The sequence below is a fragment of the Sus scrofa genome, chromosome 14 (genome assembly GCF_000003025.6).
Source record: "Sus scrofa isolate TJ Tabasco breed Duroc chromosome 14, Sscrofa11.1, whole genome shotgun sequence".
Taxonomy (NCBI): Eukaryota; Metazoa; Chordata; class Mammalia; order Artiodactyla; family Suidae; genus Sus; species Sus scrofa.
The window spans coordinates 73,000,730-73,130,027 of record NC_010456.5 but is presented as its reverse complement, the minus strand read 5'-3'; the positions used below and the strand labels follow the sequence as shown (position 1 = coordinate 73,130,027).

Sequence of the window (129,298 nt, the reverse complement as noted above, 5' to 3'; positions counted from 1 at the left end):
ACAATAAACAAACAAACAAATAAATAAATGTATGTTACCTATATACTAAAGCCAAAAAGAAATCCTAACCCCTGGGTTATTCAACATAAAATATTTAGGTGGAAGTTATCAATTATGGAATTCAGTTTCTCTTAATTTTTGTGCATTATTTGGTCATTGATTTAAGTACGATAAAATGAATTTTCCTTTTTTTTTTTTTTTTTTTTTTGTCTTTACCTTTTGAGGGCCACTTCCGAGGCATATGGAGATTCCCAGGCTAGCGGTCCCATCGGAGCCATAGCCACCGGCCTACGCCAGAGCCACAGCAATGCAGGATCCAAGCTGTGTCTGTGACCTACACCACAGCTCATGGCAACGCCAGATCGTTAACCCACTGAGCAAGGCCAGGGATGGAACCCGCAACCTCATGGTTCCTAGTAGGATTCGTTAACCACTGCGCCATGACGGGAACTCCAGAATTTTCCTATTCCTGTTTTATGTTTGTAAATATTTTCTTGTATTTCCTGTTTTTTTTTTTTTGAAAAATATATCATAATGCATGATGATCATGCTTAAATGTTTAATTCATTATTGGGTGTTTTGCTCTGTTTTTACTATAAAGTGTTCTCTGTCTTAAATACTTTTTGAACCAAATTTATTGTAGTTGAAAATATGATCCTTGTATTACTTGGGTTTGCCTTATGTGTACGTGTCAATTATTGTACCTACTTCATATCTAGATATATAATTTTTGCACAAATTGTACTTGAAATTTTCATTTTGGAGAAGAAAGTGATTTTTTTTAACTGAGTCATAACTGAAACATGATGTAACATGCTGCTGTTAAGTGTAAACATTGATGAGTCAGTGTGTAACGAAAACTTGCGTAACCAAAACCTACCTGAAAATATAAATTTCCATCACCCCCCCCCCGCAAAAAAAAAAAAAAGAAAAAGAAATCCTAACCTCTGGGACAATAGTCATTTTACAATCATTTCTTGAGAGCTGATTTTTGTGCCAGGCACTGTTTTAGGTCCTGCTTATGTGTTAAGCAGACAAGGTTACTCTCATAGTCTGGATAGGCCCATTGTGTTCTGCAATCCTCAAAGCTCAAGCGGCTCAAGGAAACAAGTTCATTCCTCACTCAGGCCAACTCTGAGTGGGGACTGCTCAGGACATTGGTGCCCCTAACACGCCCCCCTTCCATGTTGTTCAAGGGTCGGCTGTGTATAGATGGTATTATTGAATTACTGTTACTTTTTTCAGGTTTGCATAAGGTATTATGCTTATGTAGAAAAATGTCCTTGATCTTAGGAGAGAATGCTGAAGAATTTTGAGGTAAAGGGCCATGATGTCTGCAACTTACTCTTATGGGATCCCGCAAGAAAAGCTAGGTGTGTAGACCTAAATGTACTGACTACAGGGATGTATGCACATGTGTTGATACATGTCTGTGCGTAGATACAGACATAGTTAAACAGATAAAAACTAACACTTCAAAGTTAATTGATGAACCTACGCAAAAAATCATTTACTGTACTGTCCTTTAAAAAAAAAGTTTATTCCTCACGCCAAAGTTGGCTCTGTCTCTAGATAGCTGCCCTCCACATGACAGCTCGATATTAGCTCCCCCGCCCCTGTTAACATTTGTTTTCTCTTGATCACCGTCTCATGGGGAGAAAGGGCTGGAGCCTTGCACTACTAATTCATGCCCAGAACGGACACACATCATAGATGTTCCTATTTCTTGGTGAATGCAGGCCTCCCGGCCATGCCTAACCATGGAATGAAGTGTTACTATTTATATACAGTGGGAATGACACATACTTTGAAAGATTATCTTATTTATGCACAAAAGAGTAATATTATTATTATCAATGAGAAAAAAGAGACACAGAGCACCTAACTTGCCCAGGGTCACTCAGATGGTATGTGAAGACCTACCCCATCCTTGGACTTTGAGACCAGGGAGTTTCCCACTATTTCACACTGTTTCTTACATTTCACTGTTATAATGGGTACTAAATAATCCATCAGATTATTTATTTAGTCATTTCTCTTTTGTTAAACTTTGTTGTTTAGCTCTTGTTATCTTTGGGCATGACTTTTTTCCTTTTGGATTATTTTCTAAGGATAAATTTCCAGGGGTAGATGGTAGGACCATGGAATACAGGTATTTTTGTTCCTCTTATTTTGTTTCCTGCAAGGCTTTTGTCAGTTTTATTATTTTCTGTTTTTTGTCTTTTTAGGGCTGCACCTACACCATAGCTATGGCAACGTTGGATCTTTAACCCACTGAGCGAGGCCAGGGATTGAACCTACGTCCTCATCAATGCTAGTCAGACTCATTTCCACTGAGCCGCAGTGGGAACTCCTGCTTTTGTCAGTTTTCAATGCAGCATGTAGTTTTCAATGCAGCATGTACTTTTTTCCATGGGCTTGGAAGTCAAACAGAGCGGACTATTGCTGTGGCTAAATGACTTAACCCCATTTGCCCATTAGCTTTCCCACCTGCTAAATGGTGATACCATCATCACCCAAGGTGGAGGGACTGCAAAGGACTTAGCTCAGTGCCAGGGTCATAGCAGGTGTTCAGTGAAGGCTGGTTGTTCATAATTATAATCTCAGCAACACTGTGTGATTGATTTTTTCAGATCAGGGAAGCTGAAGCCTTGGCCCAGTTGTATAAAGGGTCCAAGTGAAAACTCTGATGGGAAATTCAAAATTCATTTTCACATCACTGAACCCAGGCCTGCATCTGCTGCAGCTGTAATGGTAATTATGTCCTATCTAAGCAGCATACTTGCTCCACAAGGGCTTACATTGTGATTTTGCACAGAATGTTCTTTACATTTAGAATAGCTGCCCTTACTGCTTTCTGGGAGTTTGGGCTGAAAGGAATTTGCTTTCATAGTGACAAGAATGCTATGCAAATTGCTTCACGAGGGTAGGTATTTACTGAAGAGTTACTAACTTGAGTCAATTGCTATGTTTATTGTTCCTTGTCTCTCTTTGGGATCTTTCCCCTAGTTATTACAAAACCTTTAAATTAACTGAAAATATTCACCAAGAATAAGATTAAGCAATGAAAATCACAAGGGTATGTAGCAATCTGAATTTTTTTTTTTCCTTTTTAGGGCCACACCCACAGCATATGGAGGTTCCCAAGTTGGGGGTCTAATCAAAGCTATACCACAGCCACAGCAATGCCAGATCTGAGCTGTATCTTCAACCTACACCACAGCTCATGGCAACGCCAGATCCTCAACACACTGATCCAGGCCAGGGACGAAACCCGAAACCTCATGGTTCCTAGTCAGATTCATTTCCGCTGTGCCACAGCGGGGAACTCAATTTAAAAAAAAAAAAAAAAAAAAAAAAGCCTGAGAGCAATCTGGCAGTCTCTACCAAAATTTTAAACTTGTCTTTACCCTTTGAGTCAGTAATTCTGCTCTAAGAATTCATTCTAGTTAACTAAAATTGACACCCAGGCACACAGTCTATGGCAGCTTTGTTTAGTATAGCAAAACCCAGAAAAACATCTGATGGTCCGGTTGAGAAATGGCTAAATATCTACAGCAGTTAATGAAGTCACTGCATGGGCTGATGTGGAAATGATGTTCAAAATATCTGTTGTGGTCTGTGCATGGGTTGGAAAAGAATTTCCAGACTTACAGTGGGGTGAAGGGAAAGACAAATTTTTTGAGGCAAGAAATGCTGCTAGCACAGTGGGCTGACTTCCTGATGATCAGGGAGAGCCAAGGACGATGAGCCTGTGTTCGTGTTTTTATAGCCCAGGAACAAAGGAGAGAAACAGTCTTTTTTTTTTTTTTTTTTTTTTTTGGTCTTTTTGCCTTTTCTAGGGCTGCACCTGAGGCATATCCCAGGCTAGGGGTTGAATTGGAGCTACAGCTGCCAGCCTACACCACAGCCACAGCAACATCAGATCCGAGCCGCATTTGCGACATACACCACAAGTCACAGCAATGCCGGATCCTTAACCCACTGAGCGAGGCCAGGGATCAAACCTGCAACCTCGTGGTTATTAGTCGGGTTTGTTAACCCCTGAGCCACAACGGGAACTCCAGACAGAAGGTCTTAACCTATTTGCTGATAGGTTGGTAATATATAATTTCCTTATGGGGAGAGAAGAGGAAGAGGTTAAATAACTTGCCTTATATGGGGTAGGAGTGGAGTAGGTCAGGTTGATCAGGAGAGACTCAAGAATTTTGTAACAGTTGCAATGGGATGGAAGGGGTGATAAGGGTCTGGTAATTTTTATCCTGACTACAGAGACATCTTGAGACTCTATGAGTTCATCTCGTTGGAGAGGCCTTGGAGTCCCACACTGCCCCCTCTTTTTCTTTAAGGCCAAGTCTTTGGCCCCTTTGAATACTTGCTGTGTCTGTCTACCTGCCTATCTTCCTCTTTGGTGTTTTGGAACCTAGATTATAAGGGAAAAGGGCGATGACCACTCTGGCCGTTTCCACTGAACAGGGGCGTTGAAGGTCCCTGTGTTCCTTCCCCTTCTTCTCTGCCAGGTCATTCCTGAAGAGGAAGATGTGGCTCCATGGAACAATATGGCAGCTTGTGCCAATGTTGTCCGGGTGTTAACTGGTTGATTTTCTTGTCGCACTACCATCTGGAGAATTATTTGCTGTACTCTCTAAGACAAACTGTATAAGGATGTTAAAGATACATAGCCTGAAGTTTAACAGAAGTAGAAAGGCCACCATGATGCCTGAAAGAGGGGTTAACCAAGAGAACCAGGACCAGATGCTGGTTTCAAATCCTACCAGTTAAATCCTCCTGAAACTCTGTTCTTTTTTTTTTTGCTTTTCCAGGGCCAAACCTGCGGCACATGGAGGTACCCGGGCTAGGGGTCCAATCAGAGCTGTAGCTGCCAGCCTACACCACAGCCACAGTAACACGGGATCTGAGCTGCATCTGTGACCTACACCACAGCTCATGGCAACACCAGATCCTTAACCCACTGAGCAAGGCCAGGGATTGAACCCGCAACCTCATGGTTCCTTGTCAGATTTGTTAACCACTGTGCCACGATGGGAACTCCTGAAGCTCCTTTCTTATAAAACCTATTTGCTCTATGGAATTCCCGTTGTGGCTCAGTGGTGAGCGAATCCGACTAGGAACCATGAGGTTGCGGGTCCAATCCCCGGCCTTGCTCAGTGGGTTGGGGATCCAGCATTGCCGTGAGCTGTGGTGTAGGTTGCATGCGTGGCTCATATCCTGTGTTGCTGTGGCTCTGAACAGGCTGGCGGCTACAGCTCTGATTCAACCCCTAGCCTGGGAACCTCCATATGCCACGGGAGTGGCCCTAGAAAAGACAAAAAGACAAAAAAAAAAAAAAAAAAAAACCTATTTGCTCTATAGATGATATCTCGAAGGTTAGCCTGGGCTTAGCTTGATTACCAAGAAACAGCACTCTTCCGTTAACATGGCGCAGGTTCTTCCTTGTTAGTAAATCCAAAGCTCTTCTATTCCGAGAATTTATTTGTTCTTGTAAAGTGTTAAGTTGGGCTGCTAGGTTAGTAATCTGCTGGGTGAGTTCTGGGGAAAGCTGTCAAGCAGTGATCATAGAATTTAGGAGCCCTGCTGAGCCTGTTCTTACCCAAGGATAATCCCTAGATCTGATATTATGGTGAGGGCTGCTCGCTTCTGCCTCAGGGGTTGAGAGTATAGCAAAGTGGTATACGGCCATTTATGAGAGTAAGGTTGGGAATTATGTATACGAGGGTGCAGGTTCCCATCTAATTGGCTAGAAGACATAAATAGGCACTGGAGCCACAGAGAAAACAGGTGCAGTTTGTAGAGTCTAGACAAACCTCTAGAGTGATGTTACAATAGGGTTTCCCTGAATGGGCAGAGGAATGTTCTGTGCCCTCATAGGTGGAAGCCAGGGTCATTCTGACTGGGGGTTTGGGGTTGGGGGGAGACAAGCAACCTGTGAAGGGTAGGAAGAGGAATTGTTAGCCCAGTTAAAAGAAGGAATAGCGGGGTTCCACCCTATGTCATGATTTTTCGGTGTCTTAAGTTTCTTGCAGTCTTCTGGTTTAAGATTGGAAGGTTGGAACCAACCAAAAAGTATGGTTTCAAGAGGGGCAGCTGGTGGGGGGAGTGGGACAGATGGAAGTCCCAAAATAGCTGATTTGTGTCCAGTTGGTGGTAACATTAGGAGGTTTTAGTAAGTAAATGAACCTAGGTATGATATGTTCCACAAAGGCAGTGGTGACCTCAGATGCCCTCTTTTAGTGGGGTAGGCATCTATCCACCCTGGGGAAGGTGTCTGCCATAACCAGGAGGTATCCGTAGCCTTTACGAGGGGGCATGTGGGTGAATTCTATCTGCCAGTCTTCTTCAGGTTGGTTTCCCTGCCTTAGGATTGGGTGGAACAGCAGTGGGGGAAGCAGTTATAACACCCTCTGGATTAGTTTGGTGACAGATAGAACAAGCCTGGGCTATGGCGAGGAGGCTGGTGAGATCAGGCACAGGAAAGGGCACCTAGAATACCTGGCAGGGAGGCAGAAGGAGGGGACGAGGTGATAGAGCAGCGACAGAGAGACACATGCAGCAGGAGTCCCTTAGGTCCAGATTTTGGCTGAAGGCCTGGACATAAGGTCCCTGAGAGTTCTCTCCTTGTCTTCAACAAAAGAGATCAAGTTGGAGAATTGTAATCTAGTTTAGTGTTCTGTTAAGGGGCCATTGTTCTTGGTCCCCCAGTTTATATTGGGGCCAGGCTGTGTTACAAAAGAAAATGAGCCTTTTTGAGATTGTCTGGATTAAAGTCCTTCCAATTCCTGAGGATAGAGCTGAGAGCTAAGTCTGAGGGAGGCTCCTGAGATGTACCAGAACCCATTCCTAGCCTAAACATCATAAAATGGGCATACCGAGAGTCACTGACTAGTAAAAAGGTGTTCCTTTTTGCCTCAGTGACATCTCTGTGTGCCCGAGGCACAAAACACCAACCATATGACGGTTGCCAGGGTAGGTAGCCAGAGAAACAGGGAACCGAGGAACTAGGTACCCTTGGACAGGGAGGAGACATCCCGGGAGCCAGCCAGAAATGACTCACTGTTAGGTGATCCTCTGGGACGTGGAAGGAGTTCTTAGGATGACTCAGGAGCTGCGGGGTCCTTCAAAACCGATCCAGGCCGAGGAGAACAAAGCAAACAGGAGAAGACTGAGGATTCCACCCTCCCTCCTATGGGTGAGGGGTGGCCAGGGGATGGTGGGCTCTGTGTTCTGCTTTAACCATTTCATGCCTCATGTTGCATGGAAGTTGTCCTGATGGGGCAGACACTCTAATAGCTTGGTCCGTTCCATGACTCCCTTATCCTCTCACGGGAGTCTTCAAGCGGCAGGCGCCCTAATGGCTTTTAGATGCTTGACATGTGCCCATATGATATCAGCTGGCCTACTCCCCAGTTGGGAGGAAAAGGAAAAGAGGAATCTTCACCCATTCAGGTGGCAGTTCCTTAGGCGCAGTGAGCAGTGGGGCCTTTGGAACACACCAGACTGTAATCAGACTTCCACATATACTCATCTGTTCGCAGAGGGTCCCAGAAAGAGAAAAGGGAGAGGTAGGGGAGAGACCCCCCCCACCAGTAGGTTCTCCATATGGGCCACCAAAATGCTGTGATCCATGTGTAAGCTGGAAAAGAATTCCCAGACTCAGAGGGGGAAGAGAAAGATGAGTTTATTGAGGCAAGAAATACTGCTAGCACACTCAGCCGACTTCCTGATGATCAGGGAGAGCCGAGGACAATGAGCCTGTGTTCTTTCTCTTTTTTTATAGCCCAGGAACAAAGGAGAGACTAGAGGTCTGATGATACATTTGCTGATTGGCTGGGGACCTATAATTTCCTTATAGGGGAGGAGAGAGGAGCACTGCCAAATACCTTTCCCTCTGTGGAGCAGGAGCAGAGGAGGCCAGGTTGCTCAGGAGGGACTCAAGAACTTTGTAACAGTTGCAATGGGACAGAAGGGCCCATAAGGGTCTGGTCATTTTTATCCTAGCCACATTGACATCCTGAGACTCTTTGAGTTCATCTTGTTGGAGAGGCCTTGGAGTCCCACAGTATCTACATGAAAAGAGAAATTTGTAGGGAGTTCTCATTGTGGCTCAGTGGTAATGAATCCGACTAGTATCAATGAGGATGCAGGTTTGATCCCTGGCCCCGCTCAGTGGGTTAAGGATTTGATATCACCATGAGCAGCAGTGTAGGTCTCAGACATGGCTCAGATACATAGCTCTGATTCAACCCCTAGCCTGGGAATTTCCATATGCCACGGGTGTGGCCCTAAAAAGCCAAAAAAAAAAAAAAAAAAGAGAGAGAGAGAGAACTTGGCAGGACTCTATAGCAGCCAGCTATGACCTATGGGCCAAATCTGGCCTGCTGGCAGTTTGGTAAAAACACTTTACTGGAACACGGTCATTCATATGAATTGCTGTGACTGCCTTCTAGCTACAATGGAAAATTCAGTAGTTGGAATAGAGACCATATGACCCACAAAGTCAAAAACTGTTTAACCCTTTACTGAAAACATCTGCCGATGTCTGCTCTATCCTATGAAACTATTTGTGTTTTTCACAAAGAGGGAAAGAGATTCATTAACAGATATGCTTGTATGGGTATGGACAATTTCTGGCAACAAACAAAAACAAACCACAGCTAGCAATGATTATCTCAGGGGACTGGGGATATAGAGTGTGGAAGAAGTCCCATCTGGGGGGGTTTCCTTACACTTTATAAGTATCTATGCTCTTTGAATTGTTTTTCTAAAAGCATGGACAACTTATTTTAAATGTTCTCTTAAGAAAATCACATGAAGGATGGGAAGAACACCAGTGGACAATGCTCAGCGAAAACAGGGGCAGAGGGCTCCTGGATGTACACACACACATGCCCTTATCTATATATACGACCTATTGAGTTAGAACTGGGAGGGACTAGGCCCTAACATCTAATTTTTAGCTAGCTCCCCTGGTGATTCTAACCTACCCCTATGTTTGAAACCACTGCTCTAGTCATAAATCCGAGCAATAAGGGAAGATTTCTCAGCCAGTTGTAGTAGAATGAGCATGAGATAATGCAGCAAACAGCCACCACGGCAACAGCAGCCACAATAACAGCACTTTCTAAGTGTCAGGCCCTGTGCTATAAGTTCTGGGTATTTTATCTTGTTTAACTCACTTGCCAGGGAGGCTGAGGGACCTGCCTGAGGCCTGTGAGCACTGCTGGGGCCAGTGCTGTGCAAGGGGCGGGGAATGAAGGTGAAAAGACAGTATCCCAGCTCCATGGCCCTCCCTGCAGTGACAAGTTAGGTGAAAGAGGTGCTTTCACCTGGCAAATCACATACGTGATACTGGTTGCACTTTGTGGGGTGGTCACTTTTAGCACACAAATTCCACACGTGCAAACTCGGGGGCTTGGCCTGGATCCCCTAGAAGGCCTCTTCCAGTGCATTCCTCAGGCTGAGAGCTGGCACCTGGTGGTTGCCTCTGTCCACAGAGGAGGTTCTGCACGGGCATCACCATGGAGTGACACGTAGCCTTCCACAGCCTGGGCCAAAGGGTGCTAAAGCCACAGGGTAGACGGCGTGCAAAGACCTGGGGCTTCAATTTCACTGACGAGTGAAGCATCACAAGGGCATCCTAGATAATGTGTTAACACAGATGTGTTAATGGTCTTAAAGGCTAGTTTTCTGTGAATTTGGAAGAGACGCATGCAACTGAAGGGCAGTACGCTATTTGACACTTCTGTCTTAGGACTATGCCACCAGATCCCCATGATCAAAGTAATGATCTTGGAGTAGAAAGTCAACGGCAAAATCTGCAGAGCACCTTTTGAAAGAGCTCCGAGCTGGGAGTCAAGAGATCCAAGTTTTGGCTCTGGCTCTGACATTAGGCAGATCTCTTTACCCCTCTGGGCCTCACTTTCCTCATTTTGTGTAATAAGGTAGTGGGCTCCTTCCTTGAGCATATATTCTAACATGGGAGATGTCTCTGCGATTCTGATTCAGTCCGGTGGAGCAGGGACAGGTGGGAAAAACCTCCTTTCTGTGACTGAATGGGACAAGGTGGGTGCTTGGGAGACTGACATTAAGCTTCAATCCCCATGTGCCTGATTCTGAACTTGAATTTGCAGGCCACAAAGAAGGTCATGACCCTTTGCGTCAGGTATGTTCACAGCTTCTCTTGGAGGACTCAGTGTGAAAAGCTGGGACCTAATGCAGTGTCATCAGGTGGCATGCTGTGGTCGGCTTTGGTTCTCCCTCCCCGCCTCCTGCCATGGGCATTGTGTGCAGTAACAGGAGGTTAACGGATGTGGCTGGAAGTCCAAGGAAGTAGAACGAGCCCCTGGGTTGAGGAGGGCACCTTTGGGGGTAAAGTACTCGGGCTTTGTCCTCACTTCCAAGCTGTGCAGTCTCTTGGGAACCAAAGAGAAATCTACTGGAAGGATCTGAGTAGGTTAGAGTAACCAGGGAATTGAGCTCCCTTCTCTCTGATCAAATTCCTAAAGAACAGAGGGAACCAGAAGCCAGAAGGATCACTCAAAGGGAGACGGATGTGTTTCCCTTCTACTTCAAACCTTGACAGGAGTGCCTTGTGCCAAACACTGAAGTCCTAGGGATCCAGCCAGGAAGAAGATGGCGAACTTTTTTTCTTACACGTGATGTTACACATTTGTGTGCAAACCATACTCAAACCATAGATTTTAAAGAATAACAGATATGCTCTTTTTCTCTTCTGTTGGGAAATGGGGTAATGATGGCTGCAGTACTTAGGGAAAGAGGAGTCTCTAAATATTACCTATTATTTATTTATTTATTTTGATTTTTAGGGCCACACCTGTGGCATATGGAGGTTCCCAGGCTAGGGGTCTAATCAGAGCTACAGCTGCCGGCCTACACACAGCCACAGCAACGCCAGATCCAAGATGCGTCCGCAATCTACACCACAGTGGACAGCAACGCTGGATCCTTAACCCACTGAGCAAGGCCAGGGATCGAACCTTCAACCTCATGATTCCTAGTCGGATTCGTTTCCACTGTGCCATGACAGGAACTCCCAAATTACCTGTTTATTTTAGAAAATTCTGAAAACACAGAAAAAAATAGAGTAATGGTTTAATGTACGTCTCACAGTGGAACAAAAGACATCTGTGTATTATATACATGCATACCTATATACATACACACATGTATGTACATATTTACATATGCATACACATATGCATAAGTATGTGACAGCTGATCCTAATTATTTCTTTTTATATGCAGATTCTGTATTTACAAATTGGCCCACTCTATTATTTATTTGAAGCCACCAAATCAATACTTGGAGTACTTTTGTGATCATTTACAGCCCCCAGAGATTCTGATTTTCTAGATCTGGAGTGGAACCTGAGATTAGATGTTTCCAACAAGCTTGCAGGTGGCAGTGCTCTGGGGACCACACTTGGAGAGGACTGCAACAGGGACAGACTTTCTACATTTGTGGGGATGACTAAATGTTTCCTATGGAACCTGCTTTATCCTGTGCTAAGTGACATGTCGTGCTCTGCGCTCTGCATGTTGCTTCCTACTCGCAGAATGTGGACTTTACAGGCTTTCTAATAGCTAATAAGCATGTGTTTCTAGTTGACCCCAAGTTGGCACTGGGCTGAGAGCTGGGGTGGCAGGATACCAGAATCATACTCTTTGCCTTCAAGAAATTCACTAGTAAGGAGATACATTTAAAAATTATTGCAGGTGGTGAAGTTCCCACCATGGCGCAGCGTAAACAAATCCGACTAGGAACCATGAGGTTGCGGGTTTGATCTGTGGCCTTGCTCAGTGGGTTGAGGATCCGGCATTGCCGTGAGCTGTGGTGTAGGTTGCAGACGTGGCTTGGATCTGGTGTTGCTGTGGCTCTGGCATAGGCCAGCAGCTACAGCTCTGATTAGGCCCCTAGCCTGGGAACCTCTATATGCCATGTGTTCGGCCCTAAAAGGACAGAAAGACAAAAAAAAAAAAAAAAAAAAAAAAAAAAAAAAGAAGAAAGAAAATTACTGTAGGTGGAAAAAGGGAACCCTATTATACTGTTGGTGGGAATATAAATTGGTGCAACCACTGTGGAAAACAGTATGGAGATTCCTCAGAAAACTAAAAATAGAACTACCATTTGATCCAGCAATCCCACTCCTGGGCATCTATCCAGAGAAAACCATGACTTGAAAAGATATATGCACTCCAATGTTCACTGCAGTACTATATGCAATAGCCAAGACATGGAAACAACCTAAATTTCCATTGACAGAGGAGTGGATAAAGAAGATGTGGTACATATACGCAATGGAATATTACTCAGCCATTAAAAAAGAAAGAATGGCATTTGCAGCAACATGGATGGACCTAGAAGTTAGCATGCTAAGTGAAGTTAGTCAGACAGTGAGACATCAACATCATATCCTAGCCCCTAACATGTGGAATCTGAAAAAAGGACAAAATGAACTTCTTTGCAAAACAGATACTGACTCACAGACTGAAAAACTTATGGTTTCCAAAGGAGACAGATGGGGGTGAGGTGGGGGATGCACTGGGGTTTGGGATGGAAATGCTATAAAATCAGGTTGTGATGATTGTTGTACAACTATAAACATAAAATTCATTGAATAATAAAAAAATTCAAAAAAAATTATTGTGGTGGAGAAACTAGATCCCTCCATACACAGCTGGTAGGAATGTAAAATGGTGCAGCTACCTTAGAAAATGGCAGTTCCTCAAAAAGTTTATAGTGTTACCATATCACCTAGAAATTTTATTCCCATGTATATACCAAAATAGTGTGTCCACACAAAAATGTGTACATTCTATTATTTATAATAGACAAATGTAAATACCCCAACGGTCCATCAACTAATGAATGGATAAACAAAATGTGGTTTAACCATAAAGAAGGTCTGTTTTTTTTTTTTTTTGTCTGTCTTTTTGCCATTTCTAGGGCCGCTCCCACAGCATATGGAGGTTCCTAGGCTAGGGGTCGAATGGGACCTGTAGCCACTGGCCTACACCAGAGCCACAGCAACGTGGGATCTGAGCCGTGTCTGCAACCTACACCACAGCTCATGGCAACGCTGGGTCCTTAACCCACTGAGCAAGGCCAGGGATGGAACCCACAACCTCATGGTTCCTAGTCAGATTCATTAACCACTGAGCCGCGATGGGAACTCCAAGAAGATCTTAATAGTCATGAAAAGGAATGAAATCTTGATATATGCTACAACATTATGCTAAGTGAGAAAAGCCAAACACGAAAGACTACATATTGTATGATCCATCTACATGAATGCTACATCTACATGAATCCATTGAGACAGAAAGTAGCTCAGTGGTGTCAGAAGCGAGAGTGAGGTAGGAAGGATGGGGAGTGATGCTAAAGGGTATGAGGTTTCTTTTGGGACAGTGAAAATTTTCTAAAATTGGGGTGATGATTGCCCAATTCTGTGAACATACTAAAAACCACTGAATCGTACACTTTAAGTGGGTGAATTGCAGTTGTGAATTATATCTCAGTAACACTATTACCAAAAAAAAACCCCCAAATCACTGCAAACCAATATCAGAGGTGTAATAATGTTAGAAAAAACAGAGGGGCAATATGGGGAGGAACCACTCAGCAAGGTATATAATACAGTATATTAACTATAATCATTATGCTGTCTATTAGATCCCCAGAACGTATTTATCTTATAACTAAAAGCTTGTACCCTTTGACCAACATCTATTTTCACCACCTCTCACCCTCTGGTAAGCACCATTCTCTGTTTCTATGAGTTTGGCCTTTTCAGATTCCAGATATTACACAGTATTTGTCTTTCTCTGACTTATTTCACATAGCATAATGTCCTCCAGTGTCATCCATGTTACTGCAAACAGCAGGATTTCCTTCTTTCTCATGCTGAATAATATTCCATTGTAGGAGTTCTTGTGTGGCTCAGCGGGTTAAGCACCTGGCATTGTCACTGTAGTGGCTCAGGCCACTGTTGTGGTGTGGATTCAATCCCTAACCCAGGGATTGAATGCCATGGGTGCAGTTAAAAACAAAGAAACAAACAAATATTCCATTATATACATACCACATTGTCTTTATCCACTCAGCCATTGATAGGCACTTTTGTTTTCATATCTTGGCTATTGTGAATAATGCTGCAGTGAACACAGAAGCACAGATATCTCTTTGATATCCTGTTTTCATTTCCTTTAGATATATAAACCCAGAAGTGGAACTGCTGGATTATACAGTGGTTCTATTTTAGATTTTTGGGGGAATCGCCACACTGTTTTCCATAGTGGCTACACCAATTCACATTCCTACAAGCGCATAAGGGTTCAGTTTTCTCCACATCCTCAACAACACTTGTTTGTTTTCACCTTTTTGATAACACATTCTGACAGGTGTGAGGTGATATTTCATTGTGGTTTGGATTTACATTTCCTTGATGATTAGTGATGCTGAGCATCTTTTCATGTATCTGTTAGCCATCTGCATGTCTCCTTTGAAAAACGTCTGCTCAGATCCTCTGCTCATTTTTCAATCAGGTTATTTTTGAAGTTGAATTGTATGAGTTCTTTATATATTTTGGATATTAACTCCTTATCAGATATATCATTTGCAAATATTTGCTGTAGATTAATTGACCATATAAGCATAGATTCATTTCTGGACTCTAAATTTTGTTCCATTGATGTGTATGTCTATTTTTGTGCCAGTATCATACCGTTTTGATTCCTGTAGCTTTGTAGTATAATTTGAAATCAGGACATGTGATACTTCCAGCTTTGTTCTTTTTCTCAAGATTGTTTCCACTATTTCAGGTCTTTTGTGTTGCCATGCAAATTTTAGAATTATTTGTTCTAGTTTTATGAAAAATGCCTCTGGTATTTTGATACAAATTGCACTGTATCTGTACATTGCCTTGAGGGATATGTCATTTTAAAAATATTAATTCTTCAATCCATGAACATGGTATAGCTTTCCATTTGTTTGTGTTCTTCATCAGTGTCTTATGTTTCTTTCATCAGTGTCTTATGGTTTTCCAAGTACAGGTCTTTTACCCTCTTACATTTATCTCTAGGTATTTTATTTTTTTGTTTATTTTATTTTATTTTATTTTTTGTCTTTTTAGGGCCACACCCACAGCATATGGAGGTTCCTAGGCTAGGGGCTGAATCACAGCTGCAACTGCCAGCCTACATCACAGCCACATCAATGCCAGATCTGAGCGGCGTCTGCAACCTACACCACAGCTCACGGCAATGCCAGATCCTAACCCATTGAGCGAGGTCAGGGATTGAACCTTCATCTTCATGGATACTAGTCAGAGTCGTTTCCACTGAGCCACTATGGGAACTCCTGGTGTTTTATTTTTTTGATGCACTTGTAAATGAGATTGTTTCTTTTTGATAGTTCATTGTTAGCATACAGAAACACAACAGATTTCTATAAATTAACTTTGTATCCTGCAATCTTACTGAATTCATTTATTCTAATGGTTTTTTGTGTCACCTTTAGAATCTTCTGTACATAAGTATCATGTCATCTGCAAATAGTGAGTTTTACTTCTTTCCAATTTGGATTTATTTCATTTCATTTGCTTTTTAGGGCCACACCTGCAGCATATGGAGGTTCCCAGGCTAGGGATCCAATCAGAGCTGCAGCTGCCGGCCTACACCACAGCCACAGCAACACCAGATCTGAGTGGCGTCTGCGACCTACACCACAGCTCATGGCAACAATGGATCCTTAACTCACTGAGTGAGGTCAGGGACCAAACCCACATCCTCACAGTTACTAGTTGGGTTCGTTACCACTGAGCCACAACAGAAATTATTTTTTTTATTTTTCTTGTCTGATTGCTGTGGCTAAGACTTCCACTACTACACTGAATAAAAGTGGAGAGAGTGGACATTCTTGTCCTGTTCCTACTCTTAGAGGAAATGCTTTCAGCTCTTCACAACTGAGTTTTAGGTTGGCTGTAGATTTATCATATATGGCCTTTATTATGTTCAAGTATGTTCACTCTACACCCATTCAGTTGAGAGTTTTTCTCATAAATGGATGTTAAATTTTGTCAAAGCAGAGTTCCCCTTGTGGCTCAGTGAAAACGAATCTGACTAGTCTCCACAAGGATGCAGGTTCGATCCCTGGCCTTGCTCAGTGGGTTAAGAATCTGGTGATGCTGTGAGCTGTGGCGTAGGTCACAGATGCAGCTTGGATCTGGTATTGCTATGAATGTGCCATAGGTTGGCAGCTATAGCTCTGATTTGACCCCTAGCCTAGGAACCTCCATATGCTGTGGGTGTGGTCCTAAAAAGACAAAAAAAAGAAAAAATTGTCAGAAGCTTTTTCTGCATCTATTAAGATGACCATATGATTTTTATTCTGCAATTTGTTAATGTGGAGTTTCACACTGACTGATTTGTGGATTCTGAACCATCCTTGCATCCCTGGGATAAATCCCATTTGATCATAGCATATGGTCCTTTTAATTTATTGTTTATTTTTTTAATTACACAAATTTCAATACCTTAAAAATTTTTTAAATACAATTAAAGTCCTATGTGCTTGCTGTCAATCCCACTCCCTTCTTAGAGATTAAACACAATTATGAGTTTGATATAAATCTTTCTTGATTTTTCTTTATGATTTTACATACATATATTTGAATATAAATATATAATTTAGTATTCTTTAAATATCCATAGGATCACAGTTAAATACATTTTTAGATTTCATGTTATTATTGATAGATACTACCTAATTCTTTTAAACTGGTATAAAGATAATACAGATATATTGTTGAACATACACTATTAATCCACGCCATGAGACATGTTCCCTAAACCTAATGTGTTGTAGGTAGCTAGGATACTTGGAGAATAGGAGGGCAGGCAGAGGTAGGCAAGGATGAGATAATGAGGCCCTGGAAAGGCACCAGCGGTTTTTAAAGCTAGAAAGAACTATTATCTTATTTCTGTAACGGGTACAGAAGCATTCAAGAAATCTAGTGATTTGAAATGCTGTTTGACAATACATCTTCCTCCCTCCTTCATACCCTCCTCATTAGAAAATGTCCAAGTATATTTGTTGAGTGCCTGACTCCTCTATAAATACTGGAGTGGCCATGGTGTGATATGCCATTTGAACATGTTTTCCATAAGCATTTGCTGGGTGATCCTATGTGAGGCAGCGGAGGGCTATACAAAGTGGTATAGTGGTGTCCAAAGCAGGGTCCAAGGCCCTCTGGAGGTGCTAGAGGGTCCTCCTGTTGGGCCACTACCAATCTAGATGATGTTCAAGTGCCACTAGACTGTAAACCTCATGGGGGTAGGGACCTCATCTCTTTTGTTTCCCCCTGTATTCCCAGCACCTAACATATGTCCTCACATATAGTATGTACTTCAGAAATACTGAATGAGTTAACCAATCCCAACATACAAATTCTTTCATTGCCTCCTAAAGGGAAATAATTATGTATCAAAATATGACCATAATTGAGTATTCACAAGCAAATGTGTATTTCCGGGTTTTATTGAAAACTCTAATATAATATTCTACTAAATCAAACCAGATGTCATCTAATAGTTAGAAATTCTGTAAAGCTTCCACATTCAGGCTTTTTACTTTCTTTTCTTTTACCGCATGTATGGAAGTAGTTGGAATTCTTCACTGTAAGGGAAAAAAGCTTTATTCTGCTGCATCCTTAATGCATCTTGAGTTGACTGGAAATCTCAACTAAGGGCTTTTTAATTAAGAACTGTTGTTCATTCATTCCTGTAATATTAAGGTAGTATGCTGTGGGTGTTGGGTTCACTCTATAATGTGAACAGATGCAAGGTTATCTGCTAAAGCTGTCCCTCCAAAGCCAGAGCCCAAGCCTAAAAAGACCTCTTTTAAAGAAGGGAGAGAGAGGACTCAAGGAGAACAAGGGCAAAGCTGATGTTTGCAAGGATGGGAATAACCTTGCAGATAATGGAAATGCTGAAAACAACCAGGCACAGAAAGTTGAAGGTGCTAGAGTTGCCATGAGAAAAAAATTTTTTTTAATTGTGGTAAAATACTTATAACATAAAATTTATCATCTTAATCATTTTTAAGTGTGTAGTTTAGTAGTGTTAAGTACATTCACAGTGCTTTGCAACAGATCTCCAGAATTTTTTTTTTTTTTTTTTTTGTCTTTGTCTTTTGTTGTTGCATTTATTGGCCTCCCGCATATGGAGTTCCAGGCTAGGTCGAATCGGAGCTGTAGCCACCAGCCTACGCCAGAGCCACAGCAACGCGGATCTGAGCCGCGTCTGCAACCTACACCACAGCTCACGGCACGCCAGATCTAACCACTGAGCAAGGCAGGATCGAACCCGCAACCTCTTGGTTCCTAGTCGGATTCGTTAACCACTGCGCCACGACGGAACTCCTCCAGAATTTTTTTCATCTTGCAAAACGGAAACTTTATTCTCTCTCTCTTCTTTTTTTTTAGGGCCACACCTGCAGCATTTGGAATTTCCCAGGTTAGGGGTCAAACGGAGCTGTAGCTGCTGGCTGATGCCATAGCCACAGCCACAGGGGATCCGAGCCACGACTGCGACCTACACCACAGCTCACGGCAACGCCTGATCCTTAACCCACTGAGGGAGGCCAGAGATCGAACCCACAACCTTATGGTTCTTTCACCACTGAGCCACGACGGGAACTCCTAATTCCTCCAATTTTTGATGGGTTGATATTCAGAATGATTTTTCTCATCAGTATTACATGAAATCCTCTAGCTGATAAAGACTAAATGTTTACATTCTTCTCAAGAGTTGATGAATTTTTATATACTAACACAGAGCAGGAATCATTCATTTGAATCATCCATGCCCTTTCAGCTCCTTGGTCTTTCCTCTCCTTCACAGCCACATATCTAATGGCACTCTCCAGGTTCACTGCCCTCTTTCCTCCCCTCCTGGTCTCTCCAGTCCAGCATCCATCCCCATTACGCCCTTGAAACTGCATTTACCAGGGTCATCCATGGACCCCATGTTGACAATTCCAACAGATGGTTAATTTTTTTTTTTTTGTCTTTTTGTCTTTTTCTAGAGCCACACCCACAGCATATGGAGGTTCCCAAGCTAGGGGTCCAATCAGAGTTACAGCTTCCGGCCTATGCCACAGCAACACAGGATCCAAGCCTCGTCTGTGACCTACACCACAGCTCACAGCAATGCTGGATCCTTAACCCACTGAGCGAGGCCAGGGGTCGAACCTGCAATCATGGTTCCTAGCTGGATTCGTTAACCACTGAGCTACGACAGGAACTCCAACAGATGGTTAGTTTTATGTGTTCACTCACTGGACTAAGAAACTCCCAGATAGCTGATAAAATATTATTTCTGGGTGTGTCTGTGTTTCCAGAAGAGATTGGCATTAACTCAGTACACTAAGTAAAGAGATGTGCCCTCACCAACATGGATGGGCACCATCCAATTGGTTGAGGGCCCAAATGGAACAAAAATGCAATGGAAAGGCAAATTATCTCTTTCTTGAGCTGGGACACCCACTTTCCTGCCTTTGGACATCAGAATTCCTTGTTCTTGGATCTTCAGACTCCAGAACTTACATCAACAGCTCTTTGATTCTCAGGCCTTCAGACTGAATTATTCCACTGACTTTCCTGATTCTCTAACTTGGAGATGGCAAATCATGTAACTTCTTGGCCTCTGTAACTACATGAGTCAATTCCTATAAACTCTCTCTCCATACATACATATACAGATTCCTTTCTCTGGAGAACCCTCACACAAATGCTTTTCAGACTCCATTTCAGTTTCTGAGTGCCTGTCTACCTAATGTTGTGCAGGCACAGGGGAATGAGAATAGACCCTCCATCTCCAGATCACTCAAAACAAAAGCCAAAGTCCTCACAGTGGCCTACAAGGCTCTAAAATCTTGTCCCCGTTGAGAGACAATTCTTCATGAATATCTTATATTTTGGTACTTCTTAGAGCAGAGGTACTGGATGCCTTTATTTCAACTGTTTTCTCAAGGATGTTTCTATAAAGAAACAGGCCTTTCAAAGAGAGTCTCCATCTGGGGCAGGGGACAGGTCTGTCTGCTGTCCCATGTAATACTGTTTCCCTCTTGGTCAAAAGTCAGCCAGGTTTGCTTCAACTGAAGTCCACTGGGTTCCCTGAGCTCTGGGTTATTCAGCTTTGGTGCAAACGCACTATATGAGCAGCATCCACCTTGGCTGCTCTGCATCACCCCCAAAGAACTTGGTGGGGTGGGGGTGGGGAGTGTAAAACACACAAACATGACGCTCATGCTACTTGCTATGCTTGGGTAATAAAATACTTTTCTCTGCCCTAAAACTCTTGTGTCTTCCAATATCCATGAAAGTGTGCCTGGCTAACTCATTTGCTTGCAAACAAGGTAGACTCAGAACTTTCCCGATTCTTTGGGGTTTTTTTTTGCTTTTTAGGGCCACACCCACAGCATACGGAGGTTCCCAGGCTAGGGGTCCAATCAGAGCTCAGCTGCCGGCCTTCACCATAGCCACAGCAATTCGGGATCCAAGCTGTTTCTGCCATCTACACACAGCTCACGGCAACACTGGATCCTTAACCCACTGAGCAAGGCCATAGAACCCACATCCTCACAGATACTAGTTGAGTTCATTACCACTGAGCCACACAGGGAACTCCTGTTTGTCCTTTTGTACATTTGTACCAAACTGTTTTAATCACCTAAAATGTTTTACCATCTGGTAGTGCTAGATCCCTCTCCTTGTTCTTTTTCAGAGCCTCTTTTCTGAATATTCTTGTTTACTTTTCCATTGAATTTTAGGAACAAACAGGATAGTTTAAAAAAAAAAAAAAACACATGGGAGTTTCCTGGTGGCCTAGCTGTTAGGACTTGTCCCTTTCACCACTGCAGGGGTCCAAACCCTTTTGGGAACTGAGAACTCACATTAGGCCGCTGCGCACTGGGGCCAAAAAATTAATTAATTAATAATAGAAATAAGTTCTTTAAAACACACATTAATCCTACTAGTACTTTATAGTAACTATATTAAATTTGTAATTTTACTTAGCGAAAAGTGACATCTTTATGACATTGAGTCTTCCTATCCAAAAACATCATTCATTTTTCCTTTTGACTCAGTTTTCTTATCTGTAAGATGGGAGCAATAATGCTAATCTCATAGGGCTGTCCTCAGAATTAAATGAGAAGATGCATGTACAGGACAGCATAGTGGGAACCAATGTGTTACTTTCCCACTTCCCAGGGTATGAACTAGCACTTGGTTACTAGACTATTCTGAACTTCGGTTCCCCCATTTGTGAACTGGGTATAAGAGTATCTGCTTCACACGGCTGTAACGAGGGTTAAATGAGATGAGGCATGTTCTAGAAAACAGGCAATCTGAGCGAACTGACTTAAAGCAGAAGCTTTCTAGGATTCACTTTAGGTCGAGGGCTCTCAAATCAACTCATCCTTCCGAGAACCTACCTACGCCCGGTAGCCAGCTTTCCCCAGAGTGCCTTGGAATGCGGTCAGATTTGAAACCACCATCCGGAGCGTCTAGGTCCAACCCGGAGACTCCAAGATACTGCCCCACCCTCTGGGCTGAGGCGCTGCCACGTCTCGCGGGTTCAGCTTTCTCTATGGAAGAAGGCGGGGCCAACTCAGGCACGCCCCCAAGCGCAGTCGTCACGCCTGAGGCCCGCCCCTCCGCGGTCTGAGTCGCTGGTAGGGCGGCACCGGATGGCAGAACGCCATGACGCTACGAAGGGGCGGGGCGAGCACGCTCCCGGAAGTCCCGGGGGAGGAGGTGTTACGTATATCCGGCAAGTAGCTGGCGTTCGCGGGTGCTTCTGGGCGCTGTGCGCTGAGGGAGGGTCCAAGCCGCCCGCCACTGCCGGAGGAGTCCCTTGGGCTGTGAGTTAGGGGGGCTTCGGCGACGGAGGGAGTCGGGGTCAGAGGGCCTGCGGTGCCGCAGGGAGGGTTGGGGTGGAGGCCGGCGCAGGCAGGGTTGTGGGGGGGAGGGAAGTGACACGCAGGCGGTTCTGTGGGGCCGCGGGGCTCATTCTGGGCGGGGACAGGCCGGCTTGGCCGGGTCTCCTCGGTCCCCTGCCGACCTCTGGGGTATCGGGTCCATCTGCATTTCGCTCGGGGGTTTTTACAAACTGCTGAGCGGGATAACAGTTTTCCGTTAGTAGATGCGTTCGGGTTTACTAGTTGACTTCACATCCTCTGTCTCAGATGAGCCTCACTGCTCTCGGTGGGGTGGGTTGAAGTCCTTGATGAGTATCCTTTTACAGATAACGGGCACTAAGGCTCCCAGGAACAGTGAAATGCCCAAGGTCCCGCAGATAGCATGAGCGTTCGAACACGATCGCCTTGGCTCTTAGACCAGGGCTCTACCACCCCCATTTCAGCTGTGTGTTAATAATCTACTGTCCTGGGCCTAAGCCTGTATTTTCTCCTTCCACCTCCTCCTCTTTTCCTCCTCTTCCGTGCATGTAAGAATTCTGTTAGTATTCTCTTGCTCTTGTCTTTTCTTCTTTACCTCAATACATCAGCTTAGTTTGTGACAGGAGGCTTTACAGAGTTTTCCAGTGGGCCTGACCTTTGACATTTACCCTGCAGCTAAGCAGAGTTTCTTTGTTAAAAACCTTGCTACCCCAGATCTGTCAGGAATGGTGTCCCAGAGTTGCTCTGAGCATGTATAAGAAGTAATGAATATGTATAAGATGTAATACATATGTATATATTTTTTTATTGGCTAATCGTCAGCCTAGTGCTCCACCTTTTTATTTATTTGAATCAGTCAGTCCTGAAATGTGAAAATGTTAGTTTTAGGTACATTGGCAGTGCTTTTTTTTGGTAGTTAAAGCCCTTAAATATTGGGGGTAGTCTAATTTGCTGGAAGATACCATAAGGTAGGAAAGCGTATCAAGGATAGAAAAGAAATACAATGCTAGTTGTTAACATATAATTCAAGAGTTGTGGTGAGTTGTAAGGAAGAAAACTTTAAATTATCATCCGAAGCTTTATTTCTTTTTTAAAGCAGTTCTGTGATTTGCATTGGAATTTTATGTGATATCAACAGGGAGAGCTTTGGCTTTGGCATTAAGAGGGGAAAGTTTAAGTCCTAGCATTGTTACTTTTTAAGCTGAGCAGTGTTGGTTAAGCTATCTAGGAGTGTTAGCATCCTCATCTTCTTAAGTGAGGCCACGATTCCTACCTGGTAAGGTTGCTGTGAGGTTGAAATGAAATGTATGTGCAGGCACTGTATAAACTGAAAAACTTTTCACAAGGAGGTACAGAGCCTAAGATCGCAAGGATAGAGGAGCCATCAGAGCTGTCTCCGTAACTTTGGGTAGCAATACAGTGCAACTTTTGGGTCCAGTAAGAGTTTTTATTATTTATTTATTTATTGCTTTTTAGGGCCACACCCATGACATATGGAGGTTCCCAGGCTAGGGTTCTAATCGGAGCTGTAGCCACGGGCCTGCACCAGAGCCACAGCAGCTCGGGATCCGAGCTGCATCTGAGACGTGTCTGTGATCTACACCACAGCTCATGGCAACACAGTGTCCTTAACCCACTGAGCAAGGCCAGGGATCGAACCTGCGACCTCATGGTTCCTAGTCGGATTCGTTGCCAGTGTGCCACGACAGGAACTCCAGTTTTTATTATTTTTTAACATCATCCAAGAGTTTCTTTAAGCACTGTTCCATAGTTTTGGAAGGAGGAATTATAAGACTTTTAAAGCAGGGATGTCAAGGCAAAATAAATTAGTAAATCAAAGTAGTTCAGTTAACTATGAAAATTTCCTTAGAATGGGGTTTCCCCCTTGTCACCTAAGGTGACTTTATCTAATTGGGAATACTTTTAAAATGATGTGGCGGGAGTTCCTGTCGTGGTGCAGTGGTTAACGAATCCGACTAGGAACCGTGAGGTTGAGGGTTCAATCCCTGCCCTTGCTCAGTGGGTTAACGATCTGGCGTTGCCATTAGCTGTGGTGTAGGTTGCACACGCGGCCCGGATTCCCCGTTGCTGTGGCTCTGGTGTAGGCTGGCAGCTACAGCTCTGATTCGACCCCTAGCCTGGGAACCTCCATATGCCGCAGGAGCGGCCCAAGAAATGGCAAAGAGACCAAAAAAAAAAAAAAAAAAAAAAAAAATGATGTGGCAAAACTTTACAAAGAGTCTGTAAAACACTGACTAGAAACCAGTGTGGTACAGATGAATATATAAGCGTTTGGTTTTAAAGGCATGGTAAGTGGGAGTGACCTTAATGAAAGGTGCTCTCTAAAAGTGAGCTGTGCTTCTCCAAGTCGCAGAAAACAGGGAAGGATGACTAGTTTGGTGGGATTGCAGTGGAAAGGCACGTTGTTTTACTTACCTACAGTGGAAACTTAAGCATAGGAACTTTGTGTGTTTAAGTCATTGGACTTCTTAAAGTGGAGATTGTTTCTGGATAAAACTACTATTTACCATACTAATATGGTCTCTTTGTATATTTTGATGTTACTGAAGAAGGTCAAAAACCTTTAGTATCTTTATAAAAAAGTCCTCAGTCTCCACCCCTACCCAAACTCCCAGGCTTCATTTGGCCCTCCATGGTAAGAGCCATAGAAGATAAGCACAAAGCTATCAGGGCACAAGCCTGATAAACAATCCAGTTATTTGATGAAAAAGACAATTAACGTACACTCTCTCCATATTTCAGTTTCTTCTTCGTCTAACATTCCTTGAGTGAAGAATGTAGATGGATTTTTGTAGCTAACCTTTTTACAGTTAACTCTTGTTGACTTTTAAAATAAAATTCATGAAATTTATTTGATAGCAGTTGGTCATATCTAGTATAAGGCCTTGTGTTCAGATGTTCGTGCTGATGGGTGGAGAGGAGTGAAAATGGGGGAATCATTCTTTTTACTGCACCGAGTTATTGAGGCAAAACTTCAAGGTAATTAGGAAATGCTGACTCTGAGAAACACCCACAGTTGGCTCTTACATTCAGAAGTCCTTTTGCTTATTACCAGTGGATGTCAGTAACTTTGGGTCATCTTTTGTTTTGTCTAGGCTTATGGGAAACAGTAGGAAGGTGGTGTTAGGATCAGTATTAATTAAGGTATGTACTTAGCTAAGAACCCACCTTTATGTTCTAAATGAGTGTTCTTATTTTAAGAAAGTCCTTATTTGTAAAATGGGTTAGGTCTTGATTTTTCAGATGATAGGATTCTCTTATCTCTTCATGGCTCTCCAGATATTTTTCTCTTATCTCTTGTGGCTCTCCAGTATAGAGATATCATCTTTTTCTAAATTGAGATGCATGTCTGTAAGAGGGTTTAAACAAATATTGTTTCAGAAGAGATAGCATTGCTAAGTGGAGGAGTGCAAATTGTGTCAGCCAGTAAGATCTTGGTGACCTTGTTTTTTTAGAGTTGTTTACAAGGATGGGTTAATATGCTTTTCATTCAGTTTAATATACCTTTTATTCTTATTTCCTGCTTAGTGCATCAGTGTGACATTTTGGTCCAGATTACTGATGGGGCTGATTTCCTAGAAGTTTTGCTAACTGGTAGACAGCAGTGGTGTATCTAGGGAATGTGAATGAGCAGCTGCCTGGAGGAGTGAGTCACAGTAAAAAAGAGGAAAGTATATCTTTAACTCCTAATCCTCCGAGTATCATAGATTGAAATCTATTAGAAAACCAGAAGTTTGTGCAGATCTGAGGACCCTAGAGACTTCCCTCCAGGGTGCACAATCCTTTGGGTGCCCCAAAACATGGGGCTGTAAACATGTATCAGGGCCAGTGAATGAGAGTTAACTTCTCCAGAACTGTACGAGCATTGAGAAAGCTTACCTTTGCTGCTTTCTTATTTTATGCAGGTAGTGAGCATTAATAATGTCTTTCATCTTTGAGTGGATCTACAATGGCTTCAGCAGTGTGCTCCAGTTCCTAGGTAAAGCCATATCCTTGAAATATATCATAGGTTTCAAAGTTTGTGCAATTTCTCTAAGTTTAAACATGAGCAGGCTTTGGTGTGTAGAGAGCAAATTATGTTAACATCTTCTTTTTCCCTTTTAGGACTCTACAAGAAATCCGGAAAACTTGTATTCTTGGGACTGGACAATGCAGGCAAAACCACTCTTTTACACATGCTCAAGGATGACAGATTGGGCCAACATGTTCCAACATTACATCCCAGTAGGTTTGAAAATAGCAGGTGACCATTTGATATTTGAGGGTCATTGTCAGGGTAAGAGGATGAATCCTCATTTGATGCAGTTGTTTTATTAACTGAAGCCCCAAAAGGCAGCTCACTTGAAAAAAAATTCCATATAAGACACACTCAGGTCAAATACCCATGAATCTAAACCTCTGCAACTTTGTCACTGTTTTCACTAGTCCTGCAGTGGGACACATCTCATATCTACTTATAAGGAGCAGCAGACACTTTAGAGAAAAAGAGATTTAGATTAAGAATGTTTTCACCCTTGTATCCTCTTCTTACCAAATGAAACCTTCATTAGGTTTTGCTTTTGTATTGGATTACAATACTGGTAACTGGGCCTTGTTGGATGGAGAAGTTTATTACTTTTCTTTATTTTTTAGCATCAGAAGAGCTGACAATTGCTGGAATGACTTTTACAACTTTTGATCTCGGTGGGCATGAGCAAGGTAAGAGAAAAAGCTCAATGGAAGCATGCTATTGACTTCTGGTTCGTTTTGTTCCCCCTCTTTTTTAAAGCAGCGTGTCATATTTACTTCTTAAGTTGCTTGCTTTTAGTTATTTTATTTATTTTATTTTATTTTATTTTGTCTTTTTAGGACTGCATTCACAGATATGGAGGTTCCCAGGCTAGGGGTTGAGTAAGAGCTGTACCCGCTGGCCTACGCCACAGCCACAGCAATGCCAGATCCAAGCCACATCTGCAACCTACACCACAGCTTATGGCAACACCAGATCCTTAACCCATTGAGAGAGGCTAGGAATCAAACCTATGTCCTCATGGATACTAGTCAGATTTGTTTCTGCTGAGCCATGACGGGAACTCCTTAAATTGCTTGCTTTTAGGATTGAAATCTTGATTAGTAAAGTTGTTTTATTCATTTGTTATTTTTAAGTAATTTCAAACTTGTCAAAAGTTGTGTAAATAATATGGAGCACTCCCCTCTTTATAACTTTTGTCCAAATTTATTAGTCTCCCTTTCTGTATAAGACACGTAAATATTTATTTTTCTTGAACCATTTGTGAGTTCATTGTGCTCTTTTAGTCTTTAATATTTTAATGCATATTTTCTAATAGTAAGAATATTCCCTTACATAATCATAGTAACTATCAAACCCAGGAAGTTTTATTTACTGTTCTATACTGTATCCCCCCTTTTTTGCTATTTGTTCTAATAATCTCCTTTATAGCTTTTTTTTTTTTTTTTTTTTTTTTTTGTCTTTTTGCCTTTTTCTAGGGCCACTCCCGCGGCATATGGAGGTTCCCATGCTAGGGGATCAAATCGGAGCCGTAGCCCCCGGCCTACGCCAGAGCCACAGCAACTCGGGATTGGAGCCGCAACTTCGACCTACACCACAGCTCACAGCAAGGCCGGATCGTTAACCCACTGAGCAAGGGCAGGGATCGAACCCGCAACCTCACGGTTCCTAGTCAGATTCGTTAACCACTGCGCCACAACAGGAACTCCTATAGCATTTTTTTAAAAATAAGATCCAGTATGATATCACATAAAAAAATTTAATCATATCTCTTCTGTATCCTTTATTAAGTGGAATGTAAGTATGTAGGAAATTAAGTTATTTGTAAGTAATTTAAAATTTTTCAAAAGTTGCAGAAATAATACAGTGACTATTTGTGACCACTCCAATCTGAATTGCTATTTTTTAAATATTCTCCCCATTTGGGGCAGTTGGTGGAACATTTTCTTCTGCCTTCTTGTTCTCCTCAAATGCTTTTTGCCTTACTCAGGCTGTGTTCATTTGGTTCCCAGATTCCCATCAGGTGTTTTAGAGATATGCAGAATGGGACATCTTCATCTGATGGACACTTTACATTTGGCAAGACTCTAGGCTTAGGAGTAAAACATTTAAGATGCGAGAATAAATATTCTGGGAAGGCAGGAAAAAGAAACTGTTGAGTTTCTATCAGGTTTACTTATTTGTTATTAAACTGAGTTGAGAAGTCTTCTTTTGGAGCATTATGTTATTAGGTAGAATTTAATATAGTTTTTCAAGTACAGTTTAAAAAAATAGAATATTGGTAATTATAATAGTAAAGTCAAGCAATTTTAGCCAAAAGGAGAGATCCAAATAATTTTGTAGTCAGTGATTTTGTTAATATATAATTATATATTTATTTTATTCAGTTAATATTCATGTTCTACAAAATTATTTAGTATGATCACTACATAAAATATTTGTATAGAAAAAAGATTGAAAGAAAATGTGGAAACAGTAGCAGTGACTGTGTATTGATGGAGGATTATAGATTATCTTCTTTCCTTTTTTCCATAATGAGCTTGTATTATTTCCATTTGGGTAGGAGGGGTGTAATGGTATCTTTTATGCTTCTTTCTTTCTTTTTTTTTTTTAGGGCCGCACCTGCGGCATATGGAGGTTCCCAGGCTGTGGGGCGAATCAGAGCTGTAGCTGCCGGCCTACGCCACAACCACAGCAACGCAGGATCTGAACTGCATCTGCAACCTACAACACAGCTCACGGCAATGCCAGATCCTTAACCCACCAAGCAAGGCCAGGGATTGAACCTGCATCCTCATGGATGCTAGTCAGATTCGTTAACCACTGAGCCACTACGGTAACTCCTTATGCTTCTTTCAAAAGTATTTATAATGCTTACAAATTTAAATTCAGAGATAATGCAGTTATAAGCTGAACAGAGGCCATCTGGAGAATACAGAAGGAGTAGGTGTTTTTTGACACCTGAACTAGAAATTGTATGTTATTTTGAGTGATAATTTTAGCTTTTAGTTTTTGATAGAGAAGGGACATGCGTTTAGGTACAGATGGTCCCCAACTTAACAATGGTTCAGCTTAAGATTTTTTGACTTTACAGTGTTGTAGAAGTGATATGCGTTCAGTAGAAACTTTATTTCATATTTCGAATTTTGAACTGTTCCTGGGCTAGTGACCTATGGTACCATAGTCTTTCTTCAGGCTGGGCAGTCGCAGCTCCCAGTCAGCCAGGTGATTGTGAGGGTAAACGACTGATAAACTTACAATCATTCTGTTCCTATATAACCATTCTGTTTTTCACTTTCAGTACAGTATTAAGTAAATTACAGGAGGGAATCAAGACATTTTAAAATAGACTTTGTAGGGACTTCCCTAGTGGCCTAGCGGTTAAAGATTCAGTGTTGTTACTGCTGTGGCTCAGGTTCGAACTCTGGCCCCAGAACTTCCCTGTGCCCCAGGTATGGCCAGTAAATAATGTTTAATTAGGCTTTGTGTTAGGTGATTGAGCCCAATTGTAAGCTGATGTAAGTGTTCTGAGCACGTTTAAGGTCAGCTAGGCTAAACTATGGTTGGTAGGTTAAGTGTATTAAATGTATTTTTTTTTTTTTTTTTTTTTTTTTTTTTGTCTTTTTGCCTTTTCTAGGGCCGCTCCCACGGCATAGGGAGGTTCCCAGGCTAGGGGTCCAGTCGGAGCTGTAGCCACCGGCCTTCGCCACAGCCACAGCAACGAGGGATCCGAGCCACGTCTGAGACCTACACACCACAGCCCACGGAAACACCAGATCCTTAACCCACTGAGCAAGGCCAGGGATCAAACCTGAAACCTCATGGTTCCTAGTCGATAAATTTACCACTGCGCCATGATGGGAACTCCAAATGTATTTTTGACTTATGGTACTTTCAACTTACAGTGGATTTATCTATACATAGCCGTATTGTTAGTTGGTAAAGGTCTGTACATAGTTTTGTTTTATTGGACCGAGGAAAATTTACTTCAGAAACACTTTTTCATAATAACTTAGCCACCATTTTTCAGAAGTTACTAAAATGTTGTACATTTGGAGTTTTCCTTTATTATTTTTTTTTTTTGGTATAACTTTAAAATTTTTTTTTTAAGATTTTTTTTTTTTTGTCTTTTTTTTTTTCTTTTGCTATTTCTTGGGCCGCTCCGGCGGCATATGGAGATTCCCAGGCTAGGGGTCCAATCGGAGCCGTAGCCACCGGCCTATGCCAGAGCCACAGCAACTCGGGATCTGAGCCGCGTCTGTGACCTACACCACAGCTTACGGCAACGCCGGATCGTTAACCCACTGAGCAAGGGCAGGGACCGAACCCGCAACCTCATGGTTCCTAGTCGGATTCGTTAACCACTGCGCCACGACGGGAACTCCAATATAAATTTTGACTTATAAAAGTAGCTCAGGCTCAGTGTAACAAATTCAGTATACAGTCAGTATACAAAAATGGAAGGTAAAAGTGAAAGTTCCTATAGCCTCTCCTTCCCAGTCCTGCTCTTCAGAGGTAACCATTGTTAAATGTTTGATGTAGAGATGTTTCTTTTCTTTTTTTGTGTGTGTCTTTTTGTCTTTTTAGGGCCCCACCCACAGCCTTTGGAGGTTCCCAGGCTAGGGGTCAGATCAAAGCTGTAGCTGTCGGCCTATACCACAGCCATAACAACGTGGGATCCAAGCCGCCTCTGCAGCCTACACCACAGCTCACGGCAACGCCAGATCCTTAACCCACTGAGCAAAGCCAGGGATCAAACCCACAACCTCCTGGTTCCTAGTGGGGTTCGTTAACCACTGAACCATGATGGGAACTCCGAGATGTTACTTTCCTTAATCATCCCATTGAAAGGACCAAAATGAATGGCTTAGAAGTTATAATACAATTAAAACATTACTACCCAAACCATTATCACTTCATGTTACAAACAACAAAAATAAAATAAAATTTATCAGGCACACTGGGCTAAATAAGGAGACTGAGGTAATTGGCCTGGGACTGCAACCACCTGTAAAAGCCCAGTCTTCCTACAGAGTGAGTGGATGAAGGTGTCAGTACACTTATATACTGGTTAGTTAGAAACTAACTTGGGGAATTCCCATCGTGGCGCAGCAGAAACGAATCCAACTAGGAACCATGAGGTTGCAGGTTCATCCCTATCCTCGCTCAGTGGGTTAAGGATCCGGCCTTGCTGTGAGCTGTGGTGTAGGTCACAAACGTGACTCAGACCTGGCATTGCTGTGGCTGTGGTGTAGGCTGGCAGCTACAGCTCCGATTAGACCCCTAGCCTGGGAACCTCCACGTGCCACAGGTGTGGCCCTAAAAAGGACAAAAGACAAAAAAAAGAAAAAAGAAAAACTAACTTGGGACTAAAGTTATATGGACAAGTTACTTGCATTCTGTTATTTAACTCAGGGTTGCAAATTAAAATGGCTCCAGGAGGTAGGTCATTTGAGTGAGTGAAATTGGGTGTAAGACAGTAGGGAGTGGTGGAAACTTTGGCAAACTGAGGAACTGAGGCCTCACCTAAAGGGCAGCCCCACTCAGTTCCAACAGATTATTATCTGTCCAGCATGGAGCTAGGTAGGCATAGGATTGCCAGATGTTGCAGCTTTTCACAAAATCAGGCAGAAAGCTCTGATTTTCAAATTTTTAAAAATCAGATTCAATTCATGGACCAGCAGTTTATACCCTTCGTTCTGACTTAATACTGGCTGGGACTTGGAGACTCCATACAGAGTCTAATGCTATTGAAACCTGACCAGGATTTGCCTACTTTCTAGACCATTAAGCTATTCATTTTGAGAATTTTTTTTTTTTAATTGATGCAACTGCATACTTTGTCTTTTAGCACGTCGGGTTTGGAAAAATTATCTCCCAGCAATTAATGGGATTGTCTTTCTGGTGGACTGTGCAGATCATCCTCGACTCATGGAATCCAAAGTCGAGCTTAATGTATGTTTATGTTTTTTTCCTTTCCTGGCCTGTTTCTTTTAAGAATACAGCTCAGTAGTACCAGTACTTAATCATTCCAGTTAACATTTGGTAAAAGTTCTAATTAGAGGAAGAAAATGTTTTAAAATCTAAGACACTGCTTTTCAATGTCCTGAGAAAGCTCAGCTCAGACACCAGTAAATTGCTTTTGTTTTGTATGTGCACTTTGCTCAGGACACTCCTCAGCTAATGCCTGCTTTCCCAAAATAACTAATGTCTTTTCCTTTTACATAGCGGGTACAGTCACTCTTTATGAAGTGTTGGCGCAGTGAAACCTTAAAGGAGATACTAGGGATCTCTACATTTTTTTTGAATCTGTGTTCTCAGGTTGTGCCTGCCCACCCTTGGGCTGAGGGTAACTTACCAGACCTTAACAGTCTGTCCTCAGTCTGCAGTTTCAGTCACCTGCCATGTTTAATACTAACTAGGATTTACTTCAAGTTTTCTCCTTTCTCAACATTGTATTTTCTTGGCTTGATAATCTCTGTCATATTGCCTTTGTTTTCCCTACTATGTCTCCCTGTGCCTCTTCTTTCTCTTTGAGGACTGCCTCTCTGCATTCTTGTTCCTAGCAATTTGAACCTCTCTTAGGTTTGTTTGTACGTATGTTTGTTGAATCTAAAGTGCTAATCTCTTGTAGAATCGCCTAAGGGCAGTCCTTCCCTTACTTGACCTCTTGGCACTGGTCATTCTCTCTCTCCTTAAAGTCCCCTTTATATTCTTGACTTTGGTGCTCTCTCTCTCTCTGGCCAGTACTTCTCAGACTCTTTCAAGAGCACCTGTTCTCCTGCTTAGCCCTTAAATTCTGGTGTTCCCCAGGGTCTGTAATTTTTATCCAGGCTGGTCTAGGCTTCTCCCATTTCTTCATATGCAGCCTACATGGCAGTGACCCCCAAATGGATTTCTCTTTAACCTCTCTTCAGCTCCAGCCTTATACATAATGCTACTTATTAGACAACTCTGCCTTCCAATTCTGTTCTCCCAGAATGGAACTATTCCTCTTCCCTCTCATGGATCTGGACATGCGGTGAATTACAGTAGATTTCACCACCCCCCTGCCACTTACTATAATGCTAGAAGGAACTTTCTCTGACTTGCCTTTGTCCTACTGAATGTCCTTTACTACTTTGGGGATAAAATCTGCAAATCTTTTTTTCATAGCACATAAGATCCTTCATGATCTTTCCTATTTATTTCTCTAGCTTTTCTCTCTGTTGTCTGACCTTGAACAACTTGTACTCCTCTGAGTATGCACAAGTGACTGACTGTTTCTGCCTTTTTTTTCTCACCTGACCCTTACCCCCTTTTGCTGGTAAATTTCAAAATGTCCTTTAAGAGAGCTCAGAGTTCAGGTATGTGACTGCTTCTGTGAAACCTTCCCCAGCCTCTCAGACTGTTAGACCTTATCACTGTCTGTTTTCTTTCTTTTTTTTTCTTGTCAGGGCCGCAGGTGCGGCATATGGAAGTTCCCCAGGCTAGGGGTTGGATCCAGAGCTGCAGCTGCCATCCTACACCACAGCAGCAGCAACATCTGTGAGCTGCATTCGATATCCGAGCTTCGTCTTCAGCCTACACCACAGCTCATGGCACCACCGGATCCTTAACCACTGAGCGAGGCCAGGGATCAAACCTGCATCCTCATGGATACTAGTTGGGTTCTTAACCCGCTAAGCCACAGTAGGAACTCCCAGTGTCTCTTGTCTTTACTGATTTTCTTATAGGTCTCTCCCACTGAAAGGTGAACCTAGGTGGTAGGAACCTTGTCTTATTTCTTTGTGAAACCCCTGTACCTAGCAAAGCATCAGGCACGTAGTAGGCACTGTGTTAGTATTTAATGAATGAATGACATCCTCACTCTGAGTCTGACATTTCCTCAAACTTGAGATGTTTGAAGTAGATTCCCCTTTATCCTTACAAATCCACTCTCCTTTCTAGTTTGTCCCCTCAGTGAGAACAAGATTCCCAGGCTTGAAATCTCTGCCCACTTTGACTCCTGTCTTATCTGTCTTATTGTTTAGACATCAGTCGTTTGCTTCTTTCTCCAGAATGCCTGTTGGGCTCTTCAGTACGTACTGCTGTCTTAGGCTAGATCATCGTCCCTTACCTGAGCACCACAGATAGATAACTATTTGTGAATTCATTGTACTGAAAGTGTAGATTCCAATAATTTCTGGATTTGGGGTCTTTAGGACATGTTGCAGCTAATAACTTCTCAGACTGGCACCATCATGGTTGTCATCCTTTCTCAATGCATTTACTCTGTCACCACATGCCAACATAATGCTTTAATCCAGCCACATGGTACTCCATGTAGCCTATGAATTCTTTTCTTTCCGTAAGCTTCTTTGGAGTCTACCTATCCAAACCCTGCGCCTCCTTCAGAGTCCAATTTAGTTTTCCTTTGCTAAGACTTCCTTGAGCCTTTGTCACCATTTGATTTTCCTGAATGTCTGTTAGTATTTATATTTTCTTCCTATTCATTGTGACACTTAATCATCCACTTGCCTTCCCTTGTTGACAGAGGAACATAGAGTGAGGATTCCTTGAGCCAGGGATGTGTCTGATCCTTCCTTTTCTCTTCCTCTCAGAGTCTGATATGGAGCTTTGCACACATGGGGCATCTAGTGAATAGCTGGGGTCTAATGTCACCTTTGAGGCGTTATAGCCAGAGCTTTGTTCTAGGACACTGCTCAGTGGATGGAAGAGGATGACTCTGGCTGAATGATTTTGCCCAAAGTTAAGGTTGGGCAGTTCTACTGCTTCGAAAATAGACATAATTTTATATTATAATTGTTTTGAAGATAATGGGGGATTTTTACTAATATCAAGGTAATTTTTAAGGGGTTTTTGCCTAATGTTAAGGGTGTTATATAATGTCAAGATTAACGTTTAGTTAATCACTCAAGTATAAATATGATCAGATTTTCACTTTACTTTTGATACCTTCCAGACAAGTGAAAATTAAAGTTGTTTTCATTACCTGGTGGGCTTTTATAGATTGCTCACTTAACTCTTTTTTTTTTTTTTTTTTTTTTTTGACTTGTCTTTAGGCTTTAATGACTGATGAAACAATATCCAATGTGCCAATCCTTATCTTGGGTAACAAAATTGACAGAACAGATGCAATCAGTGAAGAAAAACTCCGTGAGATATTTGGGCTTTATGGACAGACCACAGGAAAGGTAGGTGAAGACTCTTCAGGGGATGTGTTATAAAGGAAATACGCAGCTTTTGAAACCTTCATGTTCTGCTGCCTAGATTTTAACTTGTCTTACAAACGTTTAACTGGGCTTTGGATGTGTTCTACTAGAGGTGATTTGTAGACGTCGGAAGCAGGAGCGTATTCTTTCTTTAACTTTTCTAATGAGCGTTTCCTTGGGTGAATGAGGATGAAGAGAATGGTAGAAAAAACAAACTTGTCATTTTAAGAATTTTCTGTCTTTCAAAACCAGTTCTGAGAAATTGCTTTTGAAAGGGTCCTTAGCCAGAATTTTTGTTTGTTTGTTTTTTGACTGGAAATTTCAGGTTATGAAGAGTGATCATTTCTGTCACTTTCTAAGCATTGAAGTCAGAGCACTGGGTCAGCCTCAGTGCTCCTTGCTGAGAGAGGTGGGACTAGTTCCCCTATTTTGAAGATAAGGGAACTCTGAGAGTGACTGGTTCAGGTCTACACAGCAGGTCAGTGACAAAACCAGAAATAGATCCCAGATCAGTAGGTTATGGTGTCTCCAGTAGGAAGGAGAATGCTGTTGCAGAAAAGTATGCTTGTGAAAGAAAAATCTAGATCAGCTGTAATTTACAGGAATCCTGGTCTTTTCAGCTTGGGGTTTTGGCATATTCAATTTAATTACCTTTTCTGGGATCTGTAACTTCCTAATTTTTTTGCATGGTCCTTAGTCTTTTTTTTTTTTTTTTTTTTCCTTTTAAGGGCCGCACCCACGGCATATGAGGTTCCCAGGCTAGGGGTTGAATTGGAGCTGCAGCTGCTGGCCTACGCCACAGCTGGATTCGAGCTATGTCTGTAAACTACGCCACGGCTCCTGGCAACGCCAGATCCTTAACCCACTGAGCAAGGTCAGGGATCGAACCCTCAACCTCATGGTTCCTAGTCGGACTCATTTCTCCTGCATCACGATGGGTACTCCACATGATCCTTAGTCTTGCCTCTTGGTTATCTAGTTCTTTTCTAGAAATGCTTCCTTTAAGTAATTTAGTTTTCCCTCTTACACTCAAGTGAATTTTTAATTTTCTTAATATAACCTGTTATTAGTGTATGTATCTAAATGCTTATGTTAATGAGAATGTCCTTATTTCTAAGAGGTCCCAGACTTCTGTTGTCTGCTAGAGAGCATGCTGGTTCTGTGGGTCCCGGTGGCCTTTTTCTTGGTTTGCTGCCATAGCTTTCCAGATGAATGTTGGTGTGTCCAAAGCAGAGGCTCAGGGAGTAGGACTGTGCTGCTTATCTGTCCTCAAAGCACGAACCCCTAAGGAAGCCATCTGTGTGGCCTTGACCACATTTCTCTAATTCATCCCTGCTCAGATTTGCTTTTGAAGGAGAGAAAGTGATTTTTGTCGTCACTCTTTCAGGCTTTTCCTGAACACGCTAACAAGCCTTTCCTGGTTTTGCCTCCCCTAGGGGAATGTGACCCTGAAGGAGCTGAACGCCCGCCCCATGGAAGTGTTCATGTGCAGTGTGCTCAAGAGGCAAGGCTACGGCGAGGGCTTCCGCTGGCTCTCCCAGTATATTGACTGATGTTTGGACAGTGAAAATAAAAGAGTTTTACTTCTCTGGACTGATCCTATTCACAGCTTCCTCATGAACTTTTCTAATAGAACAAGGAAAGCTCTCCAACCATGTCTGGCGTTGAGAAGCCAAGAGTCTCTGTCAGCTCTCTCCTCGCCCAGTGGTGACATGTGCTCTTCTCCACACTGTTGGGAGGTAACGCTGCCCCACGTGCTGGTGCAGTTCAGCACCCCGGGACTTGGAAGTGGCAGGATTTGCCAGGTAGAGCTGTGTGCCATCATGGGCACTGGAAAGAAAAACACGTCTCACCACTGTGGTTGATTTCAAAAGAAAGTGATTCTATTTTTTAAAGAAAGTGTTGTTAATGTAATTGGTGTCCCTCCTAATAACTTTTTGAGTTCACAATTAACTTGGTCCAGAGTTTGTTTTCTTGTTTTTTTTAAATCTAGTGAATGGCATTTAGATACTTCATAAAATTATGCGCAGATACACATTGGGGGCTGGCGCTCAGTCAAGTGAACTTACTCCTGCTTGAGTCAGGAGGCTGGTGAGAGAAGCGCCCCTGTCTCTAACGGCCTTTTAGTGAGTGGCACCACCTTGTGTACGGAGCACTAGGAAGGGCAGAACCCTGGCCTCGCAGTTGAAGTCAGTTTCTACTGTGGTGAGCCAGGGTCATTCCTCATCCTGGCGTGTGCAGCAAATTGTTCACTGCAGAGGAGTTAATTCTATGGTGGGTTGTTTTTATTATTTTTACTCTTAAAGTTACAGGTTTCAGCCAGTCTTTGCTTTTATGTGGTTGTGAATTTCGTTTCTCTCTGTAGCACCTTTTTCATTTTCATTTGTAAAAAGTGACTTTCGCCTCATAAAAGACAACATCTCCCATGTTATCACACATTGCAGGTGTGTCTCAGTCATTTTTGCAGATTCTACGGGAAATTTTTCTGAACGTGAGAGTCACACAGGACAAAGTTAACAGCTTAAGGGGTCTTAATTCTGTGAGTTGAGAACTTAAAGGTCTGGTATTGGAGCATTTGTTTGAATCTAGGAAAGATATATGCCATGGGCTTCAGAATTTCCATTTGTAGAATTTGGTCTCTTTATTGGACTCTTCTTGAGCTCTTTTTATTGGCTATCAATTTATTTTTGGTATTTAAAGGTTAACTTCTGTAGCTTTTCCAGATTATTATTATTATTATTATTTTCTTGGTAGGGGGGAGGGTGTTATGAAATTGCCTTTCTCCAGTCCAGAAATAATCTGGGGAAGCTAATCCAAGAACTTTGTGTAGAGCTGTTCCTTTTGAGCCAGCATCGCTTGTCAGTAAGCACCGGGTATAAAAGCCTTAGCATCCACAGTAGTGTATTGAGGATTATTTTTGAGCATCCCATTTTCCTGATGCCATGTGTGAAACTGGGTTTTCATGATCTTAACCAATATTCTGCCCTTGTAAAGGATGAAGGGATAGGAGATGGACGAGATCTCGTATTCTCAAGATGGGAGAATATCTTCATTTTTCCATGAATAAAAGATTAGAGGATTTTCCTCAAAAACTGAAAATTGTGATGGTGATGCTTTTTTGGAGAGGACTGAACTAAATTCAGTGGATTCTTGCTCCTAACATGAGGGCAGGGAAAGTGGATAATATATTCCTTGGGTGAGAGAGTATTGTTGCATTTCCCATTGTTAGTCTTTAGTCCTGACCTGTTGGGAAAGCATACTTTTTCACTGCTCAGTACCAAATGCAGAATAAAGCTGGGAAGAACATGCCTTTCATTTATTAGCAAGCAGACCTGGTTTGGAAAGGGGTTAAAGCCTTAAGTGAGCAAATCAAGCTAACGATGAATGAACTAGATAGTTAACGTGTGTACTTTTAATTTCCTTTGGCTAAAGGTAACCCATACTTCTCTGTTCAGAGACAGGAGAGGTATAATTGCCTCAGTGTTAGTTTTCCTGTTTTTGTTTTCTATTTGTCCCTAATCACTTTGTAGCAAGCCAGGAAACTATGGATTCTATACAGGGCAGCTCTTTGTGAAAGTGGTTTATTTTGGCCACTGGAGAAAGAGTTGGGATTGAAAAATCAAGTGGTGCCAGTTTATTTCTTGCCCCACAGAAAACAAAGTTCCTATAATAAGGTAGAGGAAAGAAGCTACTGTGAGGAGTTTGGCTTCCTAACAGAATCAAAGCTTTGTACGGGAACTCCATGAATTGAAACCTTTCATTCTGTTTTATCAGAGTGCATATATGTCCTATTTCAGGAAAAGTAAAAGTCATTTACAGAAGAAAGTCAATCTGTATCCTAAGTGTTTTAATAAAAAGTTGAAACAAATTTACTATCTCTCTCTTTTTTTTTTTTTTTGGCATTGGTTTGTTCAGAATTTGAACATGCCATGAAATTTGTTGGTGGGGGGAGCAAAAGTTCTTCCCACTTATGGGAAGAAATTAAGTACTATTTGAGAGCCTTGGAACATTCGGTGATCCCAGGGTTGGTGGTCATTTTTGCAACAGGATGGACATGGCAGACTTTTGAACAAAATCTCTTATTAACATGCTACCTAGAACTGGATTCAGTTTAGTTGTATTTCACTCATGATTGAATACAAAATTGGAGTGATGCAGTTGATTTCTTCATTTAGCAAAACGGGGAGTGCTAAAATCTGTGCTTGTGTATTTACTAGGCTTATAGGAAGCCTTGCTTTTAAACAAACGCAAATGAGTTTCTAAAACCAAAGTACTGTGGCAAAATAGAATGCGACCAAAATGCAGCAGGTTCTCTTTAGGTATTAAATTATTGAAAGCATCTTGTGATTGAAACTAATGTCCATGTTTACATGGATTTTATGTTTATATGGATTTGTGTTATTTGAGTTGGAGTGGAACATGAAAATTAAAGGCTTGAGTCAATGAGCCCAGCACTCAAGGGGGTCTCATCTTGGCTGTTGACTATGACTTGGGACTCTCTACTGTGATGTGCCATAAACAGAAAAATATGACTGATAACTTCATACTGGAGGCTTGCACATCATTAAGGGAGAATCACTGGACTCCAGAGAGAAACTCTATTGCTAGGAAGTTGGAATAGTTAAAAGAGTTTTTATTGTGATAGAGCCATCTTCTGTGTCACAGAACCAGAAGACGACAGTACCTGCTAAGGGAAGATTGCTTATATCAGTCCTGTATCATACTGTAGTGGAGTCTTCAACATGTCCCATTCTCAAACAGGTTTGTGTCACTGGGAGCAATGAGCATTACCCTGCATTGTGCTGGGGATACACCAAGCAGCAATAGTTTATTCAAAAATTTGAAGCAGAAGAGTTATGTAATTTAAGTAGTGATTGGTTTCCATTAATGCTGACATATGTACTAAAATAATCTTATTTAAATTACTATGTACTTCAGTGATACTGCGATAAACAGACCTTCAGAGATATCCTGCAGTGACCTCAAAACATCCTTGTCCCTCTGTCCTCAGAGAGATTTCTTTGGAAAAGTAGGGATGTTTTATATTAGCTTAGATCAGGGGTGGCAAACTACAACTTGTGGTCCAGATCTGGCCTGCTGCCTGTTTTTGTATGGCCTGTGAGAAAAAAAAAAAAATGCAATTCTGTGGCATGCGATAACTATATGAAATTCAAATTTCAGAGTCTATAAGTAAAGTTATTGGAACACAGCCACCCCATTCCTTTAGCTTTTGCATGCTATAAAGGCAGAGCTGAGTATGTGAGGCAGAATGTATGGCCCACAAAACCTGAGTTATTTACACTTCGACCCTTTACAGAAAAATCATTCGACTCCTAACCTAGATAAATCTTGGATGGTGGTTATGTCATTGTGTGAAATGTGCATACCGCAAACTATAGGGTTGTATAATTAAAAACTGGCTGAAGCTAAGGTTCATCATAGTTTTAAAGGGCAATTTTATTTGAGCAAACCTGGTTTCCATGAGATATGTAGTGTGGGTCATCAAAAGGCCCTAGGTGTAACCTTGTGAGCTCCATGCCCCCCAGTAAACTGCTGTAGGGTTTACTTACAGAATTTCAAAATACTGAATGGGCCTAGTATTTCCTTGCCCGTCTTATCCCAGGCATCAGAGGTCGGATGTCCCCTACACCTGGGCTGATACTGACAGGTCCTGTCTTCGCCTGGGCAAGTCTAGCCATGTCAGCGCACATTTCTATTGTCTTTCCTGTAGCGCAGCCAACGGAGACGAGACTAGGCTTCCAAGGGACCAGCACGCCTCTTCTACCGGTAAAGCCACACTCCTGTCTCACTCCTGGAGCTGATCCTCGGGTTCCGCCTCTCCCTCTAGCTCTCACCATCTGAACCACTAGGACGGGGAAAGGCGGGGTCAGCCTCAGCAACCAATCAGGGCTCGGCCCCTAGCCCAGCCAATCAGGACAGGCCATCTGGGGCTCAGCCAATCCGGCCGGACGAAGAAGACTGGCGACAAGTGCCTGCACCTCTCCTTCAGGTTTGGGTGGCCCTTCGTGTGGTCAATCGGTCTCTGTCGCGGTTCTTGCTCGCTCGCTCGCTCATAGTCCTGGAAGCCCCTGTGTGCCGTCCCAGAGGCCATGGGGCGGCAGTGGGGGCCAGCCATGAGGGCGGCCGAGCAGGCGGGCTGCATGGTGAGCGCCTCGCGGGCGGGGCAGCCGAAGGCGGGCTTATGGAGCTGCAGCGGGGTGATCCTGAGCCGCCGCCCGGGCCTGGTGCTGTGCCACGGAGGCATCTTCACCCACTTCCTGCGGGCCGGCAGCGGGGCACTGACTGTGGCCGGCGCCGCCTTCCTACCCGGAGACAGTTGCAGTGACGACCTGCGCCTGCACGTGCAGTGGGGCCCAACGGCTGCAAGTCCCGCAGGCCGCGCAGAGCGGGGCCGCGCTGGGCTGTGCACACCCCAGTGCGCCGGCCTGGACCCTGGCCCGCCCGCCCGGCCCCGCGGGCGGCAGCTGCAGCCCCCGCGCCCCGCCGAGCTGTTGCTGCTGCTGAGCTGCCCAATCTTCCGGGGCCAGTTCGCGCGCCTCTTTGGCAGCGAGACAGCCGAGCAGTGGCATTTCGCAAGCGCCGCACCGGAGGATGAGGTGTCGGAGGAGGAGGAGGAGGATCAGCTGAGAGCGTTGGGCTGGTTCGCGCTGCTGCGCGTGCTGCCGGACCCAGAGAGGGAGGCGGAGGCGGTGGAGCGCGGGCCGATAGTGGCGGTGGCGCCTCTCGGGGCTGTGCCCAAGGGCGCGCCGCTGTTGGCCTGCGGCTCCCCGTTCGGGGCCTTCTGCCCGGACATTTTTCTCAATACGCTCAGCCGCGGCGTGCTGAGCAACTCGGCCGGCCCGTTGCTGCTTACCGACGCGCGCTGCCTGCCAGGCACCGAGGGCGGCGGCGTGTTCGCGGCGCGGCCCGCGGGGACTCTGGTGGCGCTGGTGGCGGCGCCCCTCTGCTGGAAGGCCCGCGAGTGGGTGGGCCTCACCCTGCTCTGTGCCGCCGCTCCTCTCCTCTGCGCCGCCCGAGACGCGCTCTGCCACCTGCACCCCGGCACCGATGCCCTGGCTGCCTTCCTACCGCAAGAGATGGGCGCCCCGTGGGACCGGCCCCTCCGAGATCCCGGCCCCCCGTGGGCAGCCGCGGCTGTGCTAGTGGAGTGCGGTTCCGTCTGGGGCTCTGGAGTGGCCGTGGCGCCCCGACTTGTGGTGACCTGCCGGCATGTGGCCCCTCGGGAGGCAGCCGGTGTCCTGGTTCGCTCCACCACCCCGAAGTAAGGCCTTCAAGGTTACCCCCACTCCACCCACTCACCAGGTCTCAGGCCTCGGATTATAATCCTGAGGCTTATGGAGGCCTTCTGGCATCACACTCGTGTCTTGGTGGTGCAGTGTGGATATAGACTTAGGACCCTCCGCTTATCCTTGGCACCCAGAACTCCAGTTCTGGGCCCTCCTGGCAAGGGGTGAATTGGGTTTGGGCAAGATGCCAAGCAACTGGATTGGGGGACTGTGGGGTGTCCCACCTCTCCCTCCCAGACTGAATTCCTCCTGGGCAACTTCTCTGTCTCAGCCTTGGACCCATACACCAGTAGGCCCTTGAATAGAGACTTCTAACCCTGTCCTCTCTCCCCTGAAGGTGGTAGCGAAGTCCTGGGGGCCCAGGAAGGCACCCTCTAGGGGTAAGGGGAGGAGCCTGTTAATCTTACTTGATTTATCTCTTAGATCTTAACCAGAAGTCCCTTCCGGATCCAAATGAACAGAATATGACCTTCAACCTAATTAGAATATGGGAGGGGAGCCCAGGTAGATAGGTACATTTTGAATAGTGGTTGGGTGATCCTGGCAGCCAGGTTGGGACCTCCAACATTTGTTCCTTCTCTACTGGGAAGGCACTCCTGCCCTCCTTTACTTCACCTTGCTCTGACAGTGGAGACAGAAGCCATGGCTTCCTGGCTTGGTTTTCTAATTCATGTTCTTTCTGTTTCTTCTGTAGCCCAGGTGCTTAACTTAGGCCAAAGCAAAGCAGTATAAGACCAAGTGTTAATACTTGTTCTGCTGTACCAGTTCAACCCAGCCTCAGCCCAGGCCTTTCCAATTGCCTCTACTGAACTTCCGAGGTTAACCCAGCCCAGCTTTGCCATAGAAGTCCCCTCTGGCAACCAATGGAAGAGCCGTGATTTTATAAGGAAGACATGATGAGAATTTTCCTCTGCGTATGGTCCCCAATTCTTCACCCCTCCCCTGCCCCCCATCCCCACATACTCTTATCCCAGGGAACTCATCAGTTCTGCTGGAAGCTACCCCTACAGAATTTGTAGCAGGAAGCTATAATCTATCTAGGGCAATTCCCTTAATCCATCTAAGCTGCTGTCCCATAACCTGACACTGTAAAGTCTTGGAAGACTCTGCCACCTAATAAGAGCTATAGAAGTGCTAGCATTTATGCCAACAGAGACCCAGAGAGATGAAATCATATGTCTGCCCCACCAACAAACAGGATTATGGGTATCAGATGAGGCAGTAAAGGGAAATGCTGGTAATCTTTGCCCTGGCTCCTACCACCATGTGACCTTAGGAAAGTTACTCAGCCTCTCTGGGCCTCGAATGTGCCACTAAAATGGAGGTGAGGGAGTTCCCATCATGGCTCAGCAGAAACAAATCTGACTAGTATCCACGAGGATGCAGGTTCAATCCCTGGCCTCGCTCAATGGATTAAGGATCCGCCGTTGCCGTGAACTGTGCTGTAGGTTGCAGATGTGGCTTGAATTCCTTGTTGCTACAGTGTAGGCTGGCAGCTGCAGCTCTGATTCAACTCCTAGCCTGGGAACTTACATACGCTGCAGATGTGGCCCTAAAAAGACTAAAATAAAATAAAATAAAATGGAGGTGATACCAGTGCCCAGTTCATAGGGCTGCTGTGAGGACTAAATAAAATGATGTCCACAGAACATTAACCCTAGGCCTGGCCCACAGTGCTCCCTAGGTGTCAGGTACTTGTGATCATGGTGATGGGCAGGAAGCTTTATGTAGACATGCTCTACCATTGGTAAAGCATGTTTGGAAATTCCACAGAACGGCTAAGTGGTGTGCCCAGTGTTGCCTGCTGGTATGTTTCAGGGCTGACACCAAATCTTGTGAGCCCCAAGTTCATGAATTACTGTCACTAATTATTTTGCTTCCTCTCAGTGCTAATGTTTCAGATGCTAGCCTGTCATTTTGTTTCCCTTGCTCACCAGGGGTGCCATAATCTGGGGCCACGTGGTGTTTGCCACCCAGGAGACATCTCCCTATGACATAGCAGTGGTGAGCCTGGAGGAGGACCTAGAGGGTGTCCCCATACCTGTTCCAGCTGAGGATTTCCATGAAGGTAAAGGACAAAGGAGCCCTCTGATCTGTGGTGGACCTTAGGAGGGAAGGTGGATGTTGATCAGGGAAGTCAGTCTCCTTCCCCACCTCTGCTGGAGTAATGAATTGGGGTGGCATCAAGCTGGCACTTTGTTACATCCTGATTATAGCGACTTGGCCAGAGTTGCCCTTGGAGGCCTCCTTGCTTCTGCCAAGCATGCCCAAGGTCCTGGAGGTCATGCTTTCTTCCTGAGGCCCTCCACCAGTCCAGTGTGGCAGTGAGGAGCCTTGGGGGCAGACTGGTCCAAGAGATTTTTGACGCTCCAGTGGCATGATTTGAGTAAAGGGCTTTATGATGCTGCCACAGAGGTCCCACTTTGTGAATGTCAAGTGACATAACAAAGACTATAAGCTTTCTGTGTTGGCCTCTTCTGTCACTAGCCCTATGTCCCTGGACAGTCAACTGAATGTTTTCTGCCTCCGTTTCCACATCTGTAAAATGGGCCTAATGCTCCCTATTCCTGGGCTTTGTGAGGCGTGTTTGAGATGTTGCCTGTAAAGCACTTGGTGAAGGAAGTTGGTGACCACTTTGTAGTCATCATCACCGTTTTATTTTCACCCAGAGACTTCTTAGTTCCAGGAGGGGAGGTGAGTATCAATTCCATAAACATTTATTGAGCCCCTGACTAGATACTAGGAATCCTAAAAAGGCCCCCAGTCCAACAGGGGAATGAAGGCTGGAGAACAGCCTGGTGCTGAGAAGTACTCGAGCAGATCCAGGGCTGGGAGCTCAGTGGAGATCCTGGGAAAGTTCTCGTGGAGGCAAAAGCATCTGAGCAGTAGCTCAAGGGTAGAGAGGGGTTGGAATTTGTAAAGGGCAGAGAGGGGTTGGGGTGTTGGAGTCCTGTCAGACAGGGGGGCTCCCCAGCTTAACCCGCCTTCTCTCCCCGGCAGGCGAGGCCGTCACGGTGGTGGGCTTCGGCGTCTTCGGCCAGGCTTGTGGGCCCTCAGTGACCTCAGGCATCCTATCGGCTGTGGTGCAAGTAGATGACACACCAGTTATGCTACAGACCACATGTGCCGTGCATGGTGGCTCCAGCGGGGGACCTCTCTTCTCCACCTGCTCTGGGAACCTCTTAGGTAACTAGTTCCTTGGCCTGTTCCCAGCCTTCCTCTTGCCAGAGCCTCAGTCCCATCCAGTGAGTGCTCAGCATCTGGCCCTGGGCACCACCCTCTGTCTGGAGACATGGTGGGCCTTATGTCCTCAGGTGGTTAGTCAAAGTTTTCAGGCTCTTGTGCTCCTGAGAGTAGAGAGGGTCGGATGCTGAGCATGGAGGGAAGAGAGCTGAGATTTTGGTCCCTTCTCTGCCACCAAGCCCTGCATGACCTCAGGTAAGTCAATCTCATCTTACCTGTGAAAATCAGATAAGAAAATCTGTGAGTTGAATTAGTACAAGGGTCACAAACTCAAAAGCCTGCAGAGCGAGTCAGTGACTGAAGACAGCGGTGGGTGAAGGGTCAAGTGTGAACGTAGTGAACACCACTCAGCTCCAGCACATTCTTGCCTCATCACAAAGATATGTGGGCCTAATGCTGCCTGACCAGTTTTTCACAAGAAGCTGTGATCCTTCTTCTTCTTTTTTTTTTAAATATGGTTGATGGAGTTCTCTGGTGACTCAGCAGGTTAAGGACCTAGAGTTGTCACTGCTGTGGCATGGATTCGATCCCTGGCCCCAGAACTTTTGCATGAAAAAAAAAAAAAATGTGGTCATTAAATTTTCAATCTTAAAAATTTGGTAACTAAATCAGATTTTTTTTTTTTTCTTTTTAGGGCCGCACCTGAAGCATATGGAAGTTCTCAGGCTAGGGGTCAAATCGGAACTGAAGCTGCCAGCCTACACCACAGCCACAGCAATGCCAGATCTGAGCCACATCTACCACCTACACCACAGCTCACGGCAATGCCAGATCCTTTAACATCCCAAGCAAGGCCAGGGATCAAACCCACATCCTCAGAGGTATTAGTTGGGTTCATAACACAATGAGCCACAGTGGGAACTCCTCAGATTTTTTTTCTTTTTTTCTTTTAAGTGTGCTTATCTATTAAAAAAAAAAAAAAAATCCAGGAGTTCCCACCATGGCTTAGAAGAAACAAATCTGACTAGCATCCATGAGGACACAGGTTCGATCCCTGGCCTCTCTCAGTGAGTTAAGGATCTGACATTGCTGTGAGCTGTGATGCTCGGATCCCGTGTTACTGTGGCTGTGGTATAGGCCGGTGGCTACAGCACTGATTCAGCCTCTAGCCTGGGAACCCCCATATGCTGCAGGTGGTGCAGCCCCAAAAGACACACACACACACACACACACACACACACACACACACTCCAACCCTGATCTATATGGCTCCTGCAGGGTTCACCAAGCCTTCCCTTTCTTTTATTTCTTTCTCCCATAGTGAGAAACCTTGCCCTGCTCTTGCTAGCCAAGGTAGATTTACTTATTTCTTCAAATGTAATATACAAGTAAAGTACTTTCAGAACGCCTAACCCACAGCCCTACCAACTAAGAGTACAGTGTTTGAGTGTGTACAGTTCTTTTTATCTTTAGCCTTAAAATGTGCAGTCAAAATGCTGTTCTCCAAAGTGTCTTTGTTCATCTCCTTTCCTCCCCTTCCCCTTCAGTGAGGATTCACTTGAAAAACAGATACATTTGTCCTAGTCTGCATTCCATTTTTTTCCCATATACTGGTTGACTTTTGAAAATATATATACAGGTAAGTGGATACAGAAATAAATATAGAGGAGTTCCCATCTTGGCTCAGTGGTAACAAACCCAACTAGTATCCGTGAGGATGCAGGTTCAGTCCCTGCTCAGTGGGTTAAGGATCCATTGTTGCTGTGAGCTGTGGTGTAGGTCACAGATGCGGCTCAGATCCGGTGTTGCTGTGGCTGCGGTGTAGGCCAGAAGCTGTAGCTCCAATTAGATCCCTAGTCTGGGAACTTTCATATGCTGTGGGTGCAGCCCTAAAAAAAAAAGAAAAGAAAAGAAAGAAAGAAAGAAAAAGAAATATAGATGTATATATATGCATGAATTAGTTAGTGTGAGTTAGTGTGTGTAGATCTTAACTCTGTCTGCTGAGGGGGATAGAAGCAGTGACATCTCTGTTGCAAATAGCACACCGAAAGCCCAGATCTTGGTTTCTAAGAGCCATTCTCTAATAAAAGGAAGCTGGAACTGATTGATTCCAGGGCCAGGACAGGGAAACTCTGAGATGAGCCCGGAGCACCTTGTGATGCTGAAAAGGAAGGCAATGCTAACAACTGTCATAATAAGAACAAAATGATGGGCATGTCACATGTTGAAAGAACCAAGAGCCTGCCTGAAGGAGCTCCAGTGGAATAATTTGAGCAACAAATAGCAAAAGTACTGGATTATAACCCATAGAAAATAATGAATATCCATGAGTCCACACTGATATAAATACATAACTGAATAAAATTGTTTTGGCTATGCCCTCAGCATGTGGAAGTTCCCAGGCCAGGGATCAAAGCTGAGCCACAGCAGTGTCCCAAGCCACTGCAGTAACAATGCCAGATCTTTACCCGACACAGAGAACGCCCTCAATCAATTTTTAACAGGAGACGCAACAGCTCTTCCTTACAGAAGAATTCCAATGAATAAACATAGAAGAAACGAGGGAAATAGAAAATCACTATTAAGGCACCACAGTAGGAAGCTCAATATTACCATGAAAACATCAGGTAAACCCATATTGAGGGACATTCTATAGAATAACTGACCTCTACTCTTTGAAGTGTCAAGGCCATGAAAGATAAAGACCATGGAACTAACCCAGATGGGAGGAGACCTAGGAGACATGATGTCTAAATGCCATGTGGGTTCCTGGATGGGATCCTGGATCGGGAAAAGGGCATTAGTGCAAATACTAGTGACATGCAAGTGAATTCTGTACTTTCGTTAATAGCATTGAACAAGGTTCATTTCTTGGTTTTAATAAATGTGTGCTAACATAAGGAAAAGCTAGGTGAAGTGTGTAAGGAACTCTGTACTATTTTGGCAAGACCTCTGTGAGTCTAAAATTGTCCTTAAAAAAGGCATAGCACAGGAGTTCCCATCGTGGCTCAGCGGAAACAAATCTGACTAGGATCCATGTGGATGCAGGTTCAATCCCCGGCCTTGCTCAGTGGGTTAAGGATCTGGCGTTGCCACGAGCTGTGGTGTAGGTCACAGAGGCGTCTCAGATGCCACATTGCTCTGGCTGTGGTGTAGGCTGGCAGCTACAGCTCCGAGTCAACCCCTAGCCTGGGAACCCCCATATGCCTCGGGTGCAGCCCTAAAAAAAAAAAAAAAAAAAAAAAATGCATAGCATGCACTGAGCAGGCCAAATAAAACGTGTGTGGGTCTGATTCATTTATTCATTCACTCAGCAAGTATTTGCTGAGGTCCTGCTCTGTGCCAGGCACTGTTCCAGGTACTGTGGAGACAGCATGAACAAAACACAGCAGTCCTGCCCTCACGCAGCTGACATTATTTGGAGAGAAAGACATACGTTAAACAGAGCATGTTAGCTACTAATGGTGTTACAAAGAAGGTAAAGCCAGGAAGGGGATGGGCTGTGAGGATCCCATGTCCATGAAGGAAGCCTGGTGTCTGGCACTGTGTTTTTGAGCCACGATGGGAACTCCTGCGCTATGCCTTTTTAAGGACAATTTTAGACTCACAGAGGTCTTGCCAAAATAGTGCAGAGTTCCTTACACACTTCACCTAGCTTTTCCTTATGTTAGCACACATTTACTAAAACCAAGAAATAAACCTTGTTCAATGCTATTAACGAAAGTACAGAACTCACTCAGCCTACGGCCCCCAGGATGGAGGTGGTCCTTCCCCCATTGCCTGGCTCACACCCTCTTTTCCTCTCTGCCTCCTCAACAGGCATCATCGCCAGCAACACCCGGGACAATAACACTGGGGCCACCTACCCCCACCTGAACTTCAGCATTCCCATCACGGTGCTCCAGCCGGCCCTGCAGCGTACCATCAGACAGGAGATCTGGGCGGCCTCCGGCAGCTGGACCGCGCCACTGAGCCAGTCAGGGTGGTGTGGCGGCTGCAGCAACCCCAGACAGAGGCCCCACGGAGCAAGCTCTGAAGCTGTGTCTCCCCTCTGGAGAGAAGAGCAGCCACTTTATGCCACAGGGAGTGCTAAAGCTGGTGACCTCAGAATCCTGACCCAGCACGCTGCAGCTGGGCTGCCTCCCGTCGCCAGCCCTGGAGTCTGGATCAAACTTCTCATTAGCCTCTATGGGTCTCTAACCTAGTCGCCCATTTGAGGGGTGCTTTCTCGAGCCCCCATCTCTCTCTGTCCCCTGACACTAGACTCAGCTCTGTTTTCTCCCCTTCTGGGGAACCCAGAATGACTGTACAACAGCCCTGGTCCTGACAGACGGATGGGAGTTGGAAGGCAGGTCCAGCCCTGGGTTTGAGTCTGCTCCCTGTCTCCTGATGGCCACCGGCCGCCTGGAGCAGTTGCTTCCTGCACCCTGAGCTCCTCGCTGCTCTGGGTCAGAATGGGGCTGGCAGAGCACTGGGGCTTCCTCAGAAAAATGGGCACAGAGGCCCTGTTCTGAAGACCAGAGGTGAAAGGAGGGCATCTTCCTGTTCCGCTAGACCAGAGGCGGTGGCGTGCCTGAAAGCCAGGACTCCTGGCTCTTCATATGCCAGGGGCCCTGACCTACAGGGATGCTCTGACACAGTGCCTTAATTTTCCAGCCCATAAAATGGGCCTCAGGGATCTGGGGACAGGGGGCTGGGATGTGTCTGGTTGGGGTTTGGGAATAAACAGGATCGATAGGAGACAGGACCTACTTCTATATATCAGCTTCTTTTTCTCCTCCTCCTTTGTTTCGAGAGTTGAGTGGGAAATAGGAAAGCACCAGGCACAGAAATACAGCTTTTCTGTCCTGCTTTCTCAGTGCGGCTTCATCTCACAGGACACTCGTGCCAGACTAGTCCTGGTAGCTGGTCCTGGTGCCAGTCACCACGGGGTGGGGCTTGCAGATCCCGGAGGGTGGTGATCTTAGCCTGGCTTCAGGTGTTCAGAAAGTGCCCAGGCCTTTGCCAGGCCCTGGAAGTGGGTGGGAGTGGGCAGTTCAAAGGGGAATGAGGCCAAGGCAGCCCCTTGGAGCTAAGACCAACCCTGGGGGTCAGGAGCATACACTGTGTGTGTGCCCAGGGCCCTACACACGTGGGCCCTCAAGCAATGATTGTTAAATCATCAATAGGTTGGGCCCCTCATCTTACTGCATCTGGGGCTGCCCTTTCAGAGGAGCCATGGCCAGGGTTGATCCATCCAGGCTGGGAGGGGTGCTCCACCATGGGTGTGGATTGCAGGTGAAGCTGGGTGCTGTCAACTGAAGCTGTGGGAGCAGGTGGAGTGAAGGGCCTGGGGCCAGAGCAGGAGCCTGCCAGGGGCTGAGAAGAGACAAGCAGAAGCACAGGAAGAAAACCGGGGAGGCTAAGACCTAGGTCAGTGGGGCAGACACCAGAATCTGTTTTCCTCACTTCTTTCCGGTCCTGGCCACCCTCGCAGTCAGGTGTGTCTGTGAGTTCCAACTCACGGTACCAGAGCAGAAGGGAGGTTTGCCACTTCCAGGCTGGCTTATAGAAACTTATCTGGACTTCTCTGCACCCTTACCCCCACCCCCCGCCCCTGGTGGGAGTGAAGGCAACCCTTTAAAGAGACCTTGGGAGCCATTTATTAAAGATGGCCCCCTCGTTCTGGTCCCTGGATGACGGTGTGGAGGGGGCAGCCTCATTAACCAGTCCATCGGCCAGGTACTGAAACCCAGGCCAGAATTGCACTTCTGCTGCATTTGAGCCATTAGACGGGGGGATCTATTCGTCACAGCCATAGAACCTGTCCTCATAAAGTCTTTGCCTACCTGGGAGCACTAGGCCAAACCACATTTCGAGGGAGAGGGTTATACATTTCACTAAAACCAACCAGGCTCTTTGGATGAAGCTAAGAGTTGTCTCTTCCTTGAGTGGGGTTAGCACTTCTATTTCTTTGGGTCCCCGGGTTGAGCCCAGTACCTTGGAGTTCCTCCCAGCCCTGGGAGACCATAGTAGGGTCACCTGTTGCTGTCAGAGACTGTCCTCAGGCCTGGGTGCGCTCACTCATCATGGCTGAGAGCCAGCAATGCTTCCTTCTCATAGACTCTGTGATATTTAATCTGTGTGCCATTCTGGTTAATCATTAAAGTTCCACAGAACTACCAACATTATGACAACCAAATCATATCTCCCTACTACCCCTTGGGACCTGGAAATTCAAAGATGACACTTTCTTGTTAGGCAAGGAGCCCTGATTTTCGGTGCCAAAGCTGTGCACGCTGTTGAGTGGGAAGAAAGGAGTGATTGTAGGGTGAACTGTCAGGGAACAGCCAAGAGGGACTGGACTGAGATTCTCTCCCCCAGCCCCACATTGTATTTTGGCTTTTTAGGGCCGCGCCCAAGGCATATGGAGGGTCCCAGGCTAGGGGTCGAATCGGAGCTACAGCTGCTGGCCAACACCACGGAAACAGCAACTCCGGATCTGAGCCGCAGCTGTTACCTACACCACAGCTCATGGCAACACCAGATCCTTAGCCTGCTGATCTAGTCTAGGGATTGAACCCAAATCCTCATGGATCCTAGTCGGGTTTGTTAACCACTGAGCCATGAAGGGATCTCCCCTCTCCCCTTCTTGAATCAAGGTGTCCTCTGGTTGCCAAGAAGGTGTTAAATGACCTTCTTTCCCTGGTTGGTGTGGTTTGGAGCAGGTCCTTGAAGATGGGCCACGCCAGTGCTACAAGCCACGCCTGAGTCCAGTATGGACCACTGCACACCTCTTCTCAATCCCAGGTTCAGGTTTGTGATGATTTTTTGAGTCTTTCCCTTGTAACCTGCTGATTGGAATCCTCTCCATCTTAGCCCAGTGTCTCCACAAAACTTTCCTTGACCTTCCCAAGCCCAAGGCTGTACTGCTCTTATTCACCTCTGTCTCCCGCAGAGCTGGGGCATGTGCCCAGTAAATTTCTGATGCCTGCTTAACTCACCATTGAGTCTCTCCTTTGCTTGGTTAGGCATGATGCGCTGCTTTAGGGTCAAGGCCCAGCTACTCTCCTTTACTAGCTGGGTGATTTTGCCTGAGTTATTAATCGATGAGTTTCAATTTCCTCATCTGTGAAATGAAGATTAATAAAACTTACCTTGGAGGACCCATATGTAAAGTAAATTTGAGAAGTTATTCTAGGCACTTAGCTTGTGTTCAATAAATAATATAGCTATTATGTTTCTAAGAGTACTGGTAGGATTGGTTCATCAGAAATGAATCACTCATGGAGTTCCCATTGTGGCACAGTGGAAACGAATCTAACTAGGAACCATGAGGTTGTGGGTTCAATCCCTGGCCTTGCTCAGTGGGTTAAGGATCTGGTGTTGCCGTAAGCTGCGGTGTAGGTTGCAGACTTGGCTCAAATCTGGCATGGCTGTGGCTGTGGCTGGCAGCTGCAGCTCTAATTAGACCCCTAGCCTGGGAACCTCCATATGCTGCAGATGCGGCCCTCAAAAGACAAAAGACAAAAAAAAAAAAAAAAAAAAAAAAGGAATCATTCCGGTTGCCAGGGGCTGGGTGGAGGAAGGACCAGGTAGAGATTGCTGAGTGTGGGGTTTCTTCTTGGAGTGATGCAAATATCCTGGAGTTAGATGGCAGTGATGGTTATGTAGCCTTCACACCACTGAATTGTACACTTTGAAAGAGTGTATTTTATGGTATGTGAATTATATCTTAATTTAGAAAAAATCGTGTAAGCACACATTAGCGAATGTCTAGGGAACCAGGTGCTGGGGTCAGTGCCAGACGCCGGGGACTCAAAGTCCAGCAAAGCAAGGTCCTAGCCCCCAAAGAGCTAGTCAAAGGTGGGTGTTGCCCTAAGTGTCAGAGTTTAATCCCCACCCTATTTTCCTCTATGGGTTTCAGGAGGAAAACAAGGAGATACAAGCTATTTGGAAGTCTGCAAAACTCAGGAGAAATGAAGGGTCACTGCCCCTAGAGCATCAAAACCAACCTGTGATTCCCTGATGGGTCCCAGGGAGGTGGGTAAGGATGGACAGGGCTCGTGGGATCTCTTCACCCACACACAGGCATGGTTGCTCTTCTGTGGCCTCAAGGGCTGAGAGGAGGTGGAGACTCTCATCCCTCTGACAGTCTGTCCTCCTTCAGCCCACCTTCACAGGGCAGGGTGCCAGCTGGATAGGAAGAGAGGCAAGGATTCAAAGAACTGGAAGAGGCAGCCTGAGTTGTGTGAGCTAAGAATGAAAGCAGGGTGCTCACATCAGCTCCCCTCCCAGCTTGAGATGATTCCAGGGACCAATGTCTTCCAGGTGGAATTGATCACAATACTCCCTATGCCAGAGTATTGGATACAAGGTCTTTGACTATAGCTTTTAGAAAAGGTACAGAAATGGCTATTTCTAGCATAAACATTCATGAAAACCAAGACAGTAAAGGGCAGTATTCAGAAGAGCACTGGACTGGGAGCGAGGAAGCTGCCAGTGTACTGTGTAGCCTTGGGCAGGCTAATCTGCCCATCTAAACCAGCTGTAATAAATGGCTGCTGTGTATTCACTGCGGCTGTGTGCCAGGCACCATGCTATGGCACACTTCACCATAAATGATCTCCTTGAATCTTTGCTACAACGTTTCGGGTAGGTGCTAATATGTGCATTAAATAGAGGAAGATGGCTTATTTGTCACCAGATTGGCTCAATCCTACCTCCAGGTTGTGGCTCGCATCAGTACACAAGCACTTTCTTTCTCCCTCTTGACTTCCCTCCTACATAGCGTTAGAGCAGGAAAGGGCTGTGGGGTTTTGGAGCAGAACTAAATAGACGCAGAGAGTCTGGAGCATTGAGGTTTCAAGTGGTTTACTAACCAGAGGAGGAAAGGTTCAGGCTCTCTGCCTTTATTTACTTCTGCTCCCAAACCCCACAGCCCCTTCCCGCTATAACACCCAGTTCCCCCAATTTCGGGCAGCCCTCCTACTCCCCCCATCTTTCCACCCTTGAAGTAACTCAGACCTCACTCTTCTGCTGAAAACCCTGCGGTGGCATCTTGCTGCTCTTGGGACCACACAGTCTTCACCAGGGCCTGGAGGCTTCTGCTACCTTGCCAGGCTTGGCCGCTCTGCCTTCGACGCCTCTGCAACGCCCCTGCTCTCAGCTCGTTGTCTTGCTTCCACCTTTGCACACCCAGAGGCACAGTTGCCTTCCCTCTGCCCAGGGCCAAGTCCATCTCATCCTTGGAGAGACCCCAGCACCTTTCCTTTGCCCTGCTGTTCAAGTTTTACTTACTGCAATTAGCCATACGTGTTTTTTTCTTTCCCCAGACTCTCACCTCAAGGAAAGCAGAAGTCATGCCTGTTTTGTTCTACATTTTACAACCCCTCACCACCACCCTGCGCGCCAGCACAGTGCCAAGCATGGAGTAGGTGCTTAAGTGAGTTGGCATTTTGGTTTATACGCGCCTGAAGGCAGAAGGCTGGTGATCCGCCCGAGGTCGCACAGCTCGCGCTGCAGCTCGCCCTCTAAGGGACGGCGGCTGGAAAGGCGTCTGGCAGGGAGCCGGACGAACTTTGCGCGGAGTCCGAGGGGCCGGTAGGGCGCGGGCGAGCTCGGCCATAGGGCTCAAGTGCTTACGGTTGGGGCAGTTGGCTCTCGGGCTGGCCGAGGCGGGCGGACGACTGCAGTTCCCCGGGTGGCCGCCGGGGGCATAGCGGAGGCTGGAGGGCGGAGGCGCCGAGTCACGCCGGCCCGGGAGGGGCCTCGGCCCCGCCGGCGACAACCGGAGCAGCGGGCGGGAGCCGGAGCGGAAGCGGCGGGAGGAGGCCGGCAGGTGAGGGGGCGCGAAGGGCGGGCTCTCCCAGACCCCTGAGTCTGCAGGGCCCCCAAACACCCTGAACAGCGTCGGGGGCCGGGGCTCCCCAGTTGTGGCCCTGGGAGGAGAGGGAGGCCATCGAGAATGCGTTGTTCAGGTCTGCACCGGCCCAGGTCCCCCCAAACTCAGCGGAGAGGTTTGCTCCCCGCGAAGAAGGAGCAAACTTGTCCCCTCCGCGTCCGCCGCACAAATCCGTAAGTCTTCTCAAGTAAGACAGCTCCGCTATCACCTCCTCTCCCCTTCGGCCACCCCCCAACCCCGTAAATCCCAGGGTGTTCCGAGGGTCGCCGCTGGATGGTGGAAACTGAAGCAGGTGTCACATGGCAGGAGGGACGCCTCGGTATCTAGGAGGAAAATGTTCTGGGTTACCCTTCCAGGGTGCCCTGGAAGGTCCGCTTCTCCACGCAGCCCCAGCTTCTGCCGGGACTGAGGCGAGAGGTGGCCAAGATATCTGATGTGCCGGAGGTGATGGGGTGGGGAGCCCAGGACTCCTGAAATTCAGTCTGAGTGGCTTTTAGTGCCTGATGTTGGCTGTTTTTTTTTTTTTTTTCCTTCTTCTCCCAACAGCACCCCCTAAACACACCCTGCTTTTTCCCTCCAATTAGATTCCCTTTAATCCTTGGATGTGCCCTGAAAATGAGGAGGGGAGGGGCGCTTGGGAGCTGACAGTCCCACAGGAGGACAGGCACAGGGCAGAGGATCAGACACAGTTTGGGAAGGGGCTTCCAGGTGTCCTGGCTCTGCACCTTGAGATCAAAGGCCAACATGTAAAATACGTAAATATGTGCAATATCAAGGAGGCCTGCTTGGGTTCTTGGGTACTGCCCTAGACTCCCAGAGGCCCCCAAGGAACACTGTGTATAAGCCTGCATCTGGAGGGCCTCGGTGTCAGAGGAGAGACTGAGGTTCAGCGGGGCTGGGCCTTGGTCTGGACTACCCAGCAGTTAAGTGAGGTGCTGAGAGAGCGGTGTGCTCCAAGGCCAGCCTGCTCTTTTCATGTCTGGTGGTGAAAGGAGGAAGCCAGGGTCCAGGCACAGGCAGTGAGAGAGCAGATTCTGGGAATATTATGGGAACCACCGAGAGACTGGCTCCCAGGAGGCTGTACCAGGTTGTGGCCTAGCCTGTATAACACTCAAATGAACCTTGCTGCCTCCTCTTTAGACTTTTTTTTTTTTTTTTTTTTTCTTTTTGCTATTTCTTTGGGCCGCTCCCTTGGCATATGGAGGTTCCCAGGCTAGGGGTCGAATTGGAGCTGTAGCCACTGGCCTACGCCAGAGCCACAGCAACGCGGGATCCGAGCCGAGTCTGCACCTACACCACAGCTCACGGCAACGCCGGATCGTTAACCCACTGAGCAAGGGCAGGGACGGAACCCGCAACCTCATGGTTCTAGTCGGGTTCGTTAACCACTGTGCCACGACGGGAACTCCTCCTCTTTAGACTTTGAGTCTCTTTCAGAAATTGGTCTTTTGAGGTTTTGTTCAGCATGTGTTCCCTGGGGCGGGGGGAGTGCCCGTCTCAGTTTGGACCCGGTGTCTGGCAAGGGAGACTGTCCTGGTGCTCTGAGTCACACTCTGGAGCCTCTCAGCCAGGACCACCAGTCTGGAAGCAGTGTGGAATCCACCTTCCTTATAACCAGTGAGCACACAAAAGCCATGGGTTTGGAGTTCCCTTGGTGGCTCATTGGTAATGAACTCCACTAGTATCCATGAGGATGTGGGTTTGATCCCTGGTCCCACTCAGTGGGCTAAGGATCCGGCACTGCTGTGAGCTGTGGTGAAGGTTGCAGATGAGGCTCCGATCCTGTGTTGCTGTGGCTGTGGTGTAGGCTGGTAGCTGTAGCTCCGATTCAACCCCCAGCCTGGGAACTTCCATATGCCACTCCTTTGGCCCTAAAAATATATATTAAAAAACCCCCAAAAACAAAATTCAACCCACCTGTTTTGTCTGTAATCTCTATGAAGCAACCCTGGGTGACATCCTTGCCTTATCAGAGCCCACAGGGTTTCTGCTGTGTGTCCTCTGAGGCATGACCTCTCCACAGCTTTGGCTTCCATGTTTAATTTCCTCATTTTTTAGTAGATTCCTCAAAGCCCTTTGTATTACTAAAGAAGAATCCCCCTGGGATCAGGCTGGGTGTCTGTGGCAGAGAAAACAGGATTTACTGAGAAAATTTGAGAAGAAACCAGATTGCGTGTGTGTTGGGGTAGGGGGCAAGGGTAAAATTACTTAGGCGTCGCTGGATAGTTAGGACTTATTCTCTTGGACCTTCTTCTTTTTTTTTTTTTTTTTTGCTTTTTTGGCCACACTTGCGACACATGGAAGTTCCCAGGCCAGGGATCAATCCAAGCCAGAGCTTCAACCTATGCCGCAGCTGCAGTGATGCCGGATCCTTAACCTACTGCGCCAGGCTGGGGATCACACCCACAACACCACACAAGCAAGCCGGATCATTAACCCACTTCGCCACGGTGGGAACTCCTCTTCGATCTTGTTTTATTTTAACATTCCTGAATCTGGGCAGGTTTAGTTAAGATTCTCTGTGTTCTCTTTTTCATCTTTATGCTCTGTAAAATCAGATGGTGAGTTTGGCAGTTCTTCAGAAAGTTAAATCCAGAGTTAGCATAGGACTCAGCAATTCCATTCCTGGGTATATACTCAAGAGAATTTTTTTTTTTTTTAATGGCTGCCCCCGTGGCATGTGGACATTCCCAGGCCAGGGATTGAATTTGAGTGGTGCTGCAACCTATACCACAGCTGTGGCGACACCAGATCTTTACTCTTTGTGCTGGGCTGGGGATTGAACCCACGCCTTTGCAGTGACCCAGGCTGCTACAGTCAGATTCTAAGCCACTGCACCATGGCGGGAACTCCACTCAAGAGAATTTTTTTATCCACACAAAAAGTTGTACGCAGATAGTGGCATTACTCATATTAACCAAAAGGTGGACACAACCCAAATGTCTACTAACTGACAAATAGATAAAGAAAATCTAGTATCTTCATGCAATGGAATATTACTCAGCCATAAAAAGGAATGAAATACTGATACAAGTTACAGCTTGGATGAATCTTGAAAACATTGCACTAAGTGAAAGAATCCAGACCTAGAAGGTATGGAATAGGCAAATCTATAGAGACAGAAAGCGTATATGCCATAGAGGTTAGCAAGGGCTTGAGGGAATGGGGAGTGAATGCTAATAATGGATATAGGGTCTTTTTGGGGGGAGGGTTGATGAAAATGTTCTGATATTAGATCGTGGTGATGGTTACACAACTTTATGAATGTACTAAAGACCACTAAATTGTACACGCTGAGATAGTGAATTTTGTAATATGTGGAAAAATCACAATTTAAAAAATTAGATGGGGGAGTTCCCGCCATGGCACAGTGGGTTAAGAATCCAACAGTAGCAGCCTGGGTTGCTGCAGAGGTGTGGGTTCAATCCCTGGCCTAGGAAATTCTGTAGGCTGTGGGTGTGGCCATAAAAATAAATAATAAATAAAAATAAAAAATTAAATAATAGGAGGCCTGGAGTTCCTCTTGTGGCTCAGTGGTTAACGAATCCTACTAGGAACCATGAGATCAAAGGCTCGTGAGGTTGTGGGTTCGATCCCTGGCCTTGCTCAGTGGGTTAAGGATCTGCTGTTGACCTGAGCTGGGGTGTAGGTCGAAGATGCGGCTCGGATCCTGTGTTGCCATGGCTGTGGCGTAGGCTGGCGGCTATAGCTCTGATTCAACCCCTAGCCTGGGAACCGCCATATGCCAAGGAAGCGGCCCAAGAAATGGCAAAAAGATAAAAAAAAAGTAGGAGGCCTGCCATTTTTTTTTTTTTTTTTTTTTTTTTTTTTTTGGTCTTTTGTCTTTTTAGGGAGGTTCCCAGGCTAGGGGTTGAGTCAGAACTACAGCTGCCGGCCTACACTACGGCCACAGCCACAGCAATGCAGGATCCGAGCCATATCTGTGACCTACACCACAGCTCACAGCAACGCCAGGTCCTCAACCCACTGAGCAAGGCTAGGGATCAAACCAGAATCCTCATGGATACTAGTTGGGCTCGTTAACCACTGAGACATGATGGGAATTCCACCTGTCTTGTTTTTAAAGCTTTATTATTTCTGTAAAATGACACACTCAAAAATGTTCAAACAGTACAAAAAAGAGGAAGAAAGCTCAAAAAAGAAACTAAAATTAGCATCTGGCAACCACTATTAGGATTTTGGTTTGGAGCACAGATCTGGTCAGGCTGTAGAGGATTGAACGTGGGCAAGTTACTGAACTTCTTCCCAGAATGAGGAGGAAACCCCACCTATTCAATGCAAAGATATTAGTAAAAGCACAGTGGATGCTCACTCTTGCCAGCATTGCCTGCGTGTGTGTATATGTAGCGAGGTACGTGTGTCTGATTGCCCACAGGTGAGATTAGGCTCTGCCTGCTGTACTATTACCTGACTTTTTCATGGACAGGCTTTTTTTTTTTTTTTTTTTTTTTTTCAAAAAAGACTTTATGTTATTTACTTATTTGTTTGTTTTTGTCTTTTTAGGGCCGCACCCAGGACATATGGAAGTTTCCAGGCTAGGAGTCAAATTGGAGCTGTAGCCACCGGCCTACACCACAGCTCACAGCAACACCAGATCCAAGCCACGTCTGCGACCTACACCACAGCTCATGGCAACGCTGGATCCTCAACCCACTGAGCGAGGCCAGGGATCAAACCCGCATCTTCATGGAATCTAGTTAGGTTCCTTAACCACTGAAGCCACGACGGGAACTCCTATTTATTTACTTTCTTTTTAGGGCCGCACTTGCGGCGTATGGAAGTTCCCAGGCTAGGGATCCAGGGGTCGAATCAGAGCTGCAGCTGCCGGCCTATACCGCAGCCACTGCAACGCCAGATCCATGCTCATGGCAATGCTGCGTCCTTAACCCACTGAACAAGGCCAGGGATTGAACCCGCATCCTCATGGATACTCATTGGATTCTTAACCACTGAGCCTTAACGGGAGCTCCAAGGCTTTATATTTTTAGATTAGTTTTAGGTTCACTACACAACTGGGTGGAAGGCACAGAGATTTCCCATAAGCCCCTGCCCCGTCCCATACATAGCCTCTGTCATTATCACCCACCCGTGTGGTACATTTGTGATCGTTGATGAACCTCTATTAACCTAATCCCCTAAAGAAGACCATAGTTTACATTATAGTTCACTCTTCATTTTACGTAGTCTGGACAGAGTATGAACAAACCATGGTGGAGGTTTCCAGTGATTGAGGCTGTTTGCCCAGCACCATTGCTTCGGTAGAGCATATAATTCAGCATCCTCAATTGCATACATGCTTTTTGAGTACTTGCAGAGTGGGTGGCTGGGGGTGCAGTTGTGTAGTTTAAGCTGAGGGTTTGGGTATCTGGCGAAGTAGGTCATGGGCGAACAGAGGGGAGTCTAGCTGTCCTTGGGCCCAGGTGAGAATCAGCATTGGAAGAGCCCAGAGAGAGTCGGGTGTCCAGGCGTGTTGGGCAAGGGAGGCTGCCGAGGATGAAGGGTGGAGTGGGCTGGAGAGCTGCCAGGCCCCTATTTCCCCTTTGTCGTGTGTCAGAGGTCAGTGGAGGAGAGAGCAGAGCAGATTCCAGGGAGGCCTCAGGCGGCTTATGCCGAAAAAGCTTCTCTCCTCCCTGGCTCAGCTCTGGCAGCCCGTCCTGGGCCCGGATGTGCCCTCAGGCCCTGGCCTCTGCACCTGGAACTCCAAAAATCAATTTACCTTTATGGAGGGCTAGTTGGGTGAGGCCAGGGTTTGCCCTTGGGGGAAGCCAGTCAATGATCCTGGGGGGCTGGGGATCAGGGGTCAACTCCTTTGGCCAATCCACTGCCCATCGGGCCTGTGCTCAGGCTCACTGGGTTTTCTTCCCTGTGAGGGCCCCGATGTGGCCCTGACATGACCAGCCTCTGTGTGTTGATGTATGTTGTTGAGTTGGCAAATATATTGAGTGGAAAAAAGTGCAAATCAGTAGATTAATGTGTGCAAAAAAGAATCATGATAGTAGGTGGCCAGAATATCTCTGGAAGGATTCGTATAAATTTGGTAACAGTAGATGCCTTGGAGGAGGGAGCTGGGGGGTTGAAGGGATGAAAGGGAATTAGAATACCCCGGGTTCCTTGGGAATTTAATTCCAATTTTATAAGAATTGGAATTTCGGGAGTTCCCGTCGTGGCGCAGTGGTTAACGAATCCGACTAGGAACCATGAGGTTGCCGGTTCGATCCCTGCCCTTGCTCAGTGGGTTAACGATCCGGCGTTGCCGTGAGCTGTGGTGTAGGTTGCAGATGCGGCTCGGATCCCGCGTTGCTGTGGCTCTGGCATAGGCCGGTGGCTACAGCTCCGATTCGACCCCTAGCCTGGGAACCTCCATATGCCGCGGGTGCGGCCCAAGAAATAGCAACAACAACAACAAAAACAACAACAACAAAAATTGGAATTTCGGAGTTCCCATTGATCCCAGCAGAAACGAATCTGACTATGAACCATGAGGTTGCAGGTTTGATCCCTGGCCTTGCTCAGTGGGTTAAGGATCTGGCGTTGCCATGAGCTGTAGGTCACAGATGTGGCTTGGATCTGGCATTGCTATGGCTGTTGGGTAGGCTGGCAGCTGTAGCTCCAATTAGACCCCTAGCCTGTCATGGGTGTGGCTCTAAAAAGCAAAAATAAAATAAAATAAAATAAAATAATAATAATAATAAATAAATTTTAAAAATTGGAATTTCATTAGTAGGTGATTACATCATTTCAAAAGATCAAGTCTTGGCATTCACGGCCTTTCTTGCTGAGGGTCCCTGCCCGCCGTCCCAGCCTTCAGGACCCCCTGAATCTGATGTGGCCTGTCCTCCTGTCCTCCTGTTCCAGCAGCACCTGGTCCAAGATGGGGTCCCAGGTCTCCATGGAGGCAGGAACTGTGCACGTGGTGATCGTGGGCGGCGGCTTCGGCGGGATCGCGGCTGCCAGCCAGCTGCAGGCACTGAACATCCCCTTCGTGCTGGTGGACATGAAGGACTCCTTCCATCACAATGTGGCTGCCCTCCGGGCCTCTGTGGAAAGGGGTAACGGGCCCCTTTCTGGGCTTTCTTTGTTGGGTGCTCTTGGCACTGCTGTGGGTGGTTTTCTGCTTTTAGGGCAAGCTGCCTACCTCCCACCCCTAGACAAATTCCTGGGAATCTTAAGGTCATTGGCCTTAAGTAGCTACCATATTCAGAAGTCAGAGCGTGAGCTTCTCCGAGGACCTGGGGCCCAGGCTGGCACTTTAGGGGGTAGCGGCCACCTGGGGGTATACCACTGGCCTGGCTGTTTGGCCGAGGCCTCCCCTGTTGGTACACAGCTCAGGAAAGCTTCTGAATTATTCTGGCCTCTGCGGGCAGCCCAGTTTTACACCGTGACCTCCTCTGTGTCCCTACCCCAGGGTTTGCCAAAAAGACCTTCATTTCCTACTCGGTGACCTTCAAGGAAAACTTTCGGCAGGGCCTGGTGGTGGAGATAGACCTGAAGAATCAGACTGTGCTACTGGAGGACGGCGAGGTGAACCCACTGGGGGCTGGCTGTCCTCGGCTGGCTTCAGGAGGCCCTGGGGATGCAGCTGTTGGAGGGAGGACACCTGGGTGGGTCCCCTCAGGGATGAGCCCCCCCCCCCCCGATGCCTGCCTGGAGCCTGGCAGATAGCAGATGCCTCCTGAGCAAAGGCTGGGCCCTGGCAGCCACAGGACAGCGGTGTAGACATTCTGGGAGTCTTTCCTGTCTTCAGCTGACCATGATCTCCCTTAACACCCTCCGTGACCCAGTGAGGGAGGTGGCATGGCCTCACTGTACCCAGAGGTTAAGAGGCTTGCCCAGGACCCCACAGCTGGAGCGACTCCACCAGGATTTTGAGCCAGGCAGTTTTATCCCAGAGCCCCATGCTCTGAAAGCCAGGGTCCCGGGTCCGGGAGCCCCCCTCATTGTCTGGAATCAAACGGTAGGTGCCATGGTCCCCGTCACCCGGACTGGAGTGTCACGGGTGCAGAGCTCTTCTCCCCACTGTGTGTGTTCCTCAGCCCCAGCCATGGTGGGACGGTGAGCTAAGTGCCACACCTGGCAAATCCCTGTGGGACCATAGTTCCCTTGGCCAGCTGCCCGCAGTCCCCTCCCACCTGGCCCTCACCTCTATTCAAAGCTAAGTGGGGATTGGACAAAGGGGTCCCAGTTCCTGTCTTTGATGGGTATGTGGCATGGTGTGAGTCGGTCCTCCTTAAATTAATAGTGGGGCCATAGAATCTCTAGTTGGAAAGATTACTGAGAACCTCCTTGTCCCGTGATCTGGGGTCTATGATGGGCTGAGTGGGATGCAGACCTTCCAGTTCCCCTCCCATCAGAGCAGCTCTGGTGTTTTGTTTTGTTTTGTTTTGTTTTATTTTATTTTATTTTATTTTATTTATTTTATTTTTTTATTTTATTTTATTTTTTGCTTTTTGGGCCGCACCCAGGACATATGGAAGTTCCCAGGCTAGGGGTCAAATTGGAACTGTAGCCACCGGCCTACATCACATCCACAGTAACACCAGCTCCGAGCCATGTCTGCAACCTCCCATAGCTCACGGCCATGCCGGGTCCTTAACCCACTGAGCCAGGCCAGGGATCGAACCTGCATCTTCATGGATCCTAGTCAGATTGTTTTCTGCTAAGCCATGACGGGAACTCCTGGTTTTGTTAATTTTATATATTTTGGGCTCCAAACAGGATTTCCCTGCCTCCTTTGCCTTTTTTTTTTTTTTTTTTTTGGTCTTTTGCCAAGAGAAGGGGAAGTTTCTTCTTAAATAATGCTAGTAGATGTAGATATAGATATAGATATTCCGCATTGGAAGCTAGAACCCTGCTCCTCCCCCACAAGTAGTTTCCTGCTCCCTGTTTACCTGCCCCCACTGCGTGGGGAGTGCTCCCCTCCTGTTTTCACATCCAGTGGTTCTGGCAGGAGGTAAAATCTGCTTCCTTGGGTACTTCCTGGGTTCTAGTGCAACCCCTTGGCCTAACCAGTAGATGGTTTTGCTCCCCTCATCTGGGCCCTCTCCCGCTGGGTGCTCCTTGCCTGGTGGGGCCTGGCATTGGCTGCAGAAGCCCAGGCCTGTGCTCACCCTTCTTTTCCTGGCCCTTCACAGGCCCTGTCCTTCTCACATCTCATCCTGGCCACGGGCAGCACCGGGCTCTTCCCGGGCAAGTTTAACAAGGTCTCCAGCCAGCAGATGGCCATCCAGGCCTATGAGGACATGGTGACACAGGTGAGCTGCCCACTGACCAGGGGGGGTGTTCCCCCTGGGGAGTGGAACAGCTGTGGTGATGCCTGGGGCTGCAGCAAGGAGCTCTCAGAATGTGCCTGGAGCCACAATGGTGCTGTTAGCAGGAAGGGGCTCCTAGGAGGAGATCTTTGGACTTGTCATGAGGTCTGGATGTGAGCACTAGACCTGCTCAGGTAGCTCCTGGCTCTGTTTGTACAGGGCTCTGTGTTTTATAGAGTGGGCTTGGATCTGTGGTCTTGGTTGGTTCTCATGGGGATCTGGAGGGGTGGGTGGAAGGAGTCTGTCCCCAGTGAACAGATGAGGCAGGGAGACCCAGAGAAAGGTCCCCAGGTGAGGGCAGCTGCAGGACCAAAGCCAGGTCTTTCTCGGGCTGAGGGGCCTGGGGAGCCTCTTACACGGTCGTGAGCAGATATGAGAGCAGAGATTAGGAACTCGGGCCAGCATCCTCTGCAAAGTGCACAGGTAGTGACACTCTTGGGGCTGTTTTGAAAGTTGAGTGAGAAGTGCAGGGTGATGCCCCATGAGAGCTGGTCCCGAGGAGACACATTTGGACCCTGAACTTGGAAACAGTTCTCTATGCTTCTTTGGCCAAGGAACCCACTCCCTAGATGGACCCCAAGGCAGCGTGGATTTGGGGGTGTGCCTTATATTTCCTCCTTCTGCAGGTCCAGCGCTCACAGGCCATCGTGGTGGTGGGAGGAGGCTCTGCGGGTGTGGAGATGGCTGCAGAGATTAAGACCGAGTACCCAGAGAAAGAGGTGGGCTGGCGGCTGGCTTTGAACTCTCAGAGGCAGGCTTCTTTTTTATCTCAGGAACATCAGAATTTGCTCAGGGCCTGGGAGGTGGAGCGCCGTTAACATAAAAGGGAATGTGTGTTTCCCGTCTCCTGCCTCCTGTTCTCTGCATTTGGGGAGTCCTCTAAAGTCCCATTCTGCCAGGGAATTTTCCTGGAGAGCCAGGGTATGTCCTAGTTAAGTGAGGGGTCCTGTCCTCTGGGCCAACTTGGAGAATCAAGCCTGGGTTGGGGGAGTACCTTCCAAAAGGTTAACTCCTGTGTCTCCTGTAGTATCTAGGCCTTTGTGATAAAAATGTAGACTTTTTTTTTTTTTTTTTTTTTTTTTAATGAATTTTGGAGTTCCCATTGTGGCTCAGTGGTAACGAACTCAACTAGTATCCATGAGGACGTGGGTTCGATCCCTGGCCCAGCTCAGTGGGTAAGGACCTGGTGTTGCTGTGAGCTGTGGTGCAGGTCACAGACACGGCTCAGATTTGGCGTTGCTATAGCTGTGGTGTAGGCCTGCATCTGCAGCCCCAATTTCACCCCTAGCCTGGGAACTTCCTTAAAAAAGGAAAGAAAGGAAGAGAAAGAAAAGAAGGAAGGAAGGAAGGAAGAAAAAAGAAAAGAAGGAAGAAAAAAATTATTGGAGTACAGTTGTCTTAGAAAGTTGTGTTAGTTCAGGTACAAATCAGTTATACATATACAACTGTTTCTTTTCAGATTCTTTTCCCCTATAGTTTATTATACAGTAAAAACAGTATTGAGTAGATTACTCTGTGCTATGTAGTAGGTCCTTGTTACTTATCTATTATATATATATAGCAGTGTGTACATGTCAAACCCAACCCTCTAATTATCCCTCCCGCCCCACATTTCCCCTTTGGAGACCACGAATTTGGTTTCAAAATCATTAAGTCTGTTTCTATTTTGTAAGTCAGAGAAAGACAGATATCATATGAGTTCATTAATATGTGGAATCTAACAAAAAATGATACAGAAGAACTTACAAAACAGAAATGTAGACTTTGATTATCTCTTTTTGCTGATAACTAGCTGTGTCAAAGACATCCCCTTTGGTGTCTTATCTGGGGCAAGCAGCAGCCTTTTGATCTTTAAGAGACTATACCCTGGAGTTCCATCACGGCTTAGCGGAAACGAATCTGACTAGCATCCATGAGGATGTGGGTTCGATCCCTGGCCTCGCTTAGTGGGTTAAGGATTTGGCGTTGCCGTGAGCTGTGGTGTAGGTCGTAGACGTGGCTCAGATTCCACGTTGCTGTGGCTGTGGTGCAGGCCGGCAGCTGCAGCTCTGATTTGACCCCTAGCCTGGGAACTTCCAGATGCCGCAGGCGTGGCCCTAAAAAGACTAAAAAAAATAAAAATACAAATAAATAAAACAAGAGACAGTAGCCCTTGCCCTGAAGAGCATATAGAGGGACCCTGCAGTTCACCCCTCACAGCCTGTGCTGGGGAAGGACTGGCCAGCGCTGCCTTCTGCCTAAGGGAAGGTGGCCTGTTCTGTTTTAGGGGTGGAGGGATAGAGAACCTGCCGGTTCCCTGGAGAGAAAGGGAGCAGGCTGTAAAGGCTCAGCTGAGGGCTGAGTGATGACCAGCAGTTATGGGTCCTGGAGGGAAGAGCTTGCCTGCAGGTGATGCCAGATCAGCTTCTGGGAGCCACGAGGAGCCTGTGGCTGGTTCTTTTTCCCTAGAGGAAGAAATGTAAGATCAATATAGGCTAACTTAATTATATGACTGTTCTCTGACAGATTCTTGGACATTATGATGAGCAGTTGGTGTAGAAGTTTATTAATCTTGATTGATGGGGTAAAGGCTAGTCTGAAGTAGTAAAATGACTCAATATGACTTCCATGCGTTTATAGTTAGTAGAATAAGAGTACTAGTAGCCATCCTGTATTGAGGATTCAGTATGTGCTGAGTTATAGGCTTTATATGTCTTTTCTCATTTCATCATATAAAATTCCTAGGAGTAGGACTGTGATCTATATTACTGAGGCTTCAGGAAGTGTCCGAGTGGGTATCTGAGAAGGAATTTCAACCCAGACGGTCTGATTTCAAAGCCCAAGCTTTGAACATCACTCCAGGCTGCCTCCCACTTCCCTGTGCTGAGCCAGCAGCAAGCAGACATGCCTGGAAGTGCCAGTTTTAGAACCAGCTCTAATATAGATGTCAGTCTGATTTACCGTCAGAATATTGATGGCTCATATATGGACTGCATAATTATAAGTACCCAGGGATGCTTGCAAATCATTTTCCGCATGGCCCTAGGTGAGTTGTGTGTTGCGGAGCCCTGGCACATCTGCAAGAATTCTCCCTTGGAGATGTTGGCTCCAGCCCAGCTTGCCATTAACTGGTTCTGGCATTGGGCAAATTACTTCTCTGTGGCCTTACTTTCCTCACCTGTAAACTGGATGTCGGGGGTGGAGGTGGGGAGGTGGGGCTGATGTGTTTTCAAGCCTCCTCGTGTGAGCACGAGACTCAGTGGTTCCTTCTCTGCCCTGTGGTCGTTTGTCCCCAGGTCACCCTCATTCACTCCCAAATGGCCCTCGCTGACACGGAGCTCCTGCCCTGTGTCCGGCAGGAAGTAAAGGAGATCCTGCTCCGGAAAGGCGTGCAGCTGCTGCTGAGTATGTGCAAGCCCCCTCCTGCCCTGCCCCTCCCCTGGCCTGGTGAGATTTGGCTGAGGCTTAGTCACTGCCCCCAGCCAGAGGGTGGCCGCCCTCGTCCCCAGGCTCTCTGTGTCCTGAGGTTGGGCCGCAGAGACCTGTCAGCCTTGTCATCCAGCTAGAGGTGTGCCTGTCCCTGGGCAGGGCAGAGGCCCCAGGACTTACCGAACGTCCCTGTCACGGAGGCAGCACTGTCCTGGCTGTTGCTGTGGACACAGTACAGGTGGTACCTGTCTATTAAAAAATCATATGAAAGATTTGACTTGAATTGTGATATCTCCTTTGTGGAGAGAATGGGTGTTTTTGATTTTTATTTTTATTTTTTTGGTCTTTTTAGGGTCACACCTGTGGCATATGGAAGTTCCCAGGCTAGGGGTCTAACGGGAGCTACAGCTGCCAGCCTATACCACAGCCACGGTAATGCCAGATCCGAGCTATATCTGCTACCTACCCCACAGCTCATGGCAACACCAGACCCTTAACCCACTGAGCGAGACCAGGGATCGAACCAGCATCCTCATGGATACTAGTTGGGTTCTTAACCAGTTGAGCCATGACAGGGCCTCCTGATTTGTATTTTTTTTTTTTTTTTGTCTTTTTGTCTTTTTTTTGGTCTTTTTTTTTGTTGTTGTTGTTGTTGCTATTTCTTGGGCCGCTCCCGCAGCATATGGAGGTTCCCAGGCCAGGGGTTGAATCGGAGCTGTAGCTACCGGCCTACGCCAGAGCCACAGCAACACGGGATCCGAGCCGTGTCTGCAACCTACACCACAGCTCACGGCAACGCCAGATCGTTAACCCACTGAGCAAGGGCAGGGACCGAACCCGCAACCTCATGGTTCCTAGTCGGATTCGTTAACCACTGCGCCACGACGGGAACTCCCTGATTTGTATTTTGAGTATAGTGAAGAGCATGGCTTTTGTCCAGAGCAGGAGGGAAGAGACCCACCCAGCATGTTAGGGAGGGGCCTTGCTCTGGCAGTGTGACCCCCAGTTTACAGGGTCCGACCCCCTATCCTTTTGCAGGGAGACCAGTATCTGCTCTTGAGAACCCTCCTGGCTCCCAGGCCCTTTTCCTGCCTGCACCTCCTGGCCCGAGGAGAGTGGGCTGGCCCTCGACTTCCCTTGCTTTCCCTGTTGGTAGTGAGCCTGGAGGTGCTTCTCCTGTCCGGTGAGGCTGGTGGATCAGACCTTCAGGGAGGTGTGGCTGAGGTCTTCCTCAAATAGCTGTTCCCAGAACTTCTTGGGAAGCTCAGCCTCACTTCCCCAAATTGCTTTTTGGGACTCTCCTTTCATTGGATTCCTTGGGGACAGATGTCCAGACTGAGCTTCTTGGGGAAGCAGAGAGGACTGGCCTCTAGCTCCCAGGCCAGCCCCTTGCTTGGGCCCCAGGCTTGGTGACATGCCCGCCCTCTGCCAACCTCCTGGTCACTGGCCTCCCCTAACAGGTGAGCGGGTGAGCAACCTGGAGGGACTGCCTCTCAACGAGTATCAGGAGTGCATCAAGGTCCAGACAGACAAAGGCACGGAGGTAGCCGCCAACCTGGTGATTGTCTGCAACGGCATCAGGATCAACACTTTGGCCTACCGCAGCGCGCTCGGTAAGCTGGGGGCCCAGCTGCGGCCGCTCCCCGGGCTGCCTCCTCACTCTGCAGCCCCCCAGAGGGCCCTGCAGCCTGCTCCCACAGGAATCGGCGCCACCCGCTCCCCCATCCCAACAGCTCATTTGGTCTCTCTCTCTTTTTTTCTTTCTAGGGCCGCACTTTCGGCACATGGAAGTTCCCAGGCTAGGGGTTGAATCAGAGCATTGCAGCTGCCGGCCTACACCTCAGCCACAGCAATAGCAGCAGGGGATCTGAGACTTACACTGCTGCTCATGGTAACACCAGCTCATTCATCCACTGAGCAAGACCAGGGATCAAACCAACATTCTCATGGATACTAGTTGGGTTCTAAACCCACTGAGTCATGACAGAAACTCCTCATTTTCTCTCTTCTGAATGGTGACATCAAACTTTCAATTCAGGTGTGGGTCCACTCTTGCTGTGCCTTCCTCAACTGTAGTAATAGTGACTTAGCCCCAGGTTGCCAAAATGAACAGAATCTTCCAAAAACCGAGTCCCGCCCCTAGTGGTGAGATAAGGGAACAGGTGTCAGAGAGAGGAAAAAGATTTGGTTTCTGTTAGCTTTCCTTGGAACACAGACTCAGAGGAAATTCCAGGGTCAGGACTTTTCGGTTCACAGGTGTGCTGCTGTTCCCAAACCCTGATTCAGATGTTTGGTGACCAAATATTTGGTCACTTGAGCTTGGAACGATCCTTGGGAGTGGGGGGCAATAATGAAGTCTCACGTTCTTAAAGCTCAGTAAAAAACTGTTTAGCCAGCTGGAGGTGGGGTGGCCTGGAGACTCAGTGGTTCCTTTTCAGGCCCTGTGGTTGCCGTGTCCCCAGGTCCTTTCCTGGACAAGGAGCTCCTGCTATGGGATTGAGGGCTTGTAATGTACAGAGATCCCAGAATTCAATACCTAATTGTCCTAATGTTGTATTTTCAAACATAAATTCCTTTAAGTCCCTTAAAAAGAAAGTTAATCATTTATTAAAGCTCTGCATTTATTTTTTTATTTTTATTTTTTGCTTTTTAGGGCCATACCCGAGGCATGTGGAAGTTCCCAGGCTAGGGGTCGAATTGGAGCTGCAGCTGCTGGCCTACACCAGAGCCACAGCAACGCAGGATCCAAGCCATATCTGCGACCTACACCACAGCTCATGGCAACGCTGGATCCTTAACCCACTGAGTGAGGCCAGGGATCGAACCCGCATCCTCATGGTTCCTATTTGGGTTCGTTAATCACTGAACTCCGAAAGCCCTTCATTTATTAAAAAACAAAACAAAACCAAAAAACCCCCCAAAGATCCACATCCAAAACGAAATTCAAGACTTGGCTGAGTTGTAACTGAATCCTCATTTAAGTGAATCATTGTTAACCATAGTAACTTATAAAGAATTACCGGCATTACAACACCTGCTGGTCTTTCTGACCCTTTTCCTTCCCAGAATAGTAACCTCACCTTTGCAGGGAGAGTTCTGAGGTGGGGACCTCAGGCAGAAATAAACGAGGAGGGAGGCTTGCCTCTTGAGGATGGCCAGATCAACACTGCAACCTATTTTTACCGAGTTCTGGTGGCCACTTCCCATGGCAGCTCAGCCTCTTGGTTTTGGGATTGCCTGGCAGGTGATCGGCTGGCCGGCAGTGGTGCTCTGAGAGTGAACGAGCACCTCCAGGTGGAGGGCTGCAGCCACATCTATGCCATCGGTGACTGCGCCAACGTGAGGGAGCCCAAGATGGCCTATCACGCCGGCCTCCATGCCAGCGTCGCCGTGGCCAACATCGTCAACTCCGTGAAACAGAGGCCTCTGAAAACCTACAAGCCAGGTCAGGAAGCCCCGAGTGTGGCACTGCTTTAGGAGAGTTGGGGTTAGACACGGGGAAGGCTTTGTGGCTTTGGATGACCATCCGCTAGCACAAACTCTCAAAGCTGGGGCCAGAAACCAGATCTCGAATAAAAACTCAGGGACTTACGCACCTTCCTGAAAGCTGTGCGCATTTCCCTGCCCTGACACTGAAGGCCCCAGGAAAGGTTTGTGCCCTCGGAGTTGTAGGCGCATGAATGGTAAGCAGGGTTCTAGTCTGGTGTGTCTCTCTGCTCCACAGGTTCCCTGACATTCCTCCTGGCCATGGGGAGAAATGACGGCGTGGGCCAGATCAGTGGCTTCTACGTGGGGCGGCTCATGGTTCGGCTGGCCAAGAGCCGGGACCTGCTGGTCTCCACAAGTTGGAAAACCATGCGGCAGTCTCCACCCTGAGGGGGAGGCTGGGCAGGAGACAGGTACCACTGCTGCCCGGTGAACTGCTCTCTTGACAAATGGTACCCGCTTGACAAATGCCAAAGGGCCAAAGCTCTTTTCCTAGAGTAAGATGCCAGTGATACACTGACAAGAAACATAACTTACAGAAAACCAAAAAACTGGGGTGGGGAGTATTGGGGTCAAAAAGACACGTCTAGGAAATTCCCTTGTGGTGCAGCAGGTTAAGAATCCGGTGTTGCTGAAGCTGTGGTGCAGGTCGCAATTGTGGCACAGGTTTGATCCCTGGCCTGGGAACTTTCACATGCTGTGGGAGTGGCCAAAAAAAAAAAAAAGACCACCCCTAAAGGAGCCTTTCTGGGTTTGGAAAGGTCTGCCTGCACTCGTGCTGGCTGAATGGTTCCCTTGGCCTTGGGGTGGGCATAGCCTGCTTTCTCTCCCCCAGCCTCCTCTTGGATGTGTGTGTGTGTGTGTTTGTGTGTGTGTGTGTGTGTGTGTGTGTGTGTGTGTGTACATGTGGGATATGGCATTCAGAGGTCTCAGGAAGGGTCTGCCTGTCTGTAAGGGCAGGAAGGAGGTCCTGCACAAGGAAACCAGCTAAGGGAGGGGAGCTGGGGTGGAGAGATGGCCTGCACCCCAACCTCTCCCATCTCCTCAGGGCGGGGAAGCCTGAATACACATCCTGCAGGTTGTCAGTAAGAACCTAATTTTATTTATTTATTTATTTTTAGGGCTGCCCCCGCAGCACATGAAAGTTCCTAGACCCGGGGTCAAATTGAAGCTGCAGCTGCAGGCTTACGCCACAGCCACAGCAACGTGGGATCTGAGTCACATCTGCAACCTGCACTGCAGCTTATGGAAACGCCAGGTCCTTAACCCACTGAGTGAGGCCAGGGATCGAACCCACATCCTCATGAATACTAGTCAGGTTCATTACCGCTGAGCCACAATGGGAACTCCAGGAGCCTAATTTTATTTTATTTAATTAATTAATTAATTTATTTTTTGTCCTTTTGCCTTTTCTAGTGCTGCTCCCACAGCCTATGGAGGCTCCCAGGCTAGGGGTCAAATCTGAGCTACAGCTGCCAGTCTACACTAGAGCCACAGCAGTGCAGGATCCGAGCCTCATCTGGGACCTGTACCACAGCTTACGGCAACGCCAGATCCTTAACCCACTGAGCAAGGCCAGGGATTGAACCCGCAACCTCATGGTTCCTAATCAGATTCATCAACCACTGAGCCACCACGGGAACTCCAAGGAGCCTAATTTTTTTTTTTTTGTCTTTTTGTTGTTGTTGCTATTTCTTGGGCCACTCCCGCGGCATATGGAGGTTCCCAGGCTAGGGGTTGAATTGGAGCCGTAGCCACCAGCCTACTCAGAGCCACGGCAACGTGGGATCCAAGCCGCGTCTGCAACCTACACCACAGCTCACGGCAACGCCGGATCGTTAACCCACTGAGCAAGGGCAGGGACCGAACCCGCAACCTCATGGTTCCCAGTCGGATTTGTTAACCACTGCGCCACGACGGGAACTCCAAAGGAGCCTAATTTTAAACTCAGTCCCTATTGTCTGTAATCTTCATGAAACCTTCTATATTTCCATGCTTAGATATTAATTATATAACATAGGTTACATTTAGGAAGAGTTAGATAAAGTTTCCCTCCTCTTTTGTCCATCCTAATAGATAGTAAAATTTTCACAAAGCTAACAGATTAAGACAGAAGCCTGCCCTGCCGGCTGCTGGAGACAGTTAAGGAAAGGCAGCCAAGCTAGCCTACCTTTGGGTGGGTTGCTCTCTGATTAACATTCAGGGAGCTGGGTGGGATTCAGCACGTGAACCCTGCATGCTTCCAGCCTTCTGTCATAGGCAAATTTGTAAGTGACAAAGCTCTAGCTGATGCTGCGGCTGGGGCACCCTGTGGGAACCTATGTGGTTTTGTGCCTCTGGTTTCCTGGCCAACGCCAGTGTCACTTATCTGGAGGCCCGGCAATGTGGCAATGTGCCTGCCACCAATTATGTTAAGGTAAAAAAATAACTCCTCTATTTGGGAGAGGACTTCTAATCAGGGCAGACCTATTTTGGGCCACACAGGTGAGATCTCTGTGGCAGAGTAGGCTGAACGAATTCAGCTGAGTAAGTTCAGGTCCTGCCCAGGCCCTCCCTGCCCCTCCCTGCCCACTTTTAATGGCAGCCTCAGTACTTGGCCAGAACCCTTTGGACACCGGGCTCACTAGGGTTCTCGAGCTCGGTCTGTCCTGATGGGCTGTGGCCCAGGTCTGTTCCACTTTGTGGCCCAGGCTTAAGTGAGACTGTGCCTTTTTCCCAAAGGATGACCACCTCACGGAGGCTTCGCCCAGGCCTCCATTCCCGAGGACGAGGGCCAGCCAGGCGCCTCTTCTGGAAGCAGGACCTGCCACCTGAGAAACACAGGCCATTCTGTACTATCTGACGGGGGCCTCGCATGGTGGGAGTTGCAGCCCCATTGTGACCGGCCTTTTTCTATTTTAACATTCCAGAAGTTTCCACCCAGGGGGACACAATTGATTCTCCAAACTGAGGAAAATGTTGCAATAAAAGAATATGTTGTAAGAAAGACACTGGATCTTTTATTATTTTTTTCCTTTCATTTTCTTTTTTCTTTAAAAAACAAAACAAAACAAAAGTCTGAAGTGAAACCTTTTTAGGAGAAGTTACAGATATTATAGGGGTATAGGGGTGGGGGCACTAAAACAGCAAAGAAAAGCACCCGTGAGATGCCTTTCCAATTTTCTTCTTTGCATCACTGAGTACAGACAGCCACCAAATCCCAACTCACTTTTATGCCCTCTTCCCTTGCAAAAAGGAGAAACAGAAGATTTTAAGAATTTTGAGAGGATTGTGTGTGTGTGTGTAAAAGTCAATGCTATAAATCTAAAACGAAGTCTGTTTTTTTTTAAAAAAGTTCTAAAACAACAGGAAGAAAACAGATGGAAAGAAACCCCTCGTGGAGACCTGGTTAATTACGGACTGAGGCTCTTTTTAACGAGAATATAAAAACGCAGCGGGCTCTTCCCGTGGGCAGGACCTGCTCCTGCAGCCTCTGCTACCCGCTCCCCTGCCGTCACCCTTCCTCTCTCCTTTTGAAAAATAAAACCCCGCTCCTGTGACTTCGATCCTCCTGGTTTCCGGCGGCGAGCGCGGCGGCTACTTGGCATCGAGCTTGGCCATCTCCTGCACGTAGATGCCGATGCTCTCGCTGTCGAAGAGCAGGAAGTAGACGTTCTTCAGCGAGGACGCGCTCGAGTCATCGAAGTGGGCCGAGATGGCTTTGAGGGTCACCTGGGCTGCCGTCTGTTTGGGGAAGCAGTTTCTGGGCAGAAATAAAAGAGCCAATGTCACTTTGGCCCCGGCACCCGTGGAAGGATGGCCCTCAGCCCGGGGTAGGGGCAATGGGGTTCCGTCACTCAGGGTCTCACCCTGTGCTGGCTGGTCCACGGATGATTCCCTTGAACCCGGGAAGAGGGACAGCCCAGGAGGGGGACAGGCAGGGGATACTGTCCCCACTGGACAGGTGCCACACTGGCTCAGAGAGGCATGGTGGTCTTAGCCATGGCCGTAGGGGGCCCTGTGCTTGAACTACGTTGCTTGACTCCAGTCCAGTTGAGCTTTAAAAACTACCAACGCAGCATTTAAAATACCCGGTCTTCAAAAAAGCAAATAGAGGTTTTATAAGTGCCCTCAAAACTATTTTATATGTTAAACAGATTGTTTGTTAAAGGGCAAAAATGTACGTTCAAAAGTACATCTTCCTAATTCCTGTTTCACACATCATGTTCCTCTCTATAACCCGTATGGACGCACCAGCGTAATTTTGGCAGTGACAGTTCTGGGCAGGGCCCCAAGCTCCAGGATGCCATGATAGAGCTGTCTGCCAAGGACACAGCCATCATGGTGACACCCCTGGTCATTTGGGGTCAGCCATCAAGCCCCCGGGGTGGGTGCAGGATGGGCCTGCCTAACAAGAATTCTTGTCACTCGGCTGTAGTGTCCCACCCAGGACATCCCAGTACGTGGTTCCAGCTATGCAAAGAATTCAGCTTGGGAATACCCATCATGGCCCAGCGGGTTAAGAACCTGGCTAATATCCTTGAGGATGCGGGTTTGATCCCTGGCCTTGTTCAGTGGGTTGAAGATCTGGTGTTGCTGTGGCAGTGGTGTAGGCCATCAGCTATAGCTCTGATTCAACCCCTAGCCTGAGAACTTTCATATGCTGCAAGTGCGGCCCTTAAAAAAAGAAAAATGAAAAAAAAATTCAGCCCTCGGCGCCTCCAGGCCAGGCAGTGGAGACCCAGCGCTGCCTGCTCAAGTGGAGATAGGATTATGGCAGGAAGCCAGTCTCATTCCTTCCCTCTTCGCCTTCCCCTGACATGGCTGCAACAGGACGCTTTCAGTGTAAATCCTATCTGTGCTACAGAGGGGATTCTCAAGAGAGAGGGTGTTCAAAATTAAAGCAATAACTCGCTTTGGCTGTGAGCTTGAGGAAAGAGGCCATTCATCCTACACATGAGGACAGGCAGCCTCATTATTTACTGAAATGCTGCTCCGGAGCCCAGTTGGGGTCTGTGGCAATTAGAACCATCATTTCTCCTACCCGCTAAGAGCAATCCCTTGCCGAGAGCCTTTCATTTCTCTGGGTGTGCTTGTCAGAGCCTCAGCCTCAGGGCTCTCCCAGCCCCAAAGCAGCACCAGAATCCTCTGGGGATTCTGAGATTTGCATCTTGACCCGGTGGGCTCAGTGCTGTTGGTCTGTGGACCACAGTATCAGAAGCAAGCGCCTTCCAGCCTGGTGTTTCTGATCCTGTGTCTGGATGGGGACAGTTGGCGGGGAACGTGGGCTTTCTAGACAGCAGGCTCTCCAAAAAGAGTTCTGCCCCCTGCTCCGCCCAGAAGCTGCCTTTCTCTGGGTTCTTAAGGATGGAAAACTGGGTTTCTTCTTAGCCAACGTGCTTGGCTGCACTGGCAGCCTTCAGTCATGTCCCCTGGGATGGTCAGGCTGGATGTGACCAAGTAGGGGAGCCCTTGGCCCCCAGGGAGAAGGCTGGATGAAAGGACCCAGCCCCCCTGCCGCCTGCCTGGAGGAGGGCACCTTACCTGCCGCTGGGGAAGGGTGGGAACGCCACTGACTTCAGCTTCTTGTCCTCTGCTGCCGACAGGCAGTTTTTGATGGTCTCTTCCAGCTGTTCTTCACATTTGTCAGAGCCCCACTGAGGGATGTGACAGTGGATGACGAACTTGGCTGCAAGTCCGCTGGATTGGCTGACGGCCGCTGGGACACGAGAGAGAAATGCTGCAGATTATTCCTACCTGTTGACCTTAAGCCAGGGGGTTAGGCTGACCCTCCTGTGTCCCTCTTCGGAGAGCAGGAGCCAGGTCAGAATTGCTTTTGACAGTTTTGACAAGCTTCGGATAAACCTGTTTAAAGCTGATGTGACAGCATGTCCCCGACTTCCACAGTCTGCCTTCTGCTCACAGGTTAGGCTACTCCTAATCAAAGGTACACTTTGGAATCATCTCTGGTCGTTGTGGCAGCTGGGGAATGGCCTCCCCCGATGTCTGCATCCACACCCTGTGAATGTGACCTTCCATGGCAAAAGGGACTTTGCTGATGTGATTGATTGCATGAAGCAGTGTGTGGGGGGGAGACTATCCAGGCGAGCCCTAAATGTCATCACACACGGGCCCTAATAAGAGGGAGGCAGGGAGGTCAAAGGCAGGAGAAGGCACTGTGGATGGAGCAGAGGTTGGAGTGATGGGTCTAGGAGCCAAGCAGTGTAGCAGCCCAGAAGCTGGAACAGGTAAGGAACCAGCCCTGCCAGCGCCCTGATTTTAGTTTCTCAAGACTCATTGTGTCATTTGATGCCACCAAGTTTATGCTCATTTGTTATAGCAGTGACTAAAAGCTACTATAAAGGGCTTTATTTTTTTTTTTTTTAGGGTCTCACCCCTGGCATATGGAAGTTCCCCAGGCTAGGGGTTGAATCGGACCTGCAGCCGCTGACCTGTGCCACAGCCACAGACACACCAGATCCTTAACCCACTGAGTGAGGCCAGGGATCAAACCCGCATCCTCATATCCTCATGGATCCTAGGTGGGTTCGTCAACTGCTGAGCCATGAAGGGAACTCTCTCTCTCTCCTTTTTTTTACTACCACCTACTATAAATGCTTTTAGAAAAAGCCCTCCTCTCTCGTCCCCTCTGAGATCCTGACTGATGCAGACTCCATGCTTGGCGATTTTAGGCCCCTCCATCCACTGAGATGTGCTCTAGGAGGTCGTACACCTCCTTGGACAGAGATTATTTTTTGATCATCTCTACATACCTGAGGAGCCTGTAGGGAGCAGTGTTCAAAATGGGTTGTGAAATTGGATCATGCCCATCCTGTCTCCTGATTTCAGTTGGCACTCCCTACTTTTATTCTTTACTTCCCCAAACCTATTTCCTTCCCATCAGTGACAGTGCTGGTAACGAGGAACTCCAGATAAGTCTCAGTGGCTGTCAATACCTGGAGGGGTGGTTGGGTCTGATCCACTGGCCACTCTCTGGCCCCTTGTGGCATCTGTGGCTGCAGCCCCTAAACTACCCACCTTGTGGAGCAGGGGCTCTGTGCCACTCAAGAAGCCAGGTGGCAAAGGTCCCCAGCCCTCCCAAAGTGGCCAGCCTCTGGGATCCTGGGGGAGTTTGGGCAGGCCAGGGCTGCTAGGGGCAGCATTTGTAACAAATGGGGCTCCGCCATGTACTAGAACAGTGTGTGGGGTTGGTTTGAAAGACTTATTTGAAATATATTATGCCTGCTGGATATGTGAGCAGTTTCCTAGTGATGTCCACAGTGTTGGAGAGGCTGTGACAGCACAGGCCAGGCTTGGTGGAGACAAATGCAAGGGACACCCCGCCTGACAGCTATGGCTATCATCTACAGCTTGCCTTCCCAGTGCCTAGCTGGTGCCAACCATCTGATTAGTGATGAGTGAGTGAAGGCATCAGCCAACCTAAATACTAAGGAGGCAGCGGGCAAGACTGGTTGACTCTATGACCATGTACATTTGTACACTGGAAGCAGAATGTCCCTTTGCCTTGTTCCAAGAGAACAGTGGGGGCTAAAGCCAGTATCCTGGGGACTGGCCTCGCTTGCTTAGGGTAATTTCCCTGTTGCCTTTACTGTTCTCCAAACCAGAGAGATACTGGCTCTTTACAAACTGGGTTGACTTATTTTATGTGTATTTAAAATACAACCATGTTGGAATTCCTGTCATAGCTCAGTGGTAACGAATCATTGGACTAGTATCCATGAGGATGTGGGTTCAATCCCTGGCCTCGCTCAGTGGGTTAAGGATCCAGCGTTGCTGCAGCTTCAGCTCCTATTCAACCCCTAGCCTGGGAACTTCTATATGCCCTAAAAAAAAAAAAAAAAAAAAAGACAAACAACAAAGACAAAAACAATCATGTTATCAGCTGAATGGTGCTCTATTTAAAAAAATTTTTTAAAAGCTTTATTTAATTTAATTTATTTTTTAAATTTTTTGGTCTTTTTTGTCTTTTTAGGGCTGCACCTGTGGCATATGGAGGTTCCCAGGCTAGGGGATGAATGGGAGCTGTAGCTGTCAGCCTACACCACAGTCACAGCCACACGGGATCCGAGCCACATCTGTGACCTACACCACAGCTCACGGCAACGACAGATCCCTGACCTACTGACGGAGGCCAGGGATGGAACCCGCATCCTCATGGATACTAGTCGGGTTTGTTAACCACCGAGGCATGATGGGAACTCCTGAATGGTGCTCTTTTAAATGTAAAGTCATTTAAAATAAGAGGAATAGACTCCTAACAGCAGTGTTAAGTCAAATATTTATAAAAGAAAAAAATGGCACGCTTTCTCATCCTTCTGACGCCCCCTATTTACACTAGATTTTGAAGGTAGCCCATGACACCCATGGTAGCATGTCAGCCTAAAACAAAGTATTTCCATGACAACTGGAAATGTAAAACTTGGCCTGTAGTGGTAACAATTTGTAGTGTTCTCTAGAAGTGCCAAGGTCAAGGTCAAGTGAACTTGGGGCTTGGGACACTGATAGTCGGTAGCAGCAGCTACTAATACTCTTTATCTGATGTGATGTCACCACACTGTGAGGATGGCAGTGCGGCTGCAAGGACCCTCTAGAACCTTCCCTCAGGCAAACACAACTCCTTCTCAGAGTCTTCACAGTCAAGGGGACTCCGGGGTGGCCCCTTGTCCTGCTGGGAAGTTGCAGCTGCTAATCCTTGGTCTCCCTTGGTCACCGTGCTTTTCCTCCTGCCTCAGTTTCCTGCAATGGCCTCTCTTCTTCTTGCCTGGGCCTGGTGCTCTTTTTTCTGCTGCCCAAGGTGCTCAGCTCTGGCTCCTAAGCAACCATCTGCAAACCAGTCTTGTCCTCAGCTCTCACTAACTGCTTACCAGTAACTTTGCTAGCGCCCCAGGTCTGGTGAAATCATCTCTCTCTCCCAAGGCCCTATTCCCCTCCCTCCATCTCTGTCACCGGCACCACCTGTTGGTCTTCCTCTGACTTGTGTCATTCCAGGCCCGTCTGCCTCATTGCCACCGCCACCTCCCACACTTGTCCCAGTCAGCTGTGGGCCTGGATCAAGCTGGACTCTTCCAGAAAGAAGTTGCATTTGCTTCTATGTCACCTAGGGACCCTATCATACTCTGATCACATCCCACTAACTTCCCTGCTTGAGGTTTTTGGGCCACACTGGATTCAGCTGCAAATCTATAGGAGTACCAGGGTGTGGCTCAAACTCCCTAGTGAGGTTTTATTCCCTCTCGGTCTAACCAATGCCAAGGTCTAGGCTGGCACTTGCTGCCCTTTCTGCACGGTGGGTTCATGTCTTGACCTGATGTGTCCTGGATTTTATGTGGGGTCTCCTATTGGACATTCCGACTTGGAAATTTATTCTTTCTTAAAATAGGGGCATATCTTACAACCGATGGTATTTTCCAACTAAGTGAAATATGATGTTAGACCCTGATAAACTGTCTCCCCTTGTCCAGACTCACCCTCACCAACCCTTCTTCCCAGGGAGCTACTGGTGATTAGCCCTGGTCCAGAGGTATGTAGACCTAACAGATTTGCCCCAATTTCTAAGCTCAGGCTTGTTTCCTGCAGCCCTCCTCTCCTTCCTTCTGGATTCTCTTCCATTTCTCCCAGTGATCCTGCTTCTCTGTGGTCCTTTCAGCAAGGATCTGTGGACTTCTGACTCAACTTTTGCGAAATCCTGTATCTTTCTCTTTTTAGGGCTGCACCCATGGCATATGGAGGTTCCCAGGCTAGAGGTCAAATGGGAGCTGCAGCCGCTGGCTTACGCCACAACCACAGTAACACAGAGCCAAGCCAAGTTTTTTTTTTTTTTTTTTGTCTTTTGTCTTTTTGTTGTTGTTGTTGTTGCTATTTCTTGGGCCACTCCCTCGGCATATGGAGGTTCCCAGGCTAGGGGTTGAATCGGAGCTGTAGTCTCCAGCCTACGCCAGAGCCACAGCAACACGGGATCCAAGCCGCGTCTGCAACCTACACCACAGCTCACGGCAACGCCGGATCGTTAACCCACTGAGCAAGGGCAGGGACCGAACCCGCAACCTCATGGTTCCTAGTCGGATTCATTAACCACTGCGCCACGACGGGAACTCCCCAAGCCAAGTTTTTGACCTACACCACAGCTCACGGCAAAGTCGGATCCTTAACCCACTGAGTGAGGCCAGGGATGGAACCTGTGTCCTCATGGATTCTAGTCAGATTTGTTTCCACTGAGCCACTACAGGAACTCCTGAAATCCTGTATCTTTCATCCTCTTTGGAGCCACTCCAACTTCTCCAAGTAGAGAATCTGGCTCTCCCTCTGTGCTCCACTTGTGTGTCTGTCTCTCCTCCTAGACTGTCCAGGGCTTGAGGGCAGGGATAGGTTGTTTTTTTTCTTTTTGTCTTTTTAGGGCTGCACCTGTGGCATATGGAGGTTCCCAGGCTAGGGGTCTAATCAGAGCTGTAGCTGCTTGCCTACACCACAGCCACAGCAACGCAGGATCCAAGCCACATCTGTGACCTACACCACAGCTCACGGCAGCGCCGGATCCTTAACCCACTGAGCGAGGCCAGGGATGGAACCTGCAACCTCATGGTTCCTAGTCGGATTTGTTTCTGCTGTGACACGACATGATGGGAACTCCCAAGGGTAGGTTTTAATTGTCTCTGAAGCCCCAGAATGAGGACAGCACTTGGCACCAACTTCACTGGTCACTGGAGGTGGTGTGCATGGGACATGGATCTGGAGTTGGGTCCACCGGTCAAAAAGTTATCCAGTATCCTCAAAAAGAAAAGGAGTTCCCACTGTGGCTCAGTGGTAACAAACCCGACAAGTATCCATGAGGACGCGGGTTTGATCCCTGACCTTGCTCAGGGGGTTAAGGATCTGGTGCTGCCATGAGCTGTAGTGTAGGTCACAGAAACAGCTCAGATCTGACGTTGCTATGGCTGTGGCACAGGCTGGTGGCTACAGCTCCAATTTGACCCCTAGCCTGGGAACCTCCATAGGCCAAGGGTACGGCCCTAAAAAAAGAAAAAGAAAGAAGCGTTCAAATGAACACCTATACCAGCGCAACACTATTTACAAAAGCCAAAGTGGAAACAACGCAAGTGATGACCGAAAAAACCAATGGAATAGTATTCAGCCGCAAAAAGGAATAAGGCACTGTTGGCGGCCACAACATGGATGAACCTTGAAAATGTTTTAAGGGAAAGAAGCCAGACACAAAAGCTCATGTAGTACATGATTCCATCTATATGAAATATCCATAAGAGGCAAGTCCATAGAAAGAGAAGGCAGACTGGTGGTTGCCAGGGGCTCGGGGAAGGAAGTGACTATTTAACAGGTGTGGCATTTCCGCTGCAAGTGATAAAAAGTTCTGGTGATGGGAGCTCCTGTCATGGCTCAGTGGAAACGAACCTGACTAGCATCCATGAGGACGCAGGTTCGATCCTTGGCCTCGCTCAGTGCGTTAAGGATCCGGTGTTGCCGTGAGCTGTGGTGTAGGTTGCAGACATGGCTCAGATTCCCTGTTGCTGTGGTTGTGGCGTAGGCCAGCAGCTGCAGCTCTGATTTGACCCCTAGCCTGGGGACTTCCAAATACCTCGGGTGTGGCCCTAAAAAGATGAAGAAAAGAAAAAGAAAAAGAAAAGAAAAAGAAAAGTTCTGGTGATGGAGGAACAACATGGAGTGTGCTTAATGTCACTGAACTGTACACATTTAAAGTTTACAGTAGTAGATTTTGCCATGTGTATTTTACTGCCGTAGTTCTAGACCATTTGGGGGTAAGCTGATACAAATTGGCTTGAACTATCCAGACACTTTAAAGTCCCCAAAGTGGATGAAATGATCTTCACGGGCATGCTCAAATTATCTGAGAGATGCTAAATAGCTTCCTGATTGTCTATTTTTCTCTGCAAACTGAATGGGCCCTGTTGCACGTCAGCCTGGAGGGGAAGGCGGAGAGGCAGTGCCGGACCCACCGCCGATTCTACACCTACCTTCAGCTACTTCCAAAGGGCCCTGGGACTTGCGAAGCTCCTTTACCGTTTCCAAGAACTCTTTGCCTCCAGCCTTTTCCAAGGCTTTACCTGTGAAAGAGAACAATGGAAAGCCATGGTGGTTGCTCTTTTCAAAGTCATTAGTGATACACACTGACATATTTTTACCAGGTCTTAAAAAAAAAAATGCTTAGGAAGTAGGAATCAAGCTTTGCAGATGAAACTGATTGCCAGGGGTCTCTGGTGGCAGGGTCCCTGGGCTTCTGTCCAACGGGACTTAGGTGCTGGCAAAGTCTGTTTCTAAAAGAACTATTCAATACTTTATTTAATAATGTTTCTAATGTATCATAGGAGTTACCTCCCCAAAATGTGACTCACAACTGGATGGAAAGAGTTTTTGGGAAATGTGGCAATGTTGTGTGTCTGTGTATATATCACATTATAAGTCAGATCCGAAGGGATTTGCCTTTGTGGAATTTGAAACAAAAGCACAAACAGCAAAAGCTAGCGAGGCAGGTCCAGAACCTTTAATCAGAACACGGAAAAGGAACCGAAGTAGCTCTGAAGCTGGAGAGTGACTCCCAAGTCAAAAATTTTAAAAATGGCTCAGAAAGACAACAATAAAAAAAGAAGCTTCAGAAGTTTGCAAAATTTGTACAAAAGTTTATGTACATAAGTGACTTTATGGTTATGACTTTAAGGTTAGGGTTAGATAATTAAGGCTTTTTTTTCCCCCTTGACTTATGTCTTTCTTTTGTTAATTAAAGTGTAGTTGATTTACAATGTTGTGCAGATTTCTGCTGTATAGCAAAATGATCAGTTATACCCCCCCACACGCACATATAAACACTTTTTAAAAATGTTCCTTTCCATCATGGTCTATCCCAGGACTTAGATCTTTATTTTAATTAATTAATTAATATATTTACGTATTGCTTTTTTAGGGCCACATCTGAGGCATATGGAAATTCCCAGGCTAGGGGTCAAATCGAAGCTACAGCTGCCGGCCTACACCACAGCCATGGCAATGCCAGATCCGAGCCATGTTTGCAACCTACACTACAGCTTATGACAATGCCAGATCCTTAACCCACTGAGCAAGGCCAGGGATCGAACCCGCATCCTCATGGATACTAGTCAGATTCATTTCCATTGTGCCACAAGGGGAACTCCCATCTTTATTTCTTAATTTGATATTTAATTTGAAATTAGAAGTCTCTACTGAAGAGGGAAAGGATACTGGAGATTTAAAAGACAGATCCCAGCGTTCCCGATGTGGCTCAGTGGTTAACAAATCTGACTAGGAACCATGAGATTTTGGGTTCGATCCCTGGCCTCGCTCAGTGGGTTAAGGATCCGGCGTTGCCGTGAGCTGTGGCGTTGGTTGCAGACGCGGCTCGGATCCCGAGTTGCTGTGGCTGTGGCCTAGGCCGGCAACTACAGCTCTGATTAGACCCCTAGCCTGGGAACCTCCATGTGCCGCAGGTGCGGCTCTAGAAAATACCAAAAAAAACCCCAAAAACCAAAAACAGATCTTTTTTAAAAAATGAGGCTCCAGTGTTCTGATCTCTAGATTCGGTGCCCATGTTGTGTTGGTTAAATTCAGTGTCTTGATTTTTTTAATCTTCTTCTTTTTTTTGGCCACCACTCAGCACATGGAGTTCTCGGGCCAGGGGTCAGATCCAAGCCACAGCTGCAACCCACGAAACAGCTGCTACAATGCCTTAACCCACTGTGCCGGCCCTCCAGAGATGCTGCTGATCCAGTTGCACCTCAGCGGGAACTCCCAGTGTCTTAATTGATGGCAGCACCCCACACTTGAGGGGCATCTCTCAGACCCTGCACCTACCTCTTGTCATCTGCTCCTAAGTCTGGTCCCAGAGCCACCCTTGGGGATGCAGCCACAACGAGGGGCCCAGGCCCCAGGTGACAGATGGTTAGGCAGTAACCTCTGGGTGGAGCTCTGGGGTCCTGTCCCCATCTCACAACCTGTATGTTGTGAGTCCCCAGGGCCAAAGGACAGACACAAGCCCGGGCAGCCTGTGATCTTGTTTCCCCAACTTGAGCCTCAGTTTTCAATGGAAAACGCAGAGCTTCTGACAAGCTAATCTCCCAGGACTTTTCTGCTGGGAAATCCCTCGGGTCTTTGATGTTAGGACAATTCTCCTCTCAATATTTCAGGGTTGTGTTTCTACAGAGGCCAAGTGGAAGCCCTAGGAGGTGGCAAGACTCCATCTCTGGCCCAGCGGGAAACCCTCCTATGTGCACTGGGAGATTCTCCTGCCCCTGAGCTGACCTGTGGGTGTTTTGTCCAGATGAGGGTGACTGCTGCTCTCGGGTGGGAGATGAGGTATTTGCCTTCATCGATTTTCTTTTTTTTAATCTTTTCTTTTAAATTTATTTTTATTAAATTTTTTTTTTTTGGTTGTTTTAGGGCCGTACTCTCAGCATATGGAGGTTCCCAGGCTAGGGGTCTAATCGGAGCTACAGCTGCCGGCCTACACCACAGCCATGGCAACATGGGATCTGAGCCGCATCTGCGACCTACACCACAGCTCACGGCAACACCGGATCCTTAACCCACTGAGCGAGGCCAGGGATTGAACCTGCGTCCTCATGGATACTAGTTGGGTTCACTTCCACTGAGCCACGATGGGAACTCCTAAATTTTTTTTAGTAAATTATAGCTGATTTACAATGTTCCTTCAATTATGGATTTTCATCTTTGAATGAATTTGGTGAACTGGAAGTCTGGGGCAAGTCTCAGCTCTCTCTCTCTTTGTGGTTATTATTATTATTGTTGCTGTTATTAATACTCAGTTCAGAAGCCTCCCTAGAGGCAGAGAGAAGCAGCTTCCCCACTGCACACTCATACCAGGAGGATGGAATCTACAGAGCCAGACTGCGAGAAACTCTCTAGCACAAATGATCCAGCTTCCTCAACAAATAAACTGCTAAGAAAAAAAAAAGAGAAACAGGTGAAGGGGGAACCAATGGGCTATAGGAGACTTATCAAAAAACCGTAAGGGGTGGACTTATTGGAGCCTGAATCAAATACACACATTTTTTAAAAAATTGACCTTTGTGACACAATTGGAACTTGAACACTAACTGGATATTTGATAATAAGTTCATATTTTTAGTTGCGATAATGTTATTGTGGTTACGTTGCTTAAAAAATAGCCCTTGCCAGAGTTCCCATTATAGCTCAGAGGTTAAGAACCTGACTAGTGGGAGTTCCCATCATGCTCAGCGGAAACGAATGACTAGCATCCATGATTACACAGGTTCGATTCCTGGCCTCACTCAGTGGGTTAGGGATCCAGCATTGCTGTGAACTGTGGTGTAGGTTGCAGATGCAGCTCGGATCTGGCATTGCTGTGGCTGTGGTGTAGGCCGGCAGCTCCGATTTGATCCCCTAGCATGGGAACTTCCATATGCCACAAGTGCGGCTCTAAAAAAAAAAAAAAAACCTGAGGATGATGGTTTGATCCCTGGTCTCACTCAGTGGGTTAAGGATCCAGCATTGTCACTGTTGTGGCATGAGTTCTATCCCTGGTCTGGGAACGTCCACATGCCCCTGGCCATGGCCAAAAAAAAGGTAAAAAACTTTAAAAGATAGACTTGTTTTGTTTGTGAGAAGCTAGGACACACTTCGATACAGAGCTCAAGATTAAGGTCACTAAGGGAAGTCTTTCCACACAGCGGGAGTTGAGGGCAGTTGGTAGGGCCTGGGCTGGGTTTGAAGAGTGGAGGAGTTTTCATCACTGGATGCAAGAGAAATCCTATTTCTCTGTAACACTGTTCTATGCCTCCCCACCCCCACCCCCGAAGTGCTGTCCTCTCTCCTTTTCAGCAAAGCAAGTGGCCTCTGATGCCAAGAGGGAAACGTAAGTGAGCCTGGCAGCCTGGGGCCCTGGCTGCGCTGCTAGCATCCACCCCGTATCGCCTACCTCAGGAGCAAGTCTTGAATTCCAGCACAAAGCCTTTTCTCTACTCGCTTCAGTTTTTTTTTGGTCTTTTTGCCTTTTCTAGGGCTGCTCCCGCGGCATATGGAGTTTCCCAGGCTAGGGGTCTAATCAGAGCTGTAGCTGCCGGCCTAGGCCACAGCCACAGCAACTCGGAATCTGAGCCGTGTCTGCAACCAACACCACAGCTCACGGCAACGCCAGATCCTTAACCCACTGAGCAAGGCCAGGGATCGAACCTGCAACCTCATGGTCCCTGGTCGGATTCATTAACCACTGAGTCACGACGGGAACTCCAGCTCACTTCAGTTTTGTAAAATTGGATAAGATGGGGACCATTTAGTCACCAAGAGCTCATACCCTCCCAGGTTCCTCCACTGAGCCTGGTGTTGGCTCCCCCCTCAACCCCTCGTGGGACAGGTGGCAATCCAGGTGAAAGACCTCCGCATAGAGCCTGATAGACACCGAACTTGTTCCAGATATGCATTTCCTTTTCATCAATGATATTCTCAATATTTAAGCTCAAAATGTATGTAGAGTTTTACCCAAAACATATACAGCAATGTTTATAATAACCCTAATTATAGCCCGGATTGCCCAAATGCCACCAGTGGTAGAATGGACCAATAAACTGCATTATAGACCTACCAATGGAATATTAGATAGTAAAGATAATGAATGAACTGCAGTCACACAAAACAACATGGATGGATTCCACGAATACAAAGTTGAGTGAAAGGAGCCAGACGCAAAGGAAGACATACTGTGTGATTTCATTTATATAAAATCCAGAACAGGTGACATCCCTCTATGCCATTACAAGACAGGATAGTGGTTATTCTTGGAGGGAAAGGGGACCGGGAGAGGGATGTGGGGGACTTGTGGGGTTCTGGTCCTACAGCTTTGTTCACTGGGAGAAAAACGAATCAAGCTGTGCTCTAGCGATCTGTTTCTGAATAATATATCAATAAAAAAACTTCCAAAATATATGCATATTTAAAACAAAATTAGTTTTTCTCTAGGAATGCTGGTCCATTACACACAAAGGCAGAGTCCGATGGACTGGGTCTGCCAAGGGGGCAACATCCAGGTGGACAATGAGTTCGTCACGAGAATTTGGCAGAAGCGTTCCTGTTCTATGGCACTTCTTCCAAAATCTCAGCACCTTACCTATATCTTCCTTGAGGTCAATTTCGGCTGTGGTTGGGTGGACAATGCCCTCCACTCTCATGGAGCCAATATGGCTGATGTCACTCTGGGTCAAGGACAGCTGCATTAGGAAGAGAAGACGGAGAGTGTGGGGGAGATCAGGTCCCATGGGACACCTTCATGTTTTATCTCACATCTATGTATTCGCTCAATTACTTACACTGACTGTCAACAGAAAGGGCTGTACGCGGAGCGACCCTCTCAAGTTTCCCAGCTGTGTGGTTTCTAAGAGGCTCTTTTGAGCTCAGTGGATTGGATGTTCGCTCTGAGGCTAGCAGCCTGCAACAAATCTGCCTGCCCTTCTGGAAGCAGGACCGGGGCACCCCACGCCCCCACCCCCCCACCCCCCCATCCTCCTTTCCTGATAGCTGATGCCTTCGTTTCCCATCCGGGTGGCTTTAGTGTTTGGTGTCATATTCTCTTAGTAGCTCCTGCAGGAAGCTACCCCAGTTCCCTGTATTCTTCCCAGAACAGCACAGACCGCCTGGAACTGGGGTGCATAGCAAACCACTTCGCTCGAGAGAAGCAGTAGGCTCTGGGATTCTGATCTGCCTATGTCTGGCTACCTTGCCTTTTGGGGATCACATTCCTGGGGCTACCCTTGTGGAATGCTGCCCTGTGTGTTCATAGCCGAGCGGCAAGGAAGACATTCTCCATCGTCTCCCCATGGGAGCTAGAACTTGGGGCTCCCCTGGATAAGTGAGAGAAAGCTAATTATCCTGTAACCAGGGACAGCCCCCGGAGCTGACATAAATCCCACCTCTTTGCTTCCCTGCTTTCATCAGTGATGAATTAGGAACCCGCCACGTTTATGCTCTGCTCAAAACAGGCTCTTCCCAATCGCTTCCACGGAGGTTCGCAGCGTCAGGCCGCAAACATTCGCTCCCTGAGATATGATTAACTGACTGTTTCCGCATGTATCTTATTTCAGCCCCAGCTGACTTGGTAGATAAATTGTCTGTTATGCTGGTGGGAATGAATTATTTGCATGTCTGGCCAGGCTGCTGTTGGGCTGTGAAAGACTGTTCAAATGAATAACCCTGTTTGTTTTCTTGCTGCAGCCTAGAAAGGCAAGCAGACTGAATTATTGGCAAATAATTCATCGCTAACACCAGGGATATTTGAGGAACCTATCTTTCTGTTTTCTTTCTTGGATCAACTACATCATACCATGTGAAGCAGGCTGGTCGAGGAAGTCAGCTATGGATCTTTTGGTGAGCACAGAGCTAACCGGGGCATGGGGACCAGACAGCTCTACGACGTGTACCTCGGGCTGACCAGTGCCAGCAGGAACACATCTCAGCACTAAAGGCTTGCTTAGCCTCACCATGCAGACACTGCCATAGCTCTTTACTTTAAACATGAATAATTCAAGACCGGAGTCAAAGTCGTCTTAGGGGAAGAGCAGATGAGTGAAGGAAGCATCATTACTTGTAAACAGTATGTTATAAAAATGCAACAGTGTTTTATTACAGCACATTACCATTCTCTTCATTACCTTCTGCCCTAGAACAAGGCTTTTAGAAGACAGAATGGTGAATCCATCCCCTGGCCCATCTTCAGAGGTGGAATTTGAAGTTCCTTCTTTATCACTGTCCTTTGGTTTGGACTGTTGGTAGAAGTTAGAATGAGAGATGAGAAATAATCCAGAAGCCCTAAGTGGATTTCTTTCTTTCTTTCTTTCTTTTTTTTTTAGGGCCACACCCATGGCATATGGAAGTTCCCAGGCTAGGGGTCGAATCGGAGCTATAGCTGCTTACACCACAGCCACAGCAATGCCGGATCTGAGCCATGTCTGCGATCTACACCACAGCTCACAGCAATGCTGGATCTTTAACCCACTGAGCAAGGCCAGGGATGGAATCTGTGTCCTTATGGATACTAGTCAGATTCGTTTTCCACTGAGCCACAACGGGAACACCCCAAAGCGGCTTTCTTAATTATTAAGTCCTTCCCATGGCTACCATGAAAGGCAGCAGTCAAGTGTTTTGTTCTCCTCTTCTCGAGAGGGGAAGCAAGGGAGAGCGATATGAGGAAAAGAAAAGGACACCCCAAGAGATAAAGTGTAGGAGTTCCCACTGTGGTGCAATGGGATCGGTGGTGTCTCTGCAGGGCCAGGACACAGCTTCAAGCTCTGGACCCTGTGCAGTGGGTTAAAGCAACCACGGCTTGGATCTGATCCCTGGCCTGGGAACCCCATGTGCCGTGGGGCGGCCACAAAAGAAAAAAGCATGTTCAAGGGGTTCACGTGCACCCAGAGTCCTCACTCAAACCTGGACTTGCTCTTTTCAAAGCCTGTGGCTTCTGATGATAAGCCAAGTGGGTTCATTCAGAGCACATTATTCAACTGCCCCTCTCCCCAGGAATCCCTTGGGCACCGCAGCCAAGGAATGAACTCTTATGTCATCTTTTGTGCTCTTGTGTAGGTCTGTGGGATGAAAATCTGACAATCCCAAAGCCATGCTGTCTTAATAGAACTTTCTTCCCTCATGGAAATGATCAATCTTTGTGCTGCTCAGTGCTGTTGAGCACTTGAAATGTGGCTGGTATAACCATGGAACTGAATTTGATTTCATTTTATTAAGTAATTAATTGGTTTTTTTTTTCCTTTTTTTTTTTTTTTTTTGTCTTTTATCTTTTCAGGGCCACACCCGAGACATATGGAGGTTCCCAGCCTAGGGGTCCAATCAGAACTGCAGCTGCCCCCTATACCAGAGCCACAGCAATGCGGGGATCCAAGCCACATCTGCGACCTACACCACAGCTCATGGCAAATGCCAGATCCTTAACCCACTGAGTGAGGTGAGGGATCGAACCTGCAGCCTCACGGTTCCCAGTTGGATTCATTTCTGCTGCGCCACGACGGGAACGCCCCCTTTACTCTTTTGCACAGACATTCTTGTCATTCTCTCCCAGCACCAAGAGGAGGCAAGGCCCCAGTCCTTCAGGCAATGCTGGCCACACCCCCCTCTTTGGATGGTTCAACTTTCCTCTTGTTCTGCGAGTCCCCGGCTCACCTTTTTGGATGACCGTGGTTTGGCGGCCTTGGACTTCTTGCCCCCTTTCTTGCCTGACGTGGCCTTTCTTCCTCTCTTCTCTGGGGGAGGGGAGAGGATAGTTTCCGACTTGCCTTTGGTCCCTCGCTTTTTGGCCAGCAGTTCAGGGTGAATTCTGGGCAGGACACCTCCGCTGGCAATGGTCACTCCTTTTAGCAGCTGAAGAGAGACAACACATGAGCTCAGACAGCAAAGAGCTTGTTGGTTCTGGATTTAATACAGTGCTAATTGTTGGCAAACCAAGTGTTAAGTCTGGTCTCTGCTTTCCAAAGAAAGTGCATAATACACGATTTAACTGGCTTTCCTGTCTCATGGGTAGGGCTTTTCTCTGTTGGTATCAAGGCCTCTCTCGATCTTGTACAGAAAGCAAAACAAGCAAAGCAAAACAAAGAAAGCAAACAGAAGTTGAAACCAGGGATGTTGCCCAGAGCTCTGAAATTTCAGACATAACAGAGGATTAAGAGCATCAGACGTGAGAGCACAGCTTGACAAAAGGAGGTTCAAAGGTTAATGCAAGGGGGACCCAGTTAACAACAGACAAGTGGCCGCCACACTCCTTTGATCATGCATTCCATCAGTAAACTATGGTTGACCAGGCATCTCTCAAATGATACCTGTTTACCTAATCGACGTGAAGAATGACACTAATACATTCTGCCATCCTACAGCTGTGCCACTCCAAGGGTGGTCTGCACAGGGTAGGTCCACCAGCTACTAGTTACCTCTTTGTGCCAACAGCACTACAGAAATCATGAGGAAGAGCCTAGTAAATTGACGGGGTCTTTGTATATCTATTGGATCTAGTAACAAAAAAAGTATAGCTTGTAGTTTTTTTAAATATTTAAAAAATTTCCAGTAATTATTATTATTATGTTTTGGCATGCAGAAGTTCCTGGGTCTGCACCACAGGGAACCTGCACCATAGCAGGGACCTGAGCCACAGCAGTGAAAAACCTCAGGTCCTTAACCCACTGAACCATCAGGGAACTCCCTCTAGTAATTACTTTTTATTGTATTTTTGGAAATTATCAGTCCATGATGGACTGGAAATAGGGATAGATTCCTTTTTTTTTTTTTTTTTTCCTTTTTAGGACTGCACCTGCAGGCCTACGCCACAGCCACAGCAACACCAGATGCAAGCCGCGTCTGCAACCTACACCACAGCCTGCAGCAATGCCAGATACTTAACTCACTAAGAGAGGCCAGGGATTGAACTTGCATCCTCACAGACACTATGTCTGGTTCTTAACCTGCTGAGCCACAACCGCAACTCCAGAACTGACTCTTAACTACAGTTTGAGAAAATAAATATAAATTAAAATTCTCATATTGTCTACCGGCTACCTTGCACATCCTTGGCAAAGGATGGGGTGGGAATTCACTTAATTTTGGAGTCAGTTTTAAAATATAAGGACGAATTTTCAAATAAAAAAAAGGACACCTTGGGAGTTCCTGTCATGGCGCAGAGGAAATGAATTCGACTAGGAACCATGAGGTTGAGGGTTTGATCGCTGGCCTTACTCAATGGGTTAAAGATCTGGCGTTGCCATGAGCTGTGGTGTAGGTCACAGACTCGGCTTTGATTTAGTGTTGCTGTGGCTGTGGCATAGGCCAGCAGCTGTAGCTCCCTTTGGACCCCTAGCCTGGGAACCTCCATATGCCGCAGGTACGGCCCTAAAAAACAAAAAACAAAAAACAAAAAAGAAGGACACTTTTATCCTCATTTGAATAAATCAACATGGAGTTCCCTGGTGGCCTAGAGGTTAAGGATCTGGCATCGTCACTGCTGTGGCGTGGGTTCAGTTCCTGGCCTGGGAACTTCCCATGCTGCAGGCTTAGCCAAAAAAAGAAAGAACAAAGAAGGAATGAATTGTCAACAAAGTTGGGGTGAAGAAACTGTGATGAGAATAATACATGTGCGCTCCACATCCCTGGCAGCCACAGAGCTTGCTTTTTAAAGAAGTAAAGAAGCTCTGGCAAGACTCAGAATGTATAACGGGATCTATTCCAGAGACAATTTTATTTTGAATCTAAATGATATGGCTAGCAGAATTTGTTCTTCCCCTGTACGATCTGAATTTTTTTCGTATAAATGTGACTGGACACTGTAGCAGAAAAGATTCGTAGCCAGTCGGGTCCAGGTGCAGTAGTGTGTTGGGCAAACCCATTCCATGGCAGGTGTCAGTGTCTCAGACGTACCTGATTGAGTTCCTCGTCATTGGCAACAGCCAGCAGGATGTGTCTTGGGGCTATCCGGGCTTTCTTGTTGTCCCTTGCCGCATTCCCAGCCAATTCCAGAATTTCCGCTGAAATGCCAAGGGAGGGTTAACAGGCAATCATAGAAGGGGCCTGAGCTTTCCAAGCGTTTCTCTGGAAATGGCCTTTGAGTCTGATCACTTTTACTCACTGATGATTTTTACGTCTGGGCCTGAGGAAATCCAGAAAACTGAAAAGCACTCAGGTTACTACAGACAGACAAGCTATTTTAGCAAAACCTGATATGTGATCCTGTGGCAAAGTCTCCTACTGTCTCTTGACATTGTCTCCCCCATCTTCCTTAGTATATGGACCTCTGATTACTTTTTTATTTTCGTTTCTTTTTGCTTTTTAGGGCCACACCTGTGGCATATGCAAGTTCCCAGGCTAGAGATCAAACTGGGGCTGCAGCTGCTGGCCTACACCGCAGCCACAGCAATGCATGATCCAAGCCGTGTCTGTGACCTACACCACAGCTCACGGCCAGACAGGATCCTCACCACTGAGCGAGGCCAGGGATTGAACCTGTGTCCTCATGGCTATTAGTCAGGCTCGTTACCCCTAAGCCACAATGGGAACTCTTGGACCTCTAATTTTTTGCTGAGCCCATAATCACAGGATTAAAGACAGTACTTCCCAACCTCCCTTCTTGACAAGCGTGGCCATGTGACTCAAGTTCTGGCCAATAAAAGGCATGCAGTCGTGTTGTAGGGTACTTCTGGGACATGTCCATCAGTGAAGGGAAAGTGCCCTTCCCTTTCTACTGGCGGACTGAGGACATGATGGCTGGATTTGAGCAGCCATCTTTGACCAAGAGGAAGAAGTTGTGGATGACAGAGCAATAAGATAGAAAGAACCAGGCTCTCTCATGACTCTGGAGCCTCCTGTCTTCTATTGACTTCTTTTGTATGAGAGAAAAATAAACTCTCATTCAAGCCACTGTCAGCAAAGTTAATCCTGACCCAAACGGAACCCTAACACAGAACCTGATTTCCCTTCAGTGTGCGGCCAACTCTGAGGACAAGAGTGATGGAAGTGGTCTGTCTTTTTACAGCTGAGACCCCTTTCAGAATCCTCTTTCCCTCTTCTCTTGATGCCCTGCTCCCTCTCATCCCGAAGAATAGTGGATAAGAAGAACTGATTTATACTAAGGGATGAGGAACTGCTTAACCTAAAAGTGAACTCCTAGTGAGAGTACCTATGAGACCTGGGAAGGGAGGTTTGCTGGGGTCCAGGGGTTTCCCACATATCCCTCAGGACCTGAGCGTGGCTCTGACTTTAACAAACATATCATTTGGGGGAGGTCCTGCTGTGGTGCCATGGGTTAAGAATCTGATGGGGGTGGCCAGGGTGACTATGGAGACATGGGTTTGATCCCCAGCCTGGCACTTTGGGTTAAAGGATACAGCGTTGCTGCAACTGTGGCATAGGTTGCGGCTGTGGCTTGGATTTAGTCCTTGGCCTGGGAACGTCCATATGCCACTGGAGCAGCCATAAAACAAAACAAAACAAAACAACAAATAAAAAAACCCAAATAAAAGCCCCCAAACGTATCATTTGGTAAATGACAAAGAATTGGTAGAAAGGAACATTCCTAAAACTATTTCACATACTATCAAAGTTTTTGAGTTAAAACAAAACAAAACAAAACAAAACCTCGAGTTCTCATTGTGGCTCATCGGTTAACAAACCCGACTAGTATCCATGAGGACGCGGCGTCAAACCCTAGCCTCACTCAGTGGGTTAAGGATCCGGCATTGCCATGAGCTGTGGTAGGTCACAGATGCAGCTCAGATCTGGCATTGCTGAGGCTGTGGTAGAGGCCCGCAGCTGTAGCTCCGATTTGAACCTTAGCCTGGGAACTTCCAAATGCCACAGGTTTGGCCTTAAAGACAAAAAACAAAACAAAACAAAAAAACCTATCGAATTGGTTCATGTTCCTGAATGCTTTCCCCTCCCTCCTTTGTTTGACTTTTTCTTTACTTCTCAATTTAATTTAATTTAATTTAATTAATTAATTTATTTCTTTGGTCTTTTTGCTATTTCCCCGCCCATTCCTGCGGCATATGGAGGTTCCCAGGATAGGGATCCAATTGGAGCTGCAGCCACCGGCCTACACCAGAGCCACAGCAACGCAGGATCCGAGCCGCATCTGCAACCTACACCACAGCTCACCACAACGCCGGATCGTTAACCCACTGAGCAAGGCCAGCGACCAAACCCGAAACCTCATGATTCCTGTTCGGATTCGTTAACCACTGCGCCACTATGGGAACTCCTGAACCTATGCTTTTTTTTTTTGTTCTGTTTTTTTTTTTTTTTTTTTTTTTTTTTGTACTTCTCAATTTTAGAAGGCTGTTCTGCTAAATCAAATTTTTCTGCCTTCAAAAGTATGAATGACCCTTTAAAGGAAAATTCCTCCCCTAGGAAAAAATTCCTTTCCTAGAGAAAGAGGTAATGTGCTAAGGTGTTGTCTCACATATACATGGGGTGAAAACTGTACGTGCATGTGTGCACGAATGTGTTGTGTTGTATGTATGTGTGGAGGTGTGGGAGGGATTGGGCGGGTTGCTGCTACAATGGCATAAATACTAAAGGCTAACATTAACAGGCGACTCTGCACCAGTTTTTATAATCAACCCAATTTCAAATAAAACAGCACATACAAATGCCATCATTCATAAAATCTATGGCAATAAAATAAACACTTGGCATAAGTATGCCATATTAACTAAGCAAATGTGATTAACAAAAAATTAGAATAAAATGAGCATTAGAGTTAAATATTTATATGGCATTTCCATAATGAAAAGTGCTAAATCACTGCAAATTCATTCTCACAACATCTTTTCCAGGTTATTAAGCTTGGAATATTGTTTACCAACAATTCATTTATACAGTCACTGTGTTTTCTGAATCAAAGATTGGGGCACTGTAGTTTAAGAAATATGAGCAGGCTTTTTGGGACTGCAGGGCAGAGTGTGTGAAATTAATGCCATGTTAGATGTCTGGTTTGCTGCAGTCAGACTGCTGCCCAAGCTTTCTTCCTTTTAAAGAGGGTACCCGTGGAGTTCCTGTTGTGGCTCAGTGGAAATGAACTTGACTAGTATCCATGAGGATGCAGGTTTGATCCCTGGCCTCGCTCTGTGGGTTAAGGATCGGGCGTTGCCAAGAGCTGTGGTGTAGGTTGCAGACAAGGCTCGGATCCCACATTGCTGTGGCTGTGGTGTAGGCCAAAGGCTACAGCTCCGACTGGACCCCTAGCCTGGGAACCTCCATATGCTGTGGGTGTGGCCCTAAAAAAAAAAAGAAAATATAAAGGGTACCCATCAAAAATAGATGTAGTGGGAGTTCCCTAGTGCCCTGGTGGGTTAAGGATCTGGCATTGTCACTGCCATGACTTGGGTCACAGCTGTGGCTCAGGTTCGATCCCTGGCCCGGGAATTTTTGTGTGCTACAGGTGCAGGCAAAAACCAGAAAAATGTAATTATAAAATAATAAAGCCTTCACAAATAGGCTTACTTTATGACTCTAGGTTAAGTGCACAGCTTCCCATGGTGCACAATAGAAAGGACTTTCCTGCACCTTCTGATCCCAGGGGCCCCCACACCTGGGAGGAAGGAACACTCCACTCACACCCTTTTCCAGGTGGGTAGAAGGGGAGCCTCCCAGTTCCAAGCTTCTGAGCAGCTTAATTTAATTGAGCATCTTGAACCATCACTGTCTTGCCTCTGTCACCTGCATTTATAGGAAGCAGTTAAGCATCCTCTCAAGGTTCATCAAATTAACCATCAGCGTGAGAAGCAGGGCTAATGGGAATGTATCTTGCAGCCTTCACGTAGCCTCTGAAGTTAAGGTTATTTTCAGGTTGACAGATGCACAGACATCAGATGCTCAGATGGAAAATCTGCTGTCACTGAATGCAGCAACAGGGAGAGGCTAGAGGCAGTGACTGAGCAGGCGGCACGATGCAGGCACATATGTGAGGCTCTGCCTGTGTGCGGCGGGGCTCTCAGATGAACCCTTCTGAAATAATATATAAGAATGAAAACCTTGGAGTTCCTGTCGTGACTTAGTGGTTAACGGACCTGACTAGTATCCATGAGGATGCAGGTTCAATTCCTGGCCTTGCTCAGTGGTTAAGGATTTGGCGTTGCTGTGAACTGTGGTGTAGGTTGCAGATGCGGTTCGCATCCCCCATTGCTGTGGCTGTGGCTGTGGCAGACGGCTGCAGCTTCGATTGGACCTCTAGGCTGGGAACCTCCATATGATGCAGATGGGGCCCTAAAAAGATGAAAAGACAAAAAAAGAAAGAAAACCTTGGTTGTGTGCTTGAGTGCAAAAGCAGAGGTAGAACTTTTTTTTAAGGAAAAAAAAAAAAAAAAAAACCTTTAAGAATACACAGCAAAAAATCTAGACCAAGGAGTTCTTTTCTCTGCTGGATGTTTAGTCTGAACATACCTTGGGGCCAGACTACATTTATATGTTTGAAATCGCATTAATCATTATTAATACTTTCAAATGTTGTTATGACAAATATATTCATGTGAACTGTAAAAGTCTGCTCATTCTTGAGTGATTTTATTGATCTTAGGAACACAAATATCCTTGTGTGAACTGGCAGTCAATAGGAAAACTCGATTTATATAGCACACATTGGTTTTACTGCAAATTTTGTGGGAAGATCGTTATTTGGTGGAGACTTCCACAGAAGTCTGGAGACTTCTATAGCAAACCTCTCACTTCTCACATGTTATACTTCCCACATCACTAACCATCTGGAACACAGCTGAGTATCTGATGGTAAAAAGAATGATTTCTGTAGCCAAAAACCATTTGGAGAGCTCATCACATTATTTTGGAAGAGCCCACGACCCCTCATTTCGGACACAATCTAAACCAACACTGGAAAGCCGGCCCCATGGGAGATGGGACAAAGCACATGATTGCTCCTTTTTTGGCCTCTGCTCACTTGTCCACCTGCTCACTAACATGGCGGTGCCCTGGGCTCCATCTGGGCTCTTCGCTCTGCTCAGGCGCTGCAATCTTCTGGGAAACGCCATCCACTTACGGCGACAGCTTCCACTCTCCTTTCCATGTCACCAGATCTGCACCTCCGGCTGTGCCGTGTTGCCACCTGGTCATTCCACAGGTAAGTCCAACTCACCACATCCCCGAATGGAAATCATTCTCCTGTCATCATCCTCCCATCATCCTCAGGACTGCATCCATATACAGACCTGGGAACCACTCCTCATCCTTGCCTCTTCTCCAGGCCTTGTCAGTCTTACACATCTTTGCTGCTCTTCCCCAAGCTTGTTGCCCTTCTCCTAGTTAAGGCTCTTCTCTTCCAGCCCAGGTAATTGTCGTAGCTAAGTGCTTTCCCTGCCCCCAGTTCTATCTTCTTCCAGATCCATGCCAACAAGGCCATCGCTGGCCCATGGCACTTTTGTGCAAATGATAAAAAGATGCCCCTTCCTTAAGACACTTTACTACGGTGATTTTTGTTGGAACAAGACCCTTTACTGCCATCTGCTGGAAATGCTTATAATAAGTTACAGTTCTTTAAGGTTTCTGACGTAAATGATACTCCTTTAAATGTGTGGCCTTGTGCAGTGTACAACCTGCACAACCACTCGCATGGTCCTGGCTGCCACAGTGATTTTTTTCAAAACACAAATGTAAACATTGAAAAACTATTAGGTTAAAAAAAATTCTTGGTGTTAAATAGATAGACCCAATTGTCTGGAAATGATAGGTTCCTTTGTTACATTATGATTTCATGAGGTGCTCTGAAATTCAACCCTGCTTTAATACCTATTTGTCCTGTCTCTTAAAAATATATTACAGAACATTTTCTCACCATACAATGATTATAATTTACTCATTCTCAATATCTTACATTTACACTATATCTATTGTAGATGAATACAAAATTACTTTCCAGAATTTGGGGCTTGACTTTTCAGTCCCTTCTTCCTCATTTACATTGGGGTGTCAGCTGGGCCAACATTTACAGGTGTCAGCTGGGCCAACATTTACAGACTGATAAGCTGAAGTATGAATGTGATGGCCATTCTGATAGGCTGGTGGATATGCTGGGTGGAAGGGATCTTCTAGGTGAGCAGTCTAGCATGCATGCATTGCCGGATTGTGCAACCTCCCCCAAAGCTTGTGGTCAGAAATGTCATACGGCCCTAATGTCATGATGATGTGTGAATCTGGGGCCAGCTAGGCAGCCAGTTCGGAGAACTCAGGCAAGGTTGAGTGCTACCTCTCCCCAAGTTCCTGAAAATTTCTGCAGCTTTGTGGCTAAGTAGCATCCAGCCTTTTCTTACTTGGCTCTTTCTGTGGCCCCAGGTCCCCTCTCAAAGGCAGTGAGTGGGAGAGGGGACATTCAGAGACCACAGACATGAATCTGAGAGACGTTAAATGGCCTCCCCGCTTCTCCAATCCATCACTGAGCAGAGTCTCTACCCTCCAGACAGCTTCTACACGTGTCTGTTTCTTCTCATTGTCCCCATGGCAGACCCTGGTCCCGGCCACTGTCGGTTCTCAACAGTGACCCTAGAACAGCTCCCATGGGTTTCCTGGACTCTGATCTTGCTTCCCACCAAGAGTTCTCCCCCAAAGCCCACGTGAGGTGCCCAGAATGTACCTCCTCCCTTTGAATGCACCCCCTGGCATGTGTACAAAATGTGCACATCCTCATGTGGTCCTCAAAGACCTGTCCCCCTGGTCCCCGCAACTCATCTCTCACCCTTCTCACTTCCCAGCCCTGCTCCAGGTACATGGAAATGCCTCCAGTTTCTGGAAGGGGTCACACGTATCCCCTACACTTTAGATTTTTATCCTTGTTTCTCCCCAGCCTGACAATCAACCCATCTGAATCTAGCTAATTCCTAATTCCCTACCTTGGCTGCCTATCAGAATCTTGGGGGGGGGCCCTTAAGAAATCCTGATGCCCAGAAGTACCCCAAAATCTCTGGGGGTGAGACTCAAGCATCAGGGTTTTAAATCAATCATTTTGAGAGAAAACCAGGGTGGAGAATCTGGTTTAGGTGTTAATAAGACTTGCTTTTTATTAGGTAGCCTCCCCCTGCTTCCCAAAGGTCCTCTGGCTTCCCTGCCCACCTGCGAGCTGTCTTACTGTGTTGTCTTCAATGCTCATCGGCCCTGCTAGAATGTAAATGCAAGAAAGGCAGAACCACATCTGTCTGTTTTCCATTGTACCTTCAAGGCCTGATCCAAAGGAGAGACTCAGTCAATACTGCCATGAATGTTGAAGGTCATTTCAAGGGTGACAAGAGGTTTTCACACTTGGAACTCTCTTCCCTAAACAAAATCAAGTTCATGCTCTGTCCGAAACAAAACAAAACAACAGCTAAAAAAACTCACCCTTTCACTTACTCAGTAATGGCTGCAATAATGATTCATTCCTTTGGCTGACATTTGTCTCATTAAAATGCAGTACAATCCCCAAATATCCCACCTTAATGGAACCCGAGTCATTACACTTTGCCCTGAATGATTTCATCACCTCTTAATACAAGACAGAGGAGAAGAATGACCATTTACTGAGCGCATCCTATGCCCCAATATAGGCTCATGTATTTTACATACATTGGCTCATGAATGGAATTAAATGAGCTCTGGAAACACCCAAAGCTCAGAGAGGTTAAGGAATTATCCCAAGGTAACACAGCTGTTAAGTTGATAAACCAGATTTAAACTGACATCTAAGCCTCTCCTCTCAACTCCAGCCCCATTTGGGAGGAGAGAAGAGGCACAAAAGGAAGGGAAGGAAAGGACCCAGAGAAGACAGGTCTGGGCCTCAGAAGACCCGCTTCATCTTCTCCGTTGGAGCCAGGATGATACTGGATGCGGGGATGGGCCTGGGGAAGGAGCGTCATTGGTAACAGCATCCTTCCAGGGGCTCATCCGCTCTCCTCCTACACTTCGTGTCCAACTGATCAGCAGATCCTGCAGGCTTTGCCTTCCACATCTATCAGTCCTCTGACCACGGCTGAGAACCTTCAGGGCCCACTCCCCAGCCACGCGTCTCTCCCTCGGATCTCTGCCATTGCCTCCCAGTGCTTCCTCTGCCTCCACGGCGTATCCCTTCCCTGCAGTCAGATCCCTGTCCCGCCTCCGCTCAAACCCTCCGGAGCTCCGTCCCCCCCCATCCCAGCCCATTCTCCCTGGGGCCTCCTTTAGCATCCAAGCCCCTCCCTCAGCTCCAGCCCTTGGTCCCGGTCCCGGATGCTGCTCCACGGACACCCCCACCACCCGCTCCCCTCTGCCCTGAGGGCCCACCCGGGACATCCATAGGCCCATCCCCCGGCCTCCTTCAGAGGCCAGCTCCTCAGTGGGGCCTCCCTTGGGCTTCCTGTAAAACAGCCTAGCTCCCTTCCTGCTTTATTTGTGCCCGAGCACTTATCACCATCCAATGTACCACATAACTTCACTCCTGTGTTGGCAGTTTCTCCCTCCAGAATGCATTGTGCTCCAAGGAAGGGACCCCTGCCTGTCTTTGGTCTCCCTGTATCCTCAGCCTCTAGAACAACACCTGGCCTAGAGCAGGGGTTCAGTAACTGACTACGAAAAAACGGTGACCTTCTACTTTGAGAGACACTGTAAATCTTTAAGGACATGCTGGCTCAAAGTCCAGAAAGTGATATTCAGGCTATACTATGCACTGCCATGGGGTCTGGTGGCTCTAATCCAAGGTAAATGAAAATCATATAAAGGGCCAAATGCTTTTACTGGGGAAGGTCTAAGGATTTACTGATGGGTAGATGTTCGAAAAATACATGTTGAATGAATGAAAAGGAAAACATAAGCTTTTTCATCTCACACATCTGAAGCAGAGACTAACAGTTGCCAGTGATTGAAAAGGCCAGATTTTGTTCTGTTATGCATGCTTTAGTCTTTTGCCAAGTGGAGGCACAGGAGGTACCAATTATTTTGATTATACAGATCTTATAATGGGGCAATGAAGTGAAGCAGAAAGGGCAAGGCTTGGGATTGCAGGACCTCAGGGAACCCCAGCCCCTGGCTTGGAGGCTATGGAATCTCTGGGTTACACAAGGTCTTCCAGTATCAATGGGTGACATGGACTTACTAGATTGTTTTATTTTATTATTTATTTATTTTTTTGGCTTTCTGCCTTTTCTAGGGCTGCTCCTGTGGCATATGGAGGCTCCCAGGCTAGGGGTCTAATCGGAGCCATAGCCGCCGGCCTATGCCAGAGCCACAGCAACTCGGGATCTGAGCCGCGTCTGCGACATACACCATAGCTCACGGCAACACTGGATCCTTAACCCACTGAGTGAGGCCAGGGATCAAACCTGTAACCTCACGGTTCTTAGTCGGATTCCTTAACCACTGAGCCATGACGGGAACTCTGATTGTTTTATTTTTGTCTTTTTTTAGGGCCGCACCCGCAGCACATGGAAATTCCCAGACTAGGGGTTGAATTGGAGCTGCAGCTGCTGCCTACACCACAGCCACAGCAATGTCGGATCTGAGCCGAATCTACAACCTACACCACAATTCACGGCGAGGGGGGGCCTCTGAGGGGGGCCAGGGATCGAATTTGCATCCTCATGGACACTAGTCAGTTTGTTACCTCTGTGCCACAATAGGAACTCTCTGATAGGATTTAAAGCTTCAGTCACTTTTTTTTTTCTGGTCTTTTTAAGGGCTGTACCTGTGGCATATGGATGTTCCCAGGCTAGGGTTCAAATCAGAGCTGAAGCTGCCAGCCACAGCCACAGCCACAGCAACACTGGATCCAAGCTGAGTCTGTGACCTATACCACAGCTCCTGACAATGTCAGATCCTTAACCCACTGAGCGAGGCCAGGGATCGAACCTGTGTCCTGATGGATACTAGTTGAATTCATTACTGCTAAACCACAACGGGAACTCCTTCAGTCACTCTTTTCAAAGTTCCTCCTCTCCCTCCAAGCCAGGAGATTTTTCCATTAGATTTCAGAGTCCCACCCTAGACCCAGTGAATCAGACCCCCAGCTGGTGGGGTGCAGTCAGGAACCTGCCTTTATTTTTATTTATTTATTTATTTATTTGTCTTTTTGCCATTTCTCGGGCTGCTCTTGCAGCATATGGAGGTTCCCAGGCTAGGGGTCGAATCGGAGCTCTAGCTGCCAGCCTACGCCAGAGCCACAGCAACTCGGGATCCGAGCCGTGTCTGCGACCTACACCACAGCTCACGGCAACGCTAGATCGTTAACCCACTGAGCAAGGCCAGGGATTGAACCTCATGGCTCCTAGTTGGATTTGTTAACCACTGCGCCACAACGGGAACCCCCTATTTTTATTTTTTATTTTAAAAAATGTTAGGGTGGCACTCATGACATATGGAAGTTTCCAGACCAGGGATTGAATCTGAGTCACAGCTGCGGCAATGCCAGATCCTTTAACCCACTGAGGGATCAAATCCATACCTCTGCAGCGACCTGAGCAGCTGCAGTGGGATCTTAACCCACTGTGCCAAGTGGGAACTCCAGAACCTCCATTTTATTTTATTTAAAATTTTTGTATTATAGTTGATTTACAATGTTCGGTCAATTTCTTCTGCACACCAAGGTGATCACACACACATTCTTTTTCTCACAGTATCTACTACCGGATTCTATCACAAGTGATTGGATATAGTTCCCTGTGCTACACAGCGGGACCTCATTGCTTATCCATTCTAAATGTAATAGTTGGCATCTACTAACCCCAACCTCCCAGTCCATCCCACTCCCTCCCCCTTCTCCCTTGGCAACCACAAGTCTGGAACTTGCATTTGAAACAAGCATTCCCAAGGCCTTTAGACCTGCTCCTGAAAGAATGCCTGCCCTCTTGCTCCTCCAAGCTGTCCCTGTACCGGCAGTATTAGCATCACTTGGGGACGAGTTTGATATAGAGTCTTTTTTTTGGTTTTTAGGGCTGCACCCGCGGCATATGGAGGTTCCCAGCTAGGGGTCGAATTGGAGCTCCCATATTTATATTCTTACATATCTTGTGTCCGTAAATGTACATTTTTAAAGGTATCCTTGATATTGTGAAGTTGGGCTTCTGATTAAGACTTAAGAGAGCAACAACAACAACAAAGCTAAATGGAAAGTTACTCGAAGAGGAGTTCCTGTCGTGGCACAGCGGAAACAAATCCAACTAGGAACCGTGAGGTTGTGGGTTTGATCCCTGGCTTGCTCAGTGGGCTAAGGATCTGGCGTTGCCGTGAGCTGTGGTGTAGGTCGCAGATGTGGCTTGGATCCCACGTTGCTGTGGCTGTGGTGTAGGCCAGCAGCTGTAGCTCAGATTGGACCCCCAGCCTGGGAACTTCCATATGCCATGGGTGTGGCCTGAAAAAAAAAAAGAAGAAAGTTACTCAAAGAAAGAACACCCACAGCAAAAATGTCATCTTTGAGTAAAAAAATAATTTTAACGACCAATATGGAAAATTATTTCCTATGTACCCATTATAGACAGAGAACCACCCCTGTAAAGGAGAATCAAATCAGAACATTATTGGCTTCATGGAACCAACTGAAGATGCTTTTGATGTCAGGGTTGATGTTATTTATGGACATTGAGTCCCGGGTTCAACATAGCAGAAGAACTGATATTTAGTGAGAACTCTGAAATACAAGTGAAGAGCCCTGCTGCAAAATGAATAGCAAGCCCCCTCTTCCCATAGTCTGTCTTCTGCAGGAACCTGGAAATTTACCTATTGCATTTGCCGAAAGACACACTTTTCTCGCAGCTGGTCTAGAAAAGCCACTTGATGGTGGATTCTCTTCATTCCATGTTGATCCTCTGTCCTTACGCCCTCTTCCCTCCCCCAAAGCCTGCAGGGGTCAGTTTTAGTCAAGCAGGCAAGCGGAAAGCCCCTTACCGCCCACGGTGGCCCTGAGATGCCACTGGGCGAACCAAGGCTTCCCTGGCCCGCCTGTTCGAGGGGCTGAGGGAGGGCTGGGATCTGGCAAGGGGTCGCCTATCCTGAGAGTTCACCTTACCTGCCAGGTATTCGATGACCGCAGCCATATAGACGGGCGCACCCACGCTGATCCGGTATTTGAATGTCCCTTTCTTTAGGTACCGCATCAGCCTCCCCACCGGGAAGATGACCCCGGCCCTGGCTGAACGCGACAGCTTGGACATTTTCTTCTTCCCGCTCCGGCCCGACATCTTGCCTTAGTTTCCCTCTCAGCTTGCTGACACGGTGGCCTCACTCAGTGCTGGAAAGGAAAGATGGTAGGGTGAGCAGGGGCGAAGTGCCAGTGGCTTGGGGTGGCCCAACAGCACATGGGGTGGCCCTAAAGCACGTGACACACCTGCCTGCCCTGGGGAGGCAGCTGAGACCTGGCGGCCACCACAGGGCATGCAGGCGGGAAGTTGGGCATCGGTGGCCCCACTCACAAACAGCTCCCCACCCCAGCCAGCAGCCCAACCTCAGGAGGTGAGGCCAAAGCAACTGTCAGGAGAGAGCAAGGTCATGGTTCTGTGCTGAGCCTCTGAGGATGTGCACTTCGGCATCCCCAGAATCCTGTGAGTATGTCACTGACATGGCAAAAGAGACTTTGGAGATGTGGTCACACTAAGAATCTTCCGACGGGGGAGATGATTCTGGATGATCAGGGTGGGCCTGATGTAACGGCAAGCATCCTTACAAGGGGGAGGGAGGAGATGAGAGCAGTGACAGGCTGATCAGGAAATGGATTCTCCCCTCAGGGCCGCCTGAAGGAGCCAGTGCTGCTGTCACCTTCGTGTTAGCCCATTGAACGTGATTCTGGGAGTTCCCATTGGGGCTCAGTGGTAACAAACCCAAATAGTGTCCATGTAGGATGGAGGTTCTATCCCTGGCCTTGCTCAGGGGGTTAAGGATCCGGTGTTGCTGTGGGCTGTGATGTAGGTCACAGACGGAGCTCTGATCCTGCGTTGCTGTGGCTGTGGTGTAGGCTGGCAGCTGCCGATTCGATCCCTAGCCTGGGAACTTCCATATGCCACAGGTGGGGTCCTAAAAAGACAAAAAAAAAAAAAAAAAAAGAATAAAGAAAGTGATTTTGGACTTCTGACCTCCAGAGCTGTAAGAGAATAAATTGCTACTGCTTTGAGCCACTAAATTTGGGGGATAATTTGTTACAGCAGCAACAAGAAAACTAATACGGTTCCTCTTTGTCCTGATTTGCTTCTGCCTCTTTTAATCAACAGTACAAAGTGAATAGGCCATGCCTAACATAACGGTTAGCTTTGACCCATGACTCAGAGCTGATGTGCACTTCTCAGATGGAAATATTTTCCTAAATTCTCCAATAATGTAGCATTCTTAAAATCAGAAATGTGCCAGAAGAGGCAGTTTTACCAAACATGCTAATACAGAGTAACCAAACACAGCAAATTAAAAGCCATAATGCAACCCAAGCTTTTGCTCCTTGGAATGGGGAATCCAGGTAGATTTGGGGGAGAAACTTCAGAATCAGCACAAAGACGTGGCTTCAGTACAATGCCCCAAGAGACAGGTACATAACTCATTGTAATTTCAGGAAGCTATCTTTTGTGTGAAGATAAAATAATTATATACTTCTGAAAAAGTCTTTGCAAGGCTAAGATAATTCACAGAATTATAATAGAGCTTCGCCTGTTGGTGGAGGGAATAACGTAACTAAGAAAGGAATACAAGCCAGAATAAGTAAAAGCAAATTATAAACCAAGCAAGAACAAAGACAAGGAAGCATAATTTTTCTATGAAAAATGTGACGTATCAAAGCTCTCTGGACCAACATCATTCTCAGTGGCCATTTGGCAGGGGGAGATGGAAGATGAGGTCAAACATAAACTGAAGTCAGTTGTATCTGATTATTATTGAGGCAGCTATCTCAAATTTTGGCCAGGTCAGTCTACCTTCGCAAGATGGCAATGAAAAGGCCTAAGAAAGTGGGTAAAAATATGATAGAAGAAAGTGCTAAATAAATGCATGGCTAATACAAAAGATACAAACCTGGGATTTATGTAATCTGATTGGAAGGTTGAGCACAGAGTTCAATTTTCTAAAGTATCTGATTACTCCGTGCAACGGAGAATTTTATATACAACCTAGGAGTTAGCAACAAACCCCATTCTCAACACCCTCCGACCCCTGAAGTGAATGATGTGAATCTGCGGCTTTCAACTACACACTTCACATACAGTCTTTCAGAACGTCTGCACGTACTTACCACACCATTGTATGTGTGGTATTGCTACCAAGAGATGGAGGTATTCATCAGAGTTAACTACAAGCAAAGGCGAGGAGCAAATAACCTAAGAACCTTATCTCTTTCCCAGTAAGGCATAAGGATAAAACAGTATCACCACGTTTCTTTTTCCTTTGCTTTTTTAGGGCTGCACCCATAGCATATGGCAGTTTCCAGGCTAGGGGTCCAACTGGAGCTACACCTGCCGGCCTACAAAGTCGGGATCTGAGCCACGTCTGTGACCTTCACCACAGCTCACAGCAACATAGGATCCTTAACCCACTGAGTGAGGCCAGGGATCAAACCTGCAACCTCTTGGTTCCTAGTCCGATTCGTTTCCACTGCGTCACGACGGGAACTCCATCTTTTTTTTTTTTTTTTTTAATGGCTGCACCTGCAGCATATGCAAGTTCCCAGGCCAGGGTTCGAACTTGCGCCTCCACAGCCACCCAAGCTGCTGCAGGTGGCCTCTTAACCCACTAAGCCACAGCAGGAACTTCCGACTGTTTTCAGACTTGCACATTTCCATGCTTCTGCTGCAAATTTTCATAAATCCATTTACAGCTGTCCTCTCTCTGATGAAGCAAGCAACTGCATATTAGGATAAGAACCATCAATTCACGTTGAAGAGACTTAAGTCAGGCATCAGTAAATGTACAGAGTAACTGCCGGTGGTCATCAGGGTTGTCCCTGGGGACAGGGTACGTGCAAAGCAATGTGAAATGGCCTGTTCTCAGGGACAGCTCCTGACACATGCTGGCTAGCTGGTGCTGATGTTCAGGATGGAGGTGGCTCCCGGTCTGGTGGGAAGATCCCAGGACTGGGCAAGAAGCCCTGAGTGTAGACCCACTTCTACATGACTACCTATGTGAGCTCTCTGTGTCCTTTGCATGGGCCACATCAGTAAAGCTGGGAGGTGATTGATTGACCCTGAAGGTCCCTCTGGTCTTAAACATTCCAATTTTGGAAAAGACACTTTCAAATCTTTTTTTTTAGGGCCATACCTGAGACATATGGAAGTTCCCAGGCTAGGGGACAAATCAAAGGTACAGCTGCTGGGCTACACCACGGCCACAGCAATGTAGGATTTTTAACCTGCCAGGGATCGAACCCGCATCCTCATGGATACTAGTCAGCTTCTTAACCCACGGAGCCACAACAGGAATTCTGGAAAAATCACTTTCAAATGGTCCTGGAAAAGAAGCTTAGTCTTTTTAAGATCTGAAGAGTTCAGAGCCTGTGCAGGTGCATAAAGACATGTTAGTACTGGTGCATAAAGCCCCCCACTAAGCTAATTATGTGCTTTTTTGTAGTTACTGGTAAGTAGGGGGAGGGGGATGAGTGGGTCCCGTTGCCAAGGAAACCACCTGAAAAGCCCATCACAGGATGGACATGCTCTGTGGATATGGTATGTGCTGAATGGTCATAATCTCTCCTACAGAGAGAAAAATGCATGGAGCACAAACACCGCAAGAACAGGCCCCCTCACCAACACCCTCCCCACCCCTGACCCCCAGGTCCAATACATTTTCCTTGAATGAAAACAGACAGGAAATGACTAGGTGTGTAGAATAAAGCCACCCAGGGACTTGCCCAATATCAGCCATATGGAGTCAAAAATGGCCCTGAAACTTGGCAATTAGGACTAGCAGTAGAAGAAAAATGGGACTTCAGGAGACTGGTGCCTAACACATTCATGAGGATAAAATAGCCAAGAAAAGAAAACCAGGACTGGATCAACAAGAGAAACATAAGAGCTGAATATTACAAAATGTAGGGATCACCCCAAACACAGCAATTTGTCACGAGACTTTCTTTCTTTGGCTTCCAGATATTCCTCTAGGTTAGGGACTTAAGCAGAGCTGGGGAGGTGGCACCTTTTGAAGTCTCGGCGTGAGGCTGGTCGTTGCATGTGCTTTAAAAGGACTGGAGAGTTCTCTGTGTCTGGGGACCCATCTTTTTGATGGGAACCACTGACCGAAACCACCCACCCTGGCCAGGTGCAATAACTGCTGGCATGAGTTGTCTCACAACTGGAGGTCCCGATAAGGAGCACGATACTGACTCGCTGCCATCAAACACTAACTAGCAGAATTCAGGAGGGGCCCAGAGGAGCCCATAATATGTTCTGCCCATCTCCCAGAAACCTTCTTGCTGGAATCCACCTTGGCTGAGAGATGTGTGTGCCACTAGAAAGGACTCTGAGTTAGCCCAAATGTGGGCACAAGCAACATGACTGGCCAGAGACAACTTGGAAAACTACTCTCACCTCCTTAAACCCTGAGACTGTGAGTCACTTGGCAGAGCAGCGGCAGAGCAGGTCCCTGGGGTTGCCTTACCCTGCTGCTCTCCACCCACAGGGCCCCTCTGCAATAAAGCCTTTTGCTTGTTAGTAGGTGTGTCTCCTCTGAGTGGGTCTCCTCAGCAAGTCCATTCTCACCCGGGAAGGAAGGGGTCCCCCTCTGGCAGCATTTTCATCAGCCAAATGCCTAACTCCTGGCCCCGAGGGCTGGGAGGCCCCTGCATATTGACCACCTCCAGAAACCCTTAGGGGAGGCTGAGGGGAGGCTCATGGGACCTGGCAGGTCACACCTGCCAGAACCCACAGATGGAAGGAAATGTTGAGCCTCCTTGGCCCCCTCAAGAGAAAAGACTTTACTTTCTAAAGCCCACCTGTCCCCTGTTCCCCACCCCCACCCCCCGTGCTAGACTCTGCCTGCAGGGGTGAGAGATGATAACCTTTAACTTCCTTCTTCTCCAGGCCAGCCCTTCCCCTGATTCTATGCAGTATTAGGAAGTCAGGAGTTAAAACACTTGAATGAGTTTTATCTACTTCCTGGGAAATTTTTTTTTTGGCCGCCTCTACAGCGTTTGGAAGTTCCTAGGCCAGGGATCAAACCTGAGCCACAGCAGCGACCTGAGCTGCCAGATCTGTAACCCTTTTTGCCCCAAGGGAATTCCACACTTCCGTGACTTTGAATCTTTGTGTGGAAAGAGAAAAGAACCATTGCAATGTGGAATTTGTTTCCATCAGACTAATTATTGAATGTTCACATTTATTTACCTTTTGCTCTAAAACAAGTTTTGTTCTAGTTAGGCAAAGCTCAAGGACTACAGTCCAGGATGTTTGTTTATAGGTTTGAAGACAGCATGTGGCTGGATGAAGCTTTTCCAGTGGTTCTACACACTCTGTGGGGGACTTAAGAGGAGCTGGGAAGCATGCCAGACACAGCCTAGACCTGCAACATACCTGCTTTCGGTGTGTGAAAGACCCAAGCTATGACCAAGGTGTAAAGTCTCTTAATTACTCACAAAGTGAATAGGCTAGTTTTAAGCATGTTAATTGGTGGTGGGTGGGGGCAGGAAAATAAAACCCAAAAGGCAGGGAAGAAGCAGGGAGAATGCAGAGAATTGAGTGTTACCTGCTTATTCCCTCTCACCTTCGGGAACACAGCAGTTGGGAGAACTCCACTCACGGGTTTGGTGTCAGCTGGGGAAGAGGACATATCAGACTCTGGTATGTTAGGATTTATTTTTATGTTTGGGTTTTAAGTCCATAAGAACACCGATGAGTTAGATTTTACAGATATCACAAGGGTGATGTTAAATTAAATTGTAACACTGACTCGGACATGGGTAATACATTCACACCAGCTTATTCAAATAACTACTGTATTTCACTGACATTATGATGCACTTAAAAAAATTTTACTATCTCTAAAAATCAGTATGCCTCTTGTAATCTATGACATCATTGAGTCAAAGAAAGACACTATTTATGGAGCATTTATTATTGAACAAGAAACTACATTAGATATTAGGGAATAGACGTGGCCTTTGTCCTCAAATATTTTCCAATAAAGTTGCATGACAGATCATAAAAAAGTTTCAAACAGATGCTAGAGCCATGGTTCTCAAACTGTGTGCCAAGGGACCTGGGACACAACAGTGAACATTTAAGCTTTCAAGTGAAATGCAGCGATAGTCAACCTCTATTGGCCCCTACAATGAACAGCTCATTGTGGTGCCACTGGTGGTTTGCAGTATATTATACCATCTTCCTCTTGGTGATGCCATACCTTTGCAAAGCTGAGTTTTTGGCCATTGTGATCAAGAGCAAGTGCTGGGCGAAAATCAGTGTGGAACAGAAAAGGAGAGTGGCAGTGTCCAATCTGATTGGATAAGCCTCTTTGTAATTCACTGTGGTTATCTGAGAATGGGATGCAAATATTCTTTATTCTTCTAATTCATGTTTGTTTGTTTGTTTTTTCTTTTTTGGGCCACCCTGGGCATATGGAAGTTCCCAGGCTAGGGGTCAAATTGGAGCTACAGCTGCTGGCCTCGTCACAGCCACAGCAACACAGGATCCAAGCTGCATCTGTGACCTACACCACAGCTCATGGCAACGCCAGATCTTTAACCCACTGAGTGAAGCCAGGGATCGAACCCTCAACCTCATGGTTCCTAGTCAGATTCATTTCTGCGGTGCCATGACAGGAACGCCTCATATGTTATTTTTTTTTTCAAACAGCTATTAAATTGTTAGGACAGAGATATTTATTTAAGTTGTTGAGACCTAACCACTTAATAAATGGAATGAAAAGCGTTTTTCCTGGTCTAGGGGCTCTGTAGAAAAAAATAGCTGAGACCCTAAGTTCTCTGTGAACTTATACATGCTCAAGCCTATAATTATGACTTGCTCAGGGTTACCCTAAAACAAGGAGAACAAGAAAGTTAAGGAAGTTATTTAAAATTTTGAATTTATCTTTAAATCTCATATTTGCCCATAGGAAGACAAAGAGGTAAAGAAATCCATTAAATGAAAAGCAACAAGCTCTCACTCCATCCTTTCTCCTCCAAGCTCACTTCCAGAGTCAGCTGTTCCATGAAACAATTTTCATTTTAGTTCTGGCAGTTGCCTCCCAAACTCTAATGTGTATACCTCTACTTCTCCATTTATTGTCACTTCCAGGCGGTCTCTTCTCAATGCACTGCAATCACTAACAGTAGGTACAAAATGGAAAAACATGGCATTAAATAGACCACAAAAGGGTCACGTGTGTACAGGGTGAGAGATGACACAAGGTGGCAGGGTGTGACCTTGTTTGACCTCAGCTGGGAAAGTGTACAGGGGATGGGTAGGTTATTTTCTGCTCTGCGCATGTCCTTGAATGACTGCAAGCATTGATCCTGGGTTACAAATTTTAGCGAGTAGGTGAGTTTGCCAATACAGGGTCGACTGTATTTTTCTTTTTGTTAATGAAAGAGATATATGCCTTTACCATATTCTAAAAATCACCCAGCTTGTCTGCCATGCTGTTTGCAGGGACCACTTTTTCCCCCAGAGACATTGTCCCTGCAGCCCTCCGACCTGGGTTCCCATGTCAAGTGGCTCTTTTACCCTGGGAACATCCTGGCGCTCTCTTCCCAGCTCACCCTTGTTGCCACGACTTCCTCTTTCTTGCCTTTTTCTCTTGTTTCCCTGTTATCTGCCTCAGGTAGCTCTTCAGACACAGTATGGGGAAGTAAACTTGGTTTTCTTGGATCTGTCCTTATTGAATGATCTTTGGATTCTCATTTGGTGGAATATATAATTTCTAGCATCAAAATCATTTTGCTTCAGCATTTGGAAGCCACTGATCCATTATTTTTGGAAGCCAGTGTTCCAGAGAAGTTTGGAAGCCCTCATCCCCTGAGTTGTCAAGTTTTCTCTGTATAGTCTAAAATTTTGGAGTTTCCATTGTGCTCAGTGGTACAAACCCAACTGGTATCCACGAGGACACAGGTTCAATCCCTGGCCCTGCTCAGTGGGTTAAGAGCTGGCATGCCATGAGCTGCGGTATAGGTTGAAGACACAGCTTGGATCTGGCGTTGCTATGGCTGTGGTGTAGGCCAGTAGCTGTAGCTCTGATTCAACTCCTAGCCTGGAAATCTCCATATGCTGTGGGTGTGGCCCTAAAAAAAAATTCACAAGGATTTTTTTAGGAGTCTAGGTGTGGGCTCCTCTTCCTGTTCATCTGCCCAGCACTTGCTGATAAGCCTGTTGAATCTAAAGACTCTTCATAGTTTCAAAGTCCCTGGAATTTTTTCCTGTTATTTATTTGATGATTTCCCCCCATCTCTTTAGTTCTCCCACATTTCCCTTTACTTGTCTCTTACTGGGATGCCTGTAAACCAGGTTTTGTGTCTCCTGGATTGTTCCCCCAAGTCTCTTATTCTTTTCTTTCCATTTCTTGGTCTTTCAAACTTCTAATTTTGATAATCATATTGTTAATTTCCAAGAGCTCTTTCTTGTTCCCTGACTGTTCCTTTTTCATAGGATCCTGTTCGTTTATGAAGGCACCATGCCTCCCAGTCTCTCTGAAACTACCTGGGATGTGTTTACATCATCTTCTTTCTCGAAATTATCATATCCAATCAGTGGTCCTATTTATTTATTTTCATCTTTGTCATGTTGGCTTTCCTTAAATGTCTGGTGATCTTTGGTTGTGCATTTGCATTCAAGAATGAAAGACAGGAGTTCCCGTCGTGGCGCAGTGGTTAACGAATCCGACTAGGAACCATGAGGTTGCGGGTTCGATCCCTGCCCTTGCTCAGGGGGTAACGATCCGGCGTTGCCGTGAGCTGTGGTGTAGGTTGCAGACGTGGCTCGGATCCCGCTGTGCCTCTGGCGTAGGCCGGCGGCTACAGCTCCGATTCAACCCCTGGCCTGGGAACCTCCATATGCCGCGGAAGCGGCCCAAGAGATAGCAACAACAACAACAAACAACAACGACAAAAGACAAAAAGACAAAAAAAAAAAAAAAAAAAAAAAAAAAAAGAATGAAAGACAAGGAGTCCCTGTCGTGATGCAGTGGAAATGAATCTGACTAGGAGCCATGATACTGTGGGTTCGATCCCTGGCCTCAATCAGTGGGTTAAAGATCCAGCATTGCTGTGAGCTGTGGTGTAGGTTGCAGATGCGAGTCAGATCTGGCATTGCTGTGGCTGTGGCACAGGCCAGCAGCTGTAGCTCCGATTAGAACCCTAGCCTGGGAACCTCCATATGCCACAGGAAGCGACCCTAGAAAGAAAAAGAAAAAAAAAAAAAAGAATGTAAGACACGGTTGCCTATTGCAGGCAGATAAAAAAGCTTCCTCAGGAGTTCCCGTCATGGCGCAGTGGTTAACGAATCCGACTAGGAACCATGAGGTGGCGGGTTCGGTCCCTGCCCTTGCTCAGTGGGTTAACGATCCGGTGTTGCTGTGAACTGTGGTGTAGGTTGCAGACGCGGCTCGGATCCCGCTGTGCCTCTGGCGTAGGCCGGCGGCTACAGCTCCGATTTGACCCCTAGGCTCGGATCCCGCGTTGCTGTGGCTCTGGCGTAGGCCGGTGGCTACAGCTCCGATTTGACCCCTAGCCTGGGAACCTCCATATGCCGCAGAAGCGGCCCAAAGAAATAGCAAAAAGCCAAAAAAAAAAAAAAAAGCTTCCTCAGCTATTGTCTGGTGGGCATGGTTTCTTTTTAGGAACTTTTAGGTACATGCACAGGGGGTTTCCAAGTAGCAGGCAGCACCATGGGGTACCTGGTTAGGAACTCAGAGTCCCCAAATGCCAGAATAAGGGGAGTTTTACTCGGTAGAACTCTACCCATTACTCCACCTTCTAGACCTGCCCTGTAGTTGTTCAATTTCATTAGTAATGAAACCTCAGATCATCAGTTGGGAGGATAAATGCTAGATTTCCACTATTAGGAAGCTCTACTAGGAGTAGGGGAGGGAGAGAGGCCAGTTCACCTAGGTATTCTGGGAACCAACTTGCAAGGGCTCCCCATTTCTCATCCTGCCCACTTTAGGGCAGCTCCCTCTTAGCTGTAGCTCTTCCTGTGGTGCTGTCCACATGTTCCTGTGTACTTTCGGTCACCCAGAAATGTGCAGAAATCTCCCATCTGCAGATGACCATCGCCAGCCCCTGCCCCTTTGTTGTGAAGTATTTATTTTCTTTGTACATCTTCACCATTATTTCTGTGGGCTCTAGAGAAAGAAAGCCCGTGTGCTCAGAGTCCAGCATTTAGAACTGGAAACTGAAAGTGTCATTTTAATTTAACATCCTCACACACATCGTTTGGGAATAAGCCTAGAAAAAAGTCTACATCAGTACAGAGAAAAAGCTCAAGTGCTTTGTAATTAAGAATGTCATATTGAAAAATTCAGCTTACCGTCACCACCAGGTGAGTCACTGGAAACTAACTGGTCTTGAGGTAATTGAAGAATATAAAATTTTGTATCAAGAGATTGTATAAGACTCACTAATATAATAGACTCCGATTCAGAGTGTCTGTATTTGCATGATTACAGCATATGGGATTTCTATAAACAATATTTAAAACTATACTATAATCCCAGATGGGAGAGGAAAGAAAGGAAACATCCCAAGCGTTTGCCTTTATTGAATGAATTGCTCTTGGTGAAAAATAGCAAACTTAATACACCAAGTGCCTTCATAAAAAGACAAAATCATCGGATTTCTCTCTCTCTTTCTTTCTGGCTGCAGCCATAGCATGCAGAAGTTCCCAGGTCCAGGGATGGAACCCATGCCACAGCAGTGTCCTCAGCCATGACAGTGATAATGCTAGATCCTTATCTGCTAGGTGACCAGGGAACTCCTTAATCTGGCTTTCTTTAATATTTTCCTTTAAATAAATTCTTGGAGTTTCCTTGTGGCTCAGCGAGTTAAGGATCCTGCATTGTCACTGCTGTGGCTTGGGTTTGATCCTTGGCCTGGGAATGTCTGTCTGCTGTGGGTGCAGCCAAAATAAATAAATACAGGTTAAAGAGTTCTTTCTCCGGCATAAAGAGCTGATAAAGAGTAAACTTTTGTTTTTTTTTTTTTTTTTTTGGTCTTTTTGCCATTTCTAGGGCTGCTCCCGCAGCATTTGGAGGTTCCCAGGCAAGGGGTCTAATCGGAGCTGTAGCCACCAGCCTACACCACAGCTCACAGCAACACAGGATCTGAGCTGTGTCTGTGACCTACACCACAGCCCATAGCAACACCGGATCCTTAACCCACTGAGCAAGGCCAGGGACTGAACGCGCAGCCTCGTAGTTCCTAGTCGGATTTGTTAACCACTGAGCCACGAGGGGAACTCCAAGAGTAAACTATTTTTTGCCTCAAACAACTTTTAAAGTTTTTATTGTGTGCAAACTGATGAGGCACGGGACACATTAGCCAATTGGCAAGATGGTCCATTAGCAGCTACCAGCAATCCCCATTCAAATGGCCATTTTTCTGCTGTCGAGCTTCTGCAAAGCATCTTTTAAAAAGAGAGAGCAGCCAGCATTTGAGATTGGGAGCAATAATTATCGGTCAGCCTGTCACAGGTGAAGTTTGGCGGGGCTGCTGAACCACCTTGACAAAAGATCTAGAATTCCAAGACAGCTTATTTTAAACACTCTTTTGAGATCATTCCCTTCAGAAGTATACAATTCAAAATGCTTCCATATATATATTACTTTAAATCCGGAACTAAGAGGTCTTATAGCTTTTTAATGATGGAAATGAATTAAAAAAAAACCTTTAAATGATTTTTGTAATGTTCATAAACATTAAATTCAGAGTGTCACCCCCTAATGGATTCGTGTAGTTTTAAAATTGCTGAAATTTATTCAACTTTTTCATTTTTAGTTTCCATGATATTTCCCTAATCTGTAGAACTGTGCTTCAGAATATTTCATATTGTAAATATTTATGAAAAAACAAAGGAAATACTGCAGTGAAGCATCTTTGTCAGTTCAAAACTATCCTTTGGGAGAATAAAATGACATGAAATAACACAAGGTAGGACATAAGGGAATTCAATGTAAATATATTATTAACTGTAGGTAAAATATATTTTAAAGGGTATGAAAAAAGTCTCTTAGCCTCATACCTGACAGAATTCGAATATATTTTGGTGTGTTACCCTAAGTACTGTATTAAAATAATAACAGTTTATTAGTATTATTTTGTGGCTGTAAAAACCATTTTCAGTAGTACTAGCTAAATCACTTGCTCTATTACACTTCCATTTATGAACTCCAAGGGCAAATCATTACTGCACAAGTAATACTTTCCAAACCATTTTCTTCCAAGGCCACCTTTAAGTGAATGAGAAGAGTCAATAATTTTATTGTCATATATGTTAAAGCACATTAACAATTTATAACATAAAGAGCAGTATCAAATGCAATTTCATCAAAATGACACTCGGATCAAATTAACCAAATTAACCAACCACGAACGTTCGAACCAAGCATTAACCCAATTCATTTAAATTATACTATTGGATTACAAATCATTCCCTTTTAAAAAAAGGCATTTCAAATCATGTCCTGGAATAACCTGGCGGGAAACTTAACTGCCAGCACATTCTTTATAATTCAGAGGCCAAGGCAGAGTGTATGTGGCTGCCTGGAGCATTCCAGAAGGCATGGGGAGTAGAGGAGGGGATGGAGCAGACGTGGGGTGGATTTAAGATTGCTGATACCAAGGTACACGTGACTTTTAACACGTTTCGTTGTCTTTGTTGAACCAGACCCAAGGTCCTTTTTGCTTATTATTAACCTTAGGTTATTTTCTAATATAAACACATTTGGCCACCTGTGGTACTAGGTGTATGAGAAATGAATATAAATGAATGCATAAAAATATTTTGAGTTCTGAGTTAGTAATATGCCCCAGAAGAAAATGAACAGCTTTGCCTCCCTGAATCTACTTACACACAGAAAATAAAACAAAAACAAAAGCCTTCACTGGGTCCAGCTTGGTCTCCTCTTTGGGCTCTTTGAGAATTAGCAAATTGGAACAGCAGGCAAGCTACTGTGTTTTCCTAAAATCGAAGCGTTTCAAATTAATAGTGAGGTGTATTGTTACATAGTGACCTGTCTTACTGCCCTGAGCAAGGGTCTGGCTTTGTCTGAACCATGATGAGCAGCTCAGATGGGAGTGAGGGGATGCAGGAGCTCCCTTTGGGGGGTGTGTGAGGGGAACAGCACCAGTCACTGGATGGGCTGTAGCCCCTCAAAGCTGGAACGGACTGTGCGCCTCCCAGCAGAGGCAACTCATTCCTCCTTCCCTTCCCCTGCCTGTCCCCCGCCTGTCCCCCCACCCTATTTTCCTTGCTGTTAGTCCTCAGGCAGTGGCTGCACTGTGGGGACAAGTGGCTGGGGGGCTGTCGCTTCAGTTGCAGTGTTTTACGCCAGTGATGGGCGCCGTGCTGCTCCCTGGTCAGAGCTGTGTGGGTCCCCCATGGCCCTGAGACCTGGCATGTCGTATCACCTGCAGCAGGTAAGGATGACCACTAGCCATAAGGTGCTATTCCACCTGTGGGCAGAACAAGCTAGACCTCTATAGGGTGCATCATGGTGGATAAGGGGTGTGTGGGAGTGGAGTGGGTGGGACTCCAGTTCTGTGGAGTGGGTGGGACACCAGCTGTGGCCCTTGGGCAAGTCAGTTGATTTTTCAGAACCTCCCTTTTGCTCAAAAAAACCTTCCAGAAGCTATAATATATAATATACAATATAATATATACATTATAAACACATATACATATCTATTATATACACATAATATATACATATTATATATAACACACAGAAGGAAGGGGAGCTATGAGGTTGGAGCAAGGAAGGCCTAAGAAACTTGAAGGTTTGATCTCCACCCTTTCCTCCCTTGGGCTGGTGAGGAACTCGGGGCCCTGTGGAGCCCCACCAGTGAACCATGGCACCGGTTGGCCTCTGAGGTCCTTTCTGACCTAAAACTTGCTGCTCCTCTAGGAAGATGCTCAGAATGTCTGAACATTTCAGTGGGGTTGCGTGCCCATCTATTACATTCATAGCGATGGAACCATCAGGTAGAATTAAATCACACCCATGTGATCTCTCCTTGGATGTCATCATTTCATCATCCACAAGCACAGAAAAGAAAAAGTGGGCCTGAAAAACTATTTTACTCTGTTTTTGGACTGCCTCTCATTTCGCCTCAAGACAGTCATCCACAGTGTTTACAAAGAACAGCAGAGGTGAAAGTCCAGGTTAGAATTAAGGGGCTAGTGCTTGAGTGGATGATCATCTCACTGAAATTCTGGAAGACTGGTCTATTCGGAAGTTAGCACTCTAGACGGGAATCCAGTGAATTATCATCTGATCTAAATGATATTGTATGAGCCGTTGGAATTTTCCTTTTTGTAGTCTACCACCACTGTTTACTATAATGGTTTTACTGAGCAGTGAAGGCAGCACCTCGTTCGAGCTACAGGATTCCGTATATGTATCATTACTGGTGCCACGCTGGTGAACACGGAGCCTTGGTTTTCCCAGACAGGTTTGATTTCATTTTGTTATATTTTTGTCCTGTTGTCACGGAAATGACCCACATTTAGGCGCAGAAACCATATCATCAGGACTGCTTCTCATCCCCAGAAATGACCTCCAAATCTTTGGTCAGACCAGGTGCTGCAATGGTGGCTTAAAAAAAATACACTCATTACTGTAGCTAATACTTCTGGCCGCATGGAATCAGCTGAAGTAAAGGTTGTGCACAAGGCCGTACAAAGCTGGTGATCTTACGGGTATTTCCACACACGTTCTGTCAAAGCGTGGGAATTTTGACTTGAATTACTTACTCCATTCCAAGCCCAAATTGGCAGTGCCAGTCAAATAAATCGGGGAAAGTATGATGGATGGTGAGATGGATAAATGAACAGCAAGGGCTTCAGAGAAACCACCAAATTTGTCTTAGTTAATACTTCATGACAAGACAGTTTAAAGCACGGTGTGATGTGGCTCAATCTGATGCTTTTTATCTTTTATTGACATCGTCAGGTAAAATAGTGATGTGAATAGTAGTTTTAAAATCAAATTTGCATAGCCTAATGTGAAAATGAACATAAGCTGAGAATCTGAGGGACGCTGGCTCTCTTGTTCTCACCACAGGCAGGTAAGGGCTATGGGGCTGTGGAGGGAGGCTCCCTGGGTGGGAGTTTATCACCCACCAGTTGGGTGGTGATTTTGGCCATGTTCTTAAACCTCTCTTTTCTTTTCTGTGAAATGGGTATAACAACAGTAGCTATCTATAAGGCTATTGTAAGAATGCAAATGCATTGATACATATGAAGTGATTGGAATGGTACCTGGCAGGCAGTAAGGCATTTAAGAAACATTAGCTATTATGACTTCTTGTCAGGAAAGAAAGTCTTAGAGACTATCTTCATAGAATGCAGGCTAACATTTTAATTCAAAGGCAACTATTATAATACCACAGTGCTTGAGGTATGAATAACACGAAGCTTAAAACTCAGTGACGGTGTTTCTCTCCCGGATTTTGGGAGGCCATATAAAGGGATGGAAAACAAGTATTAGCTCTGGGTAAACGCTGAGAGCCAACACACTCTACCGAGAGTCTCCAGGACAGCAAATACTTGTGTTTTTCACAAAGCAGGGCACTTTGGGCTGCTCATTTTGTTTTATTTATTTATTCACTTTTTTGGTCTTTTTGTCTTTTTAGGGCCACACCCATGGCATATGGAGGTTCCCAGGAGAGAGGTCGAATCGGAGCTACAGCTGCTGGCCTACACCACAGCCACAGCAACGCCAGATCTGAGCTTCATCTTCAACCTACACCATAGCTCACGGCAACACCGGATCCTTAACCCACTGAGCAAGGCCAGGGATCGAACCTGCAACCTCATGGTTCCCAGTCTGATTTGTTTCTGCTGCGCCACAACTGGAAATCCTTGGGCCTCTCTTATTTTAATCCCATATCCCCGACCTTCCATTTGCCTGGGAATTCACAATCATTGCAATGTTAGACCCATAGGATTTAACAAAATCATAATCTAAGGCTGAAAGGGACCTGAGCGAGCAATCATTTAGACCCGGCCCCCCAATTTTAGCTACAGTAAAAGGGGGGGCGGTGACTGAACGACATGTCCACGGCCACACAAGCTATGTGAGACTAGACCTAGATCTGGGCCCCTCACCCCCACTTCTGGAATACCACTCTGGGGCTGTTTCCCCTTACACTCTGTCACATGTTTCAGGCCCACTGGCACTTAGGGTAGTATCACATACACATCTGACATTCAATAAATATTCCTCAAAAGAGTGAATGAATAAGTGAAATCAACTTTAAATATTTCAAAAGCATTTTGGGGTTCCTTTTGTAATTTTTTGAGGGGGAATGAATTATCTTCTCAAACACTCTTCCCTCCAACCTAATTTCCAATATACATCCCATTGTGCAGCCAGGGGGAAAACAATTCCTGATGCTCAAGTTTCCACTATGTTCCTTTTTATTTTATTTTATTTGTTTTTTAGGGCCGCACCTGCAGCACATGGAGGTTCCCAGGCTAGGGGTCAAATTGGACCCCTACATCTGCCGGCCTACGCCACAGCCACATCAGATCCAAGTTGCATCTGTGAACTACACCCAGCTCATGGCAACGCCACATCCTTAACCCACTGAGCGAGGCCAGGGATAGAACCTGCAACCTCATGGTTCCTAGTGGGATTCGTTTTCACTGCGCCACAATGGAAACTCCTTTCACTATGTTCCTTTTCAAAACACCACCTTCCAGTATCACGGTTAGAACTCATGTCCTCTCCTGGCACATCTCCCCACTCTACATCTAGCTTCAGATATTCAGAGAATCATAACAGTGAAAGCAACTGCGACCTGTTCATCTGGTTCACTCCCCAGCCTGTGTGTGGGCCGGGCAGGCCAGGCCTCAGCCAGCGAGGAAAGAGGAGGCTCTGGTTAGAGCTCTGTGTCTGCATCCGGCTTCCTCCTTCCTGCCTGGTCCCCTCTCCCCTCCAAAGCCTGTTACATTCTCCGTGAAGCCTTGCCCAAGCCCTCCCTTCTAGCTTAGAATTCTCGTCTCCCTTTAAAAAATTGTTGTAGCATTTTAATTATGGCTTTTATTACACATTATCAATCACTTTTAAATGAATTGTGTTTCGTTATCCAAGCAACATATAAATTAATTCAAGTTGTAAAATTTCGAGTATTATAACAATGATTATGGATGGGTATGATTAATGCGACTAAACTCCTCGACAAAGCCCCTAATTCTTGTCTCTTTTAGTGGGTGTCTTGTTCTACGCCTTTCCCATTCCATTTACGTATGCATTTTTACTTATAGACATTCATAGTTTTGTTTTTCCATAAGGGTGCCATGCAGTATATTTTGTTCTGTAATTTTCTTTTTTCATTAATAATATTCCTTGATGACCTTTCTTAGTATATATGGACTTACTTCATTCTTTTTAACTGCGGCCTAATTTTCCAAAAGATGTATCAGAGTTTATTTAGCCATTCCCGATTGATGGCCATTAGATTGTTTTCAATTTCAGAACTACCAAAACTCTGCCATGGAAGGAAATAACATAATCTGTGCACACGTGTGCCTGCTTCTCTAGGATCCATACCAAGAAATGGAATTGCTGGGTCACAGAATGTACACATTATCAATCTGAAAGGTGCCCAACCTGCCCTCCCAACTGGCTATATCAATTTGCACACCTGTCAGCAGCACATCAAAGAACCCGTTTTCCTACTAGCTTGCCAATCTTAATCACATTTCTCCTTTTTCCTGCAAAAATACTTTATTTTCTACGTTTAGCGGTGTAAGCTCTCTGAGAGCAGGGTCCGTTCTCTCCTATTTGCATTTCTTCCCCCATCCAGAGGTGTTTTAATCCTTGGTGTTCCATAAATGCTTGTTCAATTGACCTCTAGCCATAAGCTCTTCATTCATCTCTGTGCATTACATGCTTTTCCAAAGCATTTACCAAGATAGCGTCTAACTTGGAGAATGAAAAACAGTCTTAAGAAAGTTGGTTGATTTTTTTTTGCACATTCCTCCCCCTGAAAAAGTTACAGATACATTTCATTTAAAGCTGCCTAAGATAGGATTCTCTCCTGCCTTGCTGGCAGGAGGCAGCGAAAACAGACCTAGTTGTCTCAGACAATAGCTAGCAGGGTGTCCCACCCACTGGGAAACAGCAGACCAAAGGCACCTCAGAATCCCTGAGAACTAGACTCAAGATGGAATAGTGAGGGAATAGGGTCACAGTCTTTGGAACATTCTGGATCCAAGGAGGTAAATTCTTTTATAGAGTTTTAAAACAGAGACCATTAATAATGTCTAAAGCATGGCAATAAATGGATCCAGGTGAGGAGGAACTGTGACAAGGGTAGGAAAAACTGGAATGAAGAACTGGGCATATTTTTAAAGGAAACTGGGATACAGGAAGTAGGGATTTTGAAGGTGTGAATTATGTGATTCAAGATAAACTTTTTCTTCAGGCGGTGCCTATATTGATTTATATGGTAATCTTGGGCTAAAGCAATTCTAAAAATGCATGAGTGTACTTCTCAATCTTGGCGCTCTGAACACTTATTTGAAAAATAAGAGTTTTCCAAAAGGGTATGAGATAACTTTCAGTTAAATATGAACGAATTGAGAATTATGTGTAGCTTGGTTTGTTTCACAAAGGAACTGCTCCTAAATAAGAAACAACATAAACGAAGACACATGTTCGCTCTTAATAATGTTTCTTTTTCTCTCACCTACCGAACCGTTTCAAGAGCAACTGCACAGCCCAGTGAGAGTACAATTGCTTTTCGACACAAACACCAATGAGAAAAGTGAGGAAACCATTTGCCGAGCTGGACCGATCGCCTCTGGGGGAATGGGCCCCTGAGGTCTCGGGGAGCTCAGACCTGGGTGCGGTTTTGAATTCCCCTGAGCTGGACAGAGGCTGGACCGATACCTCAGTTCATCAGCGCTGTTGGAAAACCCAAACTGCCTTTACCATCAGGGCCTCTGGGCTCTGCTCCCCGCTGCACCCCCTCAAATGCACATGGACCCGTGCTTTGCTTTCGCGGCCCTTCTCTTCTCTCCCCTTTCATCCCTTTGCCCATCCTGGGGCCGTTGCCAACAAACCCAGCGGTATGGGGGCTTAAATCAAACCTGCAGTGGCCCATTTCAGGCCAGGGACAATCAGTGGCTGGACACTCCTGGAGGAGGAGGCGCATTTGGCCCTTTGGGGGCTCAATGCCCTCTGGGCCATTGTTGTGTGGAACAAAGAGGGCAGGAGCGGAGGGCGCCCCCAGGAGGAAAGGCGGGAAAAGACACCCGCGGGCACGATTCAGGAGGCGCGAACCTGGAATTAGGGTGCTTCTGGAGAGTGGGCCCGGCGCCCCGGGAGGTAGGCCCGGTCCCCGCCTGCCGCGCCCTGCACGCAATTCGCTCCGCGGCTGGCGCCCGGCGCAAACCTTTCCTGCGTCGCAGCCACTTTACTTTTATCCTTATTCCGCCGATTATTATTATTATTTTTTTCCCGCGCAAAGCGGGAACCCGGGACTGCCCAAGCGAGCGGCGGAGGGGCCGCCATTTCCCGGGGAAAGCGCAGCGCGCGTCGGCACCGGGCGCCCCGGAAAGGGAACCGGAGGGGAGTGCCCGGCCCCGAGCCCTCCTCCGCGCCGGCCGGGGGCTCACGGCCGCCCGCGACGCCCCGCTCACAGCGGAGCAGCCTTCGGCCCTCGCCCCCGCCGCCCGCGTCCCCGGCCTGACCTTCTCAGGCGCGGCCCGCCCCCGGACCCCGGTCCCTTCCCTCCGCCCGGCGCCTCCGCGCCCCTTCCATTGTCAGCCCGGAGCAGCCGGCGCCCGACCTGGGCACCCTCGGAGCCCCCCCCGGGCGGCCCTGCCTGGGGTCCCTTGGCCCCTGCACAGACCGCTGCCCCCGATCAGTCCCCCTCGGCGGCCAGGCGCCTCCCTCCTCCCCCTTCTGCGCCCCGAACTCCGCATCCCCAGGAGCTCTCCGATCCTTCGGGTCCAGCCTCGCCCGGGGCCCCGCGGCTGGACCCCGCATCCTTCTTCTTCCTCCCTCCTCGCCCAAGATGCCCCCGGCTCCTCGCCGGCCGCAGGAATTTTACCGCTTCTTTAGCAACCCCTCCTTTTTTTTTTCCCGAGGAGGCAAGTTGGGCAGCTTGATTTATTAATTTTTCTTTCTTTCTTTCTTTTTTTTTTTTTTTTTTTTTTGCGGGGAGGGTCAGCTCTCGGGGGAGCGCCTGCAGCGGCTGGGCGGCGGGGAGAGGCAGGGGGGTTCTCTCTGGCCCCTGCACTGCCCCGGCGGCGCGTTTTGTTTCCAGACCCCGAAGCCCCCTGAACAATAATGCCACCGCCATGGCGGGCTCACCTGGTGCTGCGCCGCCTGTTCCGGGCGCCCGGTGCCCTCTGCGCGCCGCTCCCCGGGGCGCAGGTTCGGCCCGCGCGGCGCCGGTGCCGGGCAGGACTCTTTGCCTTTCTTTGGGTTCTATCTGTGCGTGTCAATGGCGGCAAGCGGCAGTTCTCCGGGCCGCGGATAGTAGCGGGGGGAGGAGGAGGAGGGAGAAGGGATTGCTCCTTCTCCACATAACCACCTCTAGGAGGAGTCGCTCAGCCTCATCCCCGCCAGCCCAGGCTCCGCGACGGGTCCGGGGCTTTCGGTGGGGCTTGATGAGCTATTGTCCTTCAGGAGCATTAATGATGAAACCGCGCGGCCTCCGCGTCGCTGGCGGACCTGGGTGCGCCGAGGGCCACTTACTAAGATAAGGCTTTCCCCAGAGCTGGGGACAGAGGCGCTATGGTCACGATCCAGAGTCTCCTGGTAGCAGGGTCCACCTTGGGTGGAAGAAGGCGGCGTGGGCGTTCATCGGACTGTTCTGGGGAGAGCCTTAGAAGGTGAAAGGGAAAAAATGCCACCTTCGATGGTCTCGTGTCCTTAAATTATAATAAATACATCAACGATTGTGTCCACCACTGGGACGATAGCAGAGGGTGGCCACAGCCACAAGAACTGAGAATTTATATCCATGCCCGCCTGTTGGCTTTTTGTAAATTAAGACAATCCAGCGTCGCGTATTATTTGGAGTTGCAGATGTATATTTTTGTGGGTAAGACGGAACATGGACATAATTTTTAATTCGATACCTCTACCATGTGTTAATTTGTAATCTCAGCGGGTATTAAGACTAGCATGAGGCTATTGTCTTAAGAACCAATTTCTATTAGTTTACAGAAAATACATTTTTATGAGGGTGTGGTGGACAGTATCAGGTGTAAAAATGGGCTTAGTAGTTGTTCTGTTCTCCTGGAAGCCAGTGTTGTCCTTTGTAACTTGAGAGGTTGGCTCCATGGCTATGGGGTGAGTCAAAGGAATGTGTTTATTTCGGTGGGAAATGCTAACTTGCTATGGGCCATCCATGCTTCCTCTGATCTCCTTTTCCCAGATGAGTCAAAGGACCGACAAAAGAGAGGCAAATTTTTGGTGTCCTCACAAAAAAGAAACCCACAGGAAAACACAGTTCTCCACCATGGGCCAAATGGATGCATTTCAAAGCCTCTTCCATTTGGTAATATTGTGTGTATTTGCCCCTATAAACTTATAAATGTTTAGGCAATGGGGAATCTTGGGAAAGCCTCCAATTGTCTGAATGGGAAGAACTCGTGTCCATTGCCTTCTGGATTTAAAGTAGTTAATTGGGGCTGTTGATAGAATTAGTAGATAGTGCCTTAGACCTAGTGCATTTCAAGCAAGTGTTTCTGAGCAATCAGTTGACTTCCCAAAAGATTATGGATGAATCATAAAGGCATAAATCAGGCTCTCTGTTTAAATTTCTTATAGCTTCTCAAACTCTAATGGATCCAACGGTCTCAGTTCGTTGGGACCGCCTTTACTCTACTTCCTATTCTTTTTCCCCTCTCTGTGTGTGACCTTACTGTTCTTTGTCTTTGAAGGTGCTTTCCAGGTCAGAAATCTAGTCAGGATAAAGTCCTCTTTTTTCAAGACATATATTTAAAGGGTTTTAAATGATCTCCTGGGGCATCTCATAGAGGTTTCGATTTCCCCTTCCTAGAGGAAGCGCCTCTCTTCCTTCCTTGCATAGATTTCTGGTGCCCATACTTGATCAGAAATAACCTCCAGGCTAACATTTAAGAGGGCTCAGGGGCCTTCTGGGAGTGCTTGAAAAATCCTCCCACCCTGTGACCCAATCAGCCAGGCTGACGGAGATAGAGTTGAATAATTCATCAATATATATTAGATTCACAGTCTCCCTGTAACTTCCTAATAAAAATGGTATGTGTGGTCATTTTTATGTAACTCCTTTGATCCTAGCATCTTGTTATAAGCTCTCTTGAGAAAGGCTGGGCCTAGGAAATTTACCAGTCAGGATTTTCCCCTTTCATACTGGTTGGTTCTTTCAAATCGATAACGGAGTTGCCATTCAGAGAATCAGGGGAATGTCAGCTTCATAATACTCTGGTTCTGAGAAGAGTTCGCTTGGTCAAACGCTTTCTGTGATAGGAAGAAATCTGTTGTTCAGGATGTGTAGAGGACAAACATGCAACCTCATATGCAGATCCAGTTAACTTATCTAATATTGAACATTTAGAACATTGAACAGAAATTTAACATGATGATGTTGTATAGTTAAAACGCATGATCATAAGTTCAGTAATCTTGAGTTCTGCAGTGGCCTCCAGCTCAGGGAGCCTCTGACAAGGTGAACAATACGTAGTGACAAGAACTTAACACTCGCTGAATGCTTATTGTGGGCACTATGCTTTACCAATACTAACTCATTTACTTCTGACCACAACCCTATGGGGTGAGCGTTGTTTTTTTTCCTTTTTGCAGATGGAAAAACTGAAGCTGCAAGTGGGTGAGAAACCTGCCCACAGTTACAGAGTCAGGAAGGGGC

The 129,298-nt window shown here is 46.6% G+C and overlaps 5 protein-coding genes across 17 annotated transcripts; 3 read left to right on the top strand and 2 right to left on the bottom strand.

Annotated features, from left to right (window-relative positions):
• Nucleotides 21,819–39,092, top strand: SAR1A (secretion associated Ras related GTPase 1A). Of its 3 annotated transcripts, XM_005657394.3 has the most exons (8): nt 21,840–21,964; nt 25,117–25,165; nt 25,927–26,000; nt 26,126–26,245; nt 26,654–26,719; nt 31,882–31,985; nt 35,075–35,206; nt 36,661–39,092. In XM_005657394.3, exons 3-8 carry the CDS (start codon nt 25,943–25,945, stop codon nt 36,775–36,777), a joined length of 597 nt encoding a protein of 198 aa, XP_005657451.1. In that variant the 5' UTR covers nt 21,840–21,964; nt 25,117–25,165; nt 25,927–25,942; the 3' UTR covers nt 36,778–39,092. The 3 variants fall into 3 exon arrangements, with proteins under 3 accessions (XP_005657450.1, XP_005657451.1, NP_001026956.1); XM_005657393.3 differs by lacking the exon at nt 25,117–25,165 and having other exon boundaries at nt 21,819–21,964; NM_001031786.1 differs by lacking the exons at nt 21,840–21,964; nt 25,117–25,165 and having other exon boundaries at nt 25,943–26,000; nt 36,661–36,777.
• Nucleotides 40,410–50,471, top strand: TYSND1 (trypsin domain containing 1). The gene is given in 5 exon segments (XM_001927343.6): nt 40,410–42,506; nt 44,469–44,599; nt 45,532–45,717; nt 49,534–49,629; nt 49,632–50,471. Coding segments are annotated over 5 exon segments (1,704 nt in total). The 5' UTR covers nt 40,410–41,334; the 3' UTR covers nt 49,751–50,471.
• On the bottom strand, nt 53,214–55,655 carry LOC102161997 (wiskott-Aldrich syndrome protein family member 1-like). The gene is made up of 3 exons (XM_021073695.1): nt 55,634–55,655; nt 55,037–55,575; nt 53,214–53,889 (listed from the first exon to the last, which is right to left on the bottom strand). The coding sequence occupies exons 1-2, from the start codon at nt 55,653–55,655 to the stop codon at nt 55,157–55,159; spliced, it is 441 nt and encodes a 146-aa protein (XP_020929354.1). The 3' UTR covers nt 53,214–53,889; nt 55,037–55,156.
• Nucleotides 55,423–75,595, top strand: AIFM2 (apoptosis inducing factor, mitochondria associated 2). Of its 11 annotated transcripts, none has more exons than XM_021073861.1 (10): nt 55,423–55,534; nt 62,477–62,667; nt 63,024–63,139; nt 64,750–64,869; nt 65,553–65,645; nt 68,202–68,310; nt 69,795–69,947; nt 71,579–71,779; nt 72,059–72,233; nt 75,155–75,595. In XM_021073861.1, exons 2-9 carry the CDS (start codon nt 62,490–62,492, stop codon nt 72,208–72,210), a joined length of 1,122 nt encoding a protein of 373 aa, XP_020929520.1. In that variant the 5' UTR covers nt 55,423–55,534; nt 62,477–62,489; the 3' UTR covers nt 72,211–72,233; nt 75,155–75,595. The 11 variants fall into 11 exon arrangements, with proteins under 11 accessions (XP_020929520.1, XP_020929519.1, XP_005657457.2 ...); XM_021073860.1 differs by having other exon boundaries at nt 62,474–62,667; XM_005657400.3 differs by lacking the exon at nt 75,155–75,595 and adding an exon at nt 74,542–74,806.
• On the bottom strand, nt 74,800–127,643 carry LOC100738475 (core histone macro-H2A.2). The gene is made up of 9 exons (XM_021073865.1): nt 126,754–127,643; nt 106,322–106,543; nt 94,237–94,343; nt 91,999–92,196; nt 90,480–90,590; nt 88,943–89,042; nt 83,805–83,894; nt 77,344–77,518; nt 74,800–75,562 (listed from the first exon to the last, which is right to left on the bottom strand). Exons 2-9 carry the CDS (start codon nt 106,491–106,493, stop codon nt 75,397–75,399), a joined length of 1,119 nt encoding a protein of 372 aa, XP_020929524.1. The 5' UTR covers nt 106,494–106,543; nt 126,754–127,643; the 3' UTR covers nt 74,800–75,396.

Excerpts from the sequence above, each read along its gene's own strand:
- LOC100738475 (XM_021073865.1), bottom strand. The coding sequence starts at position 106,493 with ATGTCGGGCCGGAGCGGGAAGAAGAAAATGTCCAAGCTGTCGCGTTCA. Across the intron at positions 77,519-83,804 it reads CCCTTTGGAAGTAGCTGAAG|CGGCCGTCAGCCAATCCAGC; the intron begins GTAGGTGTAGAA and ends CTCGTGTCCCAG. Across the intron at positions 75,563-77,343 it reads CCACCCTTCCCCAGCGGCAG|AAACTGCTTCCCCAAACAGA; the intron begins GTAAGGTGCCCT and ends ATTTCTGCCCAG.
- LOC102161997 (XM_021073695.1), bottom strand. The coding sequence starts at position 55,655 with ATGGCCTCCCTCTCCTCCCAGG. Across the intron at positions 55,576-55,633 it reads GGCCTCCCTCTCCTCCCAGG|ACTCAGGGGTCTGGGAGAGC; the intron begins GCCACAACTGGG and ends GGGGCCCTGCAG.
- SAR1A (XM_005657393.3), top strand. The coding sequence starts at position 25,943 with ATGTCTTTCATCTTTGAGTGGATCTACAATGGCTTCAGCAGTGTGCTC. Across the intron at positions 26,001-26,125 it reads CAGTGTGCTCCAGTTCCTAG|GACTCTACAAGAAATCCGGA; the intron begins GTAAAGCCATAT and ends TTTCCCTTTTAG. Across the intron at positions 26,246-26,653 it reads TGTTCCAACATTACATCCCA|CATCAGAAGAGCTGACAATT; the intron begins GTAGGTTTGAAA and ends TTTATTTTTTAG.
- AIFM2 (XM_005657397.3), top strand. The coding sequence starts at position 55,661 with ATGCGTTGTTCAGGTCTGCACCGGCCCAGGTCCCCCCAAACTCAGCGG. Across the intron at positions 65,646-68,201 it reads CCGAGTACCCAGAGAAAGAG|GTCACCCTCATTCACTCCCA; the intron begins GTGGGCTGGCGG and ends GTTTGTCCCCAG. Across the intron at positions 71,780-72,058 it reads TCTGAAAACCTACAAGCCAG|GTTCCCTGACATTCCTCCTG; the intron begins GTCAGGAAGCCC and ends TCTGCTCCACAG.